Source organism: Camellia sinensis, chromosome 9 (assembly GCF_055761805.1).
Source record: "Camellia sinensis isolate YWXY chromosome 9, ASM5576180v1, whole genome shotgun sequence".
In the NCBI taxonomy this organism is placed as follows: domain Eukaryota; kingdom Viridiplantae; phylum Streptophyta; class Magnoliopsida; order Ericales; family Theaceae; genus Camellia; species Camellia sinensis.
Window position 1 is genome coordinate 193,910,349 of NC_138969.1, and position 107,394 is coordinate 194,017,742.

General features: G+C 36.1%; 5 protein-coding genes and 1 non-coding gene across 8 annotated transcripts; 3 read left to right on the forward strand and 3 right to left on the reverse strand.

The window, feature by feature from the left end:
• Nucleotides 1-20,204: 20,204 nt before the first annotated feature.
• LOC114322978 (protein CLMP1) lies at nt 20,205-23,271 on the reverse strand. The gene has a single exon (XM_028270441.2). It carries the CDS (start codon nt 22,912-22,914, stop codon nt 20,599-20,601), a length of 2,316 nt encoding a protein of 771 aa, XP_028126242.1. The 5' UTR covers nt 22,915-23,271; the 3' UTR covers nt 20,205-20,598.
• Nucleotides 23,272-28,860: 5,589 nt separating this feature from the next.
• On the forward strand, nt 28,861-28,986 carry LOC114323036 (small nucleolar RNA snoR111). Its single transcript, XR_003651012.1, has one exon. It is a non-coding gene; the product is annotated as a small nucleolar RNA snoR111 (small nucleolar RNA).
• Nucleotides 28,987-31,004: 2,018 nt separating this feature from the next.
• On the reverse strand, nt 31,005-35,948 carry LOC114322989 (inositol diphosphatase DSP4). Its single transcript, XM_028270449.2, has 5 exons — nt 35,536-35,948; nt 35,355-35,448; nt 31,599-31,656; nt 31,472-31,515; nt 31,005-31,384 (listed from the first exon to the last, which is right to left on the reverse strand). The coding sequence occupies exons 1-5, from the start codon at nt 35,799-35,801 to the stop codon at nt 31,235-31,237; spliced, it is 612 nt and encodes a 203-aa protein (XP_028126250.2). The 5' UTR covers nt 35,802-35,948; the 3' UTR covers nt 31,005-31,234.
• A 5,281-nt stretch (nt 35,949-41,229) lies between these two features.
• LOC114323074 (uncharacterized) lies at nt 41,230-46,616 on the forward strand. 2 transcript variants are annotated; one of them, XM_028270543.2, is made up of 4 exons: nt 41,230-41,733; nt 43,032-43,481; nt 44,750-45,092; nt 46,218-46,616. In XM_028270543.2, the coding sequence occupies exons 1-4, from the start codon at nt 41,368-41,370 to the stop codon at nt 46,352-46,354; spliced, it is 1,296 nt and encodes a 431-aa protein (XP_028126344.2). In that variant the 5' UTR covers nt 41,230-41,367; the 3' UTR covers nt 46,355-46,616. The 2 variants fall into 2 exon arrangements, with proteins under 2 accessions (XP_028126344.2, XP_028126343.2); XM_028270542.2 differs by having other exon boundaries at nt 41,231-41,763.
• Nucleotides 46,617-54,027: 7,411 nt separating this feature from the next.
• On the forward strand, nt 54,028-68,324 carry LOC114323076 (RPM1-interacting protein 4). 2 transcript variants are annotated; one of them, XM_028270546.2, is made up of 4 exons: nt 54,031-54,333; nt 56,395-56,865; nt 67,604-67,795; nt 68,077-68,324. In XM_028270546.2, the coding sequence occupies exons 1-4, from the start codon at nt 54,328-54,330 to the stop codon at nt 68,110-68,112; spliced, it is 705 nt and encodes a 234-aa protein (XP_028126347.2). In that variant the 5' UTR covers nt 54,031-54,327; the 3' UTR covers nt 68,113-68,324. The 2 variants fall into 2 exon arrangements, with proteins under 2 accessions (XP_028126346.1, XP_028126347.2); XM_028270545.2 differs by lacking the exon at nt 68,077-68,324 and having other exon boundaries at nt 54,028-54,333; nt 67,604-68,047.
• A 298-nt stretch (nt 68,325-68,622) lies between these two features.
• LOC114323075 (protein SHOU4-like) lies at nt 68,623-76,524 on the reverse strand. The gene is made up of 4 exons (XM_082888316.1): nt 75,543-76,524; nt 71,177-71,332; nt 69,342-69,553; nt 68,623-69,246 (listed from the first exon to the last, which is right to left on the reverse strand). The coding sequence occupies exons 1-4, from the start codon at nt 76,248-76,250 to the stop codon at nt 69,054-69,056; spliced, it is 1,269 nt and encodes a 422-aa protein (XP_082744442.1). The 5' UTR covers nt 76,251-76,524; the 3' UTR covers nt 68,623-69,053.
• Between the last annotated feature and the right edge of the window lie 30,870 nt (nt 76,525-107,394).

Genomic DNA, 107,394 nt, shown 5'->3' on the forward strand with positions numbered 1-107,394 from the left:
GAAATTTTATAGGAATTTTGTAGTCGTATAGTAGTTGAGTTTCGTTGATCGTGTAGAAGTTGAAGTCGTGTTGAAGCTCGAATTTCCAGTAGAGCTGAATCAGGTAAGTTTAATAATCAGTTTAAGTTTTTTATTTTTCATTTGATTTGTATATATGGACTCCGAATTCAAATAAGTTTTTGTAGTTTATTTTGAATTAGGTTTTTATTTTTAGTTTTGATCAAAGTGATAGAAAAGCCAGCTTAGTGAATTATTTTTTGATTTTTGAAGTTGATTTTTCATTCTTTGTTATTGACAATGGAGTTGATTTTTCATTCTGTGTTACATGTTTATCAATGATAAGTTTTGTTCTTCGTGTTTGGAGACCGGCTCTGTTTTTCTTCACTGTCTTAAGTTTTGTGCTATGTTTTTTTCATTTATTCTGCACTTTTCATTTTTCTACACTTTGCTTTGTATTCCAGAGAAAATTATATGTTCATATTCCAGAGAAAATTGTTTGTTTATATTCCAGAGAAATTTCTCTGCATTCTGATTTGAGTCCAATAATGCACAATCACACAGAGAAAATTATAAGCTTGTAGTCCTGTGAAAATCACAGAGAAGCTTATAATTTGATAACTGATCTTCTGTGTGATTTTTGTCTGTGATTGTGTTTAATAGTTAGCATTGAATATCTCTGTGATTTTCTCTAGATTCATTAATTCTTCTGTAATTTTGTTTTTGTTATCTCGAAGGTGAATTTAAGTTTGTAAATTTCTCTGGACTTTTATTTGAGTCCAGAGAACATTATAAGGTAGGTATTATAATTCAGAGAAAATTATAATTATTAGAAATTTCTCTAGACTTTTATGTTGTTCTTGTGAAGTATTTTTATACTCCCTCCGTCCCAAAATATTAGTCCCTTATTCCATTTTTCATTGTCCCAAAATATTAGTCCCTCTTTATAAATCAAGTACAAAAATAATGTAAATTTCCTATTTTGCCCTTCTTTTAAATTAATAAACAATTTAAAAAGTACAATTATGACATTGATATTCCCAAAAAATGTACTATCAAAAGGGTAATTTTGGAAAACCAACTTTTTTCAAATGCAATAAGTGTACTACCAAAAAAAGTTGGATTCCCCAAAAGGGACCAATATTTTGGGATGGAGGGAGTATTGAACAAGTTATTTTTGGTATTTTTTGTTTTAGTTTAGATGGACAGTGCAGACTATTATCATTAATGTTTCATGCGAATTGAATTGATGATGCTATGATTTTACTTGCATTGAGTAAGAGACCAGCTGGGAGGCCAAAGAAGAACAAAATTGCTTCTACTGAAAAGTTTAAAAGGGTGATTAAGTGTAGTCGATGTGATAGGATTGATCGCCATAATAAGAGGACATGCAAGGAACCTTTGTTAAATAGTTGAGGATATTACATTTATTGATTGAATAATACATTTGAGAATTACTTTGTGTATTTTGTTTTGTGAAATGTACTTTTTGGACAGTGCATATATAATACCAATCAAATTCATCCAGAGAAATTTTTTTATAGCAGTGAAAATTACTTTTTATGTTGCGTTTTTAGAAACATACTTTGGGAGTGCCTTTATAATACCAATCAAATTGATCCAGAGAAATTTTCCTATAGCAGAGAAATTTGCTATGTGCATTGTGTTTGTTGAAATGTGCATTGCGTTTTGTGAGGTCAAATTCATCCAGTGAAATTTGTCAGAGGTCAAATTCATCCAAAGAAATTTACTATGTACATTGTGGCAAATTTATCCAGAGAAATTTGCCAGTAACAGAGAAAATTACTTTGTGCACTATGTTTTGTAAGGTCAAATTCATCTAGAGAAATTTGTGAGGTGAAATTCATTCAGAGAAATTTACTATGTGCATTGTGGCAAATTCATCTAGAGAAATTTGTCACTAGCAGAGAAAATTACTTTCTGCACTATGTTTTATGAGATCAAATTCATCCAGAGAAATTTGCTAATAGTGCATTGTGTTTTGTGTGCTCAAATTCATCTAGAGAAATTTGCCAATAGCAGAGAAAACTACAATGTGCATTGTGTTTTTTGAATTTGATGATTGTTTTGTACCAACACAGTGCATTACAAATTACATGATCATATAGGCACCCTTTTGGCACGATACGAGTTAAATTTTTCTGTGAAATTCTAGTAACTTCATACAAGAAAAATTTCTTTAGACAATTTTCTTTGCGTGGATTGTGTTGATAATCACCACTAAATATGCATTATAAAAAAAAATATTTAACCATTGATAGTTATGAAATTTACATTAGTTAAAACAATATATATACATATATGTCAAAAACATCATTTCTTCAATGTACGGAAAAAAAAATTGAAGGGGCATTCCTTATTACATTGTGTACATTGTATTCATTTCACTAGTATGCTTTCACTATTATACTTTTAGTTCTTCTTTTGGTGATATTTCAATTGGTTCTGTCCATGACCGGCCAATTTCGGTCACAAATCTCTCTATGATTTTCTGTCCTCGTGAACCTTACGTCTTGTTTTGACAATGTTGAGCTGATAGGTTCATGGTTGCTATATTGTCTCATTATGTAGCAAATGAAGAGGCCACAATCCACACTGCATACAAATTATAGGTATAGTTAGTTTTAAGAAATATTCAAATTAGATTATCTTATTTATAGAGTTTCTGTTTCTTACTTGGTGTTTATGGTGTTTTGCTGCTTTTACGTTTCGTCATTTTTAGACAATGAAAACATAAAGATGTCAACATTAAATCCCAGAGAAATTTACAGACAACAAGAGAAAATGGAACATAACAAACACACACAAAGGAGAAAAGTGATGTGGCCGGAGAAAATTCAAGAATGGAACAAACTAAACATATACCAGAGAAAATTACACATGGCAAGCCAAGAGAAATTACATATATGCCAGAGAAAATTAACAAGGCAAGATAGAGAAAATATGCATTCCATAATATAAAAATCCCTGAGAAATTTACAGACAACCAAAGAAAATAGAACATGACAGACACACACAAAGGAAAAAAATGATGTGGCCATAGAAAATTCAAGTGTGGAACAAATAAACATATCAGAGAAAATTACACATGGTAAGCCAGAAAATATTACATATATGCCAAAGAAAATTAAACAAGGCAAACTAGAGAAAATGTCATTCCATAATATGAAAATGCCAGAGAAATTTATAGATAACCAGAGAAAATTGAACATAACAGACACACACAAATGAGAAAAGTGATGTGGCCAGAGAAAATTCAAGAATGGAACAAAATAAACATACCAGAGAAAATTACACACGGTAAGCTAGAGAAAATTAAACACGTGTGTATTCCATAATATGAAAATGTCAGAGAAATTTACAAACAACTAGAGAAAATGGAACATGACAGAACCACACAAAAGAGAAAAGTGATGTGGCCATAGAAAATTTAAGAATGGAACAAAATAAACATACCAGAGAAAATTACACATGGCAAGCCAGAGAAAATTACATATATGACAGAGAAAATTAAACATGGCAAGCCAAAAAAAATATGAATTCCATAATATGAAAATGCCAGAGAAATTTACAGAATACCAGAGAAAAATATGGAATAACCAGAAACAAATGGGGGAATAAACATGCCAAAGAAAATTCAAAGAAAACACATAGATCAAGCAAATACCAGAGAAATTCAAATGACAGAGAAATTTACAGACAAAATTACACAAACATCTTCAAGAATAAGTTCGAAACTTAGAGAAATAACATTTTTCAAATTCATGTAGGTTTTTATTACGAAATTGAAATCCTAATTAATGGAAGGCTAGTCAACTGTGTTTCGGAGAAAAACTAGTTGGATTGAAGAAAACTTACCAGAGTGATGATGAAAACCCTAATTTCGAACTGAAATGGCTTGAGATGAAGATGCAATGACATGAAGATGAACTGAGATGACGATGAACAATGAAAACGGGTCAGAGAAATTTGTGAGGAACGAATTGAAAAGAGTTTGGCAGAAGATAATGAAACCGTAACGGCGACAGTGAAAATGATAGTGAAACCCTAATTTTCATGTTCTCTTACTCATGAAAATGGTTGGATGTTTGGAATGAATTGAGTCGTCGGAATGCAATCGAGTTGAGCATTCTATGTTGATCTGTGAAGGGTATTTTGATCCAAAAAAAAATTAAAAACACGCCTGTCATTAGTGAGGGACCTGAGACATCATTCCTATTTTGGTGTCCTTTATGTTGGAAAAATGGTTTTATATAGGCATATTTTTTAATCCAATTTGGGTGGACCCCAAACGTCTTTTGGGGTGGGTCCGAAGAGGTGAAGTGGTGAAGACGGAACGTCAAAACCATTTATGAGTGAATGGGAAGTTGACGTCGTTTTCGGGTTTAACATTAATTTTTTAGATAAAATTCTTTTGAATTTCTTCAATAAAAATTATTGTGGGAATTTAATTTAATTCTAAATTCAAATTTTGAGTTCCTAAGTGGTTTCTTAAAATGTGTAATTTTAGAATTTAATTTAATTCTAGATTTAAATTTTAGGTTCCTTAAATGTTTCCTAAAATTTGTACCTCTTTATTTATTTATTTATTTAACTATTTCATTAGTTATATATATATATATATTTGAAATAGATTAAATAAGTAAAGTGGCAACAGGTTTGTTTTTGGTCCACCAACGGTTCACTTTTGATTGGTTGAAATTTTGTGCTCTTGCACCAACGGACAAATTTATTTGAATCAACAGTTGCATCTGTTTATTCATTTTTTGGGACCTGTTCGGTGCATAGATTTTTCCTATATATATGGCTTATATCCAGCATTGGAGACCCCCGGAAGTTTGAGTCTTGGTAATCCGTATTTTCCATCCGAAAAATCTGTTTGATTTTTTGTCACTTTGCTGTCCAAATTTTTTTTCTTTTACATTATTTCTTCATTCTAGTTTTAGAATAAAAAATTTCAGAGAGTTAGAACACAGGTTTGGTTCGCCGAACAAATTTATTTGAAGTGCTTCTATAAATTTGTGAAGATCATTGTATCCTGGGAGATAGACGCCATTCAACCGTAAGCACCGTAGCGGGGCGAATCTGTCTTAAGGACAGAGTGTCACACACTCGACTTGGTCTTAATTTTATTTGGGTTCGATAAATAAATCTGGTATGATATTTATTTATTTTGTTTGAATTTATTTTCAAGTTATTTTATTTACACAGAAGATTGTTCCAACACTTTATGCTGTAAATTACTCTTATTAGGGACCTTAAAAAAAATTCCCCAAAATTAATATGTTATAAGTTTATTATATAATATTAGTAATAGAATTTAATTTGTTGATGTTGTTGCTCGGATTACGACAGTTTTTGCTAATGCCCAAATCAAAGGTTAAAATGTTTAGCCCCAAACAACACTCGTGAGGGGGTCATCTTGAGTTAATGAGCGATTGCTTCCCACGTTATTGATGATGGTTTAAGTAAATTTCAATTGTCTATAATATATTATTTGTACTGTATCAAAATGATATCATTTTAAAAAAAGGGTAACTTTTTGTTTTTTAATTTTGCCATAAAATGACGTCATTCTCTTTGCCATTTCAGAACACTAAGAGTGCACTATAGAGAATCTGAATTCTGTATGATTTACGAGGCTCATTTTAATAATATAATAAGTGTAACGTCACTTAATGAAATAAATTTGTGGGGATATATTTTCTGAATACCAGCACGTGGCATGGTGACGCCGACGTGTCAGCCGAGGTGCCACGTGCCCTGGTAGTTAAGCCGAGGTAATCTCGGGGAAGCCGAGGTCATCTCCGAAGATATCGGAATCCGAGATAAGGGGCAAGAGTCCTAAGACGAAGAGGGGACTTAACCAAGATAAGGATAAAGCTCTTGGGGAGTTTATCTTTATCTCTTGAAGAGTCCAGAGTAAACAGTAAATTGGAAGTTCATAGAAGTCATACTTCTAGTGGGACTTGGATTGAGTATATTATAAAAGAGAGGCACCCCCATGGGTCTAAGGTATGTAATTTATACTTTGAGTATTCAGTTTAATACTTGATTATCTTTGAGAGATATACTGATTTGATCGTCGGAGTGACCCCGGGTGGAAGAACCACCGCCGGAGCTTTTTCTTTCTGTTTCAGGTTGCTTAAGTCATCTATTCTGCTTGTGCTCTCCAGCTGATCACTAAACGGGCAGTGTGGTCAGATTTTCACCCACACAATTTGGCGCCGTCTGTGGGAACGAAGGAAGAATAGATGGCCAGTAACGGACAGCAGGAAAATATTGGGGATGACGCTCCTTCTGGGAGTAGCAGACCAATAGAACTTGACATTGAAGGAAACAACCACAATTCAGAAGCCCGTGGCCAGGGCCACAGAGAGAACGACGAAGGCGACACGTCAAAAAGAGCAAACCAAGGGAAGTACTACAATGAAGATAACCTCCAGGTATGGAGGGACAGGTGCCTACGGAGGGATGAGGAAGTAAAAGAACTAGCAAACAAGTTGGCAGACCTCCAGTCAGTCGTCAACTTCATGATGCAGAATAATGTTATGCAGCCACCATACCCACTGCAAGATACGCCGATACCGGCGAACAACACTCAGAAGGACGGAAGAAAAACAATCCCCGAGGTCCCTCAGCATACCAGAAGCGAAAGGCATTCTCACCGGCCTTCCAGGGAAGTCGGACGGGAAAAGCCGAGGCAAAAAGAGTCCCGAAGGACGCACCACATGAAGAATCCAGACCCCAAAGAACATCGACATATTCAGGGGCAAGTACTCCATTTTGACACAACCCATGAAGAAAGATCCAAACGACCCCACCACGAGGCCGAAAGCAGTGTACCAAAAAGACTAAAATCCAAAGACAGCCGAGCTCCAGGGAGGAGCAAAGAAGACTTAAGGGACTACCTCAAGAGGAGGCAGCAGAATGCAGAAGCCGAAGTAAACTCCCCAGTAAAACCGAAGACAACCTTCTCGGTGGAACTGGACAAATTCGAACCGCCCAAAAGATTCAGTATGCCGAGGTTTCAAATCTATGATGGTAAGTCAGATCCAAACTTTGTTGGGCTATACCTGAATTCAATGGCGTTATATAGCGGGAACGAGTCGTTGCTCTGCAAAGTATTCCCCTCATCCTTTGGGGAAATTGTATCTGATTGGTTCCACAAGTTACCAAAAGGAAGCATAAAGACATGGGAAGGCTTGGCCGAGATGTTTGTGGCCAGATTCGTAACCAACAAGCTGCAACCCCTGAGGGTTGATGCTTTGATGGCTCTACGAATCACCAAGGAAGAAGGCCTCAGGGCCTATGCGAAGAGGTACTACGAGGTGTTCAACCGAATACCCGAATGCAACCAGGAAGTAGCGGTCGTGTCCTTTAAGAACGGCCTGAAAGATGACTGCCACTACGGAAATCCTTGGCAAAAACATTGCCAAAAAGCATGGAAGAACTCATGGCAAGAATTGAGAAATACGCCAGGGCCGAGGAAGACACATCGGGAAACAAAGAGGTGAAGCAAGAAAAGGGAAACGGCTCGCCAAAGCGAAGCCGAGTCAACAATGGGCCGACCAAACAAGAAATAGAATTAAGAAATAAACATGCGGTAACCACGGTATTCCGGATCCCAATCCATAAAATTTTGGATCGGATTCGAAATCAACCTTATTTCAGGGCTCCAGCAAGAGCACCGGGGGAATTCATGGGAAGGAACGTTGGTAGACGTTGTGCCTACCACAATGAAGAAGGGCATCCAACTCAAGGTTGCAGAGCCTTAAAAGCACACTTGGAAGACCTGGTAAGACAAGGCCTTCTGAGGGACCTGGTCGATGAGGCCAGAACAAGGGAAGAACAGGCAAGGTTGCCTCAAGCCCCAGCAGCACCCCCTCCCCCAGCACAGCTACCACAAGCAGGAGAACCGAGAGTAGTTAATGTGATCCACTCAAGGGTCAACGAAAACGAAGTCAGAGGAGAAACCCAGAGGGTAAGACATTTACAGCATATCTACCAAGTTGGGGAAAAGAGACATCGGCCAGAAGAATGCCAAGGGCCAACGATAACCTTTACTGAAGCCGACCTAGAACTGGTCCAACACCCGCATAACGATACCTTGGTAGTATCCCTCCAGGTTGGGGAGTGCCAAGTAAAACGCATCCTAATAGATCAAGGCAGCTCCTGTGACATCATATATGTCAGATGTTACAAAGAGCTAGGCCTGCACCCCGATGACCTAGAACAATCAAATGGGCCGATGGTCGGCTTTAATGGAACGCCGACATGGCCACTGGGTGCAACAAGCCTAGAAGTGCAAGCCGGCACTAAAAAGATCAGGACGGAATTCCTGGTAATTGACACGCCCTCACCATACAACATCATCTTGGGAAGGCCGTGGTTGCATGCAATGGGGGCAGTTCCCTCGACATTGCATCAACTACTCCGGTTCCCAACGGAGAATGGGATTGAAGAAGTCAGAGGGGATCAACTACAAGCCAAAAATTGCTCCATGGCAGCAATAAAATCCACCTGTAGTATACAGGAACCAAAGAAAGCAGAAGTTGAAGATGAGGACATGGAAGTCCTGGAAGATGTTGGGAAAGAACCAGCTGAGAAAAGCGAAGAGGCGCTAAAGAAAATCCTCGTCCAGGAGGGCGACGAAGAACGATTTTTTCTTCTCGGCTCTGGCTTAGCCAGAGAAGAGGAAAAGGAACTGGAAGATTTTTTAAGGGCAAACATAGAGGCGTTCGCCTGGACACCCTATGAAATGCCTGGCATTGACCCCGAGGTCACTTGCCACAGTCTGAACGTCGACAGATCGGCAAAACCAGTGATTCAACGAGCCAGAAGGCCGACGTTATTGCACGTCGAAGCAGTGGAGGAAGAGGTAGACAGACTCCTTGAGGCCAGGGCCATCCGAGAAGTTCAGTACCCAACGTGGCTGTCCAACACAGTAGTAGTAAAAAAGAAGAATGGCAAGTGGAGGGTTTGTGTAGATTTTACCAGCCTCAACAAAGCTTGCCCCAAAGACAGCTTTCCTCTACCCAAAATTGACCAACTGGTGGACGCCACTTCGGGACATGAAAGGATGAGTTTTTTAGATGCATACAGAGGATACCACCAGATCGCTATGTACCCTCCAGATGAGGAGAAGACCGCGTTCATCACCCCGAAAGGCCTGTACTGTTACAGGGTAATGCCTTTTGGGCTAAAAAACGCAGGAGCAACCTATCAGAGGTTAGTAACAAAGATGTTTAAACACCTGATTGGCAAAACGGTAGAAGTTTACATCGATGATATGGTCGTAAAGACCAAGGAGTCAAAAGGTCATCTTGCCGACCTAAAAGAAGTCTTTGACATACTCAAAAGATATCGGCTCCGACTTAACGCCTCAAAGTGCGCCTTCGGAGTTGGGTCAGGTAAATTTCTAGGGTATCTGGTAACAAGAAAGGGCATTGAAGCCAGCCCAGACCAAATCAAGGCCATCCTGGAACTACAGAGTCCAACATTGGCAAAGCAAGTTCAAGTGCTCACTGGAAGGGCCGCAGCCCTAAACCGATTCATCAGCAGAAGCTCAGACAAGTGCAGACCCTTCTTTAACCTGGTGAAAAAAGCCACAGACTTCCTATGGACGGAAGAATGTGAAGCTGCCTTAGCCGACCTAAAAAAGTACCTGACCACAACCCCGGTCCTTTCTAACCCTGTCCCAGGGGAGGAATTGTTTTTGTACTTAGCAGTCTCTGAACACGCAGTCAGTGCAGTGCTAATCCGAGAGGAAAAAAGGGAGCAGAAGGCTGTCTATTATGTAAGCAAGACTTTGGCTAACGCGGAAACAAGGTACCTACCACTGGAAAAATTAATGCTAGCCTTGGTAATGGCCTCAAAGAAATTGAGCCATTACTTTCAGGCACACAAGATTGTGGTTCTGACAGAGCACCCACTGAAGTCCTTATTACATCAAGGAGACTTAACAGGAAGGATAGCAAAATGGGCAGTAACACTGGGCCAGTTTGACCTGGAGTTTAGGCCGAGAACAGCAATAAAAGGCCAAGTTTTGGCCGACTTCGTCGCAGAACTCACACCTGAAGCCATCATACCTCGGGCTCCGTCGAGCCAAGATGAGCATCACCCCAACAAGCAAAAAGAATCCCAGTCACAGACAAAAAAGCAAGAGAAAGAAAAGCTCAGACCATGCAGCATCTACATCGGCGATTCATTCAGACTATTCGTCGATGGCAGTTCAAACCGCCAAGGAGCAGGAGCAGGAGTACTGCTGATATCTCCAGATGGAGAAATTGTAGAACAGTCCATCCGGCTGGGGTTCAAAGCCTCCAATAATGAAGCAGAATATGAGGCATTAATTGTGGGACTAAAGCTAGCAGCAGCAGCAGAGGCAGACGAGGTAATTGTTTTTTGTGATTCACAATTAATTGTTAACCAGTCAACAGGAGAATTTGCAGCCAGAGACGAAAGAATGTCGGCATATGCAAAGGAAGTCATCCGACTGGCAGCCCTATTCCAGAACTGCAGATTACTCCAAGTTAGCCGAGATGACAACACCCACGCCGACGCGTTAGCCAACCTGGCCAGCTCAATTCAAACTGGAAAAACAAGGACAATTATGATCGACTACATGTCGGCCCCGAGCATAGATAAACAGAGCACCGAACAAGAGACAATGTGCGTGGGCCTTGGACCAAGCTGGATGGATGCAATCATTACATTCCTAAAAGAGGGGAAGCTGCCAGAAGACCATAAAGAAGCACACAAAATTAGGCTAAAATCAGCCAGATTCAGTCTAACTGCGGAAGGCCATCTCTACAGGAGGTCCTTCACTGGACCACTTTTAAGGTGCGTACACCCTTTGCAGGTTGAAGATTTTCTTTACGAGATTCATGAAGGAATTTGCGGAAGCCATGCTGGGGGCAGATCATTAGCCCATAGGGCCATTACCCAAGGGTATTGGTGGCCCTACATGCAAAAGGATGCCGAAGCTTATGTAAAGAAGTGTGAGCAATGTCAAAGGTTTGCACCTTTGATACATCAGCCAGCTGCTGACCTAAACCCAGTATCCAGCCCTTGGTCGTTTGCCTAATGGGGCATGGATCTGGTCGGACAACTTCCCCAAGCAACTGGGCAAAGAAAATATTTACTGGTGGCGACAGATTACTTCACAAAATGGATAGAGGCAGAACCCCTTGCCAAAATCCGAGATGTGGATGTCAAGAATTTTATTTGGAGAAATATAATCACCAGATTTGGGATTCCAAGAGCAATAGTTGCCGACAACGGAACACAGTTCGACAGCAAACTTATCAAAAACTTTTGTGCAAAATTCAAAATCAAGAACTATTTCTCAACACCAAGTTTTCCTCAAAGCAATGGGCAAGCAGAGGCATCCAACAAAGTAATACTGGATGGAATAAAGAAGAGGCTCCAGGCAGCAAAAGGAAAGTGGGTGGACGAGCTGCCCAACGTACTTTGGGCATATCGGACTACGCCGAGAAGATCAACAGGAGAATCCCCCTTTGCCATGGCCTATGGCACAGAAGCGGTCATCCCATTGGAGATCGGCATCCCAGGGATCAGAACCCAGGGAGTAGAGAATGGCACCAATGACGTACTCTTAGCCCGAGACCTGGATTTATTGGAAGAACGAAGAGAGAAGGCTGCGATTCAGCTCGCAGTATACCAGCAACAGCTTGCCAGAGCTTACAACAAGAAGGTTAATCCAAGAGAATTTCAAGCTGGTGACCTAGTCCTAAGAAAAGTCGTCGGGAACAAGAAGGATCCCAGGGAGGGCAAGCTTGGCTCAAACTGGGAAGGACCTTACAGAATTACTTCAGTACTAGGCAATGGAGCATATCGGCTTGAGGACAATGAGGGCAAAGCATTGCCCAGACCTTGGAATACTTGTAATTTGAAATTTTTCTATCATTAGATAAACATCATTGTTTGGCCGATATTATCAATAAAGTCTTTTCAGAATCCTTTTCAACATGTTCGATTGATAAAGTTATGCATGGATGTTTATTGAAGACATATCAAACTGAGGCAAAGTTAAGCCAAGATTATTCCTTAATCCACTTGTTGAAATTTGTAGCAATTTACAAGTTGGAATTAAGCTGATTCCTTATCTTCACTTGTTGAAATTTGTAGCAATTTACAAGTTGAAGTTAAGCCGATGTTATTCCTTAATCCACTTGTTGAAATTTGTAGCAATTTACAAGTTGGAATTAAGCTGATTCTTTATCTTCACTTGTTGAAATTTGTAGCAATTTACAAGTTGAAGTTAAGCCGATGTTATTCCTTAATTCACTTGTTGAAATTTGTAGCAATTTACAAGTTGGAATTAAGCTGATTCCTTATCTTCCCTTGTTGAAATTTGTAGCAATTTACAAGTTGAAGCTAAGCCGATGTTATTCCTTAATTCACTTGTTGAAATTTGTAGCAATTTACAAGTTGGAATTAAGCTGATTCCTTATCTTCACTTGTTGAAATTTGTAGCAATTTACAAGTTGAAGTTAAGCCGATGTTATTCCTTAATCCACTTGTTGAAATTTGTAGCAATTTACAAGTTGGAATTAAGCTGATTCCTTATCTTCACTTGTTGAAATTTGTAGCAATTTACAAGCTGAAGTTAAGCCGATGTTATTCCTTAATCCACTTGTTGAAATTTGTAGCAATTTACAAGTTGGAATTAAGCTGATTCCTTATCTTCACTTGTTGAAATTTGTAGCAATTTACAAGTTGAAGTTAAGCCGATGTTATTCCTTATCTTCACTTGTTGAAATTTGTAGCAATTTACAAGTCGAAGATAGGCCGAGGTTATTGCTTAAGTTCTCATAGCAATATATGGGTTGTTTAAACCCTAGGGAAGATGCTTAACACTTGTTGAAATTTGTAGCAATTTACAAGTTTATGTTAAGCCGACATGTGATCACCCGCCGAGGTATACAGAAAATTACAGGTTAAAGGCTAAGTATATTGTTCATTACTTGTTGAAATTTGTAGCAATTTACAAGTAGGTTAGACTAAGATTACCATTTAGTACATGTCAAGAATTGAGAAGAAGCTAAAAAGTTTACATTCCGAAATATATGTTCTATACTTGTTGAAATTTATGAAAAGTTTGCAGGTTAGTATCTTGTCGAAGTAAAAGTTTTATGGTTATACCCGAGGTATGAAACCCCGAGGAGATTGCACAAAGGAAGCAACATGAGGAAACATGCAAAAAATTTTCTAAGTACAAGACTATGCAAAAGCAGTCAACAGAGTACCACAAGATTAAAACATCCAGAGGAAGAACTGTTACAGTTACATATTGAAAAAACCACATCGGCCAAAAGAAGGAGTTTTGCATTATCCAGAAAATAAAAAGAACAAAGTACAAAGTACAGAAAAAGAAGGAAAAAGGGTACAAAAAAACATTTTCAAGATTCTTCAGTATCAGCCACTGCAGGAACTGGGACCTCGGACGATTCAGGTGGAATCTCCTCGGCCACTTCAGCCGCTTGTATTTCGGCATCTATCTCTGCCAATGTTGTGTCAAGACTTCTTTCAGTCAGAAGGAGATCAGATGATAGATACCCTTGAACAGACTCCCTGGGCACTTCCTCAGCATCATCACCCCCCTCATCTTGAGTTAAGTCCATAACTTGCTCAGCAGGAGGAGGGGACTTGACTTCGGCAGCACCCTTGGGTTTTCTCACCAAGGCCTCACCCTCATCTTTTTCTTCATCTTCATCCACGGCCTCGGCCTCAGACTCTGATCCACCTTTAGGTGGAGGTGGAGGGAATGGTAAAGGAATAACGTCGGCCTGACGCCATGGCGAGTCAGCAGGAAGATCAAGCTTCTTTATCAAGGACATCCAACCAAGGGAAAATCCCCTGTTGCATGCCTGTCTGACTTGAAGCTTGTAGTCTTCTGCGACGTCGGCCATACCTTGAGCATAGGCCTTCTCATCGGCCTCTTTGATTTCGGCCTCTTTGGTGGCCAGAGCTTGCTGGAGTTCTTTCTCCGCTTGGGCCTTCTGAACCTCGGCCTCTCTTTTCTCGGCCTCCGCAACTTTTCTAACGGCCTCAGCAGCTTCGGCCTTCTCAAGAGCTAAAGTTTGAACTTTCGTTGCAGCCTCGGCCTGATCTTCAAGTTTTTTCATTTTTGCTTCAAGGGCCCTTATCTCTCTCTTCATTGAAGATGCTTCCCTCTTCATATCAACCAATCTTTGACGATTTTCAAAGGATTGCATTGAAAATGAATGGGCATGTTGGATAGCCTGAATGAAAACAGAAGTGTCAGAAGATTTTCTCAGAAAGAAACAGAAAAGAAAATCACAAGTACAAACAGAAATACTTACTTGAGCAGAGTGTTGGAGCATAAGAGCGTAATTTTCATACTCACTAAGCTTGCCATTTCGCTCCAAGTCATTTGGTAGAAGAAGAGCAGTGCTAAGGGCGACAGCGACATTAATGTCGTCAGCACTTTCACTAGCCATGATGGGCCTATCCTCCAGGGATAGATCAGGGGCCCAGGGGACGTCGGGCTTCTTCGAAGCCGAGGTCGTCGCAGACGATGACTTTGGCCGCTTTGTTTGTGTAGACCCTGAGGGTTGGCCCTCAGCAGATCTCTTTGTTGAAGTAGAGGCTGATTTTTTGCTTTCAGCTAGCTTCGAAATCGGCATAGCATCCTCAGCCTCGGCATCTGTAGCCTTGGCCTTAGGCTGAGCCTTTTTAACTCTCTTTGGTTTGGGTGGGAGCATTGGTTGCGTTGGTACGGCTTCGGCGTCAGTTGGGAGATCGGCAAGAAGGTCTTGGACAACAGGCCTTGGACGAACCATTTCGGCAGTCTTTACAAGCTTTCTTCGACGTTTACGTTCAGAAATTGGTATTAAGTAGGGGGCCGAAGTTGATGGAAGATCGGCTGGGTCAGATGTGGACTCTTGATCTGTTCGGAATGTAGAGGCAGTTAAGGTTGTGGCTGTGGGTGGAGAAAGACTCTTCTTCCTTTTTCTTGGGACGTCGGGTAAAGTGGATTTGTATGTAGGGATAAAGTTTAGTAATACTGGGGCTTTTCGTTTATGGATTGGCAGGCCAAGAAGTGTTTTCAGATCTGTTCCTAGGAAGAAGGATTGGCGGAAATTTTTCGGTGGCTGATGGAGATCTGCAAAGAAACAGACGTCACAAACAAAAAATATGAAAGTCTTAAGTAAAAACAACTAAGTGTTGACTCAGAGCTCTTACTCTTGCCCTCTGTAAGTGTTCGAGGAAGAGGGTAGAGGTGGACATCTTCATCTGGGCCAAATTCCCAATTTCCAGAAGCAATGAGAAAATCATCTCCAGCCCCCTTGTTGGAATCTGGGAGGTCGGCTATAATTTTGTACTGAGTGGATCTCAGCTTAAGGTAATAGACAAAACCCCTATCCTTCAGATCAAGAGGGCACATGGTATAACAATATTGAAGGTCGGCTAGGGTGATTCTAAGGTTTTCTTGCCTAGCCAAGGCTATAACACCGTTAATTACCCTATAAGAATTGATAGTAAGTTGCATGGGGTTCAGCTTATAGAAATGGAGAACTTGACGAAAAAGGGGATCAAGTGGAAGCCGAAGTCCACATTCGGTAAAAGCAACTATTGGAAAAGGCATTGTATGGTCTGTGGGCACGATGGTATCATTATCCCCAGCCAGCTTAAGATGAACGTCGGCTGGGATAGAAAATTCTTGCCTAAAGTATTCAAGTTTTGTTGGGGTATTTACCCTATGCCTCCACATACCCATTATGTCGGCTTAAACTAAGAGGAATATGTTTCAGGAGATGGGCGTTTTTCAGGTTTCCCTAAAGACTAAGGGTTTTTCAGACAAATCCCAAATCTATGAAGTATGAAGGTAAAAATCGAGGGCACAAATCTGGGGCAGATACAAAAAAGAGAAAGCAAAGACGAAGTTTCAGATTCAAGAATGGAAGTATAGTTCTCAGAAACAATAGAGATACAGAAACAAATCAAGAACAACGGTAAAGAGAATAATGAAAAAGCATAGAAGTCCAAGGCATAGTCACAAATTCAAGATACGAATAAATCCAAGACCTCGAATAAGGTCAGTAATGGCAACAGACAGACAAAAGCACATAAAGAGAATGGAAGAATTAAAGGAAAGGGTCTTACCAGGACAAATGAAGCCAAGGCAATGCTCGCCAAACCTAGAAATTGGTTGCAGTAGCAAAGGAAGGCTTTGCAAGAGTAAAGGATTAAGAGTAAATTCCAGAAGAGAGATTGAAGCGATGGCAGATTCAAAGAAAAATGAGCTTTCAGAGAGAGAAAGAGCAAGAAGACGGAATGAAAAAGTGAAGAAGAGATAGAGGCAAAAGGAAAGTTTTGTCAAAAATGTGAAACGGCGGCAAAATTAGGGTAATCATTACGCCTAGGGTAACGCACGCGTCAGACGGCGCAGACGAAGTGAACAGACAGCTTCAGGCGCGTCACTGACACGCTCCAATAAAGACGAAACACGTAAAAGAAACAGTTAGATATGCATGACAGCTCGTGCGCGTGGGAGAGTACGACCGAAACCTTGTTCTCCGAAGAAAACACATCGGCTGAAAGTAGATGATCTTGGCCAAATAGTTTTTGGGCCATTACTCAGAAAAAGAAGTGACAAAATTTCGGAATAGGTTCCATCACCTCAGAATGCCGAGGAAATAGAACCTAGGGGGTAGTTGTGGGGATATATTTTCTGAATACCAGCACGTGGCATGGTGACGCCGACGTGTCAGCCGAGGTGCCACGTGCCCTGGTAGTTAAGCCGAGGTAATCTCGGGGAAGCCGAGGTCATCTCCGAAGATATCGGAATCCGAGATAAGGGGCAAGAGTCCTAAGACGAAGAGGGGACTTAACCAAGATAAGGATAAAGCTCTTGGGGAGTTTATCTTTATCTCTTGAAGAGTCTAGAGTAAACAGTAAATTGGAAGTTCATAGAAGTCATACTTCTAGTGGGACTTGGATTGAGTATATTATAAAAGAGAGGCACCCCCATGGGTCTAAGGTATGTAATTTATACTTTGAGTATTCAGTTTAATACTTGATTATCTTTGAGAGATATACTGACTTGATCGTCGGAGTGCCCCCGGGTGGAAGAACCACCGCCGGAGCTTTTTCTTTCTGTTTCAGGTTGCTTAAGTCATCTATTCTGCTTGTGCTCTCCAGCTGATCACTAAACGGGCAGTGTGGTCAGATTTTCACCCACGCAGAATTTATAAAATCATTTAATTCGTATAATAGTACTCATATTATTCAAGTCATAAATTCTATTTCTTACCTCATTTTCTTATTTTAAGACATAAGTGAATGTGTCTCATATGCATTTATAAATGTGGGTCACATTGCTTTATATCTAAGGGTAAAAAATGAAATTATGTATAGTATTACTTTATATTTTTTAAAATTCCCAACTCTTAAAACTTTGTGAGATGAAATTGGATTTGAACTTTTAAATTTCTATCCAAACCTGCACAAAATTAAAATATATATTATCTAAGACCTAAAATGATTCGCGTTGAACTCATGTTACTCGGTTGAGTCCCTCCAAATTACATCTTCTCACCCTTTTTCTCTTGACTATAGTGAGCGGTCGACAAGTGCTTCAAACTCAATTGATTGTTGCAGATTTCTTTCTTTTTCCTCCATTTTCCATGTGTTTAGGAAGAGGCTAAAAAAGTTAGCTTTTTGACTTTTTAACTTTTTTAGCCAAGAAAGTCAATTTTTTTTATCCAAAACAACCCAAGTTTTTTGCCAAAAAAGCCACTAAAAAAGTCAAAAAACTAACTTTTTACCAACTTTCCAAAACACCACTATGTCATTCTATCAAATGTGTTGTACAGCAAAAGAAAAGAAATAATAAAATATAAATTAATAATTTTACGCCTAAAACTACCAAATATCTCACGCATCTCACACTCATGTGAGATATTTAGAGATTGTTTGGAATGTCCTAAATAAGTACATTTTTTGACTTTTTGAACAAAAAAGTAGAGAGAAAAAAAATGATGGTTTAGGATAACTTTTTGACTTTTTACAAAAATATATATATTAAAATATTACATAAAATAACAAAATTACCATTTTACCCCTACTATATGTAAATACCTACTGACTTGGATTGTACTGGAAGCCAGTCGGTTGGCAGCAAACATTATAAGAGCAGATTGCCTACAGTCCAAGATCGGACTGGACGGTGTTGTTTGGCCCGTGGGGCCCACCACAAGTCCCGTTTTGATAATCGGAACCATTCAATGTGTAAAACTCGTCGAGTACTATGTACTTGTAAAAAATCACATTGATTGAATATTGATAGCTATCATCTGATCAGATCAGTTTTTTTTGTCATCCATTAATTTCTTCACCGTCCATTTTGTTATACAAAACTGATTTGATCATATAGCTATCGATATCCAATCAACATGATTTTTTACAGGCATATAGTATCCAACGAGTTCTACACATTGACGGTTCAGATTATCAAAACGAGACCCGTGATGAGCCCCCACAGGCCGAACATCACTGTCCTGTGTAATTTTTTTGTGCACCGCCAAGTAAAATTTGTAGCATCAGTTGACAGTATACCATCACTGTACACTGTCCTATGTAACAGCACTGTCATGATTCTTTATATATATATATATATATATATTTTTGTGATAAGTGATAACTTTTTAACTTTTTATCTTATTTACAACATGTCAAATCAGGCCTTAATAATTTTGTTGATAAATTTCTTGAGGTCCTAGCATTTTTCCATGCTATATGATTGGAAGAAATGCCAATAATATTACCACCACCAACTAACTTCTACTCCACCATCTCTTGCATAGAAATGCAAGAGAGTTCTAAAGATGAGAATATGGCATCTTTTGGCATTCAGGTTAAAAGCTATTTTTTAACTTTTAATCTATTTTGGAAATATGACATCTTTTGGCATTCAAGTTAAAAGCTATTTTTTAACTTTTAATCTATTTTGGGTCCCATCAACTAAGTTACCCTCAACTGAAGCACTACAGAGTTACTCTTAACAAACTTCTACTCCGTTTGAGCGCAGAGAGGAACCATCTCAAACAATAATATGACAAAACCTTTAGGCATACATGAAATATTGAGAGCTTATTTTATGGGTGTTAGAGATCATCAAACAGATTAAGATTCCATACTCCACCAAATCATATAAGATATACACAGAACTAATGTTTGAGGCCAAGGATTACAAGTCTAGAACATGATGGAAATGGAAAAGGAGTTAAGAATAGTTGAATATTACCAATAAGATCTGAAAGCAAATACATGTGATACAAAAGAATTGGGAGCAGATAGTCAAAAAGAACAATAATCTTGTACACACAGACACAATAATGTGTAAGAATAAGCCTTCACCTCAATTTCTTTTTCACTGATGGAAAATCAAATAGAAGCACAAGTTCCACCCCAAACACGTAAAAAAATAAATAACTAAAGCTTTTGTTATAGTCAAGTCCTGATCCAACTGATGCACATTGAAATTTCCAAGCTGTTTAACAAATAAACATTCCCAGAATACTAACATGATCATACAAAGGCAAATCTAACTGGCTATTTTGACCATTCAAATTGCTCCCAAGAGTGAATCTATTGTATGCACAAAATCTCTTGGAAGGATGGTGAAAACAGCGCAAAATCGATGTCCACGCCAATAAACCATCTTACATGAAACATAATCAGGTTGAGGTTTACAGTGAAGATAAAAATTATTCACACAAATCCGAACTCCACACAGAGAGAATTTTCCATCAAAAACTTGCATTCCAATAATATGGGAGTATTTAAAAGTAACCACAAAAGAAGAATAATTATAATCCTATTAATTTCCCCACTTTCTCCATATCATGTCATCATCAAGATTTGTCCAAGAAATTGCCATGCTACAATCATTCAATTTTTTTAATAGGTTACTTTACGCATATAAGACGCATGCCCGGCATAGTTGAATGGAAGTTGTTTGCTCGGGATTTGATTGACAGTGCAAAGAGTAAAAAAGTTTCATAAGGAACTCCTCATCAATAAACATTAAATCTACTTCAGATCAGTACCTTCGAGACTTGTTCTAACCAATGTCAAAATTCTAGCAGTGACTTGAAGTTGAGAATCAATTTAGCTAAATAAGAAGCTGAGAATAAATAAAACACAACCAATGATATTAATCCCAGCAGAGAAACAGAGCAATAACAATCAAGAACGCACAAGCCTAACCTCACTTGGAGCAGGAGTGAAGGCCAACAACCCAACCCAAGTATTTCACATTGCTAATAGAAAACTCAGCAGTAGGGCAAAAATAATGTCATCTTGACATTGACCAGGAAAAAATAGGCTCGAAACCTTTTGGTTGAGTACACTGTTGTGCAGTGTTGGTATCTAACTTTCTATCTAAAAAGAGAGAACAAAAACTTCCACAACCCCACCTGCTGAGAACTGAGAAGAAAAAGCAACTCCTTTCTCCAATCAAAACTCATCAATGAAGACAAAATACAAAGATAATCAATTGAAGGTTACTGTGCACAAACACGAGTTTCATTCCTCTGATACTTGACTTGGCTCAGCTTTTTTTTTTGGATTGTTACCCTTATCAGTGCTTAGGTTCTCAATCTTCTTCTCATCTTCTTTGACAGCATCATCATTAGAGCAATGGTTCTTCAAAACCGTTGAAATGTCAGGCTCAGAAGCACCAGCAAGCTTAAACTGTTCAACAGCATCATCCAGGTTCTTTTTCCACCCGTCCAACCCTAGTTTACATTCAACTTGAGAACGCTCGAAAAGCATGTTACCCCAGAATAGATGTATCTGTGATCTCATCACCGCTGCCTGTTCTGCCGCTTCATCAGCTGAAATCTCTCCTTGGCCAGAGGACTCGCCTTCATTACCACTTCCTTGTTTCTTTTTTCTTTTTAGCAATTCTTCCCTCTTGCTCGAACTTGGATCTTTTAGCTCATTTTCTCTCTGCTCCTCAAGCTTCTCCCACATCACAGTCGCGGATTTCATTTTCTCCTCTGCACTATCAAAAAGTTTGATAGTTTCAGTAGAATCCCATTTCGAGAGATCTTCTTTCTTAGCAAGTACATACGACCAATGAAGTTTAGCCATTTCAAATTGCTGCTGCCCCAATGCAAGTAACCCCTCGTAGAAGTCCGGTTTAATCAAGAGCGCCTCCTCATACTTCTCTCTGGCCAGAGAATATTTTTCGTTCACCCAATCATAAGCTGCTTGAAGCTTTGCTGCCACCAACTCTTTTTCTGCAGAGTCATCAATCGGAATCCGTTTCCTCGCAGCACACATATGCACATTTCCCCAATTGAAGAAAGCCAGAGCAGCCACCTCCTGAAACTTTAAGGCAGCTTTATCAAAAAGGTTTTGAGCCTCTTCACTGGTTACTGTCTCTTCAAGGGCTTCCGAACACAGCTCCATCCCCTGCTCATGTAGGTCAATATGCGCATCTGAATCAATACCAACATGGGTCCGGAATAACTGAGCAAATTCAAATAACCAGTCATCCATCTCCACTTCCTTGCTCTCTTGATCTTCTGAAGTCCCGGGTTTTTCCTTTGGAGCTTCCTTCTCCAGCTTATCGATCTCAGTATCCATAGTTTCCACAGCAGAATCACCCAGAGACGAACGCAAGCCACTGTCATCTCCTTTGATTCCCTCACTCTTAAGAGGCTTCTCCTGTTCCTCCTCTTCGAGTATAGGTGGCTCCTGCTCAGGACTCACCTCAACAATATGCAATCTCAACATCCCAATTGAGTCTGTCTTCTCCGTTTCAGGTTCTTTTGAAATAACACTGTCAACACATGACTCTGCCAATCTGAGTTCACCCGTACACGTTATAGTCACCAAATCACCATCGTTATCTTTATATTTAATCAAAACTGACTTCGAAGAAGGAAAGCGTTTGCTTACAATCTCCCTCAACACTCTAAAATTGCAATTCACTGGCATTTGGGCAAGCCTTATGTCATGATCATAAACAAGCTTCAATGACCTCCATCTAATTGCAGTCTCCAACGACACTGACAAAGAAGCCCGTTCCTTTTGGTTATCCTTACTGGGATTGGATTTGGTAGAACCGTGTGATGGCTTCAAAACAAGCTTTGGCAATTGGGTTTTGACCTCGGGACCATTTTCAGTACGTAAAAATGGTTGGGACTTATCTAGCATATTATTAGGCGATTCAACTGATGATCCCACTGCAGCAGCCGGTGCCTTTTTTGGCACAGGCCTTGCGGGTAAACAAGGCCCGAGACCAGAAATCGGTGCTCCACGAACAGCAGAGGCCCCAAGAGCAGCTGGAGATGGGCGGCTCTGAAGGTCCTGCTGGGCCTCCTGCCGATGCCCTAGGGCAGTCCTCAATCTCCGGGCAATCTCCAAAGCATCCCCGTGATTTGGATCAACGGCCAATAGCGATTGCACATCTTGCATCGCCATTTCATACTTTCCTATCGCCTCAAATGCCCTAGCCCTCCGAAGAAGGGCACGGACAAACCGAGGCTGAACCTGAAGTGCCATGGAACACTCAGCAATCACAATTTCATAGTCTATAGGTTTCATTTGCATCAAACAAGCAGCTCTATTGCTGTGAAACACAGCTCGATCTGGGTGAGTTTTGGGAGTGAGTTTTAGGGCATTATCGTATTGTTCAAGAGCACCCACATAATCTTTGGCTTGAAATCTTTTGTTTCCTTCCTCTTTGAGCTCATAAGCTCTTTTAGAGAAAATTGAGGAGTCCAAATCAACACCACCATTGGCATTTGGAATTGGATTGCTGTTGTTAAATTCTGAAACTTGGGTTTGGTTAACACCACCCTTCTTTTTCCTACCTCCAGATTTCCCCATAAAATTCTCACACCCACTTCAAAAATACAATCTTGAATACAAAGAAGATAACGAAAGAGCAATCTTCAAGCGTGTCCGGACACTGTTCCGTTGAAATTGAAAAGGGAGGGGAAAAATTACAGAGAGAAGGGAATAGATATACTTACAGAGAACAAATTGACACCTTTGTGTGCAGATTTTGATGGTGTGTGATTGGACTGTGAAGACCCAGAAGGTGGATTGAAGAGAAGATGGATGAAATGGTCTTTCTAGAGGAAAAAATTGAGAGAGAGAGAGAGAGAGAGAGAGTGGAGAGACAACTGGATTTTCGGGAAGTTAACTCTTATACAACAGCAACCCTAGATAGCAGGTTTTTTTATTTTTTATTTTTTTAATGGATTATGGGCTATATCATTTTGGATTGGTATCAAAATTATCTTTAACGTTAACCCAATTTATTTATGGATCAGGCTGGTCTCCAATTTGAAATTCAATTGGAGTGTGCTGTTGGTTCGGTAGTAGAGATAGCAATCGGAACCCGGTCTGACGGGGACCCGACCTCTCGGCTTCGGATTAAGTGGTGATTCTCTGAAAAATACTCCCGACGGGCTGGGGACGGTATTAAAAAATGTATCCCCGGTGATCTTCGGGCCAGGGACGGGGATACGTGTTTCAGTCCCGGACCCGGCCCGACCCCGACCCCGATCCCCGCCCCGAATAATCCCCTATGTAAAATTACTAATTTGCCCTTCCGTATATGTATGCGCGTGCAGGGTTTTGTGTTGAAAACACTGCTCAGTTCTCTCACACACAACACAAAACAAAACACGCTTCTCTCTCTCTCTCTCTCTCTCTCTCTCTCTCTCTCTACGTCGTTGCCAAGAGCTAGGGTTTCGCCGCTGCTCGTACCGCCGATCGTCACCGCCACCGCCACCGCCACCGCCACCGCCACCGCCAATCGTCCATCGCCGTACATAGCTCAGTTCTCGTCCGTAATCGCCGATCGTCCATCACTGCTGCTCGTACCTCGCCTCCGATCATCCTCCCTCACTGCCGCTCTCTCTGTCACACAACGAACGACATTCCTGCTCCTCCGTCACCATCGATCTGAAGCCACCACCACCACCACCGATCTGCAGTCACGACCATGACCAGGACAGACCGTGATGAAGCCCCCTCTCTCTCTATATATATATACATATCTATTGTTCATTGATGCACAAATTTTTTTTTCCAAGTTATTTATATTATATCTGTTGATGAACAATATATCTGTTGTGTGTGCATGTGTAACACAGTGTGTTGAACAGATCTGTAATGTATACATACAGATTTTTTTTTTTTTTTTGTTCTTGTGTTTGTAATATGTGTTGTTAAAAAAAAATTTGTTTGTTGATCTGTTGTTGAAAAAATCTCTCCCTCTCTCTCTGTTTGTTGATGAACATGTTGATCAATTGGTCGGGGAATTTTGAGGTCGGGGAAACCCGATCCCTGTTAGGGGACGGGGGTGGTTATGGGTTCCCCGTCGGGGATCGGGCCAGGGACGGGGCTATTTCCACCATCGGGGATCGGGGACGGGGAGTGTGATCCCTAGCCCCGCCCCGTCCCGCCCCGTTGCCATTCCTATTCGGTAGAATCGAATGGGTTTAATTTTGATAATTTAAATTGTTTAATGTGTAAGGCTTGTTGAGTATTCTATTTTAAAAAAATTACATTGATTAAATATCGATAGTCATTTGATTAGATCATATTTTTATCAATGGTAAATATGATTTAAAAAATAAATTATTGATAAAAATGTATTTTGATCAAGTAGTTATCTATATTCGATTAACGTGATTTTTTTATAAGAATTAAATATTCGATGAGCTCTATATTTTAAAAGGTTCGAATTATCGAAATTGGACGCATGATGAACCTTACGAGCCCATAACGTGATTTTTTTATAAGAATTAAATATTCGACGAACTCTATATTTTAAACGGTTCGAATTATCGAAATTGGACGCATGATGAACCTTATGAGCCCAAACAATACAATCTAATTCACAAAGTGAATTGGAAACAATTTGAATCCTTTCATATTGTGGTGTTAGTGTTATTTTTATTGTATAAAAATATTTAATTTTATTTTGCTAATTTTCAAAAAATATACTTCCTCTGTCCCAAAATAATGATCCCTCTTGGGGAATTTAACTTTTTTTGGTAGTACAATTATTGTACTTTAAAAAAGTTGATTTTTCAAAATTACCCTTTTGATAGTACATTTTTTAAAAATATCAATATCATAATTGTACTTTTTATATTGTTCATTAATTTAAAAGAATGGCAAAATAGGAAATTTATATTATTTTTGTATTTAATTTTTGAAGAGGGACTAATATTTTGGGACAATAAAAAATGAAATAAAGGACTAATATTTTAGAACGGAGGGAATATATATTACTAGTTATTAAATGATATTTTATTAAATCATATACACTATATATACACAAGTTACAAGCAACCCAATAATAATAATTACAAAAAAAAAAAAAAAAACTCACGTAAAAATTGCAAAGATCACCACAATTGCGTATTGATTCCTTAATTCTCCTCTTCACATCTCTATCTTCATCATATCACATAATTATTTATTTTAAAATTATTAATTATTTTACTCAAAAATATATTAATAATTAATGTTAACAAACTAATCAACTTAGATTGTAAAAAAAATAATCAAATTTATAAGGGTCTGTTTGGTAACGTTTACGTTTTCATTTTATATTTACAAAAAATTTATAAACTGATTTTTTGTTTATTTTTAGAAAAACATAAACTACAAGCACGTTTGATAATTGACAAAATGTTTTAAAAAATTTACAAATATAAAAAAGAGTGAGAAATGGCAAGTGGTGGCAAGTGGCGGCGGAAGACGGTGGTGGAAAGTGGTGACGGTGGATGGTGGGTAGCGGGTGGTGGCGGGTGGGTGACGGTGGCAGGTGGTGGGTGGTGGGTGGTAGCGAGTAGGTGGTGGTAGTAGCGGGTGGGTGGGTGACGGTGGCGGGTGGTGGTAGTGGTGGGTGGTTGGGTGATGGTGGCAGTAGGTGGGTGACGGTGGCGGGTGATGGGTGGTGGCGAGTGGGTGGTGGTGGTGGCGGTGGTGATAGTGGGTGGTGGGTGGTGGTGGCAGGTGGGTGGCGGGTAGGTGGATGGTAGGTGGTGTGGGTGGTGGTGGTGGCGGGTGGGTGGCAGGTGGCTGGTGGTTAGTGGTGGTGGGTGGCTGGTGGTGGCGAAAGACGGTGGTAAGTGGCGGCGGCAGGTGGTGGTGGCGAAAGACGGTGGTGGAAAATGGTGGCGGGTGGTAGCTAGTGTTGGGTGGTAAAAAAAAAAAAATTGAAAATTCAAAATGGAAACACCTTTTTTGAATTTACATTTTTTTATCAAATTTATAAACTGAGACCACTGATTTATAAAGCAAAAATTTTACCAAACAAGTTTTTATTTGAATTTTTTTAAATTTTTGTAAATATAAATAGAAAATTGAAAACGTAAGTGTTACCAAACGGCACCTAAACAATTCATCTTCATGTAATTGAACTTGGGCTTGGACAAACAACCTTATACATCAGTTTAGACGTGGCAATTTAACACAACTTGAGTTCTACCTAAGAGCAATGGTAGAGATTTTAAAAAATTTATTAAAATTTTTACTAAATATATCACATGGGTGTGGAACCCATGTAAATCCACATAGTGTGGATATTTAGTAAAAAAATGATAAATCTTTTGGAATCTCTTACATTTAATGTTGTTAAAATCGAGATCCTAAGTAAGATGGTTGGAATGACTTGTGGATCGGATCATAGAATTGAATTGAGAATCACAAAATTTTACTTTAATGTAAAATAAAATGATAAATTATTTATAATGATAATATATATTAAATAATTATAAAATCATCAAAGAAAATTAATTAATTTGATATAATGCATATTTTATGTTATCATAAATTAGAAAAGATGTTTGTAGAAAGAATTTATAGTCAAATTTTCTTATGTAGATATACATATGTACATCCATATATAAAAAATAAATTAGATTTTTTTTTTGTTTGGTAGGATCAAGATCATAATAGAATCGGGATTATAGTGCAATTTTACATAATTTTATAATTAAAATTGTAATCACTTTAAAATCTTACTAAATTTAAGATTCTAGTACGATTCAGATTATTTAATCCAACTAAAATTATAAGATGTTAAAATCTTACGATCAGAATCAAAATTCTAATAACAATATTTGCATTTTCCACTCTAAAAAATGTTGGAAATGGTTAATTTTTCCTAAGTTAGGTCTATTTTTTAGGTGGGCCCCGAGTGTCAATTTACTCGGGTCAAAGTGGTAACGCGTTCTATGCCGCGTTGTGATTCACGTGGTATATTTGGTTGCTCAAAACCATTACCGAGTGAATGGGAATTTGAAGCCAAAGTGTGCTCCATGGAAATTGAGTTTTGGTGGAAATTCCTTAAGGTTGTAAATTGGCTTGTCCCACATTGATTTGGTGGGAGGTTTTGAAAGGGTTTATAAGGCTTAGGGTGAGATACTTGGGGTGTGCCCCAAGGGGTACCCAAGTGTTTTAGAGGGAGAGGTTATGGGCAAAATGGGCTAGACCCATTGGACCCAAAAAATCACCACGCGCGCCGCCGTCCGTCCGGTCGGGCGGGCTGGCCTAGGCGCGGGTGCGTGGTGTGTGGTTGGGCTTATAATCTTTTTGGGCCAAAAACATTTGAATTTAATTTTATTTTTTATTAAAATAAAATCCATAATTCAAATTAAATTGGTTTGGATTTTTTGTTCATCCAAACAGGGCCCTTCCCGGTTTCAAACAGAAATAAACTGTTTTGGAATTAGTGCACACCCAAACAGGGCCCTTCCCGTTTTACTATCTGTTTGAATTGATTCAAATCTGTTTGAATTCAAAACCCAACAGGTATGATACCTGTTCAATTCAAAACCAAGAGACACATACCTGTTCAATTCAAATCCAAGAGCCACCTTCACATCTATAAATAGGACCACCCTCATTTGATGTTTTCATTCAGAAATTTCGTATTTCACTTCTGCTATTTATATTCTTCATCTTGCTGCATTTTATTTCCGAAAGAAAGAGTGTAAACACTTAGTGTGTTCGTAAGGCAAACAATTAGTAGTGCTGCTATTGTTTGTGGTAGATCATTTCATCCTGGGAGATAGACGTCTGAATTCTGAAAGCACCGTGGAGAGGACGAATCTGTCTTAAGGACACAGTGTTAAACACTGGACTTGATCAGTAAATAATTCGAAGAAATTAAATCAAGTAAGTTATTTAATTTATTTTCAGTGTTGTTTTTATTTATTTAAATCAGATTTTAATTTTGTTTTTGTAACAAAATAAAATCTGTTTTTATTTATTTATTTTTATTTCGAGTTTGATTTTTGTAATCAAACAAATTCTCTCATTTTCTTTATTTCTTTAAATTCTAATTGTTGTTGTGTACACAATAGAATTAAATCTTTTAAATACAGTGAAGATTGTCCTACAAAACATAAGTTAAAAACCTTGTGAGTTTGGGAATTGGATTGGGATTGGGCCAAGTCTAAATCCACCCTAAAATTAAAACAAAAAATGGCTAACTTGGCCAAGGGTAATGTAGTAATTATAAAGAAAGAGCGTCTAGGGTTGGGTCAGCAGCAGCCTATAAATACCATGGATTGCCAAGCAGATAAATGTACATATACATGCTTCATCTCTCTAGCTGCCGACGATTTTAGGGTTTCTTTAGGTCTCAAGATGATGCACAAGAAAACATCAATCTCTCTCTCTCTCTCTCTCTGTGCTAATATATTATCTATACGTGTGTGCATATATATAACTAACTATCTGTGGTATTTTCTTTGAATCGAATTGGGTTTGGATCGAATTGATACCTCTGTCAATAATCGAGCAATTGAGGAACAGAACATTTAATCTGCTTCTTCAAACACCGACAGGAGGTACAATAATGAAGGCGAGATATCGTTTCAGTCGTCATTTCTTCAGATTGACGATTCGATTGTTGCTCGTCCACATTATACTAGTTTTTTTCTTGAATTCTTTTACATATATATGCTTCGATTGAAATTCAATGGCGTCAATTGAGAGTGCAAATGATGAGCCTTTGAATCTTTCTTCACTTTGAACTTACTGGATAGGGATTGTTATGCTATCCATGGGGACATTTAAAGCTCACTGATGCGCTCTTTTGATTAATGCTTTCAGCTTCCAAGCACCCTCAGTTTTAGACCCTTTTGGGGTTTGTTAATGTTTTTGCCAAGTATTTTTCTTTATTTGGTTAAAATTCAGCTAAATTCTCACAACCCCCCACCCCCCCCCCCAAACAAAAACAAAAAAAAAGAAGATTTTTTTTAAAATTTTGGTGAACACTTCATTTTGGTGTCTTGTGATATGGTTAAATTATAGATTTGTGGAGGAATTTGTTGAGAAAAAGAAATTGAAATGGCAAACTAAAAACATTAAATTTTATTTCATCTACCCTTTTTTTTTTTTTTTGGTTCTTTTGCTTTTTCTTTTTACGCTCCACATTCTTTCACATATTGAAGATCTAATCCAACTTGTAGATTTTGTTATCTATATATGATTTGAGTTGATCTTCTTGTTGTATTTAATTATAATGAGTCTTGACTTGTCGGTGAGACTTGAGAATCTAAATCCAGCTAATTAATATAAGAAATGAATAAAAAAAAGTTGGATGTTGCAGGACCTTAAATTCATAAGAAAATTATCCCCCAACATTGTTGATCTTTATTTAGTTAGAATTTAAAAGAAATTCAACGTAAACTTCAAAAATGCTTTTCAAAAAGTAGAAGGAATAACTTCCAAAGCTTCCCAAAGGTTAAAAAGATATATATGCCTTTATTCCTTTTATTTTGGTGAGAATTTTATGGAAAACAAAAATTATAGAAATCAAGAAGGGCATAATCTTTTATGCATGCAAGCAGAAGAAAGCAAATCAGGAGAATAAATCTAAGACACGGTAATTGAAGATATCACGTGGGATAATCTTTTATACATGTTGACTTCAATTTGGATAAAAAGGAGAATTTGTGTGAGGCAGCTTTTGAGCATGTAAAAATACTTACCAGGAATCTTTTGGGATTGTTTGAAATGATTTAAGAGGTATATTTTTTAATTTTTTATGAAAAGATAGTGTAATATGATAGAGAGATAATATAACTCAAAAAAAATAATATGTTAAAGGGATATCAAACAATCCCTTAATATGAATACAAGATGGTTATCCTCAAAAAGAATACAAGATGGTTAGATTATGTAACACAAACATTTATCAATGAAGAGATGTACGATCACCATAAATATAAATGTTATTATAAACATAATAGAATGGGAAAAACGACCATATAATTAATATCGAAATACTCAAAATATTCAGATCGCAAAAATATTCAAACTATTTACCTTAAAATGCGTGCTTTTAAATTTTACACGCTATTTTTCTTTTCTAAAGAGAAATTTGATTTGACCCCATAGTGAAAGTTGTGAATTCTAGTGCTCAGAGAACATTCTAATGATTGATACGAAACTATACCAACCAGACCACACAAACTAAACCCTCCAATTGAATTTTGGACTGATGAGGAGCCTCCTCCTCGGCAAATTTGGTGACTAGATTGCTAATGGATTTACCATTAAACTAATCAGTAATCCAGCTGATCTCAGCAGAGGCCAAATTTCAGATTCAAGGGCCTCTAGACAGACAAACTTCTCATCCTTGCAAGCTCAAAAATTTTCCATCATTGTCAAACCAAATCATACAAGGGGAGTCTACTGGCACGCCAAGATAACAATTTGCTGCAATACTGAAGAATTTTATGGTACACAAGAAACCAATCTCATAATGCTGTCCCTGAACTATCTTGGGTTCCAGCACATTACATAGGCATAACTAATCTTGCCTCCTAAGTTGTGTTGACCATGAAAAAGTTCAAGAGTGAAACAAGAATATCAGAAAGGACAATTGTAAAGAGCAGTGAAAACATAAAGATATCTCAGCACAAAGGGGGAAAAAATTAAAGAATTAAAAAGTCTATTTGTGATTCTCATTCATGTGGAAAAAACCAACGCCTATCTGATATCATTGTAATTAGCTATCTCAATGAAAGATAAACCCATACTCTCCTCGGAGACGCGGGAAGAAGAAGAAAGTGAAGCAAAGCTGGACATGTTGATAGAGTGTTTTTTTTTCTTTTTCTTTTTGCTTCGCTCTTTTGATCATGAAATGATGCCGGAAACTGTTCTGTTACAAGTCTGAAATATCAAACACCTCTATAAACGTCTGATCCGACAGTCTAGTTTTGTCAGCCGCAAACCTGTGGTACTCGTCAAAAATTGAAGACAGACACCACCTTTGCAATTTTCTCAGGCATCCCACAAGGCAACCAGTTCGGTGCTGCATAGCACAAAACTCAAATTGGTGCAAACTTCATAGCTATGCACCTAAGAGGAAACAACAAAAGAGGAGATATAATACCAGTACCTTTCCTCTTTTGCAATGAATTAGGAGCGGGTGGTTCTTTATATCTGTGAGTAAGACAGGTGAATAAAGAAATTAGCATATTGTAAAGCAAGCATAGATGATTCAAAGGTTGGAATTTTGATCGTACCACGGACCACTTTCAATGCTTCGCGAATTTTATCTTCTGGAATGTTTGCAAAAGGCTCCTGTCCACAATAGTGGTTATCAATATGCAGCACAAATGTTGGTCCGCATGCCAAACTCAGTTCATTTCAGGTTACCAACTATATATTACATAATCAAATCCCCACTGACTAGAACAGCAGGAAAACATCAGGAACTTCTAATTTACATATAAAATATAACTACTTAGCAAAAACATATATAAAAGGTCGCATAGATATAGTTCACCAATTTGTAATATGGCATAACTCCTTGGCATATTCTTTTAATGAGTTCATCAGCATACTTTTGGTACCACGGCATCTAACATTTTCCATGGTGCCCATAATGTCCACTTCCCACATTCAATGACTGATGTCAAATGGTTTTTGCCCTCTGTTGCTATTTTTGCAGTGGTATATTCAATTGAAATGTGCAAAATATCCAGCGTCAACATTCACTTACATCTGTCTAAAAATGTTCTCTCTCTAGCACTGAACAATCCTAAGGGTTCAAGGAAAAGAAAGTTTTTCTTTCCTTTTCTTTAATCAAGAACCTTCTTTAAAAATTCCGTACACTGCTCTAATCAAATCTGCCTGGCACTTCACCTTTGCCAGCGACCAAAATTTGTTTTGCACATTTCCTAACCGACGAGAACATTTGTACTAGATTGTCTCCAAAATAAGATTTCCATGACAGCACATCGGCCTTTAAATATCTATTCAGGGTTTTCATTCCAAAATTCAAGCAAATGTATTTCTAAATATAATCCACTGGGACATTTACTGTCTAGTATCAGAATTCTTCTCATGCAATGCCAACAAAGATAACACTTCAGAAGCATGCATTTGTAGTACTCTGTTTCCCTCACAATGAGTCATTTCTGAATGCAAGATGAAGAATAAAAACTGGAAAACTGGAAAACTGTCAAAACCAACTTACTAGAGAGAGAGAGAGAGAGATAGTAGTGGGACAAATAGGCAGGAGGAAGACAACACAACACGTCAACATTTTGTTACAAATCATATAGTCAAAAGAAAGGAGGACCTGACAAAAACTCAAATAATTTCCTGGTGGAGAAATAAAGATAGCTGCTTTCGCAATGCATTCTACAGTACAATCCAGTAGGAAATAGAAGCAGGTTAGTTCATTTGAAAATTTCTAATTCAGATGAAGGAGACAGATATAAAAGAGTCACTCAATGATGCCCATTTTACTACCCAGCACAAGGAGGGGGTTTGTGATGAGGACTGTCCCAACCCTGTGCTTTCATGGTTGGTTCAGCCCAGTTGTACCACTTTACCCCTGCAATTGCCCACCCTAGATAGTGACAACAGTTGCAGAAAGACAAATATTGGCAAGACATGCCAGAATACGAGGCATCAGTGGAGAATGTAAATAAAGTCTATGTAAACACCACTATCATCAGTGCACAGTACTGGACAAGAAAACAAATATGAAACCAAACCAAACCAAGCCTTAAGTCCCATCAAATGGGGTCGGCTACATGAATCCTTCTTCTCCACGCGGCCCTATCAAAGGCCATTTCATTAGTCAAATTAAATAGATTCATATCTCTATTTAAAATGCTAGTCAACGTTAATCTAAACCTACCCCGTCCCCTAACACTTCCATCTACCGTTACAGCATCGCATCTCTTCACTACTGCTTCTGTTGGTCTCCGTTGAATATGACCAAACCATCTCAAACGATTCTCTCTCAACTTATCTTCTATCGGTGCTACTCCTATCCATTCCCAAATACACTCATTTCTAATCATGTCTTGTCTAGTCTTACCACACATCCACCTTAGGGGACGGGGTTGATGCCATTCAAGTTTCATTAGTCAAATATGAAAATAAAAAAAATAAATTGATGCCATTCAAGTTTCATAGATAGAAGCTCTATTTTGCACAATGAGCTCATAAACTTTTAAACATGGTTTGGAATTACAAAGGAACCAACATGGACCAGGAAATGAGAAATCCAATGCATCTAATAAACTTTAATGCTTCATGCACCAAACTTTCATTTAACACACTCTTAAATTAGATTGCATAGTTGGTAACTCATCTATAGAGAGAAACATAAAGCCAGAGGGTTTAAAAGTAAAAATGACTACTAAATGCCAACGAAAGAATAACTTTAGCAACAAATTGTGAGCATATGTGGCCATTCTCAGCAATGCACTAGTCAACAAAGCCCTAGTGTGTTATTTGCCGCCGACAATTGTTTAAATCCAATTTGACAAGCAAGTGATTCTTGTATATTAATATCTCCTATTTGGAAAATCAACAACTGCTAATTTAAATACAAATTCCATAATCAACTATAGAAAGTAGTTCTTTTTCTTTCTAAAATCATCTACACAAAATAACATAAGGCCTGTTTGGTAGGGCTTATAAGCTGCTTATTTCAGTTTTTAACTTAATTTAAGTTAAAATATTGTATTTGGTACAGCTTAAGTTAACTAGCTTATAACTTAAATCAAGTTGTTTCTCAGCTTATCTCAAAAACTGATCAGGGGTGCTTAAATTTTCGACTTAAGCACACAGTTGGTGTGGGGGGCTAAAATTACTTAAATGCCCTCGTCAATACCCAACTATTAATATTAATTAAAAAAGAAAAAAATCAATATTAATTAAAAAATAAATATTAATTGGTATTAATTATTAATAAATTCATACTGTATATTTTTATATTAATTAAAAAATAAAAAATTGTATATTTTTTAAGAAAAAGAAAAAAATTAATATTAATTAAAAAATAAATATTAATTGGTATTAATTATTAATAAATTCATATTGTATATTTTTATATTAATTAAAAAATAAAAAAATTGTATATTTCTGAAGAAAAAGGAAAAAAAAACAATATTAATTAAAAAATCAATATTAATTGGTATTAATTATTAATAAATTAATATTGTATACTTTTGTAATGAATTAATTATTAATTGATGCTAATTAATAACAATTGTTGATTATTAATATTAATATTAATTGATACTAATAAAAATTAATTATTAATATTAATTGATACTAATTAATAATTTTAGTATTAATTGATACTAATTAAGCCATTAATTGAGACTAATTAATTTATAATAGAAAAAAATTGTAACAATAATACTTTCATTACATTTTTATCAAATGTATCAATTTTTATATTAATTGATACTAATTAATACTAATTATATTAACTTTTATTAATGAAATAATTTTTTAAAATTAAAACTGGAAAAAATGACAAAATAACCATTTTTATATCATATAAGGACAGAAAAGACAATTATACAGTAAAAAGCTATTTTACAACTTATTAACCAAACACTACTCTGCTGCTTAAATCCATAATCTCACGGTTCACAGCTATAAGCCATAATTTGTTAAGTTATAATCTATAATCACTTTTCCACAGTTCTACCAAACGGCCATAATGTCAAACAAATTTAATTCCCATACAAAACCCTACAAAAATCATCAATGTAGCATTCTTAATATCTTTCAATACATAGAAATTGACATAATGGTGAATGTATCCTCATATTTAGAAGCATTATAGACATACAACAATAAAACCCCAGAAAAATATAAGAAAGAGAAGGCAAAATCAAATTAGATTCTCATCCCATTAACAAATCACAATCCAATTTCACCGAAAAACAAGTTCTAATTAATCAAATCACATAAATAACATATAACATACGCACATGTATGCATGAAATTGAAAGCAAACGAACCTTACAACCATCGATACCGAACTGAAAAAGCTGAATTCCATTCGCATTGAGAAATCTCAAGTTCGCTTCAGGATAGGGTTCTTGACAGAGATATCTACACAAACCAAATCATCAAAATCTCACAACTCATAACCAAATCACGAACAACGATTTCAATGATCGAAAAAAAAAATGTACTCACACGATCGAGCGGAGGCCTAGGGTTTGCAAGAAGGAAAAGTTGGCAGATTCGGGAAAACCAGACCTGAAGACGCCGTAATCGACCATTGCGAAGTTGAGAGGCGGCGCCAATAGCTCATCGCCGTCGTTTTCCGACACGTCTCCGGTCGACGGAGGAGATTTGTCGCCGCCGTATGGCACGGTGGCTTCGATCGCAGGACACATCGCTCTCTCAAAACTCTCCACTTTCATGGCATTCGCGCCAAAAACATTATTATATATGTACATGTATGGATACGTTTAATTGATTCTATCCCTATCAGAATATGGAAGATTTTTGGTTATATATCGAGCTGTTAATCTTTTGATATATATAATTTCTGAATGGGATTAGATGTATGTAAACAGATACCTAATTGAATTGAATCTTTGATTAAACTATTATAAAAAAGATAAATATTTTATCTTTTTAATTGTTTATTGAGTTATAACAATATTAAATTTTTCTTTAATATTTTATTTTTTATTACATTAAATAAAAAATTATTTTATTTTCTAAAAATTAAATAAATAAAACATCAATAAAAATTTATGTTATTTTTAAAATTAATAAATATCACATAATGAAATTAAATAAAACATCAACAACAATTTAAAATAAAACTTCAATAAAATATCTATAAAAATTTATTTAAAAAATTTAATAAATAAACATGAATAAAAATTAAATTAAATTAAATTATTTTATTTTATTTTTTAATTCAGATTTTTATATTTTATTTTATTTTACTAAATATAATAGATAACGAAATCAAATACTTGAAGGGTGAGCAGCGGATATACCGATCTGTCAAAACCGACCGAACCGAACAGAACCGATCCGCCGCATTTTGGATGGATGCGTGATGTCAAGCGAACGGTTGCGGATTGATTTTCTCTAATCCACCAATTTGACGGACGGATGGCGGATTTGAGGTTCCTTTAGCCGCAACCAAACCGCCAAACCGCGAGTACCCTTAGTAATTTCTAAACCGCAAGTATATTTTCAATTTGTTTGAATATTTTGTTTGTATTTTCAATTGAAAAGAGTTCAAATATTCTGTTGAAAAAAAGTTTTTAACTTGAATATATTTTTTGAATTAAAAAAAAACGTATTATTTATTTATATTTTTTGATTTTTAAATCTAACTCTAAAAATAATAAATAAAAAATATAATATATGCTGGTTGGTTTTTGTTTTCAAAAATATATATAAATGTAACAATACATATACATACAATCTCTACTATTGCTTTGTTTATGGTTTTGATTGTTTGCATTGTTTTTATATTTTAAGAACCACAGATTGTAATATTTTATGTGGATGAAGCATGTTATAATTGTAATATGTGGATGAGGCATGCAGTGATTGTGATATTCTAAAGTTTCAAACTTTCTTTCTTTGGATGAAACATGCAGTAATTGTAATACTTTTTTAAGTCATTAACTGTAATTTTTTTTTTTTTTTTTTTTTTTGAGGAAGTGCGGTAGTTGAATTATGTTGAAAATTTATAAAATTTCAAACCGCCAAACCGATTCGCATCCATCCGCCAAACGGCCAATCCGCTCAATTCACATCCGCCGGATTGGCGGACGGATGCGGATTAATTGTCTCCAATCCGCCAATCTGGCGGGCAGATGGCGAATTGAAGGTTTCATGGTCGCAACCGACCCGCGCCCACTCCTATATCGGGGTGTTTGGCAAGTTGAATTTTAGCATTTTTTGACTAAAATTTACGGAAGAATAAAATAGGCTAAAAAAGTTTCTCTTTTGAATTTTAGCCTATTTTATATAAAAGTAGGGCCTGAATAATTTTATTCATTGACATAAAATTGCTCTTTTGATTTTTTTTTCCTCCTTTTCATTATTGTGTCTTTTAGTTTTCATTTTAACAAACTTTTAAAGATTGAAAATGATGAAAGATTTGAGTAGTTTTCAAATTGTTTTCGTTTTTCACAAAATTCAACTCTTAAAGAAAAAAACACTAAGAATGCAAAAATAATCACCCACACATCTTCGTGTAATCTGAATTATATATGTATTTCTAGTACTACCGAATTTTAAATGACTAGCAATACCTTTAAATTGAATTGAAACATTGATATTTTGTTATTGGTTTGGGCATACAAAAGCTATTGTTCAAGACCATAGGATAATTTTTGTTTCCCTTGACCTAGGAGTGGTCTTTGATGGTCTTGAACAATCTTAGCTCACGTTTGTTTGGATCTTTGATGGTCCTGAACAATCTTAGCCTACGTTTATTTAGCAATTAAATTAGATGGGATTATAAGTACAGTAGAATTGAATAAAGAGAGTAGTAATGCGATAGTATTAAGTTAAAGATCTAAGATAAAATGTGTTTGTTTATGTAGTAATGTGATAATATTAATTGATTGGGATTAAATATATGAACTTCGATAATTACTTTTCTTCCATTATTGTAGTCATATAAGCTAAGGGATAAAATAATCTTTTACCCATTAATCCCATAGGAGCATCTTAATTCTATGTATTTTTAAGATTTGTTAGTCCTCTCATTGCGTAGGATTACTTCTCCAAGATGAATACTAATACCCCCCGCGCATTTCTTAAACATGGCATGAGTGGGGCCATCCTCATATTCTAATTCCCTTTTTTCAAACCTCCAATCAAACATGATCTTAGAATAATTCTTTATACTATTCACATTACGTTACTTGTATTTTATTTTTTTAAGAATTACATAAAATTCATGAGTTTTATTGTTGTAGGATTATTTTGAGAAGTGCTAAAAAAAAAAACTAAATTTTTTTTACTTACTACAAAAAAAATATATAAAAAGTAAATAAGTGATATGGTTTAAATAATTTAATAACTTAATAAGTCAACTTCTTCTGCACTTTCCAAAACAGGGCTAACACCACTCATTTTGAGACATTTGTCTTATTCTTTCCTAAAAAGCCAACCTAAATTCTAAACTATTTTAGCTAATACCATGGAAGATATTTGACTCCTTAAATTTTTTTTACAATTTTACCTACAAAAATATAAGAGAATAAATGTTAAATTTTAATTTGTTACATATTCAATCATGGTCTAATGCTCCTACCACATCATTATAAGTGAATTTATAAATTAAAAGTGTGAGTCTCTATCCTTACTCTAATAGAACCCAAGTAAAGACCTCACCTAAATTTGCCCTTGAACCGTCGTATAATTTTCCCTTGAATATTGACCAATTATAGTTTGACAAAGAGAGAATAGTATTTGGCCAGGAAATTTTAGTCCTGTTTTAGGTTAAAATTCAAAAATAAATAAATAAAATAAAATAGTTAATAACATAAAATATTACATCAAATTCATAATCATTTTATTTTTTCTCTCACAAACATCACATTTAATTATAAAAAAATTTAATCATATTTTCAAATATAAAAATTTTGGGATACTTACATGTAAGTCCTAATAAGTGGACTTACATAAAAAAATATAAGCTACTAATTGTAAGTTTTAATAATAATTTATAAAAATATAACCAAAAAATGTCACTATTTGTCAATTTTTAGAGACATATGTAAAAAATTATCACAAAAAAATTATTTTTAATAACAATTTTATTAAAACTTATTTTCAATAGAATTTGATAAAAATTAAGTCTAACTATTAAGTCTTATTAATAATTTATTATAAAATTTTAACCTATTAAAATAGTTAAAAACTAAAATAATAATCGACAATGCTACGTATCTTAAATTTTGTGGCTCAAAAGTGGCTCAAATGGCCAAAACGACGTCGTTTTGACCATTTGAGCCACTTTTAAACCACAAAATTTAAGTTAAGAGACATTTTCCAATAATAATTTCTCAAAACACCCACTTTATGTCAACCTCCACCGATTTAACACGTAAAATCTCAACGTCCCACAATCCATCCCACTTATCACGGCATTACACGTGAAAGCCCGCGCTTTCACTCCTTTACCACCTAACTGCTACCTCCACGCGCCATAAAGAGAGTGTGGCCCCCACACAGAAACTCAACACTCAACTTGGGGTGATTTCATACTATTATGATTTTTTTATTTTTAATTTACAAAAGAATAAAATAATAAGTTTTCATTTTCTTGTACAAAATAAAAACATTTTTTTTCTGAGATACAAAAATATTTTTAAAAAAAATTAAAAAATGTGTTTTGTGAATTATTGAATATTATAAGTGAGGTGAACATTAAAATTGACCGTGTAAGTGTCATTGATTGCCAAGGCATGTTAGAGTTTATTTGTAGTCGATTAGTTGACACATGATACCAGATAGTGGTGGGTAGCTAGTGGTGAAAAGTGTGAAAATTTATTTTGAAAATAAATGGAAATACTTTTTTTTTCTTCAAAAATTTTAGAAAATTTTGAATTGTATTAAAAACGAAAACAATATATCAAGACTTTTTTTTAAAGAATGAAAGGAAAAAAAAATGAAAATGTTACTAACGTTGTATTTGATTCATAAATTTAAATAAAAATTAAGAAAATAAAAAAATTATATAAAATATAATTATTTTTTATTTTTTATTTTTTTCAAATTTCTCACTATATTCATCAACTAAACACAGGTTAAAAATATCTTAATCACCACGCTATTCGAGGCACGCGTGGTATATTATAACTTCAACAATCAACAATAGTTTCAACTCACAAGTTGCCCGTGGCAAACTTGTTTACTCCACACAGGTGTACAAGTAGAGAAATTATTCCTTGTCCAGGACAAATTAAGGTGATGCTTCGGACCTTGTTTGGAAATAAATTATTTTAATAATTTTTTAATTTTTTATAAAAAAAATATATAAAAAAATAAAGAGAGATGTGAAAATTTATAATAGCTTTTTGACTAAAATATATAATTGACAAATAAGATTTAAATTTAATTATTATTGATTGAAATAGTAGGTTCTATTACTTATTTGTCTCCTTTGGAATGATACTGAGTACTTGTCCAAATATGAATGAGATGGAGTAATGCTCCTGAGGCAATGAATAATTTTTTCCAAATTGATTGATGACACATAGAATTTTTTATTTTTTTGAGCCCATCTAAGAAAAAATTTCCCATCTAATATATATATCTTTAATTTGTATTTCTTTATTTTTAGTAATTTTAATTATTTTTTTATTTTTATTTTTAGAATTTACTGAATCTAGATACACTTAAAAAATAAAATATTTGTGATTTTTTTTTATAAAAAAAAAATCATAAATACAAAAATGTCTTGAATTTTTTAATTCTCAATTACTTTAAAAAATTCATAAATTTTATTTTTTTAAGTGTATTTAGATTAAGTCAATTTAAAAAGTAGAAAAAATTAATTAAAAATTTTACTAAACAAAAATATGGATTGAAAACTCAAAAAAATATTTTTAAGAACTTAAAATCAAACTATTTTTCTCAAAATTCTCATATATCAAAAATTTTACATAATCCAATAATTATGAGTGCCTCACTTTTTATATATAAAATCTACTACTCAATGAACTTTGTCACATCTTTTTCATGACTTCCTCACTTTTTTATTTGAAATTTCAAATTCAAAATTTTATTAATTTTCTTTTTCCCTTCATCTGCATTTTTTTAGTCAATCAGTAAAAAAATCAACAAATTAATTTTTATAGTACACCTACTAGATATACTATATAACAGTAACATTGGGGGAGAGAGAGAGCTTGATTTCTTTTCCCTCTCCTCTTCCATCTATTTGAAAAAAAGTTTGTCCTTGCCATCATCATCCTTGGCTCTGGCTTCACCAAAGTTCTTCTTTGCAAGAACCAAGAGAAAGGAACCAACTCCATGGAAGATGAAACAGAGCTTTCCAACAAGGCATTGTATTCCTCAGCCCATGAACAAGAAGTTGTGGAATTGAAGAGCTTTAGATCAATCCTCACATGGGTATGTCTAGACCAGTCCAATCTATGGAGGGCTGGTCTCTCAGGCTCAATCTTCTTTGTTCTTGTCATTGTAGTCCCTCTTGTCTCTCACTTTGTCTTCTCATGCTCGAGCTGCGATGCGAAGCACCAGAGACCTTATGATGCAATTGTTCAGTTGTCTCTATCTGTGGTTGCAACACTTTCATTCTATTGTCTCTCTTCTTTTGCCAATCAGTATGGACTTAAAAAGTTTTTGTTTCTTGATAAATTGAGTGAAGCTAGTGAGAAGGTGAGGCGAGGGTATACTCAACAGCTCCATGTATGTTACCTCTTCTTTCTTTCTCTTTCTCTCATTATTATTTTTAAGATATAATGATACGTGCATAGAAATTCGAAAAATCAATGAATGACCCAATTTTTGTTGTCATTATTATCATTTTATCATTATTTTGTGAAAAAACTTTCATGATTTGCCACTCTATTCTTATTTTTTTCCAATTTTTAAGCATATAACCTATTTATTGGACGGAGAGATGGCTAAGAGCATCTCCAACGGTTGAACAAATTTTTTATCAAATTTGAGTAAAAAAAAGCCAATTTTCTCATTATGATACCAACAGCTCCAACGGTTCAATGTAGCGTGCATCAAACAGAGAGGGTCGACCGACCAGTCGACCGGTAAGAGCAAATTTTCAGTTTTTGCCTTCATTTCTGTTGCTTAAAAAATAGTAAGGTGGTCAACCGGGGGGTCAACCGGGTGGTCGACCCCAGTGTAAAATTTTCACAAATTTCTGTCTTAAAGTGGTCATCTGGTGGGACATCCGGTCGAACGTCCAGTGGGTCCAACTCAACGGCTATGCACAGTGAATTGGTGAAAGGAGCAAGCCGTCCTCAATTTGGTTAAACATTTGATATTTTCTCAATTTGATACTATTTTAGTGCAACCGTTGGAGCACAAAAAGTAATTTTTTTTCATCAAATTTGAATTTGATGTTGGATTTAGTGAACGGTTGGAGATGGCCTAATGTGATGTTTCGAAAAGGAGTAACAATACAATTATCATTAGCTTTATGAATGAATCAAAATATATGCTATAATGGCTTTACCATTGCATTCATCATAATTGCATTAGTTGAGTAGGCCCATTACTCATTTATGTTACTGATAGAGTTATAATGCATGATATGATAAATCAAATATGATATATAATGTGACATCACCATTACACTTAATATCTTGAGTGAAACATCCTTAATCATATAATGAATACCTTCCCAATCCAATAATAATACATTAATTTAAATTTTTTTATGACATCTTTGTTTTGTTTTCATTTACTTGATTTCTACTTCCCATGTTTTCACAAATAAAAATAAGGAAAGGCGTGATAACACATCATCTTCATTTTTGTTCGTAAATAGTTATCAAAAAAAGTTTTAGCATTTCAAAAAAAAATTTCCAAACAGTTTGCTAACAAATTTTCTATATTTTCCCAAAAGATGAAAACAAATAACACCCAATAAACTGCTTGATTTCAGAAAAAAAGCTAATTTAAAAACTGAATAATAATTCTCTATATCCCTGCAGAGATCAATGAAGCTCCTTTCAGCATTCGTCCTCCCTTGTTTCATAGCCGACACCATCTACAAAACATGGTGGTTCATCTCCGGAGGAACCACCACACCTTACTTCATCAACGTCTACGCCAGCGACATCATCGCGTGGACACTCCAACTCTGTTCGTGGCTCTATCGAACATCGATCTTCTTCCTTGTATGTGTTCTCTTCCGACTCATATGTTATCTTCAGATTCTCAGACTCGAAGACTTTTCTCAAGTCTTTGAGAGAGAATCTGAAGTTGGGTCGGTGTTGAACGAGCATTTTGGGATCAGGAGGAGTCTGAGGATTATAAGCCATAGATTCAGAGTGTTTATTTTGTGGACTCTGGTTTTGGGTACGGCGAGTCAGTTGGCTTCTCTTGTTGTTACAACTAAGTCTGGTGCTACTGTTAATGTCTACACGGCTGGTGAACTTGCTGTAATCCTTCCAATCTCTCACCAACTTGCAACTTTATTTTTTTTTTTAATTTAAAAAAAAAATCTAAAAATAGACTTGAATCTCGGCTTGATGTGCTTAAGTCACTAGTCCATTAGAGCCAGGCCTATTACGCAAGGCTTGGACCTAAGGTTTTAGCCCTGAGCTGACCTAACATATTAGAAAAATCTATTAGACTTGGCTCACGAAAAGTCTGTTCCCAAACGAGATTAGATACCAATTTTGTGAGTTAGGCTAGTTTAATGCTGACCTTTAATTAATAGCAACGTTGTATATCAATAGATGTTTATGAGATTTTTGTATCTAAGTGGAATTCTTTATCTTTGTGTCTAAGAGGCAACAAAATTTGTTAGGACTCCTTTTATGTATGATATTTTTCAAAAAAACATTATACACAACATATATCTTTTTTTTAAAAAAAAAAATTCACTATCAAATATAAAGCAATGGATCCCACAAGAAGTATTTATTAATATTGGCCTCATTATTTTTGTATTTAGTGTTAAGAAAATTGAGTAATAAATTCGTTTATTTATAATATTACTCTAGTATTTTAACTCTAGGTGTAAGATGAAATCTGCTGTAGAATAAATTTCAATAATTTCTACTCCTTTTATTTGAATTAACATACCGAACATCATGTACACATGTAGAGCCGATCATATAAAATAAAATAAAAAATTAATTACTTTCTCAAAAAAACCATGGAACTAGAGAAAATAGCTAGAAAATAAAGCATGTGGTATATATTCCAATTTGGTATGACATGGGCTACACTCAAATTAATCTGGTCCACACACCTCATTTTATCTCCTTTTTTCCGTAGCATATTGATATTTATTAGACCAAAAACAATACAAACAGAGAAATTTCTAGAGATAAATACTCATAATGCAATGCTAGTGATACTGTATTCATTTTGGATGGAACTTCTATTCTACCGCTTTTTTTTTTCTTTTTCTTTTTTTTTGTAAAATTAGCATTATTATTTTCTAAACATGAAAGATTGAGACCTCCTCAATCACCAACCCCCATCACCCCACACACACGTGGGGGTTAATGATTGGAGGAGAAGAAAAAAAAAAATATATATATATATATATATATCTGGCCAATCACAAGCCAGAGGGGGTTGTGGGGTCATCCCTGGAGGGGGTCCGGATCATTTTTCTATACCCATATGCTACATTTGGATTTTTTTAATTTTTAATTTTTTATTCTTAAATTTAACTTTGTTGTTATGGTTGCAGTTATGCTCCATCACATTGGCAACAGGGCTCTTCATATGTCTACGCAGCGCAACAAAGATCACTCACAGAGCACAGATTGTGTCGTGCCTTGCGGCCAAGTGGCATGTCTGTGCCACAGTAGACTCTTTTGATGACTTGGATGATGAGACTGAAACTCTAACAGCCCAGATTTCTTCTTCACCACCTCTGATATGCCCTATCAGTAATGACAATTCATCATATCATCATCAGCAATCTGATCATGAAGAAGAAGATGGAGATGGAGAAGAAGATGACCTTGACGACACCAAAATGGTGCCCATATCTGCACATACTATCTCCTACCAGAAGAGGCAAGCTCTTGGTGAGTGTGATAGTGATATATTATATATACAAGTTGTGGCAGAGAATTCTTTGTTCCAAATTTTCAAAACCTTCATTAACCCAATAATTGTGTATTTTGGAATGGGAAGACAACAGGATTTTGGGTTCTTTCCACACTTTGTGCAACAAGCCTGAAATTCTGTGTCCCTCAAATTTCAATGTCCCTTTATCTCAAAACATTTACATCTATTTAATCATGTCTTGAGATTACTATACTTTGAGATTTCAATGATCTAATAGTTGTAAGTATTTTGGGATAGAGCAAAAAAGTGATTTGGGAAGAGGATTCTTAGTTTGGATTCTCTCCAGTTTCGTATCCAATTGGAGAGGTGTTGTTGGGCTCACCTTAGTGATTTGAAATGTTCATTTTCTAGATCCCTCTAAAATTTAAAATGATTAAATATGGAAAATCACATAATTAGATCACATTTGTTTTCAAAAAATGGGTAGTCGATTTTTAAAATCACAGCTGCTATTCATTTTTTAAGATAAATATATTTCGATTATATAATCATCAATATCTTATATATTAACTTTATTTTTTATATAAAATAGTTGTTTGGCACACGCATTGCGTGTGCAAGTCAAATAAATAAATAAACAAAATATTTGGTATATTTTGTATGTATCTCAAATGGTAACGTTTTGTTTATCAAATTTATGTCTCAAGTTCAAATCACATTCTCTTCTGTATTATTTTTATTTTTTTTTGTGAATAGAAAATTGGACACTTAGCATAAAAAGAAAGAAAGTTTCAAGACACCAAAATAGGTGCTCACATATATAATAGTATAGATGATAATAAACGAAGGAAGGCCTTGAGACAAGTCCACATAATCCAACAACACATCTCCAATTGAATGCCCAATTGTAGAGAATTAATTTTTGTTATAACCTATTGGAAAATGATTCACTTATCGGGTTTTTTACCAGTAGTCACAAAAATTAGTGAATTCCATGTGCATTTATTAATATAAACCCGACCAACTTGTGTATTGCTGTAATTTGCATATAGCAATGCACAAACCTATTTTTGCACCATATTTTTTTTTTGTTTTGTGTGTGTGTGTGTAACCATCAAGTTGTTTCAATGTTTTGGATGCAGTGACATACTTTGAGAACAACAGAGCTGGAATAACAGTGTTTGGATTTATGCTGGATAGGACATGGCTCCACACCATTTTTGTGATTGAGTTGTCTCTCACCCTTTGGTTGCTTAACAAGACAATTGGTATTTCATGAGCTCAATCAATGTATGTTCAAACCTTTGAAAACCTTTTCATTGTTGTATAGTTCTCTGCTTTGGGCAAAATATAATCATTGAAACTGAAAAGATATATTTGGTTCAATAAGTAACCATAGTTGAACCTAAGCATGGCCCTTATGGGAATTGTATAATAATAACCATTTAACATTATGTGTGTTATCACTTTAGTAAGCATATACAAAGCATACAATGGGGCCAGTTTGGTGTAATTTAATGGAATTATTTTATTTTAGTTTATTTGGAAACTTGAATCAAAATATTTGATGCGGTTTTTTACTTACAACTTATTATACTTAAATGAGTTAAACAAAAGCTAATTATTAAAAAGTTGTGAAATAAATACTTTTAATTTTTTCTTTTTAATTATTAACTTTTAACTTGTAAAAAGTTGTCCCAAACAGTGACTATATGACTTGTAATTGTTGCAAATATGCACTTTGGAGCAAATTGTGCCAAAAGAAATTGAGACAAATAATTAAGAGACAACAGAAAATACAAGAAACATTTTAATCTCATTATTATTATTGTCTATAGATTGGATGAAACAAAGACAAACAAGTTATTAACTTTCTTTCCCGTAACATTTTCTGTTTTACGTAGCTAGCCATCCTTGTTCCTCAGAATGTCAATTGTCCATCAAACACAGCATATCATAAACATTAGAGAACAATGAAATGAGGTGAAGAACTAATTAACATTTTAGAGGGTTTAAAAGAAACATAATTTTTTTTTTTTTTTATAGATTTAAGCAGATCTAAAAAGTAAAAAATAAAATAATAATTAAAATATTAAAACAATTCACTAAAAATTAAAAAATACAGAATGAAAACTCAAAAACTATATTTGAAAACTCCAAAACCAAACAAAGTGATGCAACTCAAATGAGAGAGAGAGAGAGAGAGAGAGAGAGAGAGGGGGTTAGTCGATGGCATCCAAATATGCAAAAATGGAAGGAGAAGGATTCTTGATGTTGCAAAGCTTTTGGAGTTGCATAGCTTGCCCAGACTTAAACTTCATAGACTTAGCAGCATTTGTAAGACAAGTTACCAAACCCTTGCTGTCTGAAACAGAAGAAGAAATCATCCTATTCAAGTCCCTTGCACCCTTGCAGCAAGCACTTGTGGCTGTGACACTACCTTTACCCACCAAAAAAGGCTTGCATGGCCTCAACTTGTGTATGAATTGTTTGCATGAGGTAGCATTTGTTGGGCTCAAAATCAGAGCCAAAACCACCAACCCTAATAATACCCACATTGAGCAAGCCATCACCATCTTCTTTGCCATTTTTTATCTTAACAAACACTCAAAAAAGTCTCAAAACCTATGTAGTCTAGTTCTTGAAATGTAGTAGTGTCTCTGTGTGCTAAGTTGCACATGCCATATGTAAAGCAGTTGTTGCCCACTAAGATCTGGTTTGCCAAAGAATTAAAAAAAAAATTAGGATAAAATTGCTATAAAAATTTATGTCTTTTAGAAAGGGGATAGTACTTTTCTTCATACATCCATCATCAAGTGATTAATTCAAAGACCACAATTCAACAATTAGTCATTATCACTGGCTATGACCTTTGAATGACTAATTGTTAAATTGTGACATTTAAATCAACTGTTGAATAATGAGTGGATGAAGAAAATACTTGACGGGAATCTTGCTCTAGAATTAGAAAAATGTTAAAAAGTTGTCTTTTGTTATTGAAAAAGTTTAGGTGGAGTTTGGATTTTATTTTATTTTTATCTTCAGAGAATTGTTTTTAAATTTTTAATTTTTTGTAATACTTTTTAGATCATTCCAGATACAAAGAGTTGAAACATAAAATAAAAATTATTAAAGAAAAAAAAGTTTGAAAAAAATTAAATTTTTTAGCATTTGCCAATTGGGCGGATCTTTGTTATAATAAATAAATAAATAAATAAGAAAAATTGTCAATTAAATAAGTTGAATCCAAGCCAAAATATTTTTGTCAATTAAATTAAATTCGATATAGTTGTTTTTTTCAAGATTCTATGGCCTCAAATCCCTCTTTCTTAATATATTATGAGTCATAAAAATTTGAAACAATCTTAAGAAATGAAAATCTCGATATGCAATTCTATAACTAGAGGAAGTGCACTAAGATATGAAAAAAAATAAATTTCAGAACAGAAAATCCAATTATGCTTCTCTATTTACTTCAAATTTTCCGTAAGGAAAAATTGGTACAGCTACTCTAATCATATATTTAGCCATAGCATTAAATGCAGATTAGGAAAATAAATTTTTATCTACATTTTTTGGAAAAAGAAAAAATTAGAAAAATTAAGACAATTAAGAGAGAGATGATATGGTCATCCTTCTTCCTCCAACTCTGTTCTGACCCTAAACTTTTGTTATAATGGGACGACGCTATCATGTATAGTAATTAATATTTAATTAATTAAAGAAATTTAAATTTTAATTATCAATTATTTTAATTTAATTTGAGATTTATGAAAATTATAGAGACTGGTTCATATATAATTCTATTGGGAATTTATTTTGGAATTAGAAGTTAAAAGCCTATATGGCTTAAGAAAATATAATTGGTGAATTGAATTATTTTAATTTCGAATATCAGACCATATGGAAGTTTAATTAAATATTCAATTCAGATTTATAAAATTGAGATTTAATTAATTAGGTCCGAATTGGAGTTAATTACGTTATAAAAATTAGGAATTAAGGTTATTATGAATTAAATTTCCTTATGAGACATTCAATTAAGGTATTCATTGAGTATGTAATTTACTGGTGAAGATTTTGAAATTTAATTTGAAATTAAAGACTTTAATGATTCAAGAAACCAAAATTGAGGATGAAAATAAATTTAATTTGATATTTTGGGCCTTTTGGAAGTTGATTAAAAATCTGATTCGAATTGATAAATTTAAATATATTTAATTAGGCTTTAATGGAAGTCAATTAGACTAATTAAATTATGTGAGATTTAAAATTAGTTATAATTAACTAATTTTGTGTTAATTAAAATTTATTAAGATTAGGTGATGATTAATTAAATTAATCTTAGACATAAATTGAATTATGGACAAAATTAGAATTAGGGGTGTAAATGGGTGTGGGTGTATTGAGAAATTTGTGTGTGTGTGTGTGGGGGGGGGGGGGGGGGAGAGAGAGAGAGAGAGAGAGAGAGAGAGAGAGAGAGAGAGAGAGAGATGTGTTGGAAATCAAAAAAGAGCGCACGTGTGCTATGTTGATGACAAGGAAGTGAGGTGTGTGTGTGACAGTGTATGACCTGATGAAGCTTAAGAGAAACACAAACAGGGAAAAGAGGGGAAGCAAGAGAAAGTGAGTTGGAGATCTTAAGAGTGTAGAGAGAGAAATCTATTTTTGTGTTAAGAATTGAAGATGAAGTAGAGAGCTAAAGAAAGAAAAGCTAAGAAAGTGAAAGATTGAAGAAGAATTTACCAAATTGAAGACTATAGGTAAGAATTTTAAGCTTGATTCTTCTAGATTAATTATTTAATAACCAAAATCAAGAAGCAATTGGATTCAATATCATATAAATAGAAAGAAATTAAGAAAAGAAAGAAGAAATTACATTAAGTAGAAGAATTAAATAAATAACTTAGGAATGTCATTATTTGAGTTTAATTTCTTCACTCTCCAAGTAATTTGAATTCTATCTTAACATGCATCATGGAATTTCAAGATTTTGGGATTTTAATTCATGTTTTATGAGTTTGAATTTAGATTTGCTATGAGGAAAATTAATAAAAATCTAGATTAAAGCAATTCAAGATTTTAATTATGGTTTGAGCTTAATAATGTGGTATTGGTTAGATTTTGATAAATGTTTCATACATGCAAATGGCTTTCTAAGAAATTTATAATTTTAATTTCATGTTTTGATGGAAAATAGAAAAGAGTTAGAATCAATTTTATGGGATAAGAAAGAAATTGACAAGAAAATGATGAATTGGAGCTAAGATCAAGTTTATGAGAGTTAATTTAAAAATTAATTATTTTTGGTTTGATTTTGTAGAATCATCCTATAATACTTGAGATTGAGAAGGATTTGAGATTAAATTCATGGAATTAGGAAGAAATTGGGTTTTGAACGTAAAATGAGTTACATGCATGTTCATGATTATGGAAGCTTTATTTTGGATTTGCTTTTGAATGTCTTACATAAGTTTGAGTCTAGTTCGTACATACATGAACAAATTTTACAATTTTGATATTCTAATTGTATATTTGATTTTGAAAAAGAAGTTTAGAAAACCATGAGTTCATGGGTTTTGATTTTGAAATTAAGTAAAGTTTTGATTTAAATAAATTAATTATTATGTTTCAAGATTTTGAGCAAATAATTTATGAATAAATGAGTGTTTATATTTTCTAAGGTATTTTCATGATTTTGATCAAGATATGCATGGATTTAAAAAAAAATTGAAAATGCATTTGGAAGCCATTTTTGAGAAGTTCAAAATTTTGGAATTTTACAGACCGCTCGAGCAGACTAATTGCCACTCGAGCGCACATTGAAGGCTTCCAATACTTTTTATAGTCTTTTACAGACCGCTTGAGCGACTAAAGGCTCGCTCGAGCGAACAACTATTCGCAGCATATCTTGAAAAGTTGCATTTAGTTCATATTTTTATTCCCATCTCTTCCCAAAGCATTCTAAACATGATTTATGACTCAATAAAAATTAATAAGCTAACAATCAACATTAATTGGTTGATTATAAGAATAAATTATTAACTTAGTAGTACTTGATTAAGAAGCCAAGTAAGAAATTGGTTTATTCAGAAAAGAATGATTTAGTAATGAAAGGATATGTGAAATGAGAACCCAAATCATTTAAATAAGAAAGAATAAGCAGAGTAGAACTGCAGACTACTTAGACAGAAAAAGACAAGAAAAGTCGAGTTTGATTAAGGAATTGATATTGAATTTCAATGTGTATGTGTTATGTGCTTGTGTAGGTCACGCGCTATTGTCTGCCTGTTTGATCTGTCTAATCAGTCTGATCTGCTTCTACAGTTAGCTATGAGTAATAACTTAGTAAAACTATATTCAACTTTATTTATTTTCTGTATGATAAATTAAGATCTGTTTTCGGAAATGATATGTTTTGTACAATGAATGATTGTCCAATTTCTAACAATGTATTCGTGGTATCCTTAGCATCATGTGATATCTGTTAGCTGTTACCCAGTATCGGAGGTTCCATTATGGAACTTATTATGTCAGTCATCTGTTATCCGTACCAGAGGCTCCATCATGGAGCTCTGCATGTATATTCTCTGTTACCCAGATCCAGAGGTTCTTTTATGAAATTGGTTATTCATAACCACCATATGTTCTGCACCTGTTCTGTTAGCTCTAATGGATGTACCACGTATGATTAAGCTTGAACTCTGATTTCTGTATATGATTTGACCAAGAAGATGAATATGAATATGAATCTGAATTTGAATTATGATTACTGAATCTGGTATGGACATCGTTCATTAAAACCTTTTACTCTGTTATTATTCACTGGGCTCTAACTCGCTGTATTATTTATGTATGTAGGTGATCAAGCGCGTGACCAGGCTTTGAAGCGTCTGCCTGGAATCTGTTTTTATTAGCCAACCTATATACCTCTCGTAGAGGTTCCGGATATGTCAAGTGACTATGATTATGTGATTTAAAGTTTAAGTTTTGTTTTCTTGTTTGGTTAAACAAGTCTTTGTGTATTTTGTAAATAGGGTCAAGTCTCTTTTTGTCTAAACTGTATATATAATATAACGTAAGGATTATGTGTATATATGTATATAAAAAGTTCAAAATTTTTATGTTTCATATAAGTCTGCACTGCTCAATGGACGTTGTATATTTGTTATTTGCTCCCAATAACTCTTAATATTATGTTAATATGTCTCAGAGGCCTTCAGTAATCTCTGAATTATTGATCGGTTACGATACTAAATCTATAAGACCAGATTTTAGATTGTGACATATCTCTACACTTTTTCGTGTGTACAACACTAGCATAATAATGGTAATAAATCATGGAGGATTTTTCTAACCCATAACATAAAAGTATAATAAATTGAGTTTCACAAAAAAAATCTCAACTCATTAAGTCCAATGTGTCCCTTGTTGACCGAAATGTCATTTTCTTATTAAACCTTCACACAAATCAAATATAAAATGAAACACAATCCTTTCATAATTTTTTATTTTGTGTTTAGTTTTTATGTTTCTAGTATTACGGTAAATAATGTGAACGAAGTATGTTTGAGTAGATTTATCAAACAAAATCTCTATTCAATATAAAATTCTGAAGTAAAAAAAATAAACAATCTTTGCTTTAAAAAATTGCAAAAATTCACAAATTTTTTTAATTAAAAAAAAAAACTCACAACTTTAAAACTATGAAATTTTTTAGTTGCATGAATTTTCCCATTTCCTACACAAAAATTTTAAAATTTCACAATTTTTTAAAAATTAAAAACTGCTCAGTCTCATCAAATTTTACCGTTGAATATTTGATTGAATATTTGATAATTCATTTTGGATCTTTAATATTTTTATTAATTATTATTCAAACTCACCTAGAGATAGGGTGCCTGTTGTGCGGCTAGTGAGACTGATTTCGAGGCTTATTTCAAGAATTCAAATTGTTCATTTTTTAAGGTAGAATGAGTAGAATATACCTGAAAAAAATTAAATTGATTGGATATCGGTAATCCTCTCAATGAATTGCATTTGAATTTAAAGAAAATAAAAATAAATAGCAAATGTAATTTAAAATATAAAACTAAATGCAAATGTAATTCGATGAAAGGATTATCGATATCCAATCAATTTAATTTTACAAGTATATTTTACTCGGTATCTTTTAAAAAGTGACGATTCAAATTATCGAAAAAATAATATTATATAGAAAAAAAATTCATTTATAATGATATAGTTAATTGTGAATCTTTCATTTCAAAACAAAATACCATAAAAAATGAATTTATTTACAATAATGAGATTAACACATCATTTTTATAGAACTTTTTATATAAATTTTATGTATATATAAAATTTTCTTTATTGAAATAAGTCTTAAAATAAGCCTAATTAGTAGCACAACAGTGACTATTGTGTCTCGCACAGCAAACACACCATCTCCATGAAAAAATTATAGGTTGGTCCAGAGTTGTTACGTGACCATACTCCTCACCAATCACAATTCATCATATATATTTATGTTCTTCAATCATTCAACACAAATTTATAAATCTTACCTCTTTCATCAATGAGCATTGATAGAGACCTCCTCCAATCACAACCCCACAACCCTACACATACGTGGCAGGTAGTGATTGGAGGAAAAGGAAAAAAAAAAAAAAAAAAAAAAAATATAGTCAATCAAAAAAGAGAGGGGATCTAAAGGTGAAAGGAAAGGAGATCTTAAATATTTTTGTTCATCAATCACAACACTGTTGGACTGCACGTGACAATGGCCAAGTCCAACCAGTAACTTCTCATCTCCATGCCACGTCCATGTCATCTGTCAAAAACTGCCACTTCATCAATTGGGCCCACAAAAATGATCTTCACGACATGTGACGTGGCTGCACTTCAGTGGGCCCTAGTACTCCCGACGATGAAGATGAGGAGGAAGAAGATGTTGCCAGACGGCACGACAAACTACCGAGTTTCGATGTTCCAAGACAAAGCAAAGATCGACAAATGCTTCATTTTGCTCGGTCTAGATTGTTTTTTTGTTTTTTTGTTGTTGGTTTTTTTAAGTTTTCAAGCATTGTAACCATCGAATCACTCTGTTTTTTTAAACCCAACTTCATTGGTATCTCCGAAGCCTCAAGACCCCCCTTCAAAATGGTCAATTTCAAACTCAGATTTTCCTTCATCCTCTTCTTGCCTCATCTTGGGAATCAAAAGATTTGCCCAAAATCATAAACACTTTTCATGGCTGTAAGTGTTCTTCTTAGTTCTTGCTAATTGCTCTTCATGTTTTCTATAATTGGGGTTTGGAATTGTTGTGTTTAAGGTTGTGTTTGGGAATTTCATATTAAGTTTTTTGCTTGGTTGCCTTTAAAGAGTTGAAATGTTGAGCTAACTAACACAGCTTTTTCTGGGTTTCTGATCTATGCCGTTTAGTTGCTCTGTACATTATATGTAGCAAATCCAAGGCATGTTTGGTTTGTATTTGTGAAACAATTTTGAGAAATAATTTTGTAAAAAGAGTTTATAAAATTTGAAATTTTGTTTGGTTGTATGTTTTGATAATAGTTTTGGAGTTTGAGATGATTTCATTGTTTTTTCGGTAGTTGAATGGATAATTGTGAGAGAAAAAGTAATCGATTGATGTGTAAGATGCGAAAGAAAGAGAGGAGAGAGAAAAAAAAATAATTGATTAATGTGCAGTAGAGAGAAAGGTGATTAACTAAACAAATTTTTGAGATTTTTTCTCAAAAATTGTATCTTTAGATACAAATCAAAGAAAGTGTCACTCACAAATATTAATAGTTGTCTTCGTAGTTTTGTCACAATTTTTCCTATACCTAAAATATCCCGTAAAGATCTAATTGTTTCAAACTTAGTCACTGTCATGATCGATCTAAGTGTTTTACTTACACACACGTAGGTTATACACTGGTTCGGGACCACACATCAGATTTGGTTTTGACCAATCATAATTAGCCAAATTAGCAAAAATTGGGCATGAGGTCTCACTTTTTTACTTCCCTCATAACAAAGTGGAACTTTGAACCCCAATTTTCCCGATTTGGCTGACGATGATTGGTCAAGACCAAAATTGAGCCATGCCTTAATGGTAGAGTTCAGACAGGGGGCTCTTCGAGACCTAGTCTCCTAGACCTACCTAAACCCAACCCCACCTGGATTATGATGATTTTCATTTTACCAAATTAATAGTGATTAGTGTAATCCCCAAAATATGTTTAAAATTAATTACCAATACATTCAACTGTTATTGTATGGAAATGAATTAGCTGTTTTACACCATATGCCTATCAGGGAACTCCAACTATGGAACATGAGAAGAGGAAAAGAATGAACACTTTGCTTAGAACAATTCCCATTTTTTTAAGCAAGCTGATTCAATCTTCTGAATTTACTGGTTCTCACCTTGTTATATGTATCTATATAGTACAACAATTTTTCGACACCTTTTATAAGGGCACTCCTAGTGCACAAAGCTCCCACCCCTACAGGTTTGTGGACGGTCAGATGTACACAGCCTAAGAAGCATGAACGCTTTTAAGAAGGTAGCGTTATGTCAGACGCCAATATGATACAACACAACACTCATGGGACACTTGTTAATCCTTGTCGGGCACATCTCCAGCATTTTCCATTATTTTTTTAAATTTTCTAAATTTGGACGCACTTTAGATACTTAGGAAACACATGCTATCGCTTAGACACATACTTTACAATTTGAATAAACTAATACTAAAGAAAAATAATGTAAATTTAAACTTGTTGATTTAGAAATTAGGAAACATTGTATTTTGTTATTATCTTCGAATAGGTTTATAAACATAACATATAATATGGGTTAATCCTTACATCTGACATAAATTAAATACATAAAGCTTTATATCTTGCATGTGTTGCCCACGTGTTGTGTCCTACATTTTTAAAAAATTTCCATGTTGGAGTGTCCATTATTCTGCTGGGCTTCTTAGTAAGCAAGGACACTGAAAGTGAGTTTGTAGCATTTAATTTTCTCTTATAAGTCCATGGTTTAGATTACTAGGCGTAATCATGATTTTCTGAGATTCTTATGGTCCATATACTAATCCTTCTCGGATTTCACTAAATAACCCGAGTATTGGTATTGCATAAGCTGTCAAAAACCATTATTTTACGTTCTGTCATAAGAAAAAATTGGATCAAAACTTGATTTTGTTTGTTTGTTTGTTTGTTTGTTTTTTTTCTAATATTTCTTATTATGGTGGTATGGATACTAAATTTTGCTATGAAAAATCTATTCAAATGACTTTTCAGCAACAGCGATCCCATGTTCCTAAGTTTGGCAATTGGGAGAGCGATAACATACCTTACACTGCTTACTTTGAGAATGCACGCAAGGAGAGAGCCAGCGGTGTGATGATGAACCCAAATGACCCCGAAGAGAATCCAGAGGCCTTCATGTTTGGAGGAAGAATGGGAACAGGAAGTGATGGTGTTTCTAATAAATCAATGTCATTGGAAAAGCAGCACACTGAGGGGCTTCACCAGCACAAGGGACATCGGAGGAACACATCTGATCAGCAGAAGAGTGGGAGTCATAGGAGTGTGACTTCAGAATCTGGCAGCGAAAAAAGCAGCAATTCTGATTACTCACTTTTGCAGCAAAAACACCGGCATACAAGATCCACCACCCGAAAGAAGAGTACAACCGAGGTTAACAACTTAGGTCTAGCTTCACCGGGACATGATAGGCTTAGAAGTGCTAGCAATCAATTGAATGATATGGTAAGCCGATTCTTCTCTTCTTTTCTAGAATTCCTGCAATATGAATTCATTGGGGGTGGTGATTTTGCAGAAATGTGGAGGTAGATTGAAGGAAAACACACAAATGCAAAAACAAAAACAAAAACAAAAAAAAACTTTGATTTGCTTTTTTCGATTTCAATGTTTTATTTTATGAAGAAAGCTACTTTCCCAATTGCTAAAAAATGGCCTTCTAATTTGATAGTCCACAAAACTAGGGCTACATCCATGGTCATGTGGTTTCACTATGATCAGAAAGAAATACAATAAAAAAATAGAGATAGCCACCCCTCTAGCTACATATATATAGTATTAGGGTTACACATCACAAATACCAAAATACCAAAACAACCTTTATCTAGAATTCGAGTGGTTGGTGTCAAGTACTTATTAGGATCGACACGACCCAACATGGGTTTCATGGATATTGGGGCAGTTCATTTCGTTTCCCACTTTGAATTCTTGATTGTTCAGAAAGAACATTACCACAAAGCAATTTGAATATTTTTGGTCTTTTCATATCCTTTCCTTCATTAAGTTTGAGTTCTTTTGTTCATTAATGATGTTAAAAAATGAAGTTGAATTCATACATGAAGAATCAATATGGATCTATTTTGTGATAAGATTATGATAATTACAATTTTGTAGGGGTTCATAAAATACATACATCAAATCAGTACAAGAATGGAATGTGAATGCAAAGATACTGTTAAGCATGTAGAGAGTGCTTTTCTTAACTTTTCATATTCTTCACTATCTAAGATTAATGATCAACTAACATTCTGTTAGAATATTTATTTATATATTTGTAATTATCTGTTTCCTGATTTCATTCCTTAGGGCTTCCCTTGTAAGTTATTTTACTTAATTAATATAAAAGGGAATGCATTGATATTCATTCACTAAATTTGATGTTACCTAAACAAACATGGTATCAAAGCCTAAACCCTAAACCCAGCTTCTTTCGCCACCATCCATCACCACTCTGGCAAAACCCATCTCCAGCCAACCCACCACCACCACCACCACCACCATTTTTCAGTCCCTTATTTAGCTATCCAGGGCTTGCGTACGCAGCAGCAAGTCTTCTAGGCTTAGCCGACAGCCATTGAAGGCCATCCAGGCCAGGACGACGCCAGTCGGAGGTCACCCAGAACCAGACGTCTTCCGCCGGAGTTCACCCAGGACCAAATGACACCATTTGGCAGTTCGACTATCTGTTTACATCTAGTCGGCAGTCCCTTTGTTCCTCTATGGCTCTCACATGTCTCTGTCAGGTTTGGTACTGAAATACTGATCACTTCACATTAAAAAAAATAAATAAATCTTGTTTTGATTGAGGTTCTAGTTCCGGTATTATTTTTTTATTTATTTTTGGGTCAGTAGATAGCACCAATAATTTGACTGTGATTGTCATTATTTGGTTGTTCTCTTCCTTCCATTGTTGTGATTCCTGCTGGTTATGGTTTAGATAAGTAGCATACTCAAATGGCCGAAATTACTAGTGAATCCACCACTTGTATCCAACCACCTCAAGTGGAGAGCCTCATTATGCCTACTCAATCCGAAAACTACAATCCTAACCTCAAAATTACCACCTCACTGTTTAATGGTCAGCATTATCTAGCCTGGTCACAGAGTCTAACGCTTTTTTTGAAGAGCAAGGAGAAGATAGGTTATGTTGATGGAATGGTTCAACCACTAGGTCCCAATGATCTTGGTTATGATCAATGGGAGATTACTAACTCCTTGGTTATGGGGTGGCTTATTCATTCTTTGGTTCCAGATATTGGTGAAGGCTACTTGTCCATGGAGACTGCCCGGGATGTTTGGGAAGTTGTGGCTGTCACCTATTCTCACAAGGGCAATTTTTTGCAAACCTCTGAGTTGTGTCGTTCCATTGAGTGCTCAGTACAAGGGGAACAGACTATTCTTCAGTACTTCATATTTCTTAACAATAGTTGGAAACGTCTTGATCACCTGCAGGATTATAAACCGGTCTGCACTATTGATTCCGTTGGCTACATGAAGTTTATTGCACAGAAAAAGGTCTTCAAGTTTCTTGAAGGTCTTAATTTGGAATTTGATGTGGTTCTGAGTCATGTCCTTGGCATGGATACTCTTTTCTCTCTTCAGGAGGCCTTTGCTTATGTACAGAATGAGGAGAGTCGTCGTTCTGCTATGATGCCAGCTGCTTCTGCAGAACACTCTGCCTTACTTACTGTTCCTCCTAGGGATGGGACTAGTCTGCCCTGTGCCTCTCCTAATCCTTCTACAAAACACTCTGTTCTGTGATTACTGCCACAAGCCATGACATACTCGTGAGACCTGTTGAAAGCTTCATGGGGCTCCATCTAGAGGTCGAGGTGATCGGTCTGGTTCTTGCGGAGGCCGGTCTGGCCAGTCTAGAGAACGTGGCTTTAATCCACGGGCCCATCAGTCCAGTGCAATTGGCATACTTGATTCCACTCCAGCCCCGGTTGGCCTGTCCTCTGATAGGGTATCTAGCATGTCTTTTTCTGAGTTTGAGGATGTTCTGCGTCACTTGTTGGACCGCCGATCTTCTACCACTCCTCCAGATGCATCATCTTCTTCATTTGCCCGATCAGGTAACTTAGCCTCTCTCTCCAGTGCTTTCCTACCCCATAAGTATGTCCTATGGATTATTGATTCTGGTGCTTCAAACCATGTCTGGATCTTCTGATCTTTTCTCCGACTATAAGCCCTCTTCATGACACGACAAAGTTCGCATTGCAGATGGTACTATTTCTTCTGTCTCTGGGAAAGGTTTAATTCGTGCCACTCCTACTCTTCCTCTCTCTTCAGTTTTACATGTTCCTAATTTCTCTGTTAATTTTTTATCATTGAGTCGTATTACTCAGGATTTGAATTGTAGTGCGACTTTTTTCCTTGATCATTGTCTCTTTTAGGACCTTATCACGAGGAGGACGATTGACAGTGGTAGAGTAGAACATTGTCTCTATATCCTAGATCAGGCCGACAAGGTTGCTCATCATTCTATCCAATCTCCAACCACCAAGGACGATTTATAGTTGTGGCATTGACGTCTTGGTCATCTCTCTTTTTTCCTGCTTCAACATTTATTTCCTTCTGTTTTTACCAAAAATAATGCGTCTAACTTTCAATGTGAGTCTTGTCAACTCGGCAAACAAACACGAGCTTCTTTTGCTCCCCGTATTAATAAAAGCGTAGTTCCTTTTTCTTTAATACATTATGATGTTTGGGGTCCATCTCGTGTTGTGTCATTGAAAGGCCAAAGATGGTTTGTCACGTTTATCAATGATTTTTCCTGTACTACTTGAGTGTATCTCATGAAAGAAAAGAGTGAGGTTTTCTTTGTGTTTCAAAATTTTCATAAAATGCTTTGTACTCAATTTGGGGCTGTTGTCCAAATCTTGCGTTCTGATTATTGGGGTGAATACATTGATTCAGGGTTAAAGAGATATTTTTCCACTTATGGGATTATCCATCAGACTTCTTGCACCGATACCCCGCAACAAAATGGGGTCGCGAAGCGCAAAAATCGTCATCTTCTTGACATGGCTCGTTGTATGTGTTTTTCCATGGGTGTGCCTCGATCCCATTGGGGTGAGGCCGTTCTCACCGCTGTCTATCTCATTAATCGTCTTCCTACCCTAGTATTGCATAAAAAGGCTCCTCTCCAGGTTCTCTTAGGATCTGAGTCTCTGTTTTCCATTTCTTTTAAAATCTTTGGGTGTGTCTGTTTTGTTCACAATCATTTCCCTACTCGTGGTAAGTTGGACCCTCACTCTCTTAAGTGTGTTTTTCTCGTCTACCCCCTACTCAAAAGGGATATAAGTGTTATCATCCTCCTTCTCGTAAGTAGTTTGTGTCCATGGATGTCACCTTCTTTGAGTCCCAATCTTACTTTTTGTCTTTTCTGGTGTTCCATTCATCTCTTTCGAGGTAGCCTTGGTGTAAAGAGATTCCTGTTATCCCTGTTGCTCTTATAGTGGAATCAGTTGTTCCTCCACTACCTATTGCTGTGACTATAGAATTTAATGCCACTAAGGACAGGGAAGGGCAAGTTTATGTCAGGGACAAAGACAGACAGAACGTTACTTGGATACAAAAGACCACTTTTGCTCACCCACTGCCATCTCCTACTTCTGATAAGAGTCTAGGTAACTTTGAACCTGTTGTTTCTCTTGAGCCTAATGATATTGTTATTCTTGACACTACTGATCTTGATATTCCTATTACTAAGAGAAAGGGTGTGAGATCTTGTACTCAACATCCCATCTCTAATTTTGTGTCCTACTCTCATTTGTCGTCCTCATATAGAGCATTTGTGTCCAGTAGGGATGGCAATTTGAAACCGGCCCGACGGGGACCCGACCCCCCGTCCCCGATAAGAATGGTTTTTTCCCAAAAAATATCCCCGACGGGCCGGGAATGGTATTCAAAAATAAATCCCCGGTGACATTCGGGTCGGGGACGATGATATAAATTTCATCCCCGACCCCGCCCCCCGCCCCGGTTAGCCCCGATTTATATTATATATATATATATATATGTTTGGGGTTTGATTTGGTACACAGCAGCTCTACTCTCTTTATATATTATATATTATATATATAAAATATTATACACTCTCTCTTATGTAGCCCCGATTTATATTATATATATATATTGCACTGTAGGAAGGATGGTCTAACTCTTTTACACTCTCTCTCTCATCTCTTCTCTCACTCTTTCTTCTCTCCGGTGGCAATGGCGAGTGTGACTCGTCTCTCCAGTGGTGACGGCGCGATCTCCTCTCCCCAGCAACGACGGCGAGTGTGATCTCCTCCGCGGCAGTACGCACACCCGGCGTCATCTCCTACTCCGGCGTCATCCCATCTCCTCTACACCACCGCAGATCTTACATCTCACATCTCAGATCTGAAAAGATCAGATCCCATCTCCGAATTGAGTGGTTCCTTCGCTGTCTTCTCCCTCCTCCCAGATCTCGCCGATCTCACTGATCTGTAACAGATCATCTCTATCTTTTTTTTATTTATTTTTTATTTTTTTTTTGTTGATGATGTTGTGTTTATACATCTCTATCATCTCTATCTGTTGTGTTTATAAATGATCTATAACAGATCATCTCTATCTTTTATTTATTTATTTATTTATTTTTGTTGATGATGTTGTTGTTGCTGCCTTGAATCGATGATGTTGTTGAAGAATTTTTTTTTTTTGATGATGTTGCTTCGTTAATGTCTTTGTTGATGATTTTTTTTTTTTTTTTTGATGATGTTGCTGAATGATGTTGTTGATGATGAGTACGGGGACTTTCCGGGGTCGGGGAAACCCGATCCCCGTTGGGGACGGAGGTGGGGGGGAGTGATGAGTTCCCCGTCGGGGATTGGGGCCGGGGACAGGGATTTTTGTAGTTTCGGGGATCGGGGACGGGGAGGGTGATTCCCGGCCTCGCCCCGCCCCGTTGCCATTCCTAGTGTCCAACATTTCTTCTGTGAGTATACCTAATCATCTTCAAGATGCTCTCACTACCTCTGAGTGGAAACTTGCTATGATTGAGGAAATAAAAGTACTTCGTAAGAATGACACTTGGGAATTGACTGAATTACCTAGGGACAAATGAACCGTGGGATGCAAATGGGTGTATACAGTAAAGCACAAGACAAATGGTTCAGTTGAGCATTATAAGGCTCTACTTGTGGTAAAGGGTTTTAATCAGACATATGGGTTGAACTATCAAAGAGACATTTGCTCCAGTTGCAAAGATGAATTCTGTCAGGATACTCCTCTTTCTTGCAGCTAATTTGGATTGGTCACTTCATCAGTTTGATGTGAAGAATGCTTTCCTCCATGGTGACCTAGAAGAAGATATGTATATGGATATTTCCCCTGGTTTTGAAAATCTTCAGACATAGGGGAAAGTATGTCGACTTCGAAAGTCACTATACGGTCTCAAACAGTCTCCAAGGGTTTGGTTTGAGAGATTTACTCAAGCGATGGTGAAGTATGGTTTCAAACAAAGTTAGGCTAATTATACTCTGTTTGTTAAACATTGCTTCCATGGTAAGACGACGGCTTTCATTGTATATGTGGATGACATAGTGCTTACAGGGGATGATGTTGAGGAAATTCCTCTGCTAAAGAAGTATTTGCAAGTGAGTTTGAGATCAAAGACTGGGAAATCTGAAGTATTTTTTGGGTATTGAAGTTGCCAGATCCAAGGATGGGATTTTCATCTGTCAGAGAAAATATGTCCTTGACCTGTTGAAAGAAACAAGAATGCTTAGAAGCAAAGCCTGTGATACTCCTCTAGAGCCTAACCAGGAACTGAGTGATGATATCGGAGGAGCAGCTATTGATAGGGGGAGTGTAGAAATTTAATGTATAAAGAGAAATGATTGTATTATTGATTGTTGTTTTATGTGATGTATTGTGTGTACATTATATAGGAGATGGAGATGTGAAGTGGAGGTGGAGTGGTGGAGTAGGTGAAGTGGAGTGTGTAGTGGAGTAGGTGAAGTGGAGTGTGTAGTGGAGTAGGTGAAGTGGAGGTGGAGTGGTGTAGTGGGTTAGGTTTAGTGGAGTAGGTTTAGGTGTACATTAACAGCCCCCCTCAAACTCAAGGAGGTTAGGTGATTACGTAGCAGCCCAGCGTGCAGATCCAGTTCATTATGATCAAAATGATAATGAAATCATGGATTCTGAAGATGATAGCACCTCTATTCAAAATGAGGCCCGCAACCGACAAGAAACACTCTTGTTCTTTGAAGAACAACCCAATGTTTTCAAAGAAACTCTTGATCAAGCCAGTGCTCGCTATGCAGATTTTCAACGGCGAACGGAAGGTGGTGAGAGAAGGATGTCGATGCCGACACAAACCAACTTGAGTTTGAAGAGAGTAACAAAACAGGAAAGTAAACTGACAAATAAAATAAAACAGGATAGGAGACACGGTATGGTCATGTCAAACCGATATAGCAGACAGTTTATGGGGTTATGTCGGACCGTTGTAGCAGACAGTTTACGGAGTCTTGCTGGACCCTTGTAGAAACTAACCGGAATCAATGTCGGGACAGTTTACAGAGTCTTGTCGGACCCATGAAGGATCTAACCGGAATCAATGTCGGGACAGTTTACAGAGTCTTGTCGGACCCATGAAGGAGCTAACCGGAATCAATGTCGGGACAGTTTACAGAGTTTTGTCGGACCCTTGTAGAAACTAACTGGAATCAATGTCGGGACAGTTTACAGAGTCTTGTCGGACCCATGAAGGAGCTAACCAGAATCAATGTCGGGACAGTTTACAGAGTCTTGTCGGACCCATGAAGGAGCTAACCGGAATCAATGTCGGGACAGTTTACAGAGTCTTGTCGGACCCCTAAAAAGTCGCACCCTCAAAAGGTGTGCCCAATCTATCAAAAGGCGTGCCCAATCCATAAAAAGGCGTGCCATCAAAAGGCGAGCCAAGTCATAAAAAGATATGCCGGACATGATGGCGAGGCACGTCACTACATTGGCTTGCGCGCCCGTTTTGTCGTCTGGCGTCAAGTGGCGCGCGATGCGCGGATCGGCCCTGGCTATTTAAACCAAGGTTGAGGCGGAGGCTGTGCAAACCAGTCTGAAACCGCTGAACATTTTCATTCTGAAATATCTGAATATTTGCATTCTGAAACATCTGAACAATGGCCTCTTCTTCCCGTTCAGCTACCCAGAATATGGCCTCTTCGTCCCGTGGTCTACTCACTCTCTTTCCCGACCTCAACGAGTCAACAAGAGAGATAACCAGTGCGGTGGCAAGTGAACCTCAACCAAACACCTCTGGTTTTGCTCCGTTGAACTTTCCGATGCGGTCTGTGGAGCAAAAAATGGCGGTGCAAACTGATATTGAGGCCAATCAGTATACTTTGAAGTCATGTGTGGAAACCATGACGGCGGTCACAAACTTGTCGCACCGGCTGCAGAGTAGGACAAATGAGGTGCAACAGTTAAACGCCCAACTGGCTCTGCTCCAACGCATGTATAAGGATGTTCGAGCAGAGATAAGTGTGCTAAAGGCGGAAAATAAGGAGCTGAAGCGGAAGGCCACCGTGATGTTCCGATTTGGAGGTCCGCCATATGCTGTAGTGGAGGAGCAGGGAGGAGTGATCGTGCCCAGTGGAGTGGGAAACACGGAGGCAACACTGTCAAGGGCCGCCCAGGACGGAGGCAAGAAGAAGAGACCGGCGGCAGAGTAGAGGAAGTGAGGTCGGTGGGTGGCCGTCTGCAGAAAAGAAAAGAAATCGTTTTGTTTTTGTTTTTGTTTTTTTTTTTTTTTTGTGTTGTAAAATTGTGATCGGGGTTGATCCCTGATATGAATAAAGCAAGTGTGTTTTGCAAACTCGAATGGTAGGTGTGGTAATGCAGAAAAATCAACTGGAATGAAATTTGGTATTTTTTGTTTTTGTTTTGTTTTTTTTTTTATGTTTTGTTTTGTTTGTTTGTTTGTTTTTTTTTTAATGTGAAAAAATGAAGATAAAATAAAATAAAATAAAGAAAGTGGGGATAGTGGGATCAGACTGATTGATTAAACAATTTGGGAAAGATGGGTTGTATGAAAAGATGAGAACAAGCCCATGTGGGTTAGGGAATGGCGGTGGAGATTTTCACACAGCCAAGTCTCAGCTCAGTGGTGGTGATAAGATTTTTCAAAAAGGCGTGTGAGTGTGAGAGAGAGAGAGAGAAATTTGTGCAGACATATTCTTCTAAGGATCTTGAAGGAATACTTGTCAAAAAAGTCGAGGAATGCCCATAGACAAACTATAATCAGGACAGTGTATTGGAGTTGGTGGAAGAATCTGCAAATCACGTTTTTGATGTTGAAGGAAATGAAAGTAAAAATGTTTCACCAAACTGGTGGGGCTATAAATCTGGGTTTGTGTCAGGAGGTTATCTTGGAGTCGAATCCAGGAGAAAGAAATCCCTCCCAACTGAAAATGGTCAAAATTCTTGGAACGGGGTTGCTTTGCACGAAGAAGATCAAGAAAATCTTTACAAACTCGTCCAAGATAAAGATGGAAAAGTATTACATTGGTGAAATAGATACATCAACCATCTTGGGCTTGGCATTGGCTGTTCGGAGTTGTTGTGAAGCCTTGAAAGCTGGCATACAGTTGCAGGGATGAGGCCAGTACATCCAGCTGCTTCAAGCTCCTCATGCGTCCGACGGTAGAAGGCAGTGAACCCTGGAGGTGGTTGAAGCGAACATCAAATTGGTGTGAGAGAGGTCTTGCGAGTTGATGGAGGTCTCAAATGGTTGAGATCCGGCGGGCGGTCAAGGCAAGGTTGCCGCCCGCCGGAAGGCGGAGAACACCGAGAACACCAAGATCTTTAACCTTGCTCTGATACCATGTAGAAATTTAATGTATAAAGAGAAATGATTGTATTATTGATTGTTGTTTTATGTGATGTATTGTGTGTACATTATATAGGAGATGGAGATGTGAAGTGGAGGTGGAGTGGTGGAGTAGGTGAAGTGGAGTGTGTAGTGGAGTAGGTGAAGTGGAGTAGGTGAAGTGGAGGTGGAGTGGTGTAGTGGGTTAGGTTTAGTGGAGTAGGTTTAGGTGTACATTAAGCGGTTAGTGGGTAAGCTCATTTACTTATTCCATTCTCGTCCTGATATCACTATTGCAGTTAGTATAGTTAGCCAGTTCATGCATACTTCTCATGCAATACACTTGGAGGCAGTTATGAAGATTCTAAAATACTTAAAATCTTCTCCTGGAAAGGGCCTTTATTTTTCCAAACACGATCATCTTAGTGTGGAAGCCTATACGGATGCAGATTGGGCAGGATCAGTAACTGATACGAGATCTACTTCGGGGTATTGTACCTTTGTTGGAGGGAATTTGGTTACTTGGAGAAGTAAGAAACAGAATGTGGTTGCCAAGTCCAGTGCAGAAGCAGAGTTTATAGCCATGACACAACGTGTGTGTGAGCTCTTGTGGATCAAGTTGTTGTTGAGTGATCTGGGGATAGATCAAACAGATTTCATGCGACTATATTGTGATAATAAAGCTGCCATCAACATAGCTCACAACCCAGTTCAACATGACAGAACAAAGCGTGTTGAGATTGATCGTCACTTCATCAAGGAGAAACTCACTAGCGGCACAATATGTACTCTATTTGTAAAGTCTGGTGAACAACTCGCTGATATCCTTACAAAGGGGGTTGGAAATACACCGTTCCATGATATTCTTCACAAGTTGGGAATGAGAGATATCTTTCACACCAATTTTAGGGGGAGTGTTAGAATATTTATTTATATATTTGTAATTATCTGTTTCCTGATTTCATGCCTTAGGGCTTCCCTTGTAAGTTATTTTACTTAATTAATATAAAAGGGAATGAATTGATATTCATTCACTAAGTTTGATTTTACCTAAACAAACACATTTAAGTTAGTAAAAAACTGATCTGAGATAGAAGACCAAAGGCATGAAATGACTGCCTATGAAGGAAAAAAAAAATTACAAATAAAAAATAAAGAACAAACAGTGGACATTGCCTCGAAAAAAATCACAATCCAGTTGGCTTTCCTGAACTTCGTGTGTGTGGGACTTTTATTTGATGAACTGCCTGAATTGCGCAGTTTCTGATTCCATTCGTCAATTCATTCTTGCAATTATGATCATAACAATGCCTAATTTCACAAATTTTATTTGGGTTGCAGTCTTATGGATCAGCAGCATCAGTGCCCAAATTCGGGGCATGGGATGAAAGAGACCCCAAATCAGGAGAAGGTTTTACCGTCATTTTCGACAAAGTGAAACAGGAGAAACACATTGCAGCTGCCAAGGTGCCCACCATGCCTCCACCACCGAGCAATTACATGAATAGTCAGAAAAAAAATACCAGATCAAAGGTTTGCATTCATGTGTTTGAGTTTCACCTCATAATGATTTATAAGCACTATGATTATATAGCTTAAACACAATACCAATTCAGTTAAGCTTTGAATAACTTGGTGCTCGGTTTGGATGTTAAGCAAGTACTATGCAAATCAAGAAACTACTTTTTTGTACGGTAGTTTCTTCTTTTTTTTTTTGTCTTCACAGCAATCAAATGGAGCCCAAGAAAACAGAAAGCATTTTGCGTTCGTTTATTTCATTTACTATAATGTTTGTTCTCATACCGTAATTGCAGATATGTTGCTGCCTTTTTCGTAGTGGAAGTGATTAATTCATGTGGCTTTGATTCTGTTTCTTATATTTGAGCATTCAGTGATTTTATGCAATGTATATTGACTAAATATTTTACTGTCAAAATAATTATTCTTCTTTAAATTGTATAATTTTTATTTTGTACCAGTGACTGTAAAATCTTTGCAATCGAACACAATAATTAACTGCAAATGTTTTTATACAGTGAGGATATTCATGTTTGTGTTATTGCTTTCTTCAATAAATCTGGACTTTGTAGGAGCTTATAAATTGTAGCGCTCAAGTAAGTGCAATAATGGAAGTGTGAAAGCATAACTTCCCTTTGTTTTGTGAAAACAAATATAATGTATTAGGACAGAGAAATTTGGAGGTGAAATCTCATGTCACAAGAAAAATGCTATTCTATCAGAATTTTTATATAGAATTATGCATCAAAATGATGTCATTATCATTTTTGTTATTGAAAGCATCTAAAAAACATTCATATATAGCACAGAAGGAATGCAATCAAGGAGAACCTGAACAAAGCTAACACAACAATAGTTCTACTTGAGCTAGAATTGAATCCATATGAAAAATGCAAAACACAACCATATACATAGAAGACAAAGGCAACTTTGCATCTTATGTACATAAATAAAATCAGCTAAAATCCGAATGTGCCATAATCACATTATAACATTTCCTAGCTGCTCTGAGAAGGGAAACTCTTTGCTTCCTCTTCTTGGTCTCCATTAGAACCACAAAACATATAAATCCACAACTAGATTATATCCTTATTATGCGATCTTCAGTCTTCGTGTTCTGCATCTTCAAGGCCATTTTACATACATTTGCAAATCCTGGAAAAGCATGAACAGCGATCGGGGCATTGCATGATATTTTTTCATCGGATTCAACCTTCAAATATTTACTCATGGCCAGCCGCAAAAGAAAGTTCAAACGGAATGCAATATATATCTACACAGGAATTACATCAGCAGTTTGACTTTCATCACACGTCGCAACAAGCCCGTCAATGTATGTTGGGAGGAGGCAGTGGACCCACTGACAGCCTGTTGCAACGGGCTCCGATGAGGGAACAATCATGAGAACATTGTCATGGCGCCTAACAACCCCCATCACACTCACTGTGCTCCCTTCTTTAATATAACTGACATTCAAGGGCGATCAGTTGAAATCAGCTCAATCAAGAGAAGCAAAATCCCAAGATAATAACAAACTCAAAACAATATATTAGTGGCTTACCCTTCTTTGAGACGCATTACACGATCATCACTTGACAGGCTGCGGTCAGCAAGCCAGCGTTGAAAGCTTGGAGACAAGTCACGGTTTTCCTTCGTTATATCAACAATTGTTGTTGGTTTGACAAATGCAGCAACCTTAGCTCCATAGCCTGCTTTTACTAGAGCTCTTAATCCAGATTGGAAGTCAGATATATAAAAATCCGTCACGTATTTCTGTCCACAAGAAACAAGAAAAGCTATTATAGTTATAACAGGACAGGTGCTTTTTTGGTTTCTATGCATGACTGCAGACATGGACAAAGCAAAAGAAACATGATTAATGGAATATTTAACAGTAGTAGACAAACTTTCAAGAAAAAAATATAATTATTTGGGGTGTGTTAGCCGCCATGAACTAAGGGTGCCAAGAGGAGCAAGGCAAGGGACAAACCTAAGCTTTGTGATTGTTTAAACAAAGTGACTGGTATCAGACTCCACATAGCATTTTCATGATTTGCAAGCCAAGCAATTCCCCGTAAAGATTATACACCTATCATTAATACAAACCTAATCTTTGGCATTGCTTGCTTAAAGTGATAGTGTTTGCATACTTTGCAACCCACGCAATTCCCATAGAAAGTTCATACCTTATAATGCCAGAGATTTTATTGGTTGCCTTTTTAATAGATTATTTATAAGTTACCCAGTTTGGTAATCCTTGTGCACAAAAAACAAGAAGTTTTAATGTTTTGTCATAAAAGTATAGTATGGAAATGCTCAAGCCAGCTGCGTAGAAGCAATGAGCTCTTTAATGCATTGAAGCAACAATGAAACATCATTAGGGCATCAAATGGAACCAGGTGCAACATTTCAGTTTCAAGGACAACCTAGGGGCACAATAGCATAACCTTGGTTGGCTGGAGGCTGGTGGTTGGCACTGCATTGGATATGTAGCATCCACACACAGGTTCTCAAGGAGATAGTGCCTTGACAACCACACGGGATTCCTCTCATAGATTGCAGAGGATTTACCCATGGGTCCATTTGAAACTCATACAAAATGCTTCATGGTTCTTACTTGGCCACTTGGCATTCGCCAAATGAACCATCACAACCTAAAAAGTGTGAATATGGACATAAGATAAGGATGCAACACAATACAAACACATCAACAAAACAATTTTCAAAAAATCTAGACAGAGACACGGTGGAGACATTTTTATTTATTTTATGTAAATAATTACTAATAACTCATTTTTTATGTTAACATGTTAGAAAACAAGTGGGAATAGAAAGTCCAGATGTCTTGTATAGAGGCCAAAAATATTTGTAAACAAATTGGAAATTGTAACAGTTTAGTAATCCAACATGCGTCTGAAGGTGAAGCATATCCAATTTAAATATATATATATATATATATATTAAAATGAAAAAGGGAATGTTTAAAAGCATGTCTGACTGATGTTGATGCCAAGGTTGTTAAAATCGGAATCCTAAGTAAGATTTACCAAAGACGGAATTTTACAATTTAGGGGAGACCGTGGCCCTTTCAGCCCCCCGGTAACGCTGATAACAAAAGCATCAAAGTCAACCAATTCAAGGCAACCATATTAGTTGTAGGTAATAAAGCAATTAGTTTATCACAAACAAAAGTAAGCATGTAGCCAACAATGTCTAGTAGACTGATGGTACCAATTCATCTGTGCCTTCAATCCATCAATGTTGTCCTTAACAATGTAATTTAGTCTACATATCACATCAACAGCGAAACTTAGATGACCTTATTCTATTCAACAACATGAGATTAAAAAAGATTAAAAAAATTTTAAACCCACCCCAAAAATAAATAACACTAACCTCTGCATGTCTACATCCCCATGAGAAGAAATGGTGTGTGGGACTTGCAGATTTCCCACCCCATCCTCTATACTCGTGCAATTCTGTGGACACATATACACATCTTGGTACCCTCTGGAAAGATGATTCAAGAGGAATACTGCCACAAGTGACAACCTGCATAAAAAATATGTATAAGTGACGATTATTAAGGCATTAAAAAAAATAATAATAATAATAAATAATAAAATAAAGGCTGACCTACCAATAAAGTCTAGGGTAGTGTTTGGTAGAGTTTTAGAATTATGATTTGAGAATAGAGTTGTATTTTGAGTTTGTGAGTTTTGGAATTATGATTTGAGTGTGAAAAATTTGTTTGGTTATGAGTTTTGAAAAGAGTTTAAATTGAGTTTGAATTAAGTGATGTGACATATGATATTTGATACAAAAACTTACAACTCATAACCAAACACACACTTCAAAATTCTATTCAAAGCTCTAAAAATTTTTTTAAAAAATTCACAAATATTTTTTTTGTAATATAAAAATAACAGGTGCACAAAAAAAAAACACTGTTCCGGACTGTTCCGGACGACCAGTGGGCCCAAATTTTCCCGCCTTGAAAAGAGTTTTCAAAAGTGAGTGTGAAAATTAATTTTTGAAAACATATTTTGAAAGCTCCACCAAACGGAGCCTAGGCTTTTCCCTGCTTTTTTTTTTCTTTTTCTTTTTCTTTTTCTTCTTTTCTTTTTATATATGTTTAACAGACACAAGGCATCATGTTCAGGTTACTCCATCACTTAAAGTTTAGATTCCACAAAAAATGAGATAACTTCATCACTCTTTATCTTCTCTCTTATATTTTTAATGCAACAAAAGAGAAATGCAAAAGCTGGTTCTAGAACAAACAAAAGAAATAATAATATGTTACATGGACTTTGTTATGAGTGTTGGATGCAAGTATTTGTCAAATTCATCTAGTTCTCATATCCAATGGCACGGGAACAGAATTGTTTTCATATTTCTTAATATCCTTCTTTTATTTTTCTACAGTAAAATGGTGTTTACAAGATGTTATATTTCATTGCATGTGTAATATGAAGTTTTATGCATAGTTATATGTTAAACTTGAATTACTACACATGTCGAACACATATCCCATTCCTTTACACAAGTATCCAGTGTCTAACAAGGGGTACTTCATACATTTAGAAGAGTCCATCTAACTTACGACTCAGGTATGAGTATCGGATGTGGGTGTGTATCCAAGCCACATACCTCCCTAAACCCTTAATCTTAGCAAGCACACATATGAATCCAAAAGTTGAGTATGGGTACGAGGACACATTTTGAACTATTGAATAATCATATAATGTATATTATTTTGACTTAAGATGATGTTATTATTTAAGAATGTACTTTAAATTAAACGGGATTTATGAGAAAAAGTAGGTTTCTATTCTCTGCTATATATTATTCTTTACTACCAAATGTGAGCTTTTTTTCCCCTTCAAATATCATTAAAATTTAGAGGATTCAAGTGTCTAATTTGGATAAGGGGTCGGACACATATCTCATATCCTTACCCACGTCATATCCTATGAAAACTGATACAATGGGCAAATGGAAGAGTCCATGTAGCACTGACATTCAATCTATTGTTATAATAACCAGGTCCAACAGAAAAATAAATATAAATAATAATAATAATCTTTAAAATGAACTTTAGTGAATTTATTACAATAATGGGTCTGAAAGGTGATATTGAACCAGCTGGAAAATATTCCATAATGAGAAAGTTTCCCATTCAAAGGTAGCATTAATTGTAATGCACGTTGCATAATTGCAAATTACTGCATTAGTTTCAACCATGCATGCAAATTTCCTCTCATGGATATGACTAAAACAGTGTAACTAAATGAAAATGATATACATCGTGAAATTTCAAGTACTCACTACGTGACAAATTCATTACATAGGATTATTTTTAAATTCCTGTCCAGCTTTCTGAATATACCTGGATTGGGTCCGTCATCACATTCTGTGCTTGCAAAGATATCACAATTGCAAAAATTAAGAAAATAAGTGGCCACTGGGGTCCAACATAACATACTCTACAATTTATATCCAATGATTACAATGACTTTAATTTTTAGTCATCTAACACACAACAGGAAAATTATCCTCACAGTTGCTTTTGAAGTTTGAGTGCTCAGGTCTATAAGAGTCCAAGGCAATAGCAACCATCCTACAACCTTAAATAATGCCATCATACTGCCAGATTATGATACTTGAAAATCAAAGTAGTTGCACTCATGCAATTTTCAACCTCAACAATATATGACATGTCATTAATAGCAAGACACCATTTTTAGTTGTGGAAGTGATGTCTGTAAATCAGAGGTTCACCATAAAGTGGAAAACATGTCCGACACCAGAGACCCAAAGAACGACCGTGGAAGAGATACAGCAGTCTCCAGAGAGAGAGAGAGAGAGTACAAAGCTCTAAAAGGAACGTGATGTAGGAGACAGTTGTAATGTAAGGGGTACTTCTATTTATAAAAGGATGGGCAAGTGACCGTAATTAACCATCCAGATTTCTCAGGATTCGGTTAAAATTTGTCAAAAAATCATTATATTGTTAAGATTTGTCTCAATTACCAAGGTTTTGTACGTGGCTTTAATGATGTGGTCTCTCTCAGTAGGACTGGCCAGAGGCAGCTGTTTCTGCAAGGGCACAATGCCAAGTAAAACCTCTATCTCTAACCTTCAAGCCATAAAAGCTCAAAGTCCTGCGATGCATACCAAATACTTCATCATAGCCCTACGCCATGGACCACAAGTACATGAATGACACAGTATACCAACAATACTAAAGAGTGGAGCAATGTCACACATGAGAATCCCGCAATGACAAAAAATTCGGTAAGAATCCCGCAGCAATGAATAGATGGAAAGTCTCTGGCAATAACGATTACCACTGTCATAAAAACCCTAAACTCCAGAATCCCACTGGGTGTCTGGTTGGCGAAACTAGGACTTGGTTCATAGGCTCATAAGTCCTTTGGTCCCATTCCATAAGGACTGAGCATGTGAACTCTACACTTGTCCCTTAATGGCTGACACGTGTAAAACTCCTATGACGATGTGTAAGGCACACATCATTGTTGAACCAAGTGGAATGAGACCAAAGGACTAATGAGCCTATTGGTGCCAAATGAACCTCTTTGGCACCTAATGGTGGATCAGCTTTTATTTGGTCACGTTCCATAAGTCCTTTGATCACACGTCAATTTGGTGCCTAATAAAAGCTAACATAAAGTTACCCACCATTGTCATCCAACAAAATACGAAAACCCAGAAGAAAAAAAAAATGTCAATATTAACAACCATAAAAGCCACTTTTCCAGAATTTCACTATTAAATTTGATGGAATCTATTCCGCAAATTCCAAGAAAAATGCAAGTCCTGGGTGCAACATTCTGGCTTAACTCAAACCCATTGGTAAAATAAACATCTAGTAGTATTCAAGAATAGCTAACTAGTTCGCGCATAAAGTACAGAATTACTCCCCTCTATGACTCTTGGGATCTGGGATTTGGGGATAAATTTATGGAAGAAAAAAGAAAGAGAACAAGAAAATAAAATGCGAATGAAATATAAATTTTTTCACATTTCTCTTCTTTTTTTCCCTCCAAATTCAAAATCCAAATGTAACCTAACAGAATGCAATGCAATACACATACACCTCACATTTGGTTTCCATAACAAAATTAGAGACATGATAAAATTCTATAATTTAACCTCCACAGAAGCAATTTTAGGTGCCTTAAACCTATCTGTCACAGGAGCCACCTAGAAGTTATACATGACAGCCATGCATCACAGGATTACATTAATCATATGCATTGACTGTAAGGCCGGAAACAGTTCTCTACCAGCATACAAACGTCAGACTTCATATCGGCATCTAACCATGACAGTAACAATGAAAAGTTTTCAGAAATCACACCACACACACTCATAATCACAATAAATTGGTCAATATACATATGTTTAAATGGTCATTGAAATATAATGCCACATCTAAGAAACCTTCTAATAGCAAAAGCACAATTAACATGAGCAAGTAATTGTAATGTTTGAATTAAAACAAACTAAATAGATACCAAATCATATCTAAGAAATTGATGAGACATTGTGAATCTATATGGTTGGGGTAATTCTATTCGCACAAAATAATCAGATTTTGTCTACATACACACCATTTGCATAGTTCGGAAATCAACTTCTGAACAAAATATAAATGTTCCGGAATTTTTGTTAGAACATTTTATTTTTGTTCACAAGTTGATATTGGAACAAAAATAAAAGGATAGGAAATTACCCCAGTGACCTTGACATACTGTCCATCAATAGCACCTCTAAGCTCAGCATCTGGATACTTCCTCAAGAACCCTAAAAACCCTCTCTTCTTCCAAACAAAATTCCACATCACCACCACCACCAACGGCGCCAGAATCCCCGCCACCGCCACCAAAATCACAGCCTTCTTCAACGCCACCATCAGAAACGCCCCAACCATCAACCCCATCACCGCCACCACCGCCACCACCCACATTACCGGTTTCGAAACCCGAAACCCTACCTTCACTTCCTCACTCAAGTTCGTCACGGCCGAACCGTAAACCGCCTTTCCAACCGAACCGGCCGCGTCCAGCTGCCCGGACCGGCGACCGACCGACGAACCGAGCGGGCCAGAGGTGATGAGACCGGTGGGCTGGAGCGGCGTCATGGGGCCGGACGATTTCTTGGATCCGACGGGGCCAGAATTGGGGCCGGATCTGATGGATCCGCTGTTGTGCTGAGAAGAGGATGAAGAAGGGCGAGAGGGTTTCGATGGAGGCGGGTTGGGGTGGTGGAGATCGACGGTGATGTCGAACATTTTGCCGAGCTCGCCGGACTTCTTGATGTCGCCGCCGGTGTAGGGAACGGCGCGAGAAGCCATTGTCGGCTGGCGCTCTTTGTGGTGTTCGGGTCGACCCGAGACGTAGAGGCCGCTGCTGAGCTGGTGGGATGGTATTCGAGTTCCCATTTTAGAGAGAGAAAGTGAAATCGACGAGTGAGAGAGAGAGGAGGGGGGAGGGAATGATTGTAGAGAGAGAAAATATAGTTGCAGAGAGGGGGCAGAGAGAGGGAGGGAGAGTGAGGATGAGGTGTGAAAGGACGAAGATGGGGCTTGGTTTTGGTGATAATGACTGGTGTTTCCTCTTGTCTCGTTATGACAGTGCAGTATTGTTGTGTTGATTGTCTTGAAGGTCGACGCAATGAATAAAACTTTAATTCTATTTTTCCATACACATTTCTTATTATATGTATCAGCTTATGAATTTGTGCCACGCACACGTTAAATAAATAATTTTAAAAATAAATAATAATATAAAATTTATTTAAAAAATAATTTAAAATGAATTAAATTTTAATTATTTTATTAAAATATATTATGTCATTAGTTATATATTTAAGTTCACAATAAAAATAAATATTATAATTTAATTAGTAAAGATGAAAAAATAGAATAAATTCAAAAAATATATATTTATGATAAATTAAAAATAAATTTTGTTTTATAAATTTTCTTAGTTTAGTTTATTTTATGTTAAAGTTAGTCATAAAACTTAAACATACATTTTAGAAGAAGAAAAACATAAATATATTTATTTTGATAAAATCGTTAAAATTGGTTAAAAGACCAACTAACTTATACAAAAATAATTAATTAAAATTTTAAATTTTATTTTATTTTAAATTTTAAACTGCCTTTAACTAAAACATGCATAATATTATAATATTAAATAGGATATAAGTGAAATAACGCACTTTTTCCTTATTTTCCCGATGTGAGATTATAAAATAAAAATTAACAATTGTTTGGGAGGAAAGTTTATTTCTAATCAAGTAATCTTAGTCATTCAATCTTTAATTTATTTCGAATCAAACAAATATATTTTGATAAAACCATTAAAATATCAAAAATGATTCAAGCTAATTGATTAGGTCAAAAGTCTAACTAACTTACACAAAATTTAATTAATTAAAAATTTTCAATTTTATTTTAAAATTTAAATTGTTTTGAATTAAAACATGCACAACACTACAATATTAAATGGAAGTATAAAATTCACTTTATATAAGTGAAATAACTCCCGATGTGGGTTTATAAAATAAATCATAAACTAATTAGAATTTTTATTTTAAAATTTAAATTGTCTTAAATTGAATTATACACAACATTATAATATTAAATAAGAGTATAAAATTCACTTTATATTAATGAGCAACTCACTTTTTTCTTTTTGTCCTGACGTGGGATTATGAAATAAATCATAGACTAATTAGAATTTCATTTTTATATGGTTAGATAGAAGTTAGTCAATGAAGTTTTTTTAATTGTTTAAAATTAAGAAAATCAGTATGAGAAATAGCAGTTAAACTAGCGAATCAGTCAAATCGAAAACAGTTTAGCCTGACTGTTAGGTTAAAAGACCAACAAACTTATACAAAAATTAATTAATTAAAATTTTTAAATGCTATTTAAATTTTAAATTTTAAATTGTCTTGAATTGAAGAATGTACAATACTACAATATTAAATAGGAGCATAATGTTCACTTTATATAAGTGAAACAACTCACTTTTTTCTTCTTTTTCCCGACGTAGGATTATAAAATTAAAATTAACAATTGTTTAGGCAAGAAATTTATTTATAGTCATTCAATCTTTAATCAGATTAATTTTTAATTTATTTCGAATCAAACAAATCTAACAAATATATTTTGATAACATCACTAAAATTGCGGTTAAACCAAGGAATCAGTCAAACCATAAATGATTCAGCTTAATTGCCTCGGTCAAAAAACTAATCAACTTATACAAAAATTAATTAATTAAAACTTTTAAATTTTATTTTAAAATTTAAACTATATTGAATTGAAATATGCACAACACTACAATATTTAATATGAGTATAAGATTCACTTTATATAAGTGAAATAACTTTTTTTTTTCTTTTTTTCCCGATGTGAGATTATCAAATAAAACATAGACTAATTAAAGTTTCATTGTTATATGACTGAATAGAAACTAGTCAATGAAGATTTTCTTAATTGTTTAAAATTAAGAAAATTAGCATGAAATATTAAAACCCTTATAATGCTCCTCACTAAAAACTACATTTTGCATATGTAATATATAGATAGAAATCTCTAAATTATATTTGCTTTGTTACAGTTTTCCAAAAACACTTTTTAGAAAATTCTAATTTATTATTTTTCATTTTTTTTTGTTTTTATTGATTTTTTTAATATTTTAAGCAATTTTTTAAAATTTTTAGACATACCTAATATAAACATACTTAAAAAGTAAAAAAATTGTGAAAAAACCTTTTAAAAATTCACTAAATGCCAAAAATACAAAAATACAAAAAAAAAATGAGAATTAAGTACTGTTTTTGTATTTTTATGTATTTATTAATTTTTTAAAATATTTTTTCACAAATTTTTTACTTTTTAAATACATCTAAGTAAGGTGCGTCTAAAAATTTTTTTAAAAAAATGTTTAAAATGTTAAAAATATTCACTAAAAATAAAAACGAAAAACGAAAATCAAGAAACTAAATTTTCAAAAAACTTAATATAAAAAACTCAAATCAAACACAATATTTTTTTCTTTAGTTATGACAAATTTTCTTATTTAATTATAATTTTATATTAGTTATGTCTTATGTATTATTTGATTAAGACTTTTTTTTTAGTTATAAATCAAAATATATGACGTTATGTCATTTTCTCTTTTAATTATAAGGTGTATATATATCATAGTTTTTCCCATTTGCACTCATTAATTAAATATGAATTCTCCTTTAATTCAAGAAAAACACGCTGTAAGTGTTGAAATCAAAAAATCTATGCAAGAAATAGAGGAGAAGTTTTCAAACCCCTCTTTATAAGCATAATAATAAAATTTAAAAAAATCCATATATACATTGTGAAAGCATTTTTGGAGTTTACTAGGAAGTTTCCAACAGGACGCCAAAAATTGCCTAGAGTGAGGCTCTCCAACGCTCCTTGAAAAAAAAGACATTTCTTTCTTCAAAATAAAAAAAGAGAACATGGAAGGAAAAGTTGTGTTTGGTTATGTGTTCAAAATATATTTCTATTGACTCATTTGAGTGTAGTATTTATTTTAAACTTTTAAATTATAATTTTACACTTACTTTTGAAAATTCTTTTCTAAGCAGGAAAATTTGGTAAACTCGGTTGTCCTCCCGGACGTCTGGTCGGTTGACCAAAATAATGTTCGGGTTTTTTTTTTTTCTTGGGCACTTGTTATTTTTATATTGTAAATAAAAAATATTTTCAGATTTTTTTTAAATTTTTATATGAGCTTTAAATAGAATTTTTGGTTGTGCGTTTGGTTATGAGTTGTAAATTTTTAAATCAAATAACTTTTCTAATTTCAGAAACTCAAAACTCTCTCAAAAACTCAATTCAAAACTCTTTTCAAAACTCATTACCAAAAAAAATTTCTTGTCAAATCATAATTTCAAAACTCACAAACTCAAAATACAACTCTATTCTCAAATCATATTTAGAAAATTCTACTAAACGCTACCTTATTTTTTTAGTTTGTTATATCCATGATAATTTCATTTCTTTTGATGCGGATGATGTCTATCTTTTATCTCTAAATCTAAGAGCATGTTTGGTATGATAGAATAAAATAAAGTGGGAATTGTAATATAAGGTTGAATGTAATGGAATAGTGGTAGTAGGGTAATGATTCCAAAAATAGTGATGGTGGTGATATTATGGTGTTGTGAATGTGGTAGTAGTGATAGTGGTGGTATTGGCAACATCGGTAGTATGGTGGTGATATTATGGTGTTGTGGTAGTTGTGGAGGTGGTGGTTGTGATTGTGGCAGTGATAGTGGTGGTAGTTGTGGTTGTAGTGGTGGCGATGGTGATAGTGGTGGTAATTGTGGTTGTAGTGGTGGCGATGGTGATTGCAGTAGCAGTGGTTGTAAGGTGGTGGAATGAGTGATAATAAAAAGTAATGGTAGTAGTTAAATGATAATATAATTTTTTTAAAGTAGCAAAAATTAAAAAAATAAAATAAAATTTTATAGTGATTCTATGATTGAATGAAATGGTCATTCCTTAAGTTGGAAGAAGAAATATGCATTTTCATATTTGTTGGAAAGACTATTCCCACCTAGATAAGGTATATCAAATAAGGGAAATAAAATGCAAAACTATAATGAACATTTCATCATGCCAAATGTGCTCTAAATGATATATTGCTGAATGAATAGCTTTGACAATTAATTCTCTAGATAGTATGGCAGAAGCATCAAAATGTAAAAATAAACTTAATTTTTATATAATTATATTAGACCCTCTTAAAATCTTAATTCATAAAACACTAGAGTTGTAATTAAGGTTCAAATATATAATTTAAAATAAAATAAGGTAAAATAATAAATATTGATAATTGAAAAGTGCCCCCATAATTAACCTCATTTTTTTATATATGATATTGTGTTTTACCTAGCCCCACATTAAAATGTTACAATGATTGATCAAAGCAAAACAACCACTCAAAAAATCAAGATTAGAATGTTTAAGTGGATCCCAATGCAAAAAAATCTCTTAATTAAGGGAGTTGGCAAGAAGAGAAGAGTAATGGGTCCCAAATATAGATTTTGTTGTTGCATATTTTAGATGGCATCACTATTATTAAGATTGATTGAATGGTTATAGATACTTTTAGGAGGAACCATTTGATATGTCAGTGGGTCCATTATTTCTATCAAAATTATGAATAAGAAGAAATATTTATGCGGAGTAGTAGATCCACCAAAAACCAGCTTATTGTAGGCCCCTCAAGCACACCCAATTTGAACTCGAATGTTAAAAGGCCATCGGGGGTAATAAGGGAAATATGTGATTTTATGGTAGGTCGGCCATGAAACTGGTTTCGCTCTCTAAGGTTAGTAGGTGTTCTTAAAACAATACTATGCATTATGGGAGTATTTTGAGAAATTGATTAGAAGTAGGTTTTTTTGTCTTTTAGTGGGTAGAAAATGAAAGAGGTGACGTGCTTCAAAACGAGTTAAAAGTCAAAAGTTAACTTTTAATCAGCTTCCTAAATGAGCCTTGTATGAAAGAGGCAATTAGGTTAAAGACATCTAGGTCCTAGGGATGGCAATATTAACCCGGCCCGACGGGAACCCGGATCGCCCCGTCCCGATAAATAGGTTTTTCCCCGAAAATTATTTCCCATAGGGCCGGGGCTGGTATTAAAAAATACATCCCCGATGATTTTCGGACCGGGGACGGGGATTAATTTCTTGGCCCCGGCCCCGCCCCGAAAGTTCCCCGAAACTTCCCCCGTATATACTATTAGTTGTATTATTATTATATTATTCTATATCTCTTTCATATTATTATTATATTATTATATATCTCTTACATACATCTCTATCCTCTCACTCTCTGACTCTCATCTCACTCTTTCAGTCTCACTCTCTCACTCTCATTCGTCTCTTTCTCACTCTCTCAACTCTCTGTCTCTCGTTCTTCTTTCCCTCACTCTCTGTCAACTCTCGTTTCTTCTCTCTGTCAACTCTCGTTCTCATCTCAGCCCCGACTCTCATCTCAGCCCCGACACCACCACTACCGTTGCCCACCGCCACCGCCGCAGAAGCTGTGTCTCTTTGTCACCACCACCGAACCCACTGCCACAACCAGCGATTGTCGATCTCGCGCCCAAATATGTTAGATCTGAACTCTGATCTGTTATGTCTCTCTCTCTCTCTCTCTCTCTGATCTGATCTGTGTACTCAGATCTCTCTCTGGTATTGTTGTTGAAATTAGATTTTTTTTTCAGATTAATTTTTTTTTTTTAAATTTAAATCTCTGTGTGATCTGATCTATGTACACATATTGATTTATTGATGATGATGAAAACATATTGTTGTTAAAAATAGATTTTTCTTTCACATTAATTTTTTTTTAATTTAAATCTGTGTCTGATCTGTGTACACATTGATTTGTTGTTCATGACAAAACATAGTGATTATATTGATTTGTTGTTGTGTTGAATAAAATTCAAAAAAAAGTTCGGGGATTTTTCGGGGTCGGGGAAACCCGATCCCCGTTAGGGGACGGGGACGGGGAGTTGATGGGTTCCCCCGCCGGGGATCGGGGGCGGGGACGGGGATTTTTGAGCCTTCGGGGATCGGGGACGGGGAGTGTAGTCCCCGGCCCCGCCCCGGCCCGTTGCCATTCCTACTAGGTCCTATATTTTCATTTATTTATTCTAATCTTTCATCTATTCTGACAATTATTTAGCTTAACAGTTAACAGGTTGTTTGAATGATTTAAATAAGAATATTTTTTAATTTTTTACGAAAAAATATATAAAAAATAGAGAGGTGATATAACCTAAATAAATACACTTATCTAAATAAGTATACTTATTTAGCTTGGGCCAAATAATGCCTTAGTCCAGATCTAATTATTAATCACTTATACGAGGAACTATTGAATCTCATATTCTTTTTGTTTGGGACAAGTAGAAAAAAAAAAAAAAAAAAAAAAACCTAACCACATAGAGGTAATTTCTGGAGTTAGATTCTATAAAGAGTCGAGACTCCAAATATAACGGTAAGTCACGAACTCGCACACAAACAGCGATTTGAACCCATATTCTTGACACTGGATACAATTCACCCAAGTTTAAAAAGTTCATCCTACTAACTATAAGTACGTTCATCCGGGTACAAACAGATCATTTATGATGAAGAGAATGAGTTTTAAAATATTAAAAAATGTCCAAAAAAAATATTTTGAGAAACGGTATGAATCATGTATTAAAAAAATAATAATCTAATAAATCTCATTCCATCATTTATCTCACTCTAACCACACGATCCCGTCTCATGTCTAAAAGAAGCATGTGAAGTCTGCAAAATTATTATCCCTTATCTCCCTATTCCAATCCCTTCAAACAAATACTATCAAAGTGAACTAAAGCATTCAGTTGGTTTTGTTGATGTTGGAATTAGTTTTATTAGATTTATTTTGGGTCATTTTTAAGTCCAAAATTGAGTGGGTCTCAAATATCTTTTGGAGCGGATTCGAAGAGGTGACGTATTCCTTATTGCGTAGTAAGTCACACGGTGAAGACGGTTCGTCAAAACCATTTTTGAGCAAATGGAAAGTTGATGTCGTTTTCGGATTTGTGGAATGGACAATTTAAATAAGTAAATATGAGTTTCTTTGAAATGGATTGTCCCACATTAAAATTTTAAGAGAGTTTGTGTATGTTTATAAGCTCTAGACTACAATATTTGGATTGGGCCTTAAGGGGCACCCCAAGTTTGTAGAACGGAGGAGTTATGGACAAAATGAACCTTAACCCAAACCACCATTAGGTCGGGTCGATTTTTATATTAATTTTTTGGACAAAATTTTTTATAAAATAAAATTCAAATTTTGTGCCAAAAATTGAATTTATTTTCTGTCCATTTCCAGTCCAAATTCCACACAGTTTCAAACTGGTTTTACAGTTATTTACCTGCCAGAAACTGCCCAGTCCATTTCTTGCTTTGTTTGCATTATTCTTTATATTAGTTATTTAGAGAAAAATTCAGAGAATAACAGAACACAAGGTTCTAGTTCGCCAAATAAATTTATTTGGAGTGCTACTACAAATTTGTGAAGATCATTGTATCCTAGGAGATAGACGCCATTAGTTCGTAAGCACCGAAGCGGGACGAATCTGTATTAAGGACAGAGTGTCACACAGTCAACTAGGTCTTATATTTTTCATTCGGTTCGATAAAATAAATTCTGTAAGTTATTTATTTTATTTTGTTTGATTTAGTTTCAATTTATTTATTTACACAGAAGATTGTTCCAATACTTGAATCCATCACAAGTTCTACCTTCACCATTTGAGTTATTCATATTATATACGTAAATTATCTAAAAAAATTATATTGATCTCATAATGGTAAACACATTATTTAGTTATATTTGATTTTAAAAAAATAAACGGTATATGTTTAAAATTATACTCACCCTTTAATTTTTGCATTGGTCTTGCTAATGACAACCTCAAGGGTTGTCAATAAATATCACAAAATACCAAAATATTTATAATCTTAATATATTTTACATGTATCCAAAAATATTTTTGTATTTTTTAATTTTTAATTTTTAATTTTTAATACACTTTTTACGCATTTTTAACAATAACAACAATCCTACAAGTTACTTTTAGTAATATCCTTCAAGTCTGCATTTCACGTCATTTTTTTGGTGGGGTTGACATTTTTCTAATGTCTGAGAAAATGAAAAAGACATAACGAAATCACCTTTTTGTCCAAGACCAAAGTACCCTTTAAACAAACCCCAGAAAGATTTCAAAATCTCATGGAATTTGGGATTATTTTTGTCATTTCCCTCCTTTTTTTTGTGTGTATCTAAAATGCTTTTCATTTTATAAAGATTTCTTGTTTGCTTCTTACCTTTGGCCTTTGATAGCTTTGTGTATCCATCTTTTGTTTTCTGATAAGGAATGCAAGGTTTGTTTTCAAACTGTCTCTCAAGTGTTAGACATCAACGGTTAATCATTCACCTCAAGATTTGTACGTTCAGAAGAAGAAAAGAAAAGGGTAAATTATAAATATATCTTTTAAAATTTGTTTATAACTTGCTCCTTACAATTTTTAATGATAAATTATCAGTAGTCTCTATATTATGACTCTTATCTCATTTTGGTCTCTGTCATTTTAATTAGCTTGACTTTGACCATGAATTTTTTAGTTTGTCTCAATTTAATCCAATTTATTAGAATTATTAGCATTTTTTTTTTGGGGTAGAAAATGCGCATATGAGCTACATATAAACTTCATCAATTCAGTGAGCTAAACTCAACTAACTCAGTAATAATTTATTGTCCAAAACTTTGACAATGTTATCCATTAGACCAAATTGACACAAAATCTAAAATTAATAATCAAAATCAACTGAAAGTGTAAGAAACACAATGACACAAATAACAAAACATAAGGACTATGGTGTAATTATCCCAATTTCGAATCGCATAACAAATAACCTCTTTCATTAATCAATCATTAAATCAATCGATAGTTTTTAATGATATTTTTAATTAATAGATTTGGTAATTTCATTGTTGTAAAGAAGAATAGTTAAGAATTTTCTTCTTTTTTTTGTCAATTCTGTTAAATGACAAATTTAAGCAAAATGAAATTTGCAATTTTCAAAATTTCAAGAAATAATTCACTTTGCTTGGCTAGAGTTTTTTAAAAACACTTTTAAGAAAATTCTACTTTTTTGTTTTTATTGTTTTTTTGTTTTTACTAAATATTTTAAGCAATTTTTTTAATTTTTAAACATACCTAACATAATATACCTAAAAAGTAAAAAAATTGTGAAAAAAACTTTTAAAAATTCACTAAATACCAAAATTACAAAAAAAAAATACAAGAATTTAGTACATTTTTTTATATTTTTATGTATTTATTAATTTTTTAAAATATTTTTTCACAAATTTTTTATTTTTTAGATACATCTAAGTAAGATGCATCTAAAAAAGTAAAAAAATTGTTTAAAGTTTTTAAAATATTTATTAAAAATAAAAAAATACGAAAATCAAAAAACTTAATCTAAAAAACTCAAATTAAACACACTAATTTGTATTTTAAGTAAATTTCAAGAGACGTATTTATAATTTACTGAAAAGAAAATGTTTGTTTTAGATGATTGGAATTTTCAAAGTACTTTTTCTTTATTGTGAGTTGCAAAATTAAAGTAAATGGCAAATCTTAAACAAGAGAAGAATCTATTTATTTTACTTATTATTGTAGTTAAGTGGAACAATGATAAACCTTGCAAGATTGAGGAAAAATAAGAAAATGTAGGCTATCCTATCCTCATTTGGATCAATATTGGGTTTCGATAAGGGTTTCATAATTTGGACCCAGAGGAAAATAAAACTCAAGTGGGCCCAACCTGCAGATTGTGGGCTTATTTTGGATTTGACTTGATAGTTTCATTTTATAGAGTGGTTAAATCGATTATTTGAAAAATTAGGTTGTTCTTAAATCAAGGGCTACTCGATTGAATCATATTTATCTAAAAACTAACTAATGAATAGTGTAATTTTGAAAATAGTCCGCCTATTTTTTCAAGCAAATGAGATCCGATCAAATAATTAATGCAATGTCTGATTAATAAAATGTTTTTGCATATATAATCTTTTCAGAAAGTTGTACAAAATAAACAATTAATTAAAATAAAACACACGGTGGGCCCTATAAAGCAAACTGAACCCATCCAGTTGCTCCACTCCAACTGGAAAGGAAGAAGCCTGGAGCTATGGAGAAACATTAGACTTGGCTTACAAGCAGGAATTGATTCTTTGATCCTAAAATGAAATGTATGGAGAATATCCAACCTTAATCTTCTGTCTCAAGACACTCAACCCTCCACCTCACTCATAAACAATATCATTTTTGTAGGCAATAATGGCATGTTTTGGGTACATATTCTTTTCCCTCTTGTCAGCCTATATTCTTCTAATGGTGCCATTTTTTACCCAAATTTACTTCAAACTATAAAATTAGTGGTAATTTTAGAGACTGTTGAACTAAATTTACATAAAATATGCAACTAAATAGTTTTCAAAATATATGATTGAACTTGGGAAAATAACAACAAAGTGGTATAGTAAAAACAAAATTACAAATTCATGAAAAGTATAACATTTTAATTATTAAAGTGTATAAATTTTACCATTGATTTATAATTATTTTTCATGTCTCACTGTGTTGTTATTTCCCATTGAATTTATGTCAATCCTTAATGCAATTTCAACAACACGATAGAGTGAGAAACAAAAATTTCAAAGTATGATTGAATTACTTAAAATATGAGACACAATGGGATGATCTAGGGACAACTGACCTTGGAATTTCATTTGGAGAAGTCAAGTGTAATTTACCATAGGAGTTAACTTCTCTCCAATTGTGAGAGAAATCTCTAACAATTCAATTCTGGTCTTATGAGTATGCTACAAAATCTATTTTTAAGTACATTTTTAAGTTTCTACTTATAGATCATTCATGCAAAAATTTAACTAATTTAATCGTTTTAGTTATATTTAAAAATAGAATTTTATTAACGTATGTTCTTAAAACACATGTTAAGATACTTTGTCTGTCTGTACGTTATGCATGAAAGTGATTATAGTAAAAAATATACAATACTTTTAAACTTCCTTATTATGTGCATATGTTAACAAGATCCTTAAAATACGACTCCGCTACGTTGCTCGAAAATAAGCTGGCTCAAATGGCTCGAGGTACCAAAACGACGTCGTTTTGGTACCCTTTTTTTTTTTTTTTTTTCTCTCTCCTTTTCTCTCTCTTCTTCCTTCCTTCCTCTTAGACCGAAACCAAATTCTGAAAATCCTTCCTTCCTTCCTTCCTTCTCTTGTTCCTTCCTCATCTTCAATCTCACCCTCTTCTAACCCAGAAACTAAAATTACTATTAAACAAATTATCTATCTAATCCATGAGAACCCAGAGAAAAACTTGAAACAGAGACTGTTGACTTTTTGGCTTTCGAAGGTTATTGTTGTAATTGCGAGCGTGCCAGCAAGGATCAATCAGTCCTTACAAAAATTTAATTGCCAACCAATTATCAGACGATTGTGTTTTAGTTCTCTCAGTCTCAATGAAAAGGACTTTTACTGGTGGCTTGATTTAGGAGAATTAAGCAAAATATCAATCAAATAAAGAACAACCGAAGCATTTTATTAGAATGAAAAACTTGCAATGATTCAAACTCAGCCTTGTAGAGGTTTACAGCAACAATCTACTTGAAACTACTCCTATAAATGAAGTGCAGTGCAGAATTTAAAGTACTAGAATGTAAAGAACAGGAAATGTAAAAACTAAGTAAAGTAGAATACGACTGGTTTTTTGGATCTGAGTCTGGGGGGCCTTCTCTGCTATTTATACTGCTCAAGGATGACCGTCGAACTGCTCCCCCATGATCGCTGATCATGTTGCCTCAAGATTAGCTTTATTACGCCATCACTTGCAGTTAGGCTTGAATTTAAATGTGAGTAACCATTGATGCCACATCACCTTGTATCTCTTTGTTGATCCACTGCTACTCAGATCTCATAACAACCAATATTAACTACCACGTCTACAATCAGGATCAAAGATTTGAATGGTCTTCTCGTACTACCCTTGCTTTGCCACGCGTCGAATTGTAACTGGCTTGTACAAAATATGTAGCCAACATTACCCCCCGCACTAATACACCCAATACTTGGTGATATTAGTGGATCAAGATCTCTTTCCCACGTCTTAGAACGTGCATGGGTTTTACATTTTTCCAGAAATGCAACTGTCATTCATTATCTGTATTAAACTCTCATTCAATCTTTTGAACACCCCCACCACCTTAGCATTCAAACAGACTGATACATCTCATGGCCGAAACAATTTTTTTCCTCCAATGATCGAACACACGAAGAGTCATATGACGATGTTGTTCCTCCTCGAAAGAACGTCCATGCATTAATTAGCCACCTTTACCCCCCTTTCTATATTCAGGTCATGGATGCCTTTGCAGATTATCAACCCTTGGACTTCGAACATACTGCCCTTAATCCTTCGATTCAGAAACTTACAAATATGGACATGGGAAGTTCTTCTTCTACCTCACCCTTGGACATGGGAAGTTCTTCTTCCTCTGCATGGGACGTTCTTCTTCCTCTGCATGGGACAAGGCTGTGACTTCTTCCTCTTCTGGGGCTTCTGACTGGACAAACTGGTCAAAACCTGAGGCCTGTGATTTGAGGGAACAGATCAGTCATCACTTTGTTGAATTTACTGACCCTTTAGAGTTCTCCTTTTATGCGCGAAGCTCGGTGGTTTATCCCTACGTGCCCATTGACCATCGACGCAGTTTGGAGGAGAATCTGCTTGTGGCATGGTATACATCCTCCATACCTACAAAGATAGTGCACGCCACCCGACGCCTAGAAGAGGCACAAGGGTACAATTCATCATTCTTAGCCCAAAAGGCAAAGATTTGTTCTTCTGACTGGCTCGATTATATTAATGCCCTTGTTCCTTCTGCCTTGTTCCTTCTGCCTTGTTCCATCTCCTGAAATAGAAGCATCCACACCTTTCCCTCCGCTAAATCCTTGCTGGACAGAGAGATTGAGGCTTGCCCTCTCCGCAGATAAGATATTTCCACCTTACAAGCCTCCACATTTCCCTACTCCAGCTGAGCGGAAGCAAGCTCAACTTCTGCTCGCGGCTTTTTCTTACTTGCCATTCAATGTTCTTGAGGACGAAGTCCCTTTCAAGAACCTTCGATGGGCTTATGATATTCTGACTCGGGGTCATGTCCTCAATCCCCTCGCCCAAGCAAAGCTTCACATGTTTTTGGACCAACTTCCATTGCTTCACCACTGGCATCGAACCTCTATGGTCACCACACAATCTTTAGACCAACTTTCGTCCTTTCGAATTCATGCCCAGTACGAAGCAGAGAACTTCATTGAAGAATTCAATGATTTCAAGAATAAAGATTCTGCATACTGGGATGACTTAGAGATAGACGAATTGGAACAAGGATTGAAAGAAACAACATTCAAAATAAAGGCTGAAGAGCTCTTTTACGAAGTGAAAGCACATCAACTCATGCAGCCAATGTTAGAAGAAATAGAGGATAGAATAAAGAAAGAACAGAAATTCATTGATCATTGTTGGACTAAATTTCATGATCTTGTTATTTATTTCATTCCCTATTTTTATGAGCTTGAGTTTATACCCAAATAGGGCCATTCGATGTAACTGCTTTTGCTTTAATACCACTAAGGCTTTTCTTTGTTTGGTATGGTTTGATCTTGTCTCCATTTGTCTTTAAAGGCAATTTCAGAGCTTCGAACTGAACAATCTTATCCTTCGAACCTGGACTCAATCGTTTTAAATGAACATTAACAAAAACGACCATGAACTTTTCCAATTTATGGAATGCAGTTGATAGTTTTTGACGATTTTTATTTAGGATCCATGCTTCGAATCTAACAACCTTACCCTTCAAAACTTGTTTCAATCATAACCAACATATGGTCAATGATTTAATGTGATCAATCAGTTTTAAATTGATCATTTTGCTTTGAACAACAGTCCATAATTTCAAAAATATGGAAGCCCCTTTTGAGGGCCGCACTGTTCTAGTTTGAAAAGACAATTTTTTTGGATATATATAAACCAACTATTGGTTTTGATGTTTTGAATACCAATTTCCATTCTTAAGGGATCTCTAGTTTTGTTTCGAAGAACATTAGTTTTATTGAAAAAACTTAAAACAGGTCTTTAATCCCTTTGAAGTAAATGAATACTTGAGCATTCTTGCATCCATTAGGTATGGAATGTGATTCGAAGCCGGCATCGTAGTTTCGAAGCCGTTGTTATTTGACTTTTGGCGCCAAAATCTGGTTTCGAAGCCAAATATTTTATTTCGAAGCTGGTATTATCATCTGGGCTGTGTTTTTTCCTCCAAAAGTATCAATATTGAAGGAAACTCTTCGTATTCGTACTTTTAGTACTTAACAAATTACGCGATATATTTTCCAGACATAAAGGCTTTTAAAACCCTTTTATTTCGTGCTCTGAAATCACTCGCTCATTCAAAACACAAACCCTTCTCCTATGTTAACCCTTTTTTCCTTGCCTTTTCCTTGCTGCTTGTTACCAATGGCTTCTTCTTCTCTCAAAGTGCTTGCTGGTGATTGTACAAGCCCAACCATGGCTTTGAAAAAATGCATTGATGAAGAGATCGCCAAGTTAACAACTAGTGAGTCAAGCGTCATAGACGGCCGTCTCTTCGTCTCTCGCCACAGCAACAAACAAGAATACGTCTTGGGCCCCATCTTTCAAGAGGCTCCTGCTCAACTTCCAGCTTTATACCCTCGGCTGGAGGACCATTTTCTTCTCTACGAAGGAGAGCACGATTGGGGAAATTGGAGGGTGACCCGACCTCATCGCTGCTGGCCAACATTGAGAGCTGAATGGGAAGAATGGTATGACAGAGTTGTTCCTGCGTGAGAAGACGACCTGCAAGAGCTCTGTATTCTCGATGCTCCCCGTCTTTCCAGGTTTATCATTCCTGAAGACCCTTTCTTGATTCCTGCTGCTCTTTGTTTTTGGAATATGGCCTTCAATTTTTTCCAATTTCGATGTGGCATGATGGCTCCCACCGTTCTTGATATTTGCCATCTTTTAGGACTTTCACCCCTCGGCTCTCCTTTCACTCCCAGTTATCCAGACCTCTCTATTAAGTTCTCCCTTCCATCCTTAAACCCCTCCTACAGTGATTTCGTAAATGCCGAAAATAAAAGGGTAGGTCCCGTGAGGGATAGAGAACTTTTTTCCTTTATTTTGTACTAGTTGTGTAAATTCCTTTTTTGTACATCATCTCAGAGGATTATGCCCGAGTTCGCTCCACTTGCGAAGGCACTTGTTTTGAAAAAACATATAGCCCTGGCTCCTTACCTCTTAGGCCATGTTTATAGAGCCTGTTCCTAATTTTGTGAAAAACCTCTCGATGTGAACCAAGGGGGTCCCCTTTGGGTGCTCCAACTTTGGCTCTTCGCCTATTTCATTGATTTGCATCCTAAATGCTTAAGATTCCTTGTTCAGGACCCTAGCACTTATGGGGAGAAGTATGCTAGGATTGTTCTTTATCCTACTTCCTTTGCTTAATACCTCACCTTTTTTCACCAACTCCCTATTTCTCCATCTCCCACCTTCTTTTGTCCCTTTGATGCCAGCAAAGGACCTGCTTGGCTGCAAACCTTTTTGGCTGATAAAGAGTGTTCTACCTCACCTCACAAAGATATGTGGGCTTCTATTTTGCTACCAAGGGAGCTGTTTATTGGCACTTTAAACCCTCGAGCTTATAAATGTATAGTTGAGGTGTACTGTCTTTCTCAGTTTGCCAGGCAATTTGGGTTCACTCAGGGGATTCCTGTTCCACTTTGCAGTCTCGAATGCCCATCTTACGGCCAGAGACCTGAGAATACCCAGATCAAAGCTAGAGGCAGCTACATTCAGATTGCTGAAAGAATCATATGAGTTCACATTTGTCCCCTTTCTTCCCTATGGCTTGGTTTTGAAAAGATTCCAAAACTGGTGGTCAGTCAATGTGGAAGTGCGCTTATCAGCGCACCCTCACGATTTACTGATAGGGTTAGGAGTGCCCTCTAGGGCTAAATCCATAACAGTTGAGAACATGCCTTCTCTTTCCACAGTCGCCTAAACTGTTCCTGCAGCCTCACCTCCTCCAGCTAGAGTCACTAGAGCTGCTTTAAAAAAGGGTAAGTAATTTCAGGTCACTTTTTTTTTTCGACTCTCTTGTTTACTTCCTTTACACTCATACATTTTGGTGCAGGGTCTCCACAAGAAGAATCTCCTAAGAGGACTGAAATTCTAGCCGCTCTCAAGGATAAACAACAGCAGAAAAAGAAAAGAAAGCTGGTACTTACTCCTGAAGAATCTGAATCCCACACCGAAGAGAGGGAGATTGAGAAAAAACTGGAGGTACCATTGCAGAGGAAAAAGAGGAAGTAGATGACTGTCTCTTCTGCTGATTCAGTCGAAAACCCTGCTCCTGGGACAGCTTCCAAAGCAACAGAAAAAGAACTTGCCCCTGAAGAGTCTGAATCCTATCTTGAAGAGAGAGAGAGGTTGAGAAAGAACATGAAATGCCAGCAACAATAAGGAAAAGAAGGAAAACGACTGTCTCTCCTTCTGACTTCGTCGAAGACCCTATTCATGAGACGGCTGCTAAGGCAGTGGAACAAGAACATTTCAGGGCCATAATTGTCTTTGAGAGAGCTGAGAAAAGACGACAGCAACAATTCTTAAGGGATGAAGCTGCTGCTGCTGCTGATGCAATCCAGAGGAAGGCTGCAAGGAGGCAACACATTGCTGAGCACTACTCCCTTCGAAGCTCTCCCATTACTGCTATCACTTTTGAAACAAGTAACTTCTTTCAAGCCTCTACTGTTTCCCTCTTATCAAATTTTGGTGTTGAACTTGACATTACTGAGCCTATTCTTGGTACTTCTCTTCTTTTACAGCAACAACTACTGAGCCTATTCTTCCAATGAGGACTCCCTCAGTTTCAGTTGAAGTTGAATAGATGCAAAATGTAAGGATTCTTCAGATAATGCCCCCACTTCCTAGGCCTACATTCAATGTATCCTCCTTGAGGCCAAGTATTCCTGCATCTCTTTCTTTTGGATTAAATCCATATCTTCCTTACTTGTCTTTGGATCTACCTCAATTCATTTCTCTTTCGAGCCTTGTTCTTCCCCTTCCTCCTAAGGAAGTTCCACCTGCTGCTCCATCTCTGATGATAGTTAATTCCCCTACAGAGGGTGCTGGCAGCTCTCCAACCCATGGTTTATTACCTTTACCTGCTTCCAGCCCTTCTTCTCTTGACCTATTGGTGGCTAGGACCATAGAGTCTGCTGAAGATGCTCCACATATTTCTCCTATCCCCATGCAGTCCTCTGTTCCTTCCACCACAGCTCTCTCTGCACCCCTCATGTCTACGGATGAGGTAGATATCTTTGAAGCAAGACTAGCTAGTCTATTCGACATACCCTCTACCTCTCCAATAGCCAATGATGAAGCTGAGCCATTAGTCTTGGCTAACTCCTTGCTAGAAATTCTTGAAAGCCCCTCTTCCTCCAGTAGCAAGCCTTCCGAACTTCTATTGGACTTAGACACCTGCCTGGAACTACTAATCTCATTTTCGAGGATCCCTTTTGAGGCTTTGCAAAGGCCTATAATAAGAAATGGGTTCCTTCAGTGCTGCAAAGTTGCTGAGCAGTCCGGCATGAATGTCTCGAATCATCTATCTCAAGCAGCAGCTACCATCGACTTCTATATCAACATTTGCCAGGCTGCCAAGACTGCAAAGGAGAAATTAGTGAGAGACCAGAGCTTTGTTTCCACAGTACATGCTGAAGTCTCAGGGCTAAAGGAACAACATTCCTCTGTCTCCCATTTTCGCACTCAACTACTGGAGAGGAAGGCTCAACTTGAGAAGGAGTTATCTGTAGTCAACCAGGCCCTAGCCCGAGCTGATACCAAGTTGCTGATCACCAACCAAGGACTGGCCGATCGAAAGCAAGAAATGACTACAGCCATTCAGCTGTTTTCATCTTTTAAAACTAGAACATCTGTTGTAAAAGAACAACTAAGGCATTGTAATGATTTTTGGGCTAATTTATGGCAGAATATATTCAACTCTTTATGAAAGACAAATTCTTATTTATCATTTGAGTATTTTTGTGTTCTTGTACTTGGCATTTATTTTTCTCCTTGTGTTTCCCATATAGTTGGAAAATAAGGCTTCAAATACCTGCCATTAATCTTATTGGGATGTACATATCCAGTCAGATTTCTCAAATGGTATGCTCCAAAAGGAAGGACTCTATGGACTTGGTATGGCCCCTCCTAGTTAGGTGACCATTTGCAAAACTTATGGCTTTTAATCCCTATTGGGAGTATGGTTTTCCACACCAAATTACCTTCATCGAAGCCAATGTGTTTGACTTTCTTATTGTAATTTTTAGCTGCTTTCTTCTTGTAACAACCCTCGTCACTATTTACCGAATAACCACTGATTACCATTAAACTGAAACTGATTATGACTGATAAGTGAACTGAATAAAATACTGAACTGACTGACTAAAATCTGAAACTAATTGATTGACTGTATCTACTTAAATGCATTTTCTATCTGTTGATTGTTAATTGATCTGTTCGTGTTTTTATGGTTAAATTGCGAATTGAAGGCCTTATCGGCGGCCGAACCGAAAACCGATTAGAGTTTTATGATCATCGTGATTTATGTGATTTTATGGTGTAATTACCCGAAAACTGATTAGGTATGATTAAATTAGATTAAAATAAAGTTAAATTGCACAACTTAGACTTAATTACAACCTTGCCCTAGTAGTGGCCTATCATCTAACCATTTGAGCCTTACACACTTGATCACATAGCACACTTCATCAGCCCTTTTCCTTGTTCTTGCCAACTTGAGAGAGAGAGGTAGTGAAAGCTTGAGTTCTTCATAATTTGGCTTGAATCTTGAGGAATTGAAAGCTTAAGTGCATAATTGAGTCTCTAGACTTGTAATTGAGAAACCTAGGTATGAATTTCATCCTTCTTATTGTGTATTTAAGTCCCTTCTAGCATGGATTATGGTAGTTTAAAGAGCTAAGGCAAGATTTGGTTCATTAATGTTGAATTGGAGCTCATTCCATGCATGCATGTTCGAATTATTGAATTTTAAGTTGTTTCCATGGAGAATTGTCACATGCATGCTCATGGTTATGTTAAGTCCATGTTTTCATCTTGTTTTTGGAACAATTGGCTCCTTAGAGCATCAAATTGAAGCTTTGAAATGGTTTTAATTCATGCATGTCTGCATGTTCTTCATGTTCATGAAAATTGGTTTCAAATTGAGTTGTTTGAAACACCCTTGGGCCTTGATTTTACAAATTGAGCTTTGAATCATGTTAAAGTATGAGTTTTAATGTGTTTTCTGGAAAATTGGCCCAAGAGGATCGAAATTTATGGTTTAAAACTTGGTTTTGAGCTTGAGGTTCAAATCTGGAATTTCTAGAATTTGGACTCACGCTCGAGCGGGGTGACTGGCGCTCGAGCGGGGAAATCGTGCTCCCAGCATTTTGTTCTGTTTTGAAGTCCGCTGGAGCGGAAGAATTGACGCTCGAGCAGAACGTTGTGTCACATGCTCGAGCGAGTGTCTCGCGCCCAATCGAGCGTGATTTTCACATATCCAGCACTTTTGACTGTTTTGCAGAACGCTCGAGCTAGTAAGTCTACGCTCGAGCGGAAACCTTTGTCTGCATGTCCGCTCGAGCGGAGTAACCTACGCTCGAGCGTGACCCCTGTTTTTTGAAAAGTCTGAAAATATTTTTAAAGTGCATCTTTGCATCCTCATCTCATCCTAGGCATTATTAAGCCTAGTTTAAGGCATCTTAATGAGGATATAGATGTAGAACACACCGGGGCAAATTAAGAATTAAGTTATTATTTTCCCAACTGTGTAGCTTAGTGTGTGTTCAATCTGTAACTGTGTAGGGTTGGCGACTGGGGACGCGCTCTAGCTTTACTGTAGCCCAAAACTCTATGAGTAACAATTGTGTAAAGACATGTTCAAAATGATTATCTTCTGAACAATTGAACTGTACTGCTTTCTGAACTGATTACTGTTAACTGAATGAATGTATGTCCTATATTCTGAACTGTATTGTGGCATCCTTAGCACCTACTGTTTACTGTTACTGTTACAGAGATCTCTGTCGGTTCCCTCGTTGGAACCACTACTGTTACTGACTGATGGCCATCATTTACTGTTCGGTCTTTTAAGACCTACAGTTTACTGTATTGTTATGCTAATGGATGCACCACATATGACTGTACCGACTGAACGACTGAAATACTGAATTAATGAACTGTTTTCATTATTATAAGGACATTCATTCTTAACCCCTTTACGCATTGTGTTATTCACTGGGTTTTAGCCCACTGCTCATATATATATGTAAGTGTACAAGCACCAGACCGTGGTTAGAAGCGTCGGGGTAAGCTCCAGTTTTGTCAAGCCAACCACTGTGACTCCCTACGAGGTTTCGAGCCTGTCAAGTTTTGGCTTAGGGGTGTTTTTAATTTCCTCCATTCTATCTCTGTAACTGTTTTGTTTACTGTATTGTACTGCTTAATAGGGTTCAGGTCCCTGAACTGAATGATTATATATATGTACATACTGTTTTGTCTGACTGTATATATATATATATATATATATATATTTGAATGAAAAGTCGTTTTTGCATACAGACTGTCACAGCTCATTGGACATTGTTTATTTACTGCATTGGCTTCTGCCAGCCCCTGTACTCTGTATTACTGTACTACTGTTAAGCAGGCCTTCGGTAATCTCGAATTACTGGCCGGTTACGGTGCTAAACCCATAGGGGTGAGTTTGGGTCGTGACACTTCTTTTGAAAGAGAATGCTATTTAATGTCAGAATTCTGGCTTCATCTATTCTTTCTAATTCTAAGCATATACTCTGATGGTATTGCTCAGGATCTAGCTGGTCTTGGCATCTTACCCTTAAAGACATAACATTAATTTCCACAGGCAACACAACATCATGCCCATACACCAAGGCATAAGAAGTAACTCATGTTCTTGACCTTGGAGAAGTTCTATAAGCCCACAATACATCCAACAATAAGTTATGCCAATCCTTAGGATTGTCTTCCACAACCTTTTGTATTCATTTCTTCAAGGACTTATTGGATGATTCAGCCTAGCCATTGGTTTGTGCATAATAGGGGATGGAATTAACAAGGCTAATTCCAAACTCTGCCACAAAAGACTTCACCATTTTCCCGTCGAACACAGTCCCATTATCAAGAGTTATAGTTTGATGAATCCAATGACCTCAGTCTGGTCTACAGCCTTGTATGGCTTAGCTTCGACCCACTTGGTAAAGTAATCAGTAGCCACTAAAATGAAACAATGATGCTTCGAAGAGGGTGGGTGTATTTTCCTCATCATATCCATGGCCCATCCTCTGAATGGCCAAGGCTTTACTACTGTATGCAGGTCAATTATGGGCACATGCCTTATTGTGCCATGCTTTTGACATGCCTGGCAACCCTTTGCATATTCTATGCAGTCTTTAAGGATAATTGGTCAATAGTAGGAATGCCTTCGAAGTAGCCATCTCATTTTTACACTAGGCTGATGAGCACCACAGACGCCTTCATGAACCTCAGCCATAGCTGTTAATGTTTCTTTTGGACCTAAACATTTCAGCAATAAACCATCTCCTCCCCTTTTGTAGAGAACATTGTTATATATGATGTATTGCATAGATTACAATTTAATTTTTCTGCTGGCCTTTGAGGATGGGCCAGCGATTATTGGATGCCTCCAATCTTGTTCCTGTAAGTCATTATGATTAACTTGCAAGACCACATTCCTTTTATTTAAGGGTAGTATAGATTTCTGGTATGTTGTTTGGCTTATGTCCCTTTGAGTATTATCCCTTCTCTTGAAATTCGAAGCTTTTTGAGCCACATCATTAGCTCTATTATTCAAGAATCTTGGGACATGAGTTGCATTTGCTATTTGAAATTGAGAAAGCAGATGTAATGCAACAACATAGTATGGCAACATGCTTATACTTTGACATTTGAAAATCTCTTTCACTTGGTTAACTACCAATTGAGAATTTCCAAATATGTCAACTGCATGTACTTGTAATCCAATAAGAATTTCTAATCCCACTATCAAGGCTTCATATTCAGCTTGATTATTAGAACAAGTAGTTTCATCCACTCTGAAACCATGTGTGGTTTCTATTCCTTGTGGTGACTTAATCACTATACCAATTCTAGTTAGGCCATTGGCTTTCGATCCATCGAACCACATTTTCCATGGCTCAACACTAGCCATACCAAGTTCCATTATCTCTTGGCTCTCTGTTTGAGATGGATGGTCTGCCAAAAATTTGGCTAAAACTTGTCCTTTCACTGCCTTTTGGGGAACATATTCTAAATGAAATTATGACAAGGCTAATACCCATTTGCCAATTCTTCCCCTTAACATAGGTCTCGATAACATATACTTAACCAAATCTGTGGTTGCAATTACCGAGACAATTGTAGGCAAAAGATAATATCTTAATTTCATTGCAGCAAAATACAATGCAAGGCACAGCTTTTCTACAACTAAATATTTACATTCACAAGAATTTAAAAACCTACTGAGGTAATAAACAGCTTGCTCTATGCCTTCTTCATTGTCTTGGGCTAAGAAAGCTCCTAATGAATCTTCTGCTGCAGCTATGTACAACTTCAAAGGCTTATCGCCCTTTAGTGGCATCAGCACTGGAGGGTTGGCCAAGTAGGCTTTGATTTCTTCGAAAGCAATTTGATGCTCTGCTGTCCATACAAATTCCTCTTCATCTCTTAACCTCAACAAGGAAGAAAATACTTTAGTTTTTCCTGCAGTGTTAGAAATGAATCTTCGAAGAAAATTAAGCTGTCTAAGGAACTTTTGTAATTTCTTCTTACTTGATGGGGGTCTGGCTTCAATGATGGCTTTTGCTTTATTCTGGTCAATCTGTATTCCTTTCTTGTGTACTACATAGCCCAAGAAATTTTCAGATGATACGCCAAAAGCACACTTAAGAGGATTGAGTTTCAACTTGAACTTTCTCATTCTTTCGAAAGCTGCTTCTAAGTGAAACAGATGCTCCTCCATGGATTAAGACTTAACTACAATATCATCAATATAATACTCTAAATACCCTCCAATGAGGTCGTGAAAAATAGTGTTCATAGCCCTCTGATATGTAGTCCCAGCATTCTTCAGACCAAATGGCATTTTAATCCATTCGAAGATGCCAATATTTCCAGGATATCTGAATGCTTCTTTTGTGAACGTCCTCCTCCGCAATGCAGATTTGGTTATAACCAGAGTGCCCATCCATCATTGATAAAATTTGATGCCCTGCTGAACTGTCTATCAGCAAATCTACTATAGGCATAGGATACTCATCTTTTGGAGTTGCTAGATTTAAGTTTCTAAAATCAATGCATACCCTTATTTTACCATTCTTCTTAACTACAAGCACAATATTAGATAGTCATTCAACATACCTGGCCGTCCTAATAAAGCCTGCCTTGTGTAGTCTACGAATTTCTTCCTTAACTTTCTGAATCACTTCTGGACCCATTCTTCTTGATTTTTGTTTGTATGGTGTGAAGTTAGGCTTCATAGAGAGCGTATGTTCCACTAATGACCTATCCAATCCTGGCAGTTCATTATAAGACCATGCAAAACAATCTTTATATCTCCTCAGAATAACCAACAACTGGTTCTTGTCAAGAGTATTCAACCAAGCACTTATATAAATGGGTTGTTGTACAGAACCTTCCCCTAAATTTATTTCTTCTAAGGGGTCTTGTATCTGAGAACTTACTGGAGCTCCTTCTTTGATTCCTTCTGGCTTCGAAGCAATCTCCTTGCTGTGTTCTGTTCCCAGGTTCTTTGATTCAACCTCTTTACCCTCCTCCTCATAGACAAAGTCTGTCCACAAAACTTCTCCTTCTTGTATTTCCTAGACTTTTGTTTCTATGTCCAATGCACAGTATTTATCAAAGGCCAAAACTCTGGCTTGTTGCTGCTCCTACTTGTAGGCAATTATCATGGCTTCTTTCTCTTGCTTCTGCACTTTCTGGACTATTGACTTTACATCCAATATTGAAAACTTAATTAGAGCCAAAGACTTAGCTTCTGGTGCTTCATCTCTTTGCCTACAACCAGGCATCATTATTATCTTTAACAACAACCTCTTCATCAACACTCTCCTGGACTAAGTGCTTCAGGTGTGTCACTTCCTCATCAGCCGTCACTTTGGCTGAGCCATCAGATTTCTTCAGTATACTGAGTGGTGTCACCCCCTCAATATACAACTTAGCCTCTGCGAAGTCTGCGCAGGCTATGAAAGGTTGAGGATCTACATCAATTTCCTCTGTCTCTCCATTGCCCAAGGCCATCATTATTTCTGATGCAAAGAGGAAGGCACACATTTGTTAGTGTGGATCCAATCTCTACCAAGTAAAGCATTGTACTTAGCATTACTGTCGATCACGAAGAATGCCGTCATGCAGTCCCTGGTTCCCACACTTAGGTTGATGGGTAGAATTCCTTAAGCCATCTGTTTGTCTCCAGCGAAAACAGCAATGGTTGTACTGGTTGGGATTAACCTGGGATTCTTTTTCCCTAATTTCTTCAAGGAAGATTTCGGTAGTAAGTTCACCGCTGCCCCATTTCCACAAAGACTCTGTTCAATTGTATCCTATCGAAGAAGACCTTGATATATAAAGGCTTGACATGCTGTGTCATAGAATTCGAGGGATACTCAAAAGGATACGAAAGGTTAATACTCACTACTTCTTCACTCTCATATTCAGTTTCCATTGGGGTAACCATTCCGGAATTATCTTGCACCATACTCACTTGTGAATCTTCGCTAGAGACTGGAATTGGGTCAATTTCTTGCCCCTCTTGATTCTCATCCCCAGCTTGGAATTCATGCGGTAGTATGTGTACCATGTTCACTGACACTGAGCCAAATTGGATGGTTGGCTGTGTTTGTTTCTCCTTTTGGCCACCTTGTTCAGTTACTCCAGAAGCATCCTCCATGCTGCTCTCTGGTACTTCATCATTCGAATGGTCTGTCACGACTAGTTTTTCAACCAGAAATGTTTGTTCAGCCATGAAGGCTTCGAACATTTCTTTCTCAAACATTTCTTTCTTTTGGCCTAAGCCAATTTCTGTCTCTGTCTCGCTGTCACTCTCCATCAATGCCTTCTCCAATCCCGCTAAACTGGACTTCTCTCTGGCTTTTTGTTCAGAGTGAACTTTGGCCAACTGTTCTCTGCTGCAACCCATTTTGCCTTGTAGAGTTGGTTTTGGAGTATGGTCGGACTTTGGATTCTTCTTTCCTTCTATCTGTACCAATGAAGAACTCTCTCCATTCTCTTTCAGGTCTCGCTGGTACTGAGTGTACCTACGCTGAATTTTTCTCTTTTGTGATCTAGAAATTACAGGGACCATATCTAGTTCCTTTGTTTTTGGGTGGTTAAGCAACACCCAATTGTTTGGAGCCACCAAAGAAGGCTTAACCATCCTGCCTTGGTTTCTAATTACATCTCTTTGGGTAAACACTTCCCTAGGTTTATTCTGAATCACAAACCAATCTGGGACCTCAGGTACCCACGAACCTACTGACCCTGCCGTTGAATTGTTTCTTTCCTCTTTCGAAGTCATCTTCGAGGCTAGCTGCGAAGGCCACTGCTGGGTCCTGACTTCATGCTTTGGGCCTAACTCAGGCCTTCGATGAAGGTGTCCACTTTCTGTCTTGCGTGAGGCTGGTCTAGGGGGCCAATCTTTGGCTTTGATCCCATAAACTAAACCTCTCTCCAATCTCCTCTCAGAATGACTGCTTTCCATTTTGTAATAATTAGGTGGCCTAGATTCATGTAGAGGCCTCTTGCCTTTGGAATGCATCCTATCAGCTTTTGGTTCAACCCTCAATGGCTGCTGCTTGACACCAGATGGATGTGGCCTTTTATTGTAAGCATTGGTTGGTTTAGGCAGTCTCTGCACATCCTTGTAGTATTGCTTCCCATCAATTGGAAGTCCTTTCAACCACTTGTAGCTTAGTCTGCACCTAGGACACATCCTCTGCATTACAGCTACTTCTAAGGAATCGTCATCCAGTGCTTTTTCCTCAGAGTCTTCCCTCTGGTGTGAGAAACCTTGTCCAATAGCTGGTAGATTTCCAGTGTCTTTCTTGATAGTTGTCTGGTTGGCCACATGCATCTGCACATTGACTTCTTCCAATTCTTTCAAAGACAGGTTCTGAAAATCCGGCATAATGACATTGGCAGCCACCTCTCCAATTTCTAGAAATGGATTACTGTCGATCCCCATGGCCTTTTCAGCTTTGGCTGGGAATTTCAAACTTCCTTTCCGAATTTGTTCTTGGATCCTGTCTCGAAAAACAATACAGTTTTAAGTCGAGTGAGACCAAGAATTATGCCATTTACAATATACTTTTCCTTTAAGTTCATCAAGAGATGAAATTTTAATCCCTTTTGGTAACTTAAGGAAGTTGGCTGCAAGCAAATGTTCAAAAATGTCATCTGTCTTAGTTAAATCGAAAGAGTATTTCCTGTGAAGGTCTTTCTTTTTAAACTACTGGTCAATTGTTGTATCTTTATGAATTAATGCTTCACAGATCACAGGTTCTTTCCCCACAATCTCTGCTGCATCAATCTCATAGTTAGGATCTTTGTAATATGTCTTGTATGATGCATTATTTCGATCTCGTACCTCTTCTAGTAAAGCTTCATAGCTAGATACCTTATAAGTCAATTCCACTAAGTCCCTGAACTCTGTTGAGACAAACTTCTTTCGAAGCCTAAACTTTAAGCTATTTTGAGCCAATCTTACGAATTCTGGCTCTGGCAAGATGACTATACATTTATTTCGAGCCCTTTTAAATCTGGCAATAAACTGAGTAGCCTTCTCTTCAGACCTTTGACTCAATCTTGCCAGGTCTGCCATGGAAACCTCTGGCTTCGATTAGAAGAATTGGGCATGAAATGCCTCTTCCATTTGTTGCCAAGTTTGGATTGAGCCAGGTGTAAGGTTAATGTACCATACAAATGCTTCTCTAGTTAGAGAGTTTGGAAACAGTCTCAGCTTCATATAGTCATTATTAGTGAATTCTCCGTATTGAGCAGCAAACCTAGCAATATGCTCTACTGTTGATTTGTTTCCATTCCCATAAAAAAGAGCGAAATCTGTATCCTAAAACCTCTTAGGTATTCATGTACCCTATTTAACCATTCTGGGTATGGTTTTCTGTACACAGGAGTCTGGACCCCCCGAGCTATCGGTCTACACATCTCCTTAACGATGTCAGCAATTTGGTCCCTAGGGACCATATTTTGTGCCTGCTGAACCACTACTAGAGGGGCAAACACAGGATTTGGTGGGTAAACTTGTGCCTGTGGTCCTCTTGGTCCATAAGATAGTATATTTGGAACTGGTTGCCCCTGCGGTGTAGGTTGCTGTTGGGGGTGTGGGTAACCCCTTTGAGCCTGTCCTGCGAAAGGACCTGCGAAAGGACCTGGAACTGGTGCTGTGTCTCTTCCATTTGTAAGAAAACCTTCCAACTCCGCGGGTATAAATTCGAATAAGGGATTAGTGAAACCCCTTGTGCTAGGTATGGCTTCGAACATGGGATTTGGAACCATTCTTATGTCATTTTCTTGTACTGGGTCAGATCCACCAAATTGCATGGCTTCACTGTTGAATACTGAGGCATTTTGACCTGCTATAGGCCTCGAAATAGGCTCGTACCAAGATTGAAGCGATGGTCTTTCACAGTTCTGATTACTAGTTTGACCATTAGAATGTCCATTAACTTGCATAGGCTGTTTATCTCTAGCCAATCTTTGCTGAGGGACATTCGAAACTTCCTCCATGTGTCTTACGTTTGTTAATTGGTGGTTATTCATCCGATCCAAAAGGACGTTGCCTAGGGGTGAGCATGGTCCGGATTAGACCGGATTAGGGTAAAACCAGGACCAATCCGTTATTTACGGTTCTTGAAAAATTGGAACCAATCCAATCCATTTAAATCCTGGAACCAATCCGAACCAATCCATTTAAATACGGATTGGATCGGTTTAGGACCACGGATTCACATAATTAAATAACAAAATATATATATATATATATATAACACTTTAATTTCATAAAAATATAAACATAGAGCTATATTAGTTCCACAATAGCAACATGTCTTTCTATAATAACGACATACTATTCTAAAATTTAAACAACCATAAGAAAATTGGTTTCACCATAAGTATTTAGGCCATTACAAATTAAAATTAAAAACTAACAAACAAAAGTAATAAAAGGAGATATTATGCAGGTTTAGGTTTGAGTTTATGTTTTATATGGAATAAGAGAAGATATTATGGGGGAGGATGTATAATAAAAATATAGACTATTTGTATACGGTCCGGATCGGTTCCAATCTGAAACCGTGGGGTTCAATCCGGAACCAATCCGTGGACTACGGATTTTTAATTCTTCAATCCGGAACCGAACCACGGATTCAAAAAACCAATCTAAACCTATCGGATTGGACTGGACTGGATCGGATTACGGATTTCACGGATTCCTTGCTCAGCCCTAACGTTGCCCACATTTCCATTGTGTTCATTAATTGTTGTCCCATTGCATCTATTAAGCCACCCCATGGATTTAATGGTTGAGTAGATGGGACAGTGGATGGTCCAATTCCTTGGTCTCGTCCAACATTACGAACATGTGGTGCTTGTTCTGAAGTACTGGTTTGTTCGACCATAGGTTCTGATAAAATGGAGATTTCCACAGGATGTGTTATCACATTATCCTCTGGATTAGGTATCTCTACCTCTCCTTCTACGCCTTCTTCCAGGCGTTCATATTCTCCTTGTCTCCTACGTCTAGCCATTTCAATTAGTCCCACCGGGCGTGCCAAAAATATATGTTGGCTTTTTGACTTTCAAAGGTTATTATTGTAATTGCGAGCGTGCCAGCAAGGATCAATCAGTCCTTACAGAAATTTAATTGCCAACCAATTATCAGACGATTGTGTTTTAGTTCTCTCAGCCTCAATGAAGAGGACTTTTACTGGTGGCTTGATTTAGGAGAATTAAGCAAAATATCAATCAAATAAAGAACAACTGAAGCATTTCATTAGAATGAAAAACTTACAATGATTCAAACTCAGCCTCGTAGAGGTCTACAACGACAATCTACTTGAAACTATTCCTATGAATGAAGTGCAGTGTAGAATTTAAAGTACTGGAATGTAAAGAATAGGAATGTAAAGAACAGGAAATGTAAAAACTAAGTAAAGTAGAATACGACTGGTTTTTTGGATCTGAGTCTGGCGGGTCTTTTCTGGGGCCTTCTCTGTTATTTATACTGCTCAAGGATGACCATCGAACTGTATTTCCAACCGTCGAACTGCTCCCCCATGATCGCTGATCATGTTGTCTCAAGATTAGCTTCATTACGCCATTACTTGCAGTTAGGCTTGAATTTAAATGTGAGTAACCGTTGATGCCACATCACCTTGTATCTTTTTGTTGATCCACTGCTACTTAGATCTCATAACAACTAATACTAACTGCCACGCGTACGATCAGGATCGAAGATTTAAATGGTCTTCCCGTACTACCCTTACTTTGCCACGCGTCGAATTGTAACTGGCTTGTACAAAATATGTAGCCAACAGAGACACTCAACTATTCCACATTTATCAACTATACAACAAGAAGCTCTATTCCACATTTATCAACATTTATCAACTAACCCAGAAGCTTAAAAACTATACAAGAAGCTCTAACATAGACACCCAACTAACCCAGAAGCTCTATTCCACATTTAGTGTCTATCAAATGTCAAATGTGGAATAGACACTCAAGAAGCAACCTCAAAATTCATGGAATTAGGAGTAGATCACCCATCACAATGGTCATCAGAATTAAACCCACTTGGGGTCTCATGTGGGAATGGTCATTAGAACCACAAATAAACAAAATCAAAACCCAAAATTAAAATCAAATCCAAAATCAAATCCCAAAATCAAAACCAAACCCACAGCCACAGTCAAAAATCGTTAACCGGCCAACAGTCTATAAAGAGGAAGAAGAAAGAGAGGTGAGGGTGATGGGAGGTGAAATCGGCCAGAGAGAGAGAGAGAGGATCAGGGAGAGGGATGAAAATTTGTGTATACACAAACCTATACATATGTGTGTATAAGATACAAACCTTTCCGGCACCGCCATCACTGCTCAGAAAGAAGAAGACCAAAACAGAGAAGAGATAGAGAAGAAAGAGAAAGATGGAGAGAGAGAAAGAGTCGGGCCATTCGAGCCTTAAAATGTTTTTTTTAATTTAAACATAATCAATATTATATTATTATTATTCTCTTAAAAATATACTATCAAATTTTTTTTTTAAAGTAAACATAATCAATATTATATTATTATTATTATTTGGTTCATTTGCAATCTAATCATCAAATTATAATAATTCCACAAAACCAAATTCTAGTAATATTACCATTAGTGGATAGGACACCATATATCCAAAATTCTTGAAGTCTTCATGAGCTAATCTAATCAACTTTTTGACACTGTGCCCACTAAGCATTGTATGATGCAAATTGCAAAATGAATTAGAAGTAGAGTTGGATTCGATCGAAAATGTTCTTCTCTCTCTCTCTCTCTTTCTCTCTCTCTCTGATGAGTGTGCTTTTGAGCCAAGAAATCATGGGAAGCTCTGGTTTGAATGCTAAACGACCCATCTTCTTGATCATATTAGACAAAACCATGAAAGCTTTCTGAAATATCTG

Excerpts from the sequence above, each read along its gene's own strand:
- LOC114323075 (XM_082888316.1), bottom strand. The coding sequence starts at position 76,250 with ATGGGAACTCGAATACCATCCCACCAGCTCAGCAGCGGCCTCTACGTC. Across the intron at positions 71,333-75,542 it reads AGTATGTCAAGGTCACTGGG|GTTGTCACTTGTGGCAGTAT; the intron begins GTAATTTCCTAT and ends TTTTTTATGCAG. Across the intron at positions 69,247-69,341 it reads GTAATGCGTCTCAAAGAAGG|TTATATTAAAGAAGGGAGCA; the intron begins GTAAGCCACTAA and ends CTTGAATGTCAG.
- LOC114323076 (XM_028270545.2), top strand. Across the intron at positions 56,866-67,603 it reads GCAATCAATTGAATGATATG|TCTTATGGATCAGCAGCATC; the intron begins GTAAGCCGATTC and ends TTTGGGTTGCAG.
- LOC114322978 (XM_028270441.2), bottom strand. The coding sequence starts at position 22,914 with ATGGGGAAATCTGGAGGTAGGAAAAAGAAGGGTGGTGTTAACCAAACC.
- LOC114322989 (XM_028270449.2), bottom strand. The coding sequence starts at position 35,801 with ATGTACATATATAATAATGTTTTTGGCGCGAATGCCATGAAAGTGGAG. Across the intron at positions 31,657-35,354 it reads TCGGTATCGATGGTTGTAAG|GAGCCTTTTGCAAACATTCC; the intron begins GTTCGTTTGCTT and ends TATTGTGGACAG. Across the intron at positions 31,385-31,471 it reads TTCATTGCAAAAGAGGAAAG|CACCGAACTGGTTGCCTTGT; the intron begins GTACTGGTATTA and ends TGTGCTATGCAG.
- LOC114323074 (XM_028270542.2), top strand. The coding sequence starts at position 41,368 with ATGGAAGATGAAACAGAGCTTTCCAACAAGGCATTGTATTCCTCAGCC. Across the intron at positions 41,764-43,031 it reads GGTATACTCAACAGCTCCAT|AGATCAATGAAGCTCCTTTC; the intron begins GTATGTTACCTC and ends ATATCCCTGCAG. Across the intron at positions 43,482-44,749 it reads ACACGGCTGGTGAACTTGCT|TTATGCTCCATCACATTGGC; the intron begins GTAATCCTTCCA and ends TTATGGTTGCAG.